The following is a 128,662-nucleotide window of genomic DNA, read 5'->3' as shown; positions in this document are numbered from 1 at the left end:
GGCACAGAGGCATAAGAATTGCACATACAGTATAATGTGTTATATATGCGTGTTATAGGCTGTTTTCTCCATTTGACCTGGCAGGGACCTCTATCACATCAGAAGCGAATGACATGACTGGCTGATGTGTGATGTATGTACATCTGACCGAAACCCACAGCAGGAAAGACATCAGTTAACACAAACCTCCACATTCATCAGCTGAGTAAATGTAGCGTTCGGTTCCCTGCTTCTTTTTGTGGTCACAGAGTGTGATGACGCACAGAGGAATGTGTACTTTAATATCAGCGTACTAATAAGCTAAAAAATGTGCAATTTTGCTAGGTTTGGTTTTGCTAAGTTGAAAATACAGCCTTTAAATAAAGTAGGTCTCGAAGAAGAAGGTTTTAAGAATTAAAAAATGATAAATTGTGCTCGTTAAAAATTGAGAAAGATAGTCTGAAATATATGAACAAATCTTTTATTACAGAACAAAAACTGCAAAATACACACATGACCGTGGTTTTCTACATTTGTGATCATTGTATTTAGATTGATATTTCTCAAAAAATGAATGTTAACCTCCAAAAAAATGAAGAATGTAGGACAGCACTCAGGTATGTTTAATTTTGCTTGTCTCATCGCTGAGGGACATGTGATGTAAAATAACCACACAAAAAATAAAAGTTAGATCAAAGGGTTACAGTATATTTTAAACTTTAAAAAATCTTTGTACAAATCAGGTGTTCACATGTTGTTAATATACAAATTACTGCAGCAGGCACTTTTCCCTTTTCAACAGATTTTACAAAGAGATGCTGCAGTGTATCTAGTTATAAAAGCCTCTCCAGTACCAGCAGGTGCAATTGAGGCCTGATGCTATGAGAAGGATGACCAGTAGAGTGATGAACAGGCCTAAGCCAATGATGGTGGCAGCGATGGCCCAGACCAGAGTCCTTTTGGACATGTCAATCAGGGGTGCGCCGAGTGCCATCCGTGCCCTGCGTGCCCGCCGGCGGTTCTGAGGAGGGTACCGAGCCAAGTTGACACGCTCCATGCCTAGAGAGCGGATCAGGCACGCCCTCTGGTGGCTCAGCTGGTCAAAGGTATGTTTACCGTGGTAGCGGCCCATTCCACTGTTACCTGGAAGGGTCACAAACAAGTCTGCAGTCACCTCTTTTGAAGTTAAAGACTGCATTCAAAGTTCTAATATGAGGTAATGTGTGAGGAAAGCTAAAGATATGAAACAACTGGCCTTGATATATTTAGTTAGCATTTTACTTTCATTTTACTTTGTTTACACTCAACCTTGATAATGATAATCCCTATCACACTGCTCATAAAGCTCATGCAAAGTTCACCACAGGCTTGGATGCATCCCAAACTGCAGCATCTCTACATAATTAGCAGCAAAATCACTTAGATCAACCCTGAACTTTGTACTTTCTATATGGTAAAGTCAGACTTGAGACCAAAACTCAAAAAAAGCTTTAAGTGAGGCCTCTGTAGTAATGAAGTCCACCCTTGGACATTTACAGACAATACCACACTTAGAGTCTTACCAACTCCACCAAATGGGAGAGAGCTGAGTGTGTAGTGCATCATAACATCATTGACCGTCACTCCTCCACTCGTGGTCTCCTCAATCATCCTTTTTGATGCCTTAGAGCAACAAGAGGAGAAGAAAGATAAAGAAGGAGTTTTCCACATTAAAACATCTTAAATCTCCTCGTTCCTGGTGTTTCCTCTCACCTTCTTATCAGAGCAGAAGATGTAGAGGGCCAGAGGTTTCTCTCTCTCATTGATAAAGCGGACGGCATCATCCATGTCACTCACAGCCACTATGGGCAGCAGGGGCCCAAAGATCTCCTCCTGCATCAGCCTGGAGTGAGGGGGCACGTCCTTCAGCACTGTTGGCGCTGTATGTGCAACATCAGTGTTCATGAAACAGAAGTACTGATTTCAGCACAATAGTCTCACTTATTATTGCATCTTCTTACCAATATAGCACTGTGAGGCATCACTCTGTCCTCCCACCACAGGGGTGTAACCCTCCATCAGACCCATGACTCTGTTGAAATGACGCTGGTTGATGATTCGGCCGTAGTCTGGTGAGCATTTGGGATCAGCGCCATAAAATTCCTGAGATGGATCAAAAGGTTTTCATGAAACTCCAGACATTGCGGTGTCTTCTCTGTTCAAGATGTTAGCTCAGACAGGTTTAAAGCATGGTACCAGTAGGGTTTGTCGGATGCATTCCACCACTCGGCCCTGTATGCACGGTTCACAAAGGATGTAGTCTGGAGCGATGCACGTCTGACCGCAGTTGATAAACTTCCCCCACGTGATGCGACTGCACACAGACCAGGTATTTCATTGTTTAAAGGATTTGAGGAAATCACTCTGAGGTTCTTTAATGCATGTGCAGCTGAACAAAAAGAACAAACCATTTTCTAGTAAATTGCTAACTTAATCCACACAAAGCTGGAGGGTCATGCTAGTGGTTTGTATGAACACAAATATGCGTATGTTGTTTTCAACAATTTTCCTTTTGTATTTTACTATATTTAAAACTTGTGATGACTAACTTGAAATGTGTTTGAGATATCACAGTGATATTTAGAACTGTTTTTTGGTGTTGCATGTCACGACATTCACAAGATGTAAACATGAATTTTGTCAGTCCTTCATAAATGACTTGACTCTTATTTGATTTGTTTGAAAGGCGCCATATAAATACTACTGTCTGAGTAACTGGGTCCATGCTAACGCATAGATGAACTGTGTTCAATGATGGCAGGTTTCATGCTAACACTTTAGCATACATTTCAACTGAACTACAGACACACTATAGTATGCAATAGCAGTTAAAGCTGCTGCCTCTTTTGTTAAAGGACTAACCCACCAAAGTCATCAGGTACACAGTGTTGTATTCTTAGTATTAATGATGAGGCCTAATTACACGAGTGATGACACGCTACCCTCAGAAGCCTTGTACAACTTATTAATTCTCTGTATGTGTTATGGGTTATGAGATGAGTGGTGTGTTAGGACTACCGGCAGGCGGTTCTGATGTCACAGTTCTTGTCGATGTAGCAGGGACTCTTCCCTCCCAGCTCCAGGGTCACTGGGGTGAGGTGGCGAGCTGCGGCCTCCATCACCAGTTTGCCCACTGTGGCACTGCCTGTGTAGAAGATGTGGTCAAATCTCTGCTTCAACAGCTCCTGGGTCTCTGACACTCCACCCGTCACCACTGGGTACAGATCCTGGAAATAAGCAGCAAATATCTAATACAATAATGTCAACTACACAAGGACCAAAACATGAGTGAGATTATCCAGACACAGTAAAGATGATGTTAGCACTTGGAAAGAGTGAGTCACTGCTGATGGAGGGAGTCCCCCTCATACAGTGGAGTCAAACATAACTGCCATTAACCGTGCTGTATTGGCACAAGGCTATGACATTACAGCAGCTCAGGACATTACTCTAACAACAATAGCAGCTGGTGTTTAGACCTTGTCCAGATAGCGAGGCAGCAGAGCCCGGAGGAGGAGGGACGAGTACTCGCTAAGCTCAGATGGCTTTACCACAGCTGCATTGCCTGCAGAGAGAGAACACAAGTTCCTGTGAATGGAATGAGATCACCGAGTGACAGTGTGACAACGCAAGGCTGCGGATACTGTCAAACTGGAGTTTACACTAGGAGATTTTTCTCTCTGTTGTCATATAATATGACACGCTGCAAAATACAAGTTTGACCAACAAAATAGTGTAAATGAATGAAGCCATATTAAGTACAGACAAACCACTAATCAACAATATGAGGCAAAATTGATTAAGCAAGAAACATTCAGACTTAAAGAATCAATTTCCATTATTTTACTCCTTTTTTAGCCTAGTTTTTTAACCTAGGCAGCAGGACAAGCCATAGGCATTAATGTTAACATTATATTAACTTATAACGCTAAGGTATATGTTCAAATATAGTTACTGTTTTACACATCCAGAAGACACTGAGCAACACTGTTGTTCATTTGGAGTCATATTTGTATCACCTGATGAATTTAAGTATAACATTCACTCTCTGTTTTTGGTCTCCACCACCCCTGAGAAAAACAACAACTGGCTCTCTAGCTGCTAAATGCTCCAACACATTCACCAGCTTGTCTCCAACTGTGTCTGGGTGTACTTTTGCTCTGATGAGAGACAGAACCAAAACTCCAAAGTTGCAGACTGTAAAATAAAAACATCAGGCTGAGAAAAATGCTAACTGCTTTGACCTGTTATTACTACACAATAAGTAATCAGAGCAGCTCTCATGTATACACCTGTATTTCCTGCCTGCTTGTTCTTTTACTACATTGAGTCTCTAAGATGCAACACAGAGAGAAATCAAGCCAAACTGTCATTATTTGGACATAATTTCACATATAAGTAGATTCTAAATGTTAAATCTTTTGTATTCCCTCTTAGTTTAATCTGATTGAAATGATGGGAAACTTTGGGATGTTTTCTTGATTTCTCTGTCACTCTCCTGTAAGAAACTTAATGAGGTGGGGATAGGGCAGTTACATCCTTTAAATCTCAGTTTTTAAAACTGCAAGAACCTCCCCAACATTATTAATATTTATATGGATCTTATCTGTGACTTAAGAAAACATCAACACCCTGCTAAAAATTCAAAGAATGAAGAACTTCACATGATCTAATTTACATTTGCATTTACATTATGTTACATACTTTAACATATTTATATAAACACTGTCACTATAGCCACTAATGTATAAATAGAGATGGAATTAGCAATTTCCTAATTTACAGGAAAAATAACAAGCTTGGATTGTAATACTGAAAAAATCTATGAAGCAAATGGCATTTGGGTCCTTTTTCTTTAATTATTCCTACAAGAAATGCTGACATAACCTCCACCTAATAGTTCGTATAGTCTCTTTCTTTGCTTGTGCAGACTAACAAGCAACAATTACACCTTTATCGTTTATATGAGCACATGGACTTTGGTAACGTCATCCCCAGTATATTTCCACCTATCCTCAGCCTGAGCAGAGGTCTAATCAGCATTGACTGGAAACACATATAATGGATGGGTACGACCTTCATATCACTTTGTGTTTATTAGATGGCAATTTCAGACCAGCAGTGTCAACAAAAAAGAACTGACAATGAAAATCTACATGACTAAAAGTAAGTGAGCGACAAGGAGGTACTGAGGGACTGCAGACAGAAAGGCTCCCTACCAGCAGCAATAGCTCCAACTAGGGGCAGGAGGGTGAGGGCCCAGGGGTAGTTCCAGGCTCCGATGATGAGAACCACTCCCAGAGGCTCGGGCTGGATATAGACCTCATCTGATATGGTGAGGAAGTTCTTCTCAACTGGCTGTGGAGCCGCCCACAGTGCCAGTTTATCTATGGCCAGCTTGATCTCACTTTCAATCCCAATCAGCTCCAAGAGCGGTGTGTCATATTGGCTCTGTAGGAAACCCAGCACACTTAACATACTAGACTTCTTTGCTAATTTAAAGGATCCCCATAAGCTGTTGCCTGGACAATCAGCTGATATTTCTGGAATCTACGCCTGACAGACAACACATTATATGATCAACATCAATACATTAAAATACTAACACACACACACATATATAGATATCTGGTGTAGTGGTTATATTGGCTGTGCTTGAGGAAATCCTTTGCTGAATGGAGAGCTATGCGACTGCTACAGAGAGCACAACTTGCAATTAGTAAAGTTTGCTTTAGATGCAGATGCACTGTTGAACAACCAGCCTCAGACCATTTTACTAGCCACAGTATTAATGGGCTTGGTCAATAGTAGGCGACTGTCAAGGACAAAGCCTTGTAATTTAGCTTTGTCTACCTCTTGTATGAATTCACCAGTTATGGACAACTGCAGTCTAGGTTTAGAGACCCATTTGGATCATGACCTGATAACAATACCTTGAGTTGAGTTTTGGGTATCTCTTGTTTGTTTGTTTGTTTGTTTTAACCCAATCATATACTAGATTTTTAACTCAATGGATAATTCAGGGAATGTGGTTGCTCTGTAATATACCACCACCAAAGTGGTCCAAGATGACTACCTTGAGGTATACCACAAACTACTACGATCTAACAGACTCACTCACTGACCTACTGTGTTCTAGAAAAGAATACATGTTACATGCAGTAGTGCTGAGTCTGACTCCACTCACCCTGTTGATGTCCTGTTTGAGAGCAGTGGATATCTCTGTCTCTTTCTCAGTGATCATCCTCTGAAGGGCATGAAGTTGCTGCAATCTGAACTCCACAGGTCGAGTCCTGCCGCTCAGGAAGGCCTCCTTGGCCCGCTGCAGCGCCTGCCTCTCCATACAGACAGCTTGGGGACAGCACGGACGTGTTCCCTCTACCAAATACACAGTATGTGTACCACTGACGACTCAGCGTGCAATCATGCGCTTCTGAGATTTAGCAAAGCACCATCAAAATGCCCTGCTATCACTTCTGTTTATAGGATACATCAAAGATATTCTAATAAGAGAATTTAAATTACATACAATCCAGCAAGGTGGGGCTCGGAGCAAAGACCCCCGTCTTCACGACACGTCGATCTAATGAACTGAGAGGTCACGCAACGGGAAGTCACCTGTTTCAAAACATCCAAGGAGACATAAAGGATAGATAAGCAGTCTTATTCAGCCTCATTATTAGCGATGCGAAAGATGGCACAAGTGACATAGTACCTATGTAACATAACATACTGCTTACAGAGAAGTCAGTGCTGCTACATTTAACCAAAATTTGTGTTTGTACTGGCTTTTTAATAAGCTTTTGTTTTTTGATTGGATGTAAATATGAATGTCAACACAGATCACATTTTGGTCTTTCATGATTCTTATGTTTTCTGAAATCTTATTTCAAAAGCTATTCTAAGCAGGCTATAAATGTTACTTTCGAGTCAAGTGGTAGTCTATCTGAATGGAAATGTCCATCTCATTGCGGTTAGAGCTTTTGAAAGCTCCAGGACGTCTGTGTTGACACGTATGGATTTACGGAAAGTCTTTCTGGCTTCAGGTTCATATAAATGTCTCGGCAGCTATGACAAGGTGACATCCGTGTATTAATAAACTTGATAATCTGAGTTTTTTCAGCCTGTGTTACCTTAGTATTTCTAAATAGACCTAAAGGTGGCTGCAACTAATATCTTCTGACCTAATTATCAGTTCAAACATTCAATTCGGAAATGAAGAAGCAAAATGTAGACTTACCCAGGGTCAGATCAAATACACATGCAGTGGATTCTATCAAAACTTCACTTCAGTTATCCGTCACTGATGCGATCTGAAAGCGGTTCAGATGTCCCACACGCTGCGGCCACAGACCGAGTCTCATTGTTATACTGTTCAAAAGTCAAGCTGCTCCAGGATCAGTTTACCGGGAAAGCTGCTCACTGTAACCACCAGCGTCGTTCTGCCCGCCTCAAACACTGAGACCCTTGATAAGATCGAATCCCCACCCTCAAACACACCCACCTACACATACACTCAACATTCAGTCCAACTTGGAATCAAATAATTAAATCAGCTGTCAATCACCTGCTTGTTTTTCTCCTTTTACGACCCTCATGGAGTTCAATGTATCTTAATAACAACATGAGTCATAGCAGCCATGTCATAAATCACAATCACTTTGGAATCCACTGTTCAGATGTCCGACTTCTTCAAATTCAGGAAGTCAGTTTTGTAGAGAGTAAAGAGAAACAATGAACAGAAAGTCAACAGCATAACAATGAGTCATAGTGTTTAATTGCATACAGTGTAGAGCACGAAACTGGCACCGCTAAAATCAGACATGATATTCACTGAGATGTTTTCTCATGAAAAAGTTCATTTGTGTGTCTTGATTCGCATTACTTAGTGAAATGAATCATCCGACAGCCAGCCTCATTAGGACTGATGAAATGTTTCATAGGTAAAATCTCTCTACGTAAGCTAAAATTCAAATATTACAAATTGTATAGTGATAAAACTGATTTAAAACAACAAAAAACTACAATAGCAGCTTAATGTGTAACAGAAAGGCAATCTGAACACATATTTCAAGAACATGCACAAGTTAAATACGTCTACGTGAACGAGAAATGGTATGGACCAAATTACATGGAGAAATGACAGGAGTGCTGAATAGCACTTTAGGTCAGGAGTCCACCTACAACTATACAGGGTTCACCTCAGGCCAGCAGTCTCTCTGCTCCTCAGCCTCACCGCAAGAACCTCTGCAAAGAAACATGACGCACGAGTTCAGTGTACAGTGGCAGATGATCCAAAACTGTTTGAAATACTGAGACAACACATAGTTCAACAGTTCACAGAAGCACAACAAGTGTAGATGTCAACAAAGGTGGTGGGCTGGACCAAAACAAAAGGGGCCATTTATCAGAGGAGAGTGAAGCATGCTGGGCAATTAAAGGGAGGGCACATGAGGGGGTATTGTGTGGTTAGATTTCCTGGACAACACCACACATTGTTGGCTGGAGACAAAACCATTGTTGTGCAAGGGTACAGGCATGTAGGATTGTGGATATGTAGGATGGACCAGTACTCATATCTGGTTATGCTGGAAAATTCTATTTGTTATTATTTAGAAGTTTGTCATTCAATTTTCATACCACAGCAGTACTGATTAATATACAACAGACACACTATGCAGTTTTAACTTTGCGTGAGACAATGGGACAACAAAGTGTGTCAATTATTAACAAGAAGTTCCCACTTGACATGTTAACAACATCTTGTTCTGCAAGGTTACATTCATGCTGCAGTAAAAAGTGGAGCAAAACGTTTGCTTATATGCGACTCAGATCTGCTTTTTTTCCATGACAGTGTGGACAGTGTGAACGGTCAGATCAGGCTTCATGCGGATTTTCTCCCACTGAGCATGCTCACATCACTGTTACGTTATTATTCATCAACTGTAAACAGCGATAAACAAAGTCAAATATGGAAAATAGCAGCAGTCTCAAGTGGGAAATAAACTTAACAGATACATGGGAGGATGTTTAAATCAAAGGCCCTTTTGGCCCTCTTGCTGTCAGCCTGAAAAGCAAACAACCCTTCACCAAACTACTGTAACCACAGCAAACGATTCTGCATCACTATTTCATTAATGCTGATGAGGGACTGTTTGCCAGTGAGATTCTCTGTTGTCCAATGTCACTTTGAGCCACAGTGTAAAGACAGTTTAAGATAAGTCATTAGTGCCTTAATAATTTTATTGTAGGTAAACAGCCATTTTATAGTTGGGATGGCCAGCGTTAACTTCTGGATGGTCTGAATTTTATTTTGGGGCAGCCCAGGTGGTGAAAAAAGTGAAGTCAGAGCCCGATAAGACAAACAAACAAACACAAGTCTGTGAAAACAGCTGATCAACTACAAAACTTACAACCTTGCAAAAGACCGACACCAACAATGGAACAATAGTGTGTACTGTGTGTATATCAAAGGCTGATATACCTTCTGTGCCATAACAGAGTTCTACTGCTGTCCAATAACTATTACAAACACACCATCTAATCCCCAATAAATACACCATGTACTTCACTTTGATGATAACTACAGTCCTGGACATGATCGTCATGTTTACTGCGTGTTTGGTGTGAGTTTTAGAAATACTGTAATATAAATAAGTTTTAAGTTTTATAGATAATTTGTGGCGTATTTCTTTGTGACACCTGACTGTGTTATAAATAGTTGTAAACAGCTGTGCAAAAAAATGTCCGAAATAGTTAAACAGTTGTAAATAACTAGTTGTTTGCTAAATTTGTACTTTTTTTTTTTTAATTTACAATTTATATTTGCATTCCAAGTTCTAAAAACTAGTTTGTTAAATTGGTTGTGTGATAAAGACAAGCTGGCAACAGCCCTCGACTGCGCTGGGTTAAATCTCCAGCAGGAACTAATGAGTCTGAAGCCACAGACAGGATAAGGAAGTACAAAAGTACTCAGAGACGTACTAAAACACTACTGGTTGTGGTCTTTTCGTGGGATTTGTTGAAGAAATCCCAGAAAACCCAAACTAGTGTCAGGTTTATGCTTCACTACAGGTACTTTTTACTGCTAATAATGTAAACAATTGTCAAATACTATAACTATTGTGTGTTTTTGTATAGTTTCTTTTTTTAAAAAAAATGTGCAAATATTCCCTTATTTACTCATTTACTTTGTATATTTTTATTCTATCTATATGTTTATTTGCCAGCCTTGTGCTGCTGTGACAATGTGAATTTTCCCACTGCAGGCTGATCTGGTCTGATTTTATCTTATCTTATCTTATCTTTCCTGCATGGTGTGGCCCTTGAAGGCAACAGTAATGTTACTAGCAACAACATTATCTAAAACTGGCACTATGATGAAAAAGATTTGAAGTAACCTGAAACAGTGGGTGAGGTGGGTGAATGTATGGGTAACAGATTCCTGCTAAGGAAGTGATTTGTACATTTATGGAAATTCCTGAAAGTATCGTTTAATTTGGCACTAATTATGGACGTTCTTACATCGATAAATTTCCTGTCAATTTGTTCCTACTAATGCCTAAAAGACTAAAGACTGTTAGCCATTTCCCAACAGTTCAGCTGCACATCAAGAGAAACTGCAATTAGTCTCCAAGCAGTTTTAACAAATATGGAGAGTAAATAATAAACTGTCCAATAAGAAATACATAATGGATACATATTTACTTGGGTTTGAATGCATTGTTTCATTACAATAATTTCCTTTGGACAACTGCTAAACTCATATAAATATCTCTCATCTCCCTACAATTAGTACCAAATTGAATATCTCTTTCCAGAAAACTGCAAACCCATAGAACACAGTATGTCCCTGTCTGGACTGGTGTATTCGGTGTATTTTAGCTCCTTACCTGCACCACAAATGCTGCTAGGCCTGCCAACATGGCGAGCAGCGCCATGCGTCGCAGCCTGCACACGTTGACCTGCTTGAGCAGAAAGAATCGAGCCCAGCCCAGCTTTTTGGCTGTGTGAGGAGGGTAGCGCATGCTGTTGACTCCCTCCATCTTCAGCTGCTTGATCAGACAGCTGCGCAGGTGGCTGAGCTGGTCAAAGCTGTGCCGGCCGTGGTAACAGCCCATACCACTGTTACCTGAACAAGAGGAGGCAGGGGACGTCAGCTATAAATGTGTGTCAGCTCTATCCCTTCACAGAAAAAGGAAGCTAAATACCTGCAGTTTGGTTTAACTGTTAGACACTCACCGACTCCTCCAAAGGGCAGAGCACTAACAGTGTAGTGTACCAGACAGTCATTAGCCAGCAGGGCTCCACTGGAAGTCTCAGCTATCACCCTTTTGATCAGCTGTTTAGCACAAATGGACAGTCAGGGCAGGACAGTCAAACAGAGCATTTTAGGTACAATTCTACTAAAATCACAACATTTTAACTGCCACATAAATGTGTAGTTCACCTTGTTGTCACTGGAGAAGACGTATACAACCAGAGGCTTTTCTCTCTCATTGATAAACTGGATGGCCTCGTCTACACCGCTCACTGTGATGATGGGCAGCAGTGGCCCAAAGATCTCCTCCTTCATCACTTTGGATTCCGCCGTCACATCCTTCAGCACAGTGGGGGCTGCAAGGAGACAGAAGGAAGAGGTGCTATTCTTATTGATACAGCTTTATACACAGTGGAAAAGGAAACAGGGAGTGTAATTTAAGTATCCTCGCAAAAATATAAAATATTTGTGTACAACTATAACGTAATTGCCCTTATTCTACATACAGATGGGAGGAGGTATGAAGAAAGGATAACAGAATTGGATTAGACTTCTCTAACATCCATCCATTACCTCTATGACACAAACTCAGACAACACAAACCCTTTCAATTTTTCATGTAAGGATACTCTAAACTCCTCTAAGCCGATGTACTGTATCACTGAGGACAGCAAATTAGGTTAATCAACCCAATGCCAGTGAGGACTACAACCAATAAAATACAAATAATCAGCTTGCTTCTTGAGCTAACTGATGCCACAATTCCATTCCAATCAGTTCGGTTTACACAAATTGGCTTTACATGAATTACAAACACACCTCATACCTATGTAGCACTGGGATTCATCACTGTCTCCACCGACAGCAACTGTGCTTCCCTCCATGAGAGCCATGATCCTCTTAAAGTGGCGCTGGTTGATAATGCGTCCGTAGTCCTCAAAGTTTTTTGGACTGTCTGTGTAAAACTCCTGAATTGTGTGAAATAAAAGTTCAGATTGCTTGTGGTCTCATAATTTATATTTCGAAAACTAAAATCTAAAATCATTAAAGGGAAACCTTTATTCCTGAATGCTGTTTTTTCATAGATTCAATCAAGCTATCATTGTTCAAATATAGAAAATGCACAAAGAAAATAAATAAACCATTGTCTTGTTTCTAGTACGTAAACAGCAATATTGTGTTGTAAGTACTTTGCCACTGCAGAAAAAGTACTGGGGGGAGTGATAACTACGCAAACACATTATGGTCACACAGCAGCATTTTGTCCTGGGAGGTCACAGGTCAGAGGGATATCTGTAGTCAGTATCTGTACTGAGTAACTGTCGTTTGAGAGCACATAAGTATATATTAAAAACGACTGACATCATGACTAAAATCCTAATCTCAGACCAACCTTGATGCTCTTGTTGATCTCTTCCACTACTCGGCTCTGGATGGAGGGTTCACACAGGACGTAGTCTGGAGCGATGCACGTCTGGCCACAGTTGACAAATTTTCCCCACGTGATGCGACTGTACTGGCAGAAAACGAAAATGCAAAGGTCTCATACCTCAAAGATACACTCTGATGTTTTCAACTGACTTTATGCTACATTTTACAGCTCAGACTGACCGGCAGGCGGTTCTGATGTCACAGTTCTTGTCGATGTAGCAGGGACTCTTTCCTCCCAGCTCCAGCGTCACTGGGGTGAGGTGGCGAGCTGCAGCCTCCATCACCAGCTTACCCACTGTGCTGTTTCCTGTGTAGAAAACGTGGTCAAATCTCTGCTTCAGCAGCTCCTGGGTCTCTGGCACTCCACCAGTCACCACTGGGTACAGGTCCTAGGGAAGGTATATGAAAGCTATTTGCATATTCAACCTCAATGTAGATGAAAGTGAAAAGCATCATATCAAATAAAGCAGGAGTCTCACTTTGTCTAGATACTGAAGGAGAAGCTCCTCCATGACCTTGGAAGAGTGAGAGCTGACCTCAGATGGCTTTATTACTGCTGCATTACCTGAAAGATGAACAAGATACACAGTCCTTAACCACTTATGCAGTCAAGAAAACAAAACCTTGCCAGTGAAAGAAAGTTCCAAACCAAATACTCTGAAGGTGCTATTTACCAATCTGCAATGTTCATTGTTTTGTGATCTTTAAGAGTGAAATGATGTGACTTTGTGTTCCATGACAAGCTGGGAATTCAAATTAGTATCTGCTCATTGTACATACTGTATGTATATTGTAAAGTATTGTGCTGGACAGTCATAATTTTAGCCGTGCAGCTAGCATGAATAAAATAATAATAATAATAAAAAAAACCAGATCCAATTCAGTAAGACTGCTGTTGTGATTTATACGTACACGTGACTCAGACAGTTTCTCAGACCAGTCTAGGTGTGTCGTAGCATAGGTGCATTCTGGTCTATTGAGCCTTCTGTCAGTAGAAAGCTTTATATACATGCTTCCTCTAAGATGTCGTTCACACAGGGGTGTTGTGTATGTATATGTATTCCTAAACTACCAGGCACTCTTGTTATCCTTCTCCTCCAGCATCAGTGCTGCCAAAACTGCTTTCTACAAAGACAAACTCAGCAATTCCACTGACACTTGGAAACTATTTGCCTCCCTCAAAAGCCACTATCTTATCAGCTGATATCCTTGCCTCCTTCTTCACTGACAAAGTGACGGCCATCAGCGATCAGTTTTCTGAGCCATTCAGAAACAGCTTGTCTTTCCCGGTCAATGGTGCTACCTTAACATCCTTCATTCCTCTCACAGATTGTAAGGTTTCCAAACTCCTAACATGTAGTCGTCCTACTACACGTCCACTTGATCCCAAACCCATTGGGTTATTTCAAACTATCCCTCCCTCAGTCACACCAGCGCTCACTCATGTGATCAACGCCTCACTGGGTACCGGAACATTTCCAGCTATGTTCAAACAAGCCAGGATAACACCCCTGCTTAAAAAGGCTTCTCTCAACCCTGCTCTACCTGAAAACTACCAGCCGGTCTCACTGCTTCCATTCCTACCTAAGGTCACTGAAAGGGCTGTTATTAAGCAGACCTCCAATTTTCTAACGCTGAACGGGCTACTCGACCCTAAACAGTGTGGTTTCAAAAGTGGTCACTCCACTGAAACGGCCCTGCTGTCTGTGACTGAGGCCTTGAAAACTGCAAGAGCCGAAGGTCAGTCCTCGGTCCTCATCCTACTTGACCTATCAGCTGCTTTCGACATTGTTAACCACAGCATCTTGCTAACTACACTCTCAAACATAGGCATCTCAGGCAAAGCAAATCTAGTCTGCTAAATGAAGTGTAACGTAATGTAATGTATTTGGTACCAGCAGCAATAGCTCCAACCAGTGGCTGAAGGGTGATAGCCCAGGGGTAGTTCCAAGCCCCAATGATGAGCACCACTCCCAGAGGCTCCGGCTGCACATACACCTCATCCGATATGGTGAGAAGGTTCTTCTCTACTGGCCGAGGAGCCGCCCACTCTGCCAGTTTCTCTATCGCCAGCTTGATCTCTCCCTCCAGCCCCAAGGTCTCAAAGAGTTCTGTCCCATGTTCACTCTGAGGACAGACAAAATCCAGTGCTTATTCCCAGTTTGTTCATTCAGTCATTCGCTAATTCATGTTTGTTGATCTGTTCAGCAGTGAAAGATTTAGTTTCAAAGCCTAATCATCACCTGTTGGCCCATGATAATCTCTACAGTACAGAGCAAATAACGTTGTAGTACCATGTTGCACAACATGTAGCTCATCTACTCCATGTTTTCACATTTTCAAATCAAATATGCTTAGGTACACAGCTGTACTTCATCCATCCATCCTTTTTTTAGACGCTCTTTATCTGTGCAGGGTCATGGGAGGGCTGGAGCCTATCCCAGCTGACAATAGGTGAGAGGCGGGTTACACCCTGGACTGGGTGCTTTGACTAAAGTGATTTCCTTGAAGCTGAAAAATCCTGAGATGCTATTTTAACCACTGCTGTCCAGCTCAACCATTTTGCTGTATTCAGCTTGAAATAAACCAAATATGCACTTGAGTGTAGGTGTTGTGTGTGTTTAAAAGTGTGCATTACTCTTGAAAGACACACATTAATGTGATCGCACTGAATTACAGATGTGTTGTTCAAACAACAGAAGAAAACCAAATGAGCCACTTTGGAAAGAAATAAAAACACCTATAAAAACTGTACACCAGCACAGTGGATTATTTTGGTGCATTCAGTTTCCCTTAGCACAGACTTTTGTTTTCTAATCCAACTGTTCACTGAGTTCTGACGTGCTGCCCTTCTGGTGTGTTAGCAACTGTTTTTCTAATAGGCTTAACTGTAATCACTGGTGTTCCAGGTAGATAATCTACAGCAGTGAATGTTGGAATAACAACAGAAAATGAATTCAGAAATACATTTCTATCAAGTGGCTTGTACAGTCCCCAGACTCCACAGCGAGTAGAGTCTCTGGTTTCCTGACCCTCACAGGACCTGTTGGACTAACAGGAAGTTCAACAAACCCACCTTGCCCAGGTCTCTTTTAACAGCACCTGCAATGTCACTCCTTCGTTCTGAGATGAAGCGGAGCAAGTTCTTTAGCTGGTGGATCCTGAACTCCAGAGGTTTGGTTTTCCCAGTCTGGAAGGACTTCCTGGCCCGTTGTACTACCAGCTGTTCTCGAGACATCTGAAATAAAAAACAAACACTCGGTATAAGAGCCAACTGTAGCGTTGAGGTTGATTTAATAAAAGTGAAGTCAATGTCAAATAAAACATATATATTATAATATAGTATATATACTATAAGCAAGTTCTCCTAAAGTATAGACAAATACTGACTGCCAATAGCTAACGTTATGAACAGCGAATTACAGAACATTGAGCTGTGAATGACCAAATGTTCAGATGAATTCCCCTTGCCGACAAGCATTAAAACACTGCACTGAATATTTTGTCAGATGTTCTGTGGCGGAACCTTTGCAGGTATTAATATCATCCGAACTGTAGCGTTAAATAATAATAGCGTTATTGTGCATGAGATTACATGCCGCCATAAAGATTGCTTTAAGCCAATAGTAACTGTAACGTACTGTGCAGGAAACCATGACAATGTTTGTTATAATCGGCTATAAGCAAGTTATTAACGTGTAAGGGCTTGTTAATAACGGAACCACTATCAACGTTAGCTATAACGTTAGTCTTAGGACTAACCTGGAAATCTAGGTTGGTTGCTAATAGCGTTGAGAACTGTTGTTAAATAGTAAGCCACAGCATATATACAAACCAACAAATGTAGCATAAGCTATTAACAGACCAGCTACAGCAAATTAAATAATCAAAAATTTACCTTTCAGTGCCACGAGTCAACCAGTTTGATTAGCAACTGCAAGGCTAGCAGCTAACTATTTACAAAGTTACGTGTACCGTAACGCGTGCGGTTGGCTAGCCTATAGGCAACTAGCGATAGCATTGGTCTATCCGCATATCAATCAGTGAAGTAACCAATCAGCGACGAAACATAACCAGCTGAGCTCCTCCCTCCATAACAACAACAAGAAAAATTTAGCCTCAGGCTCCACAAGAAGAGTTTCCAAAGGGCGTGTATTTGCAGACCTAAACTTATCTAAAACTAGACCTAATTCTAATCTAAAAAGCACATGATCTGCAGGCTGCACATGAAAGGCATCTTGAGAAATGTGATTGGACGTTAAATCTAGATTTAGTTTATTGACGATCTTCGTTCCTCTTCCATCTGCAAATTTGTCAACGCAACCATAAGCACAGGGCCCCGTGTCATTTGACATGATGAAATGAAAGTTTGACCTTGTAAACAAAACATTAATTGAAAAAGACTAGAAAACTAGAAGATTTTGTTTCGGCAAACCAGTACTGGCACCGAATTAAGTTCAATGGATCAACAGACATTAAGTTATTAATTTCTTTATTGTGTGTTTTTCCATGACAATATCTAGATTTATTCTTCATGTCAGTATTGTTTCAGTATCACTGTTTCGACATGGAGCAAAGCATTTGAGGAGAGGAAGCAGGAGGTTTGCAGCCACGGCCTAGAGGTTGGAGAAGCAGCTTGTGACCAGAGGGAGTGATTAATCAACCCCGACCCCCACCCCCATTTGCTTCCCCAGCACCTGAAATGGCAGCCCACTGCTCCTGTGTGTTTCCCTGCATGTTGCATATGCGTGTTCAATCAGTGATGGGTTAAATGCAGAGAAGAATTTTGGTACTGACACACACAGGAGCAGTGGGCTGCATCAAGCGCCCGGGGAGCATATTGGGGGGTTAAGTGCCTTGCTCAAGGGCACATCAGCTGGCTAATGACGGGGGGGGGGGCATTTTTTCACATGAATCACTCCACCACACCCAAATCTTTCCTGCCCGTCCGGTGGGGGAATCGAACCAGTGACCCTCCGAGCACAAGCCGCTTCTCCAACCTCTAGGCCACGGCTGCCCCAAAAGCAACTTTCTCCCCGTCGGGGAATCGAACCCCGGTCTCCCGCGTGACAGGCGGGGATACTCACCACTATACTAACGAGGAGGTGTTTGTGAGGTCTGGCTCACAATCTCTGTTCCAGTTCATCCCAAAGGTGTTTGATGGGGTTGAAGCCAAGGCTCTGTGTGGGCCACTCAAGTTCTTCCACAGCAAACTCATCCAGCCATGTCTTTATGGACTTTGCTTTGTGCACTGCAGTCATGTTGGAATAGAAAAGGACCTTCCCCAAACTGTTGCCACAAAGTTGGAAGCATAGCATTGTCCAAAATGTCTTGGCATGCTGAAGCATTAAGATTTCCCTTCAATGGAAGCATGGGGCCCAGCCCAACCCCTGAAAAACAACCACATCCCAATACTTTTGTCTATATAGAGTATGTTGAGTTGGTTGAAAGACAACAACTTGTCCTGTTTGTAGAGCTTTTGAATAGGATTTTTGTATGTCACAGTTCAAATAATTTAGACACTGTTGTTTTTTTTTATTTCAACAATTCAAGTCTTATGTCAATTAAACTTTAATTTTCCACTTAATAAATGATGTCTAAGGCTTCAAATGAGTATGTTCATGGTGGCACAAAAAACGTACAAAACATTCAACATACTGTTTGACATCTTTTCATTCAGACTCTAAACATGTGGGACACATAATGAAGCTTAAAAATTAGCACACTGCAAGACTTTATTTTTTTCTCTTTTTAATAACAAATACTGTATTTGTGTTCCATAAAGAACAAAGAGAGACACCCCTTGGTGAGAGACACAAGTATAACATTGACATTTCTCTTTGAAAAATTGGTGCTTGGAAAGTGTTGCATTTTCAGGGTGGTGATTGACAGCAGGGTTCTTCAAAATGCATCAGATCAAGTTGGAGAGGCGCAAAACAACAGGGTACATACATTCAAGGTTCTAGAGGTTCTATGGGGCAAAATGCAGACTCGGTACCCATGCGTTATCTAAACCAGTCCATGAACAAAACGGTACAGAGAAAAAATTCATGTGGGTTTCCACCAGCTTTATTTGTCCCCCTTCACTCTGTGTGCAGTAAAAGGCTTCGTGTGGTTCAGAGTGCTCATGACAAGGACGAGGGAAACTGAAACCCCGATATGTTTAGGAAAAGAACAGTACATCAGAGAAACAGGCGCTGGGTGCCTGTGAATGCATTTATACACATTTTTACACAGAAAAAGAATGTATTAACACTTGTACAGAGGAGTAGGCCTACGCCTGTTTTCACAAGAAGGCACCTCCCTTTCCATCATTAACTGTATACTACTGGCCTTAATGCACACCTGGCAGGTACACGTGTGTGTGTGTATATATACACTCATACAAACATACAGTACATACATTGTTGGGAACACAGCAGACAACTTGAGGGGAGGCAGAGGGACTGAGTGGATGCTAGGCAGTACAGATTGTGACAAATCAAAGTATCACAAAATTTTGGAAAATGAGTGTGAAATCTGAAATCAGACTCATTTCAGAAAATTTCATGAGATCCACTGAACAAATATGTGTGTCTTGAGCTTAACAATGAACAGTCCTGGTAGAAAGAGTTCTCTGGAAAGTTTTGGAGCTGCCATGAGTTATATTTTATTCTTTGGCACACCCCTGTTGCGCCAAAATAGGTTTCCCTATCAAACCCTTGGCAGACACGAAGGAAACGTATCAAATTCATCTATGTACATATAAAGATTTGTGCTCTTTGACTGACAGGCAGGGCATCCGATGGTATCATCGACGCCCACCAAAACGCAAACTGTGATCTCATACACACTCACGCCCCTCCCAAAAAGAAGGGAAAGGAATAATCACATGCACCATATACAAATATATACAAGTTTGCAAACATCAAGTTTTGTTAAAAAATAGCTACAGATAAATGACTGAACATAAAAGCTGTCGTATTTAATTAAAATGAAAAGTATTATTAAGGTAACTTGTCAAGTAATATGACCATTCAGTTTCACAGTTAACTCCATCAGGGTTTAAAGTGGACGTTTGAATGGCTGTTGAGCACTGCCGTGGCGACAGGAGAAAGGCCTGTCATCACCGCAGAGGAGCTCAAGTTCTTCTGAATCTCCAAGCTTACACACCTTCTGGCAATGTGAGCAGAGTGAGCTGCTGTCGCCTCAGATATACCTTTACCCCCATCCTCACCGCGAGTAACCGTGGGTCTGTTACACTCCTATAAAACTGAATAACAAGGGAAACAATGTGACAAGCATCTGTCAGTTTCTACAAGTATTTTTAATAAATTATGCTGATGTTGAAGAACTACTGCATTAATTTAATAAATTTACACGCAAGAGTAAAGTGGTTCTGTTAACCTTCTAGTTGATCTCAAACAGCAGAGGTCCTGAAAAGTTGTAGCCAGTGTGTTTTGGCTGTCCTGAGTTTCCCTGGTTGCTCTGCCTTATGGGAAATGTATGCATTTTTTTTAGACGTGTTGACCCTGCATTCAGAACAGGTAACCTTTGAGGGTGAGAGCAGGAAACCCTTGGCCCGCTTTCACATCACTACCTTCAGTACTTGTACAGATACTCATCTCCTCCTCCTCCTCCTCCTCCCAATCCACAATAAAGTGCTTGAGCTAACAAGACAAGAAAAATAAAAACAAAGCAATTACAAATCTACTGCTTCCTTTGCTCGCCCGGCTGTCTAGCTTCTGTAACAGGAGGTTGTGTTTTTAAATCAAAGTCCATACTGTTTGGGAGTTGGATTTGTTACAGTGATTGGCCGCAAGCCTTTTGCTAATTTCATACTTTTCCTTCCACTCCAATACTTGAGGTTTTCAAGACATGCAGGAGACTCAGACATCCATGCCCTTCTGAACCAATAAATAAGAACAATAACAACTTAAACACAGAGTAAATAACCACTGATATCACATAGTAAGCAGGAATTTAAAAAGATGAACTGCTTCATGGGGAGAAGAAGTCTCTTAAATCCCACGCTGTGTTACAGTCCCGTCCATCTTCTTTTACCTCTGGTAAAAAAACAGACGATATCCTCGAAGATGGACATAAGTTTTTTTGTTTTTATATATGATGATGAGACGGTTTTCCACCACTGTAGCGTAAGAAAAAAAATGCACTTAAAAGTGCATGCATTATGTCCTCATCCGGTTTCAGCCTTTTGTTTCTGGATCCATGTCATCTTTGGTTGTAAATTTGTGAAGCAGTCGCTTGTCACAGTTCAGTCTGTGATGCAGCCAGGAAAACTAACTGATGGTGAATACAGATGAAACCTATGAAATAAAAAGTGCTTGAACTGCTACAAGAGAGAACAGCGGCTTGGTGAGGATGGTAGTCAACAGTCTTAGGACGTGGTCCCTGTGTGTGTGTGTGTGTGTATGTCAGTGTGAGGGCTGCTACTCGTACAGTGTGACAGTGCAGTAGCAGAGGGCTGAGATCCTGCGGTCCACACTTGCCTTGTCTGCACAGAGAATTCACAAAACAAGAACACATTAATAGAAGTCTGTAAAGCAAACACTTAAATACGTAAAATGTAGTTATTGGACAGAGTACAGGTCTAAGGTGCTCGAGATAATGGGCCTCATGAAGTTTTCACGTATACGTATATTAAATCTCTCTTACTTTTTCTCATGATCAAGTGTTCCAAGCCAGATTCAGTAAACCCTTTTATCTGGATAAAAGTTTTCTAAATATTGATTGATGACTGTGCCAAATTCCCCTAAATTACTCATAAATGCCACTTATATGACGCAAAGCTGTTCATATGAGTGTAAGACTGCGGGTGTGTACGTATCTCAGAATTTGTACTCACACTTGACCACGTTCTCAATGTCAGTGGGGTCCTGTAGGATCTTGGACAGGCCGTCCAGCAGCATGGCGGCCTTGCTGTAGCGGTAGGCTATATCTTCTGTCTGCTTAAACATCTCATCCAGAGCTGCTGACTGAACCTAAAACACAGATACACAATCAGTAGCACACTAAACACATTATTTGGAAAAATCTGGTGAAAATGATGAGAATCAACACCAGACTGAAATCCTTTTGCCTGTTTAAGCCCCGATGATGTGTTGTGTTTCAGTTTATGTATCTGAGGCTCACCATCTCCACAGCGTGATTGTAGATGAGCTTCTCCGCTGTGACGCTGTTAATCTCGTCCACAAAGCGCTGCTTATCAGAGAAGAAGTGGTTGAGTTTGTCAGTCAGCCGTCGGCAGAGGGAGATGCAGCTTTTGTAACGCTCGTTCAGATTCTTCACCACTGAGAGAGGTTGTGGAAAAGGATTAGGATTTGTTTGGTTTCTTTTTGCACAGACAGAGAGACAACAAAGATGAAGTAAACAGACACAGGTAAGTTGTAATTACAGCATCTTGCTCCTGCTAGTGAAGAGGGTGAACAGCCTCTTCTCTCCCTCACAGTTTCCGGTTTAATGTACTGGTCATAGTTTAATTCAAGTAATGTGAAATGATGACTGAAATGTCCTTACCCTGTTTGACAGCAGTGGAAGGATTGAGTTTGGCCGATTTAATCTGAGCCTTAGCCAGATGGAGGGAGGAAGCCAGGAGCTGGGCTGCCTTCATATAAAGCACTAACTGCTCCACCTGCCTGTAGGGGGCAGCACAACCATATTTTATAAGACAGATGGAAAAGCTTCAGTACCGCAGCAACAAAGACTATCCTCGGCCTACGTGCTATTATTAATTGTTTGAGATTATCATTGAGTCGCACCAGACTTGAGTCATCTCATCCCTTACCCCCACTCTTTGCTGAGTTGGCTGATCTGGTCCACAACCACACTGTCCTGGGGAGGGTAGATGGAGGCAGCCGACACACCAAGCTCTGTCCCTCCTGCTCGAACTGCCGCCATCTCCAGGACGCAGTCGGTGAATGAAAGCATCATCCGTAGGTGCATCAGAGTGTCTGTATGCTCACGCTGTGCCAGGAATAACACAGATTAAATAGAAGAGGTCACAAAGGAAGATCAAAAGAGTATACCACTGATTTATGAGGCTGCAGACTGATCGGTTTTCCTGTTAAAAGATGAGAAACAGACACAAAACAAAGCACTCCCTCACCTCCATGAGGGTCTCTTCAGGCAGCTCAGGGGCTTCAAATGTGATGAATCCCTCCAAGCTGGGAGGGGATGTCCCATAGGGGACGTAGCGTAGGCTACTGGGTGCCCCCTCAGCCCCAGGAACAATCTGCCCTCCCAAAAATCCTCCTGGAGGCGAGGAGCCCATGGCCATGCCTGGAGGAGATCCAACATAGACCCGACCACTGGTGGAGCATAGGGAGCCAGCTGAACTGTTGGAGCCCACTGGGCAAAGGATGGTGGAGGAGAGAGGAGGATTGTGAGATAAAGACTACAGACAGACACCTTCACTAGGAACACCTGAAACAGCCTACTGGCTCAGTTCAGATGAAGGGTCCTCACCTGAGGTGGTGCGTGGTCTTGTGCCCAGATGACTGCAGGTAGGAGGTGTGCTGCTGTTGGGTGGCGAACCCACCGTGAAAAGGACAGTACGGGGACTCGCTGACCCACCCTGAGCCAGTCCACTGGGACCTGCAGGGGCTTTGGGAGGAGGAAATTTAACTGTTTATTTTTCTCACACACTGTTTAAAGTTGGAATTCAAATCAAGTTTAAATGGAACTTCAGATCTAAAAAGTACACTGTATGAAGTAGCAGTACACCATTGACATATTTATACAAAACTATTCATATGAAAGGATACAGACAAGAATTAGTAATTCTATCCACTGACTAAAGGACTGATCAAAAGCAGCCTTTGGTTAACACTGTACATTGCATGTGCAGCAGTGTAGCCATACCTGTGTCCATGGGTCGCTCTGTGTTCAAGCTGTCAGTGCTGCCTTGATAGGCCTGTCCACCCAGAGTGATTCTGATTGGCTGCTCAGACAGACGACCCGTACTCACAGATCTGCAGGGAGATCACAGTTAGTGCAATGTCAGACAGCAGACAAAGTCAAACAGCAAACAAAGTGATGTCACAAGGCAGAGGGGAAAGACAGAGGGGAGGTCACACACGAGGACTTGACATTTCACTTTCACAATTACGTCATTCACACAATGTTTAAATTTCCCATTACGTCTGAGAGGCTGGTGCCCTTTCCTCTAAAAGCTGCCATTGCAAATAGATATGACACAAGGGTCTATTTAGAAACAATCAATGTTAGCCCCTGCCTAGAAATATATCTGAAACAAAATGCAGCCGGTATGAAACTTATGTACTGCATTAAAACAAAAATAAATTAAGAAGTCATGAGTGAAAAAAATTACATTTCCAGAAAGTCTAGTGTCCAGTCCAAAGTTGTACATTAGAATCAAATAACCACACAGCTGTACTACTGATCAATGCTACAATAAATACTGTAATAAAAACCTGAGAAGCATTATGTTCATTTAATTAGAGATGAACCATATTGACAAGACCAGACCAGATGGACCAATGGACCTACATTAAACAGTCAAGAAAGAAACAGACAGAGGACATATTTCTTGCAGTGAGTCCTACCTGCCAAAGGTCCTGCTGGCCTCAGGGGCAGCTGGGCGTCCGGTGAGGTATGGGCTACAGTGGTGTGCACAGATATCCCGAGCATCTGCCAACATCTTGGTGGGCACAGGGCTGTCCGCCAGCGCCATCAAATTGCAGGATGCCTGCGTTTTGGGGATCTTGAACGGTGCTGAAATGGTCTAAATGGGAATAAATTACACAGGGAAACTTAAACAACTGATATTTTCGTTGATTTTGTACTCAACAACTGTACGTGCAATACCTGTTCTCACCTTTGTTGGGGAGCCAATGATGGTGGGCAGTGGAGACTTCTGCAGCCAGTCGGACGTGCGGGGGGAAGAGCCTAAGAGCTTGGTGGGAGAGGAGCCGAGGTTGGCCGGTCGGCCAAGCTGAGGGGAGTGGCTGCAGGAGGAGGATGGCTGAACAGGGTCTGACAACTGCTTGTGGAGTTTCTGCCTGGTCTGGTAGGCCTCGGTCAGGGTGGGAGCACTCTGGAGCCGAGCCCCCAGGAGCTGAGAGGATGGGACGGGGGAACCTAGAGAAAGCAGAGGGACTGGATCAGCAAGGAGTGATGCTAATAGTAACACTTTCAGCTTTGCTCTGTCACACAGTTTCTGTCCCTGAGACTTCACAGAGACTCTGTTGGTCATAAAATCTGCTTGTTCGTGTGACTTTCCACATAGGGGACAAAGTACCGTCCTGTCTGTCTGAAGCCTCATTTCCGACACTACACTGTAGCTTCCCTATTTTAAAAGAACGGTCACCATGACAGCAAGCCTCTTGACATAAGCAGAGAAGGAGTTGTTAGACACTGTGCAGTGGTAATATAATAGCAGTGTCAGAGACTTTTAAAAAGATCTTGACTCACGGTGACTCATGCACTTTGTCAATAATAAAGGAATGACACACAGGAGAGAATCAAAACAACAAGTCCTAACTGCAGTAAAAGCTAACACTGCCGAGCTCTCATACTACCGTTGCATGTATTTGCGTCAGTGTTTGGTCAAACATCTTTGGAAAAGCGTACTCCACACAGTGACCAGGCTGTGCATGACTGTGAACTGACCTCCTGAGGAGCTGCGGCTGCGAGGCTCGTGGTTCTGCAGGTGACAGCAGCAGTGACCCAGCTGCTCGGGGATGGTGCCCACTGCAAACACAACCACAGTTATTTTCATTGTCAGCTTCTGGTTCAGTTCATGTATGGAAGTTATTATTGAAAAAGCTGGTGTGTTGGAGACATGTCTGGACAAGTCTTTACCAAGAGGTGAGGGGGAGTAGGGTCGGGAGCTGCCAGTCGAGAGACGCCTGCCTACTGTCTGAGGGACGTCTGCAGAGCTGGGGGACCCTGAGCCCACCTTGGGAAACCCCATAGGACTAGTGTTGGAGCGTCTCACAGTGCCAGACCTGGAAGATACAATCACAAAAAACATAAAGTAGGTATATAGACTGTCAAAACTATAATTAAAAGTCAGAGTTTTCAGAGCTACAAGAACACCATTATTAGTCAAGAGTAAGCTAACACAACAACTTAAGTAATAAATAAATAAAAAGTCCTGGATTCATCAATGATTCAATTATTCAACTACCCTCTCCCACGTGGCCACTCTCTTCACTCGTTGGCTGATGTCTACCATTATTGCCAGTTAGATCTGTAAGAGACCTCAATACACTTTTGAGTCATTCAAAAACAAAGCATGTGTGGGAGCGGATTGCTCATCTAAAACCCAACAACAAAATATCTGGTGCAATTGCAGAGGAGTTGCAGTATTATTTGGGACCTTATGAGATACACGACACACCAGAGATCTGTGAAGTGGAATGGAGGGAAAAAAAAAAACAACCTTCCTGAACACTACTGCAGATGGTAATTTTCAATAAAGGTGTCCTGGTTTTAGTTTGAGTATGAACACAACTAGTGCTACTTGTCAAAAATCCCAGGATACCTTTTAGTTTTTTCTGGGAAAAAAAAGTTTATCTTAAAATGAAAATACACTGAACAGAAACAGAAATTAAACAGAAATTAGAAAGTTCTACATGTCACATTATTGCCACTTAGAGTGAGAACAACAGCATTAAAATGCTAAGAAGGGCTTCTAATAGGGCAAAGGGATAAAGCTCTAATCATCCCTGAACAGACTGACAAGACAGGATGGCTGGAGAGTGGGACAGCTAAACAAAGAAGCATGGGAGATGACAGGGGACAATACCTGTCCTCCAGGATCTAAGACCTATGGCTGCACAGAAGTAGCTTGGGTGCTACAAGATGCTACTAAAGAAACATTAAGCAAATCCTAATCATCAGTGCTACAGTCATCACAGCAGGAAGTTATAGGAAAATGACAAAGTCAGCAAACCAGCACATGAAGAAAAAGCCCACACAGAAGTCAACACAATAAAACCTTTAAATAATAAACACATTAGCACACTTAGCAAACTTACATCTGATTAGCCAATGGTACGTCTTCTATTCTCCTTTAAAGACTGTCAGTAAGAACAAAAGAGCTAATCTTACTGTGAAACGAAGTTCTTTCTTCCTCTGACCTCACATTTGCTTTGTCTTCACATAAAGCTGCAAACAAACCCTCCCAGCAACAGGTTTGAGAGGCCACAAACTCAAGCAGACACTTAGCTGATGTAATTTCAGTGAAACTTCATGGCTGATGAAATAATAGCCTGGGTTTTCAATGTCTAGTCTGAACATTCACTCCTAACTGGTGAGTAAAACATTAGTCACAAGTTGACATCAACCAACAGGCGTCCATTCCAGGTATTTCATTACTAATGACTAAAACAGGTATTAATTATGCAGAGATAAGTCAGAACCATTCATCACTCTCAAGCCCAGCAGAGGTGGCTCTTACCTTGGGGAGCTGTACATTGTGGTGGTCGGGCTACTAGATAGGTTTTGCTTGATGCGCTGGTAGTTTCGGATCTGGGTGGGAACAGGGATGGGGGTTGTCTCAGCCCGTGGGGACACCATGGGGGTCTGTCCAGAGGTTGGTTGTGGCTGCCTGCACAGGAAGATTGGGGAAACAGGGGCATTTAGCCAGTCTGGTCGAATGTGCTGCTGCTTCCATATCTGCAGGACATCTTCAATGGTGTCAACACCCATAATACGTTCAGTCTCCAAAAGGCTTCTGCTTGTATAATAAGTAGATCATAAAAGTAGGACAAACTCTGAAATGTTTCAGCCTCAAGTTCTTTGTTTCTTTTGGTGTAGAGACAGGTTGACTGACTAAAGTTTAGCCTGGCTGATCATGAGGGCAGAGTCAGCGGGCAAAAAAAGGGGGGCCGGGCTTCCATGTAAACAGAGAGGCAGTACCAATCAGCTCAAAGCTCTTTCTGCAGGGGGGAAGAGCTAGGGGGAGGGCCAACCAATGACACGTGCCAGGCAGGTCCTCTGTGTTCAGCAGACACAGCTCATTTGCATTCTTTTGTTATTCCATAGGAGACAAAATGTTCTCGAACATACAGTCATGACCGACTCACCCACTGAGGGTCTTTGTTTACATATAGAATGCAAAAACAGGAGGAGAAGAGGAAACGGCCGTTAGAGAGCGGCACCAGTTGGAAACCAGTATTATGTAATCATGTGGAAGCTGGGAGGGTCTACAAGGGAGAGTAGGACACGTGAGGCAAAGACTAGTCTGGACAAAGAACCAGAGAACATTGGCTTTGTTGGATTCCTGCAATTTTGAGATATTAACTTGATCACATGCACTTGAACACACCAGCGAGACATTTGATACAGCCACCCATGATGGAGACTTCCGATTTTTCTCCATGTTGCTAAAAGCTTTATTGATTTCAGCTGAGGCATAATGTGAAGAGGAATGTTGTTCACTGTTGTCCCCTTGTTAAAAAGACAGAGAGAGAGAGAGAGACTCAGTGAACAGCTGCTTTTTAAAGAGTGGAAAAGGGAGAGAGCCTCTATTTAAAAGTCAGTCGCCTCTCCACTGACCTGTTTTTATTTTACCAAGAAGCCCAGAGTGGGGGATGGGATCAGACAATCCCAGCCTTTAATTTTTATATATAATTTATCTCCTGTTTCTCTTCATACATACTCTGCTTCCTTATATCATCTCCTCCTTTCCTTCTCTGATCTCTTGCTTTCTTTACAGTAATCATTCAGGCATCCTGCTCTTCTCTCCTCTCCCAAGCCTACACTCTGTTCACCTCCTCCTCTCCCTTTATTCTCTTCCTTGACTCCACTCAATTTAGGACATACAGGCCACAAAGGATAAACAAGCATCTGATTTAGGAGCTCTGTCAGCGTAGCTACTGTTACTAAACTGCAAGGGACAAGGCCTGTAATGAAGAAAAAATTGGTTCCTCCTGTGTGAATGGTTAACTAATTTATGTAAGAAGCAAAGAGTTATTGCTATGGAGGCGAGCAGAGGGAGGGAGTAAAGCTAGCAACACGAACAGCAGTGAGAGGAAGATGAGAACGAACAGCAACAAAGGCAAAACAGAGAGAGCGGCTCACAAAAGGGAACAGAGGGCAGAGAACAGTTTTGCTTGAGGCTGTTTACACATGTAGACAGGAAAGCAGAGACACAAGTGTGAAGCTGTGTCTGGCTGTGGGTTATCGGCAAAGGGAGGAGCAGAAACAATAAAAACAGAATGACAGACAGCAGCAGGATTTCTGCAAGTTTCAGGGGACAAAATATAGGTATATATCACTTTAATTCTACTCTAAACCTAAATGAATACAGCATTATGCACACTGTTTATTTTGGCTCAGTCCCACGCACACCATCCCACGCACTAAAGCTCCAAATGAGTGTTATTCCACCTCTGAAAATAGTCCCCAGCAAATCCACTATTTCCTCCTGTTTGAGTACCATTTGCCAAAAACGACGGCGGTCAGCTGATTGAGAAATTACTGTGCGTTTTTAAGAAAAAAGAAACAATGTATTTGTCCCATATTTATCTAAATATTAAATATTTAAAATTCAAAAGGGTATTCTAGCACACGAGGTCTAATTACATATTGACTATGGTGCGTGGTAGTATATGTGTCATAGTCTACTAAGTGGATTTAAATCCAAAGAGAAAGAGATCAGTAAATGTTGCTGTATTAAAACAATGTGGATGCAGTACATGTGAGGATGTTTTGATCTTTTAATATGCAGCCGAGGCACAATAATAGTCAGAGTTAGTCACTGCAGGGAACTTTAGGCGGGTGCGCGAGTCTATTCTTATCCCACAGCCCTTGGTGGGTCAGGTGCTTTATTTAGCACCACGCCACCTTGTTGTTTGGCTCAATGTCTGATTCATAACTCGCTAATCATGCAGATTTGGAGAAGGGCAGAGGAATTCACTCATGACAAATAGAGAGTTTGAGTAATATCTGGTGCAAAGCTGAGAGGAGTGCGTTTTGCTGTCAGAGAGACAGAAATAGTGAAACAAAGGAAGCCTCGGTGACAGAAAAACACGAGAAGAATAGATGATATGACCTTACACACTCACATGTGTTTTAAATGTGTATTAAAGGCTGTGTGTGTGAAATGGAATCTGACTCATGGCATCATGTCACATTTCCATTTAATAGTCAGTCTATTTTTTACTCTGACTCTCGTCAGCATCCAGTTCATACTCCATGAACTCCATGAAGTTAGTAACACTGGGCTATATTTCAAGTATAATACACTGTCCTTTTCAAGCTCATTGTAATTTTATATATAACCAAAATAAGCAATCAAGTCTGGCAACGTCAGTAGTTTTATTGTTCATAAAAAAAAAAAAAAAAAATCAGTCAGATGATAAGAAGATTCCCCAGTGCAATAAACAAATGAAATATAATGTGTTGGTAGGTAGATTATAATACCTTTACACACAGCCTGGACAACTGCTTCCCCATTTTCATGTGTCTTTATGCTAGGCTAACCGGCTAACAACACAAATTGTTGAATTATATTATATAATTAATTCTGTTCTAATCCATTATGTATGCAAAAATGCCTCCCACAGCTTTACTGCTGATTGAATCAAGGTTCCTGTAGAGTTTTAATTTTTCTTTCCAGAACTTAATTTATTTATTCATAGCTTTTAGCAAGGATTCATTATGAGTCAGCTTGATTGTCAAAAGTGTTTTCAAAAGTTTTGTGTTTTTGTACAATAAGCCGTTTGAATTAAAGTGCTGCTTATCTACTAAAAAAACAGACACTCTTGTTTCAGTGGAGATTTTTACTTTCTCTCATCCAAACACTTCAATCTGGAGATAAAAACAAAATAAAAACAAACTTGGAGTTGAGAGTTGAACTCTCTGGCCGACAGCCATACTCACCCTCCACACATGAGGAACTCGCTCGACGGACGGCGAGCCACTCCCATTGGCTGGTCATCTGAGGAGAAAGAAAGAAGGAATGAAAAGAATGATGAATGCACAACAGGCTTTACTGATGTATACATCACCATCAAACAGATGATTAAATGCCACTCAGAATGCCAGATGACACTCCCAATGCTCTGCTCTTTGTTTATTGTTTGAGTGGAGAACTAATGGCTGCATGTGAATTTGTGTGTGTGTGTGTGTGTGTGTGTGTGCGTGTGTTGCAGCAGGTGTGGAGCATGAAGGTTCATTTTACCAGTCAAAAGGGTAAGTGTGCATGGCCACTGTTTGTTGTGGACTGATGTCTACAGTTACAAGATGAAATGGTTAGCAGCTGTCTAATTTCCTAGCTGTGGGTTTGGTGACAGGTGTTATGTGAGAGTGTGTGTCAGCACGTATGCTATAGGTATCACTGGCAGGTGGTAAATGTGACTTCACTACATGTGTACTGTAGCTGTGCTGCGTCTACTGATGTGATGGTACAAAACAGATGTCCATATGTTTCTTGCTGTGTCCTGAAGTCACGTGTAATTCTTACTGCATGTACAGTGAACAATGTGCATTGCTAATGGTTGTCTACATATTACAATATCAGGATTGATTGGACTCTTACCCCTCCCTCTTTTCTTCTATCCCTACTTCCTCTTTAAGACTGATTTACAATAGGGCACTCAACAATTTTGATGAATGTCACTCAAAAGAAATTAAACAGTCCCATGTTGTTTTTAATTTATGCCTCAGTGACAGGTCTTTATGTCGTCTCCATGGTAAACACAGACCCTCTGCCTTTTTCATCCTCTGAGGGTATTTCTGTTACCTTCAGTAAAGTGAAACCTGCACAGGCAGCTGTTGAAATCACACAAATGTTTCACTGTAAGTTTATTATAGCTCGACACTTTCTACAGGTGCACAACATGAAATTTCTGTCAAGCAACACTCAGGAAAAGTGTTGTGTACCTTACCATGAATCAGGCTAATTTCCCTGTATTATGCAATTCAAGAAATAATTTCAGAGCAGCCAGAGCTGGTGATGAGGTAAAAGTTATTTTGTATTATTGTACCCTCACAATAAAAAGAACCAAACCTCCCTCAGAAAAGGGTAACTGCTTTACGTTCTTCATTGATTGGATTACACAGCTGCTTTCAGACAGTCTGACATTAAGTGTAGAAACCAAGCGTATCATGCTAAAGCCAGAGCTGGGCCACATAAACAACATAAACACTGACTGTGACAGAAAATGTCCTTGCTAAGAAAACTAGAACCATTAATACACTGTCAAAGATAGCATATTGAAAAATCAAAAACAAAACAGTTTCTAACCAATCACACAGAAACATTTTAAAAATGAGCAAATTAAACAGGTGATCTGTGCTCTAAATTTACTTTCAATTGCTGAGGGGAGCTAAAAATAAATGTTGTATTTGTTTTGTTTTATTACTGTTTTAGGACTCATACCATTCTTGGTCATTTTTCAGATTTTGAATGTACAATTAGGAAATTTTAAGCTCCACACACGTTTAAATTGAACAGACTTAATTCATATGGTGATCATTTTCTGCTATATTACTCAGCCTTAATATTACTGCATTCTATATTAAAAGAAATGAAGGCATGTCAACTCAAATAAACACATTTTCAAATAATCAGGTGAGTGAATTTAGGGGAAATACAGCGGCTGTATATGTGCCGGGACAGTATGTGTGTTGGGACTTACAGCTGTCAGCGGAGATGTGAGGCACCAGGACAAAGTCGTCAGTGTCACAGGAGGAGTTCTTACTGCTGGTGCTTCCTGCGGACTCTTTGGACAGCTGCAGGAAGTTGGGCGGGCCGAGCGGAGGGGATGATAGACCATCTTCTGCCAGTGTCTGCATGTCTGGAAGAGACTGTGCGTTCGCAGACGAGACGGAGAGGAGAAAGAAGAGGATTAAGTTGTAGCGTGCCTTCCGAATGATGCAATTACGGCTTCCAGGCAGAACGGTGCTGACTGTCAAACAAATGTAATCACACTGCTACAGAGAATACTGACATACTGGGAAATGTACTGTAGTCCTTACTTCCCACTGCTGCTTACAGAAGAGATTGCTATAACTAGCAATGGAATTATTAGCATCAACGCTAGCTGTATTTATGACAGCAGAACATAAAGGGTGTTGGTGTTGGTAATTTGGCTTAAAAAATACAAAAAACAAAGGGTCTGTTTATTTTTACTTTTTGGACACCCTGTTTAACTTTTCAGGCACCTTTTGTGCTAAAAGAAGCAAGCAGCCACAATAAGAGCACAACAGGGAGGCATGGTTAATATTTTATTACTTTTGTTACAGAGTAAGTGTAATCGCCTCTGACTGAGGATTTATAAAGTAATATCAAACTCACAGGAGGGGAGTTGTAGCGGATGCACGGGGAGCTGCCACAGGAACTGTCTGTCACTGCACTGGAGGTGCTGGGGACCGGCACTGGACACGCTGAGGAGGGAATAAATACACGATTAATCATGTTTTCAAGCCAGTACGTGTGAGGGTGTAGTACAGTAGGCTATCTTGCTTGGGAATGTGACCTTTGTGCTTACATTTTTTAATGGTGGAAGATGGCTCCAGGAAAGGATGGCTGAAAAATGCCTCTGCAGAGTGAGGGGTCAGAGGGACAGAACAGATCAGAGACGTTTTTAACATCAAGACCTCAAAGTACGTAAAACCAAGCCCAAGCAACACTTTTGGGACTTAATGCCACATGCCATCACTCACCAAAGTCCATCCTGTCTTTCTGATTCCTCTGCAGCAGACCAAGCAAAAGGTCACTAAGTTGTGAAGATGTCTCCCTTGGGATACTGGGTAATGAGAGCATGAGAATATTAATATCTTATTTCTCATAAAGTGCCTATATACTGTGAAAAATTTACATCATCCTTCCTCACTGGTCTCAAAGCTTTAAAACCACAATTTTTCCCACGGTTCTCTTCAAATCACACAGTGTAAAAGGAGCCTTGAAACAAAAGAAATATTTGTGGCTTACATTGGTTGTAGATTCTTGTTCTTCTCATAAAACATCCTCAGGTCTTGAGGACTATTGGCCTGAAAATATTATGAAAGAAATTAGATGCAGAGACACACACAAACACTTTTGCTACCAGTCTGTTGTGCAGAGTATTAACCTGGAATGGGGGCTTGCCGACCAGACACTGGTAGATGACTGTCCCTATGCTCCACAGGTCTGCCTTGGCATCATAGTTCTGGGACATGATGACCTCTGGGGCCTGAGGGAGGAAAGGTCATGAGTAAAGATATAGAGCAGGGAGAGTTATGCCAAGTACTGCTGACAGGCCATTTTAAAATAACTGACCTTAGCTGTAATTCTAAACACACATACAGTAAAACACACTAACCATGTACATGGGTGACCCACATAGAGTGGCTGCCATCATGTTGCTCTGCAGGTACCGTGCAAAGCCAAAGTCAGCTGCAGGGCAGAAGCATGAAACAAACCAGTCAGTCCACATGTGTTATTATTACTAGTAACACAATCCACTATCGTTGGAATCCAGCAGAAAACACAGGAAACAGCAAGACATGCATAAAACGGTCCTGCACTCAGAACAGAGCACATCATGGAAATCGCCATCAGTGTTGTCAGAAATGCTGTCAGAAATGCTTTAACTACAATCACAGGAAAAATCTATCTGTAGCATTTAGAAAATGTGCAGATACCCCTTAATTCTAAATTCTGATCAACATAAATTAAAGGTCAGTTTCCTTCTTATTCACCTATTTTGATGCGGATGCAACTGATGTTGGACTTCTTGCGACCCACATACGACAACAGGATGTTCTGAGGTTTCAGGTCACGGTGAATGATTCCTTTGCTGTTGAGGATGCGCATGGCAGCAGCAATTTGCTGGAGGAAAACTCTCAGTGTATCTTCTCTCAGCATCCCTTTAGCTAAAGAACAGATGAAAAAAATGACAATAAGGTTTAAAATCAAAATGGGGCTGTTTGTCACTGCCCATTAGTTGACACTAAAGAAATAAGAGCTAGGAAGTCTTGGTTTGTCCCAGGGATGACACATCTTCCTTCTTAAAGGTATTCTGAGGAGTTTTTGTCCTCTAGTAGTGAGCCATGTTTTATTATTGGTGCCTGTTTAGTATGTCTCATGTATGCAAAAGAAAAGGATCTGTATGCATGTGTCGCCAATCCAGCCAATGGTTTCAAACCATACCATAGACGGACAAGTGGCAGTCATGAAATGAATCAGAGCTCAAGGATTCCTACAGGGCATTTTGGTGAGGAACACTTAACATAAACATTTGTTTGTTTGCAATGAAACACCACAGGACACCTTTAAGCAAATTAGCTCATTAAGATGCTCCTTCTTGCCTATTGTTTTCCTGAACTGTATTAAAGCTGGACTATTGATCTCATTTAAGTGCTTCCTGTTGCCTAATGAAGCACATCAATAACTATAGTTTCTGTGGTCAGCACTCACATGAAGCAGAGTCAAGAATTAAATACAATACAGTAATTTTGCACTGAAGCTGCTCTTACATCCACAAAAAGTGCTCATCAGCCTCACTGGATTAAAGCTAATAATTAGCATATTATAGTAATAATCCTACAGTAAACAGTGTAAATTGAAGCAGTGAAGGCCCTTTTCCCGAGTGGTAGTTAAAAAATGTCTAATCTGACGTGAGATTAAGAGGATTCCCCTCTCCCTTTCATCCTCAGTCCCCTTCTCTCCCTATCAATCCATTGTGATTACAGTGTAAGCATAGATCAAACCAATAAGCTTATCAACCTTAATCTAGGACTGGGGGTACTTGCTCTCTGCCCACCACAGTGGACCAGCCTCTAACAAAGAAATGTTGTGCAAGCTGTAGAACCATTCACTAACATCCTGCTCTTATATAATATGGCAGTTACCTACGCAGCGCTTACAGTCTCGAAGTGAACGCAGGCCTCCACAGTCAAAATGACTAATGACATCGAGATGGGCAGCTGGTTGGGTTAGTAACACTCCAATCCTTATGGCCCCACAGGTTTCATTTCACAACCACCAGTGTTACACAAGCAGAGGTTCCTGGTCCAACCTGTCACAGAGGGGTCTGACCATGACCCATTCTGGAAACTGCTAATGAGAACATGTGGGGCAGGTATATTATGCAAAAGTACAGTGATAAGGGAGCTTACCAGCCACACAATCAGTGTTTCTATGGAACAGAGGTGTAAACACCCGTGCTTATCTTAACAGATGTAGAGGAAAACTACCATTCATTTGGAGGGATTTGAGCTTCTAGAAGCCAGCCTGACTTTAACTCTATGAAACTACAGCAGCAGATCATGAGTGTTCAGTGAGTTGTTTGATTCACCTTGCATGCTCCACATCTACATCAAATGTAGTGAGATGACCATTCTGAAGCTAATATGCTGTGAGAGAAAACTGGATACCATGAAGCTTACAGGAAGTTTAGCACCCAAATGAAGGCTACACACTGAATACATCAGGACTGTTCTGATATTTGGTTGTTCTGGAAAACAACACTTCTGAACATCATTTTAATCGTTCACTGTAAACCATTTCAGCTGAAGCTAACTCGTTTCTCTCCAACCAAACATGCTGACCTTTGTTATGAACTATAATAATGGCATAAACGCGTGCTGACCAGCTCTGAACTAGAGAAGGAACCCTTTGTACAAAACTGCAGCGCCCCCCACCCACTCTCACAGAAAAAAATGAAGACATACAGAGACTCACTCATAAACACACACACACACACGCTCTTTAACATCTCCACATGATACAGACTTGCATTATTGCACAAACCATCTATCACACAAAGATAATAAATGCACAATCATGTGCACTCATTCCCATGCCTACACTCATAATAGCTGCAGTCATATGAATTTTCCTCCCTTGCAGCATTAGTAATTTTGTTTTGATGAGCAATCCACGTGTGTGTATGTGTGTGTGTGTGTGTGTGTGTGTGTGTGTGTGTGTGTGTGTGGCGGACAGATTAACGTGATGCCTACCTTGCAGATAGTCGGCAAGATCACCTCCGTTACAGTACTGTGTGTGGGGAGACAAACAATCACCATCAGCAACAATTAAATTCAGGTCCAACAATGTCAAGCTGAGAAGCACATTTTGTGTCTGTGTTTGTACTCAGTGTACTCATGAGTGTTTGTTCAAATCCTAACCGAGACTCAGCAATTAATCTGCAGGACAGCTGTAGCTTTATCTGTGCTGTGCTGGAGTGCAGTTAGCTCTCAGGCAGGACAACAGGAACAGGTAGGTGAGGTTGGATGGTAGGGTAAACAAGTGAACAGCTGATTGGCTAAGTAGCACTGAAGTTATAGTGAAGGAACCTTATCTGTGTAACCCTTTTTGCTTGACCCTGTCTGAGTTTCTGAGGTGAAATGTGGTAAATTATTATCAAACTCATCAAACCTTTCAATGAGTCCTTGTTTCATGTTCTGAAGAACCTACAATCTTTATGATTGTGCACTAGTTTAGTCAGATTTTTTCTTTTAATGTGCCACCTGCCTGCATGTTTGTAACCCTTCTGCTAGTAAAGCACACACTTAGAGGAGCTGTGAAAATGCTATTTCACACAACAATTGCAAAAAGCTGCTAGACACCACAAGAATCAATTTATACTATTTAATCTATATTTTAACAGTCTCTTTAGATTAGGATCTCAATCTTCTTAAACATTAAATAATTATAGTTTCTATACCACTAATGCTAAAAGATGCAAAATATGATATTCCTTCATTTGTCAACCACACAAGCAAAAACAAATGATTGTTTATGTTTGTGATGTTTGTGATGAAGATGATCTGAATTCTGGCTCTTGCTGATCTGCATCCAGCTGCTGTGCTCTAAGGCACTGGTTGACTTCACCATCATAATGAAGAATTTAATTAAGGCTTAGCAAAGCATTGCACTTAAATGCTAACAGAATTAACACAATGTATGAACCCAATTCAAACTATGCTTGCTACTGTATGTTTGCAGAATGATACACTAAATGTTCCAACACAAACATCTTCCATCGCTTCAAACATTGTTTCAAGTAACTAATTGTGTTTTTCCCCTCCAGACTGACAGCTCAAAGGGAGCAGTAATCTTTTCATTTGGATTACACCTGGCTCAGTGCACACATCTCTTCATAAAACCTTCATCTGATAAGTCCACCAATGTTTGAGTAAGACTAGCTTTTTGTTGCTAAGCAAAACATGAGGCACCGGCACCAATTTGGTCAGACTGAGCTTCATGTTATACAAAGTGTAGCAAGGTCATGAACCTTGCAATAATCTGAGAGCTGAAAATTGAACACATAAGCACAAACCAATGCCTGTCTTACACATGCGTTGGCTCTGAAAACAACATACTGGGAAAAAAAAAACTGCATGTGAGTGTAATATAGATCAAATTAGTGTAAACAAGTCACATGGCAGCCAATCCAGACAAGCAAGATTCCAAAGGATTATCAATGGAGTACAGTGTGGACTAGTCTGAACAAATACCAAAACAACATTTGAAGCGAAGACTTTCAGAGATTCCTAGAAAACAGTGTATTTTCAGTGAGTAACCTGAGGAGTGTTTTATTTTCTACCCTGCAGCCAAGTGTGTATGTTGCGAAATGAGTGGAGAAAGTTGGGGAGGGTGAGGTTGTCAGCAGGTTAGGCAGGGAAACAGAGACACAGTGTGAAAGAAAACAGGAGAGGAAAAGATGAGAGAAACAACTGTGGGGGGGGGGGGGGGGGGGGGGCAAACACATGGTGACAGCAAGTGCTGGGGTAAACCACTAAGCTCTAATGAATATTTAAGACTACTGTATGTGGTAATGGGCACACTCATATGTCACTTTTAATAAAAACTTGTGGGTAACTAAATACTTTTAGAGTCAGAAAAAAACAAGTTTTCACTTAGACTAAAAACAACATCTTCCCACCATGAGTCACAACACGAGAAGAGGATAGGAATTCAGGCTCATGAAATATCCGCAGTCATATTTCTATACTTACCTCCATGACCAGGAAAACAAAGTTGGGTGTTTCCTGGAAGAGAAGAAGCACAAAATCAGTTACAGAAGCCATTTATCCTGGAGCAGCTGTCAGCTTAACCACATGGCCCTAAGTAAACATTCAAAATACAGAACACCAGCACTCACCATAATTGACGACTATGCTATCTGTGAACATGTATTTTTGACTGATGAAAGTATTACATGTTACTTATGATGCTGGTAATGATTCAAGTTCTGCATTATACCGTATGCTGCGCAGCCACAAGTCACAAAACAATATGCCCCAATTACCATAAATCAATGTATAGAAATCAAACAGTGGAAATAGAAACATGGCGGAGTGGGCAGGGGTTACCTTAAAGCAGTAAATTAAGATGAAATCCAGTTTTAAACCTGATCTAGATCTAAACGTGTGTAGCATTAAAGGAAACATGCTTTAGGTAAAGACTGTGTTACTGTGTTTAGAAATTACATTTGGCAAAAAAAAGGTCTGTACCAACATGGTGGTTAACGGTTGAATATTAACTCCTCCAAGGAGGAGTTTCATTAACAGACTGTTACGAGCACATCAGCTTTGCAGGAATGTTTTCAGATGAGTCAGAAACATTACTTTTTATTGTCAGATTACAAAACAGGAGACCTCCATCCGTAGTACTAATATCACTAGTGGCACACAGTGCTTGTTTACTGTGTAATGAAGGTGTACACAAGTTACATCAGCCTTTAAGTTTGTATTTGGTCAATCAGGGACGCTCAGTTTGCATTTCTGCTTTGAAAACCAGTTACGCAAACACATGAACTTAATAATTACCGCATTATTGAGGTATTATAAAAGCAGATTTAGGTGCTCTATCTATTTAATTTATCTATTTATCACTCTTTATTGGTACTCATACAAAACACTGTATCTCCCTCATAATAGAAGATGGATAATTTAGAACAGTACAAGTAAACAGAGCAGTGACTGAATTACTGTACATCAAAATGAACACACTGAACTTATGGCATGAGAAATGTACATGTTTTGTCTGTGGAATGGTCAGCTTGTACATGGGAGCGAATCAAAGCAAAATGATACTGACAAGAACTTTTGGATCCATGAGCATTTCTAACTAGCAGAACACAACAACACAAAAGTAATCCTGTATGTTTCACAACCTTAAAAGCCTAAAATCATTCCACACATAAACAAATACCACTGACCACTAGCTACAGTACTGTGCCACCACGTAGGTCAACTGATGTGTGACCACAGGCTAATGGGCTTGTTTGTTTGGTTGGTAAGTAGCTCAGTCTTTTCCAATCCTACACAATGTTTTGTCCAACTGAGGCAGGTGGTGGAGGGGGATGGGCCACCAGTATCCATTCTGACTGCATGTGTGTGAGAATATATGTGTGTGTTAGGGGGTTTGGGGGGGGGGGGGGTTACATAATGAGGTCGTATTCTGCACAGCAATTTGGAGATGGAGGGGGATGGGAGTGAAGTGTCAGGGGTCACAGAAGTGAGGGAAACTGATACATCAACGTCTCATCACAAAATACACAGACACACACGCAGACGTAGTCATAGAGGTTAGTGTTGACCGGCAATCGTCACTGAAAAACATTGTTACACAACCACAAACTGCAGCGTCCACTACCAGACGTCAGAGAAAACTGAGATCAACAAACGGCAGAGTACTTCTGAGAAAAGCTGCTGCCCGAAGAGACCTTTATTTTATTGTGCGTATTCACACACTGTCATCTCTGGCAGCTGCAGTTGCCTCACTTTGCTCTGTTGCCTAATTGCTGAGAAGTGAGATGAATTTCAAGAGGCAGGTGGTGACTGCAGCTCATAGGGCTGTCTTTGTTTGTGAGGACCTTAAGAGGAAGTAGCTGCTAACAACAGTTAGCTCAAACTGTTTACATGATCAAATGTTTTCTGGAAGGTGGTGTACACGGTGGCTACATTAGAAATAAAAATCAGTGGACTTTGGACACTGATGGGCAAGCTGCCAAATGAGGGCTGGGCTTCAAATCATTTTGTTCCAGTACAAAATATTCTCAAACAGCTATGATATAAATAGCCCCTCTGTCACCATAACCTTGTCACACTGTTTAGAAGCTGTTTCGCAAGCAACCAAATCTGCAGGCTGGACAGAAGGATGAAAAAATGTTGTTATCTTCAACTATAAAAACTGACTACATAATACACACGCAGTAAAAACACACAGACATAAAAACAATCAGGACTACCAAGAGTAAGTGTGAGCCAAATCAACACTGTGTCACGTTAGTTCTTCAATTATTGCGTCACACTCCAACTCCAGGAGTGCAAAGTTATGTAACAATATGGGGGATGGGATATAGCCAAAGTGGAGAGGGTGGAGGCGGGGTGGGTGGGTGTACTGGGGAGGGGGGAGGTTAAGTCTTTGTGGAGAGCTGGCGTGTTTTTGTCACGCAAGCTACAAGCGTAATCCGGGGTATTCTGAGTAAACTGGTGTCATTCAGGAGTAAAGTCTGCGCTTTGACATAACAGCAGCACACAATGACAGATGACTATGTCAGCACCAGCAGCAGGAAAACACTAATTATGTGCTGACTGAGGACAAAAGGTCAGGACTGCTTGTTGGACAAAGAGGAGAGAGTGATTATTATTTTGCAGTTGTACAATTTGTTATTACACAGATATATGGAAAGGAACAGTACATCCAATAAAAGTGTGCACTAGAAGTAATGTGAGTCACAGCACTAAGGCTATAACTAGTGATTATTTTCATTATATAAATAGGAGGCGATTTATTTTCTTCTTCATTAATTGTTACATCTCTCCACAGCACGACTGCATTTCCACATGAAGGTTCAAGACAGTGAAATATAGAAATCTTATACATACTTTCATATGTATACAAAACTTAAGTTGTATTAGTCCTCAAGAAACGTGTTATGCAAAAGAGCTGTGTATTATAGATCACATGAGAGTGTTTGCACATCCTTATGTGTATGATATAGTCTAAGCACATGGTCATACCAGATGACAGGGTGTGTGTGTGTGCGTGCGTGTGTGTGTCCAAGTGCCTCAGTGAGCAGCAACAGCTTCTGTCCCAGCCAGTCAAATGCTTGGAAAGCAAAGCTGTGTAAAGGAATGTGGACCGACGCCAGGGAAGTTCATAATGCACGTTTTCTAGGAAAACTCAGTGGGTTCCAAAAATCCCCCCTCAAAGCATTCAGGAACATGTACTGCCCTTTTTTATTCTCAGTCCCCTTCATGTCAGACCTCAATACCTTGTGTAATTATCACACACATACACACACACACACACACACACACACACACACATACACCACACAAACCAGGCTGGGGCCCCCTTTCCAGGCTAGAACATAAAGTTCCTCAGTAGCAACCTCAGCCCTTGTGAAGCTCACAAACACCCCCCCACCCCCCCCCCCCCCAAAATCCATTTGTGTAAAACCCTTATATACGAAATATCACCTACAATGTGCCACCTCATCTGACTATTATATTTTGCTTACGATGACCATGAGATGTGGTTCAAAGGTCTGTAAATCTGAAAGATCCAAAAGTTCCAGAGAACGCTAGTAAGCAAACATTGGGATTAAAAAAAAACTGGTGGGCTATTTATAGGGATTTAAAGATATTTTGCCAGCTGGAGGGAATTTCAAATTTGCCTTCCTTGGATGTGTGCAGGGTTAATATTTTTTTTAATTGTGAAATCATAACAAACACACCTCCTGTAACCTCTGTTGCCAATCCAAACAAAGCTGCAGTATGCATCATGAATGAGGTAAAGGAGAGAGAGGGAGGGAGCCAAAGGGCTGCGATATGGAAGACCTTATAATTAGACCTGTCTACTTCACATGGCTGCAGCTTGCTTAACATTAACATTTCTGTAAAGGAGGACAGGGAAGCACTCGGCTGTGTGCTTAAGACTGTCATTAAATGCAGCAAATGAGCAGAGCTCCCCCAGTCTACATCACGAATAAGGACCCGCACTAAGTCACTGGTGCACATACTCCCACATGCAGCCCTGCAGTCTTTTGTCAAAGCAGTTATTTTGAGAGGCTGACAGGTAGCTGGTACTTCTTTATCCATTCACGCACAGGTAGCCTGAGGCTTACCGCATTCACAAAAGCTGGCAGAGGCTATACAAGTGTATGTACATGTAAAGCAACATTTAAGATTTCTAATTCAATGACATTTGCTTTTTACATTTCCATTTTTACGTCTAAGTCGGCGAACAATCCTACATACACTGAAAATCTGCAGAGTTAAGAAAAAAAAAAAAAGAACTGTGATTGTTTTCTTTTGCACACTCAGCAAAAGAACATAAGAAGTGCTGAAGTGCTACGGGTGTAAACGTATTACCATACAATGTGATGTGAATGAACACCTCCATTGTGAAACTAAATCAAACGTACAGAAGAACATAGCAGTTCTTTTGAGTGTTTATTCAGCGTTCGGGCCAATAAAATGCAGTCTAATCTACATGGTGCTGGCATATGCAAGCAGCAAGAGTACATCAACAGAAACATAGTCAGCTGGGCTGTGAGCCGTTTAGAAAGAAGAGCCAAGATTAGAATTTAAATAGACAGACAGATACACTTTATTGATCCCAAGCTGGGAAATTACAGTAGGACTGGATTTAAGATGTTCATGACAAAATCTGTTGTTCCTCTTTAGAATGTTGATACAACAAACACTGGAAAGCATTAGAGCACCTAAATGGGCTTGATTCAACTTAAATATCTTTGAAAATTTGAAATTTCAGTGTCTGTTTGGGTTGAACTTCTCTTCCTGCATATTGCCATCCGTCAAATGCTTGCTGGCATCCTACTACAATTGATACTACAGCCGCTCTAAGCTGAGAGTCTGTGCGAGTACTCAAAAGCTAATATCAGCATGTTAAAATGCTCACAATGACAATGCTAACATGTGGATCCATAGAGGGTATACTGACTTTATAATCATTGTAGTTTTGGTGTTATCATGTTTACATTTCCTAATAAGCAGAAAGTACAGCTGGGGTTGAGGGGAATGTCCTTTACTTTGCATGTATTTGTTTAAAAGGCAAAGATGAGGCAAAGGTAAGGCATTAAACAAAGTGAAACTGTTACATGATCATTCCACTAACTGAAAAGTCAGAGGATCACCAAAGGCACTCCATTACGTCCTGTGTGGAACGTAATTATCTGCACCAAATTTCATGGATGTCCATCCAACGATTGACAGACAGATCATTCAAAACTGCAAATGTAAACCTCATGTTGCAGCTAAAGAAAATTCAGGAGAACACTGAGGTCAGTAGCATTTATCCTCTGAGAGCCATGAACGCCTGGGCAAAATTTCATAGTTATCTACCTACTAGCTGTTGAGGTATTTCTGTCTGGACCATAGTGGTGAAATGACCTACTGACACTTCTTCAACCCTGTTTGGCATTTGGGAATGAGCTTGAACTTCATTTCTTTGGCTTTGGCTACATCCATGTGTGTCAGTGCCAGCAGCCTTGAACCACAGATGAACCACTGCATTGGCAAAATCATGCTTATCAAAAGGTCAAACACTCTCATCACCTTTTATGGGACTCTAACTGACTGAAAAGCCTTTTCAGGGCAGTCTTTTCAGGGCAGGAATGTTTTGCTGTTATCCCGCTTCCCCGCTATGTAAAAAATGGATGGATACAGAATTGGGAGGTAGCATCATTCTGCCTTAAAGTCAGCAGCGGAGGTAGTAACAGAGCTGAAGCAACATATGTGTAAAAAGAGTGAGCCGGCAGGAGGTGAACCATACTCGATGTAGACACCGCTGTGTTACACATCACACCTCTTTTGCTTCAAGAAAGCCAGCATGCCACCTAAAACACACACTTAAACAGAATTATGCTACTGCTGTTTGGTCAGTGTCAAAAAGCAAAGCTGGTGAAATGTCGAGTCTTCTGTATGGTAGTAATGCGGGATGTCGGTGTAAAGACTCGCCCTTTCCCAGCAGCTATCAGCTGTCAGCAAGTCTATCAGTAAGCACTTAGTGTGTACAGCAGACAGGTCGGAGGGCTAGGTTTATGGATCATCATTACCACACTTTAAATAGGTAACCCACATGCTGCTGGCAAAGACACTTATGTCAAATCTGGGTCAAAATTTCAGTATTTCAGCTGCTTTAACAAATGTCAGATACTCTACTTATACTCTAACTTATGCTCTTTCAAACAGATTTTTTTTTTTAAACGCAGATGTTGGTTGTTTGTATCAGTTGTTAAACAAGATCATTTCATGCTGCTTCAAATGTTGTAAATGTTTTAATGGACAGCCATTTAACAATGTCTACCTTTTACACAAAGGTCTAAAAATAGAGCATAATGAGTAAAGATCTTGGCTTTTTCTGATCATATACAGAGATTAAGTGAGACTCAACAGTTGAACCAATTCAGGTTACACTTCCTGTTCTGTTGGGTAAACCCATTAAGCATGTGGTTCTAGTAGCAACAACAACCACAACAACAACAGCTGAAGAGGCTGGGAAGAAGGATGAAATGAGGGAATAAAACTGATGAGAAACAGCAACATGAGAAAACGTAAATAAAAGTGAGTTAAATACACAAATAAACAAGAATAGAAACAAAAAAAGAGGGGGGAAAGTGGCAGCTGCTGGTTCGTCTTGGTTACCAAAAGGCAGCCAACACACCAGACTCAGATTAACAGACACCATGGGAGGAAATGCACACCATCACACTGCCTACCAACACACAGGCCGATACTGCAGGGGATGGAAAAAAAAGAAACGCCGTCTGGTCAGAAAAAGAGACAGCGAGACGCTGTGCATGATCTCTGCAAGACAAGCCCAATGGATTTTACAGCAACAGAGATAGAGGTGACAGGAGGGAAGCAAACAACATCAAGAAAGGATGAACATGAATAAAATAACTCAATGTGGGCTTTGAGGGACTCTGAATGCAACAAAAGAAAAGAAAGAAGAAAGAAAGAAAGCAGCTGCAGTATCTCAGTGTCTGTCTATAGACAGTACCTTGGTTTGTGGTTGTGAAATGCAGGGGATGGGATCAATGTTGATTTTTGCTTCACAGCTGGTTTGTCCCCTGATATAATGTAAAAGTACAAAAGTACTGGCATCAAATATATAAGTGCTCAATATGCAGAATGGTCACTTCGAAGTAGTATCTATGGGCGTTGTGTTGGAAGAGAGTAGAGTATGAAGAGTATGGTCTTACAGGATATTATAGTTACAGGTTTTGATGCATTAATGTTGTGGAGCTAATTTTAATTGGACTATACATATTCTTTGTATTACTTTACCTACTGCTGGGCTGCTTGTGAATCTCCCCCTGGGGACCCATAAAGCCTCACTGATATAATAATATCAGAATTTATTTACTGATTATATTTCATTGCTCAGTTGACCTTGTGTTGATGATGTGAATATGACAATAAAGCTCTCTGAATCGTGAATGGTCGAATCTTGAATCTATTTTGTACTCTACTCTACTCTATTTTGTGTTAATCTAAATCTGCAAAGTAATTAATGCTGTCTGAAAAATGTGGTGGAGTATAATATTTGCCTCTGAGATGTAGAAGAATAAAGTAAAAGAAGAATAAAAATATACTCAAGTAAAGCATTTGAGTAAAATACAAATACCTCATAAATGAACATAACTAATGCTAGCTAGTTTAGCTAATACTACATATGAGGAAGGTGCCTTTGAACAGTCTGCACATTACGTACACTGTGTTGTTCTGTAAGGCAGTGGCTACTGTACCGTTACCAGCTCAGGCTGCAGGTAATCTAACTTTACTTATAGCCAACCTGCATGCCATGGATAATCCTTAATGACTAATTCACTTTAGCCTGAGCAAACAAAGTACTGCAATGTAGCCTTCAAACATGAAAAGGGTAACAATGCAGGTTAATGTTCAATATAATAATAAAAGCTTACCTTACACACACACACGCGCACACCCCTTTAAAAACTTCAAACATCAACTGATCGATAGGACTCACATGTTTGTTGTGCTGCAGTCAATCAAAAAAACTGGGAGGCTGAAATTCTTTCAAGCCTTCAACCAGTCAACTGGTCATTGGGGAATAAAAAAAAAAAGAAGATCAACTTTATTTTATTTGTGTACCTGCCTTTCTCTCACACAGGCATGCACCGCAACCCAGCATGCAGGAGGCACGCTCGACCCTGGCGCTACCACTCCACTAAACCAAACGGAGCATTTAATACTCCAGTAGCTGAGATCAGACAGACGACCTCCTGTTGAGTGCTACATGTTTGAGAGGGAAACTCTGGACAATAACCCCATCTGATTCTCTGGAGCAACACTGTCCAGGGTTCACATGAGAACCCTCTCACTCAATATCCCACCCACAGCGCTATCCGACTAGTTACATGCCATGAGTAGCCTATCAACACTTGTGTGATTGCTAAAGAAATAATTCATGTGCATGATCGGAAAGTTTACAACTTCTTTTTCTTTCTATTTTCAATACCATTCATTCAAGGAACAAAAGCAGTTGATTGCGTTGAATATGAAAATCAAGAACCAGCTCTTAAAAATCACAGTTACACTGCATGTGTCTTTAAGTCTTGTCACTGATGGAAGCCGTTATTCTGCTGTCTCCTGCCTGCTGAGTAATGACTGGGTTACTGAGCCGTCTGCCTCTACAAGAGGTTATTACATCAGGATGGAGAGCTGAGGATGGGTGGAGGAGTGGAAGGCTGGATGGATTGCGGGAGGCTTACACAAACACAAAAGTACCATTACTATGTAGGAAGTGCTTCATCATTACTTGAACCGACTCCTCATTTCTTCTCCTTATTGGAAGTACACTCAAACCTAAGGGACTTTTTACAGCCAATTCAGGGTATCATAAGAAACACTTGATTTCTACTATATCTAATAAGGACTTCTGTGACTGAAGAAATAAACAGAACATCAGGTTGAAGAGGAAGGAGTTCTGGACAGAATCACAGTCTGTGTCCCTGTTCACGACAAGTTCTATTTGAAAAACGATAAATAAAAACATCTGCTGAAGTTGTGTGCCCGCAAACCAGTGCATAAAAGGCAATGACAGCCTGTCACAAAGGCCACCAGCAGCAAAAATGAATAAACTAATAACATCACTAATGCACTACAACAATGTAAACATAAATGCTAGAGACAGCAACCTTTGAAAAATTGAAAATATTTTGCTTCCAGTAATGAATATGTATTTTCAAAACACTTTTCATCCACCAGACTCTGAAGGTGGACACGGCAGGAATATGTGATATGGGACTCCCTGCCAGAAGACAAAGAGGATTTGAGCCGTGTGCTAATTTAACACATGAACGTGGGCCTTCAGGTGGGTATCAACCAGTGTACTGCCAATAGTATGGTCTTTCAGATTCAGTACAGTATGCTCTTTTCCACTGAGTCATACTTCATGCTTTCTATAAGCTTCATGGTTTGGCCAAAAGCCTTAAAAAGAGGTTTGTTTGGGTGCTGTAGTCTTGTAAAATCTATTTTCAGAAATGCATGAAATTGCAGTTTCACATCCAGCTCTCTGCAGTCTGTGCATAAGAACCCTTCTAAGGCTGTTTTGATATTTCCTGTACTGAGACGCCATGCCCCATGACTACAGACAGACAGTCGGAACAATTATTGCAAGGCAGTGTCGGCCATCAGTCACTTGAGAACACATGCAAGATTCTAAAACCTCAATAGCAGTCTCAAGTGTTTGTGGTTTATAGGTTTATACCGTGGACTGGAGATACCTTTTTTCTAAATATTAAAGCTTGTTTATCTAATGTAGATTATCTGGCTCAGACTGAATGATTTTAGCTGTTCTATAGATGTCTGCAGATGAATACAAATAGATACCGGTAATGTCCAAGGGAGGACCCCGGAGTGCCCGGAGAAAGCCCACGCAGGCACAGGGAGAACATACAAACTCCAAACAGAAGGACTCAGATCCTTGACTCAGACCTGAACCCTGTTACTGTGAGGCGACAGTGCTAACCACTGCACCACTATGCTGCCAATGTAATGGTCAAATCATGATAACAATGTCAAGCTACTGGTAAGTTATCTCAACTGAAGCAAAAGATATCAGAAGTTATCAGATATATTGATCCGAGCGATGGCTCCGCCTCCTCTTTACTGGGATACTGTTACATTAGCTGAGGTTACAATTTTAGAGACGAAGAGGACAAGCCGCTGCTGCTGCAGCTCAGCCTTGCATGTCCAGAGCGTGAATAAAGTCATTCTGATGTATTGATCTGCTGGTGTTAGTGATTGAGGACTCAAGTTAAAGTTGATCATCTGTTGATCATCAGACTCATCAACAACATGATCTGGACTAGCTTTTTAAATCTCAAATCAGTACAGAGATGCACTGCTATAACTTTTGCTGTGTGTGCAAACAAAACTTGTAGCAGCCAACAGTGGGGATGTATCAGGGGCTAATACACATTATTAGTGAGCAAAGAGACTGATGCTTTGAACCAATATATATTTTCAGATAAATTTAGCAACCAGCGATAGAATGAAACTGAGTACAATTTAATGTAGTTGAGTATTTCAATTTTCTGCTACATCGGTTAGTTCTTACAAAAGGCAGCATCAGTGCAAAAGTAGCACATTCTTAATTTAATGGACAAGAAAAAGATGATTGGAAAATTGCTGAATACTGAATCCCAAAAAATTGGCCAGTGTAATGATTGGTTTACCCCTATTCATTCTGTCATTTGTCATAGTGCAACTGGTGGCAGGAAGGCTGTACAGAGAAAACATTTTATGGCATTAACTGTTACTATGGTACATTCTGTCTCAAACTGTGTATTGATAGGTTTGTAGAAGATGCTGTGATCAGATTGACTTTACAGAAGCTACCCAGATGAACCCTGACAAGTGAACTGATAGGATTGAACCACTACAACACAGTACAACCCTGAATCAGCCTTATTCAGCAGCAAACTGAAGGACTAGCCAATAGTAAAATTGAATATTTGAGTAGATTCACGTTTTTCAGCTCTTGCTCCATGGATGTTTACACAGACAAGGTCTCAGACATAACATAACCTGCCTGTCTCTCATTAAAAAGACTGAAAGAGCAAACGAAACTCAGTGGAGACACTGAAACAGTATTGAATACTAAAAGTCACTGGTTACTTCGTTTTTCAATTCAATGCAGAAAAGACAAGAAAAAAAAAGCTTACCTGGACATCATAAAGAGCCACAATGTTTTCATGCTGCAGTTCCTGAATGAAAACAGACCAGAAAAACCAGATCCGTTAGCAGAAAAATTAACTAGGTTACAGAAATGGAGCTAATGGAATGACTTTCAGTGATACTTCTAACAGGGAAGTCAAGGCTTCTGACTGTCATAGTTACAACCTCACACAAGGTCAACATCAGATCATTCTTTAACTGCACTGAAGAGATAAGTGATAGATAATCAGGTGTGATGCTCACCTTCAGGATTTTGATTTCCTTGCCAAGCAGGATCTGGGACTTGGACAGGTTCTTCTTGTTAATGCTCTTGATGGCCACCTCCCAATCTGTCTTCTGTGGAACACAAAGAGAAGGATGGAGAGGGGACAAGATTTAAAACGACTTACACTTATTCCCAATGTTCCTCTAAAATTTAACCTTAACTAGTAACAAAAGATAAATGTTTGTCACACTGTTTGATGACATTTTTCACTTGGGACAGCTAATGCTTACACTGAAGGAGCTGAAACCAAGGAAAGTTTGGCATTTCTGCTGCAAAAATGTATTATCAAAATAACTGCTGATAAATACTCTTTCTATCAATTAAACAATGAACTAACTGTTTCTGCTCCAGCTGGAAACACTTTAGTTAAGTCAACCACTGCAGTTGATGAACACAAAATCAGACCACAGACCAATCTGTCATCTTAGTCATTGCATACCTAATAGCATTCTGGCCTGCCATAGACTACCTGTTATCTCTGCCACTTACACCAAGGATCTCTTCTAATAACAGTAAAAAACAAGGGGCGTGACATTAAAACCGGATTGTGAAATAGATCAATGAAGGTTGTCTGCTGTCACTACTCATAGAGCCATGTAGAGCTGGGAAATAATTCAACACTATCCTTTTGTGACATTACTTCATCATCATATGATGTAATATTTATCAGTTTATAAATTTTGTTGTGCAGATGACTCCATACCATACCGTTCCTGAGATTCTGATTCACACATTTATCTGCAATGCTATTTTCTGCACAATTTTGCATGCATTTGCCTTCCATGACATATGCTGTAAAATCTACACTAGAAAAACATACGCATGAATATCATGATACATTACTACTCAGCCCTATTGCGGCAGTGCTCGCAGTGTGACATGGAAGCACACAATATACTTCAGTGTATGTGTGTGCGCTAAAAGCCAAGCCAGCTGACCTCAGTTACACTGTCAGCATCACCGCGTGAGAGCTGGCTCGAAGGGCGGAGGAAATTTTATCCGTCCCAATAACACCAGGTCACTTAGGTTTCTGACAGTTAGGCCAGCCTATTGCGCTGAAAGACATGCTGAATGACGAGGAACTCAGATGACAGCTAGAAAGGGAGCCAGCCTACTTAGACTAAAAGCTAAGTGGGAGGAGAGGGACCTATTTTTTTCCCTGGGCTGAGATAATGTTTCCAGATGAGCTCCTGAAGCTGGTATAAAAAGACTTATGGAGGTCACGTGAGCGCAAAGGCTCTCAGGACATGTGCTGCACATGCAAACACACAACTGAGGACATGGGAATGAACCCAGGAGAGAACTTTTCTATGCCCTTGAGAAAGCCACACACCAACAGCATGGACAAACAAGGAGCTAAAGAAGCAGTTCTATGAATAAGAAGACTTTTGAATGAATCTAGGTTAAAAGGAGATGTTCTTGCTCTGTGGGTGCACTCAGCCTAGAGCCTGGCACAAGAGTGAGACTGCATGTGAGTGATATGAGTCTGTCTGTCTGTCTGTCTGTGTGTGTGTGTGTGTGTGTGTGTGTGTCTGCGTGTGTGTGAGATAAACTGCCAACTGAGTTGCATCCATCCCCAGCTCACTGACAGCCTGCCCAGCCAAGTGTGACTGAGCCACCAACACAACGCCCATAGATAAAAGTGACCACATCATGTAATGCTGAAGGGTGAGGAGGAGGTGTGGGCATGAGGGAGGGACAAACTAAACTAATGGCACAGTAGCACACCATGTAACTGACAGTTAAGGAGTATAAAGCAGGTCTCTTTTGCTACGAGTCATGCTGTAAAGACAGAAGCACGCCTTCGTTGCCCAAAATAATGCATGACCTCATTCATGAATCACAGCTGATTGTAGAGGTGTGAGCAGCAAAGAGATTAGCATGAGCAACACCGCAACCAGTCACTGGGCAGAGGTGTTATGACAGACCCTGGGAGAATGAGAATGACAGCAAAACACTATGACACCAAATATACATCTTATTTTGGTAATTATAGAAACCGACACTTTTAGCCTACACGATCCTCAAAGGATCTTCAGGTGAACTTCTTTTAACACACACAGATGACGCAACCTGTGTGTGGCATTAACAGAACAAGTATGAATGAATGCCGAGCTATTATTCCTGAAGCAGTAAGTCTGACATATCTAATATCAACACGATCACAAGAGCAGCTTTTTCTGTTTTGTATCATTGCAAAGTGAATATCTTTGTGTTTAGAACGCTTGTGAGACAAAACAAGCAATGCGAAGTCTTGGGCTCTGAAAAACGATATTTATTTTGTAACTTTTTTCGACAAAACAATGAATCAATTAAACAAGATTATAAATCAGCAACTTAATCGTTGGTTGCAGCCATGTTGCACATAATTTAATGTTTCTGATTATTCATACTGAACATGTTTCATCCACATGCACACTAAAGGGAATGAGATGGGCCTTGTTGAACCCGTCTGCTGTGCCATGCTGCTACTGGTCTATCTGAGTTGTTAAGTTTTGCAGAGTTGCAGAGGGTAAAGCTGTTGCAACAATGCGTGAAAGCATTTTTTTGTTTGTTTGTTTGTTTGTTTGTTTTTCCAGAATGTAGATGTAACTGGATTTAGACATAAAATTACATCTTAAAGGGTTTGGTTTATGACTGCAGAAAGTCAAAAACACAACTGTTGCAATACAATTAGCTGACCCTCCCCTGAGAAATATCTCTGATGAGTCATTGTGTAATTTCTTGAAATTACAATGTAACAGGAGCCCATATGTAGCATCCAGCACCACCTAAACAATGAAGCAATCCGTCACGTCTGTCTGACGCAGGTGGCTCTAGCCTTCCTGTTCCTCTGAGGTGGAAATAATCCTATAAATAGGCTAAATGGCATGGAGATGATAGGACTTAAATGATAAATACACTGAAGACATGCCAGGGTCGTTCTAACACTACAGGGAGACATGTGAGCAGGATGTGCTCACACATGCAGAGCTTCCAGTGATCACCGGGTGATCATTTGCAGGTTGTGAGACTGTTACTGAGTCACCTGAAGAGACAGAAGCTGCTCTGAAGCAGGGAGTGTGGGGATGGTTTAATGTGGCTTACACTGAGGAATTCAGGACCATCTGTTTAAAACCAGTAGCAACGGGGACAACGTGATGTCATCTCCTGCATCTCTGTCACACACACACACACACACACAAATAAACACCATTTCTGCGTCCGTCTGTTATAGAAAACCACACCCCAGTTAAAAATAATGAGTTAACTCAATGTCTGAGTAATACGTTAATAATCTAATAGGTTTCAGTGCTTCAGTATGAATGAAGCTTGTGCAGCTCTTACATAAGGGAGACTTGCATCCTTAAAAAGGCAAAGGAAAAACACTGCACCCCATCCTCCCTCCTGCCTCAATACGTCAGCAAGTCATTCACTGCTGCCTGACTCATCCATTTCATGAATGAAACAAATGGTTTAAATGCACTTATCCAACTGTGTGGCTGATGAAATGACAACGAAATCACCTGTCACAGAATGACTATGTGCATTACATCAGACTAGATCTACATGTTTAGTCATAAAAGCAATGCAAAATTACTACCCCCCAAAAAGGTGACAGCCCACATATGCTGCTGCAGAACTGCATTCTGCACCGCCACTCACTGACCCAGATTTTCAAATGAAGCTGCCTACTGGCCATCCTTTTTGTTCTGCAAAAGAGGAGGGAGAAGACGGGAAGAAAACATTGCATGTACACTGTTTGTTTACCTTCCTATGCCTTCCTTTGAACACCACAGCAAAGGCTCCATGTCCAACCAGGTCTTTTCTGCTGTATTCAAAATCTCCTACAGTCTCCATTGTGATGGGCTGATGGTCCGGCTGATGGTCCGGCTGATGGTCCGGCTGATGCTGGGTACTGGTGGATAGCCTTGAACGTTTGCTCTCCTTTTCAGAAAATAATCCCGGAGCAAATTATCCACTCAGTCCTGGCGATGCTGCTTCTGGCACTGCGGATTTATTTCATGACAGGCTGTTCTGATGTGCCTTATTGCATAAATAAGAGATGCAACCAGGACATGATGCACTCACACGTATACTAAGTGGGTTGAGATGTTTGTAATATCACACAGAACAGACGGCTTTGGCTAGCAACAATCCTGAGCTAAACTGTATCAGTGCCAGCTGTCAGTCTCTGACCCAGTTGGATAGCTGCAATCCAGCTTTGCATTACTCTCCAAGGAGGCTCACTAACACACTGTGTCTCCCCGGTCACCTAAACCTATTCAGAGGGACAGTCTACATGATGTCAACCCTGCTGTACATGACTATGCAAAGATTGAAATCAGCTGCAGACACCGAGCTATCTGTTAGCCTGGCAGTGACATAACCCTGTGGCTACACCTAGCGTCATCGCTGCTGCCCATAAGTCTCTGCAAACATGCTAGCAATAATATGGAAATAACGTTACCTTGTTTGGTGATACGGAATAATTTAACTTGCTTCTAGCTAAAATAAACAGGTTCTAGCAACCAATGACACTAGCCAACACCAGCGAGCTAATTCAATGTCAATGTTAACATAAAAAAAATAAAGATGCAACCCAAATGTCAACACAAAACTGTTAGTCCTTATAACGTGTCTTCTTCAACAAGATGCCCGTGTCCACGAGTCACGTTTCACTCCTCTTCAAAACAATGATGTTTCCTCAGTGAACGTTAATTTCACCCGTGAGAGATAAAACAGCACTTCGTTGTTTGCTTCGTCGCCAAGTCTGACAGGACTGCTAACGTTAGCACTAAGTGCAACTGTCGCCTTCACTTAAAATTCCTTCCTTGTTAGACTATTGTAAGCTAACTGGTTAATATGAACTGTACAGTTTTAAATCAGAGTGCAGTTCTGTCACATCACAACTGACAGCCAGTCCTCACGATCTGCCGTCGACTTGAACAATACTAGAAGCTAGAGCCATGTTCCTGCTTTATAGGCTATCCTTCCGCGGAGGCCAGCTTTAAATGGATAGCTCCTTCCGCTGCAGGAGTTAGTCCGTATATTGAGGCTCCGAGGATGCCATGAAAACTTTGTTACAAATACAAATTAAATTAAAAAAAAATGTTTACGTAAAGTTGGACCTACTTTGGTTGCATATTACTTGAAAACATCTGAGAACCCCTGAGTTGCACAAAGCGCATTTCCGATATTTATTACGCTAAAATTACATCATTGTTTTTCTTTTGGATAAAGAGAACTGGAGCTGGAGAAGAGGAGGATATTGCTGTCAACGCACCCAGATCATTTATTTTATTGATATTTTTGAAGCTGTAGGATGAAGTACTACATGAAAACACAGGAATTAATCTAAAATACCCTCTCAGACATTGAGCATGATCAATCACATTCAGACGGTGGCAAAAACAAACACTAAAACATGACATATACTGTCATCCAGGGAAATTTTTCTTTTTCTTGACAAAAAAACAAAAACAGAAAACGCATCGTTAAGAGGATACATGTTTTATGGGGGCAAACAATGGATAAGTTTATTGCTTAGCCTCTGATTAGATTTGACACCCTCTGCTGTCTGAAAACAGAACTAGTAGCAGACTTCAGTCTTCAAGACTACTGGCACTTAAAACCTGATCTGCAACGACCCGTGGAATGGCTACATAAATATACATGTCTGTAGTCAGAGGACACTGTGGTCATATTTTTTCTGTGATTTATGGGGTGTGGGAACTTGTGGGTGCTACATTCTTCAAATTCAAATTTACAGGCTAATACCAGTATCAAATATACAAGCACATATTTAATTACTTTTAAGCCAATAAAAATAAAGGCTTGGTATTGACATGCATATGTTTTGTCCCCTTTTTATTGAGTTTAATTTATTTAACTACATTCCACCACTGGAGGCAGCAGCACACCATCCAAGCCAGTGGTGCTCACTGTTTTCTCCTGTGGAAGCGGTTGTGCCTGTCTGAGCTGCAGAGAAGGTAATGCGGGAAGCCACCACATGCTAAGGCCATCACTGTAACTGTCCTCTGTGTCCTCCCGTACAGCGGGGACCCAGGCTTGAGCATAACAGCAGCACTGACAACAGTACCTGGTAGCCCAGGAGTTTACAAGGTCAATTCAGTTCCAGCTGGAGACCTTTTACACAAGCCCCCCCCCCCCCCCCCCCCCCCTTGCATTTCCTGTCTGCCTGTCCACTGTCACCACCCTTTAAAGGCCACAACAAAGCAGACTGGACTTTTATTATTTTGTGAGGGCATGCGGAAGCAAAACTTCAGTCAACAGAGTGAGAAAGCAGATGAACTGATGAACTGGGGCTGTTGTTGAGATGCAGCATCCCTGCAAGCATCCCTGTAAAATCATGTGTAAAACCTGTATTGCATTGTATCTAACAGAGAAACAACGATGTAAAATACAATAATACAATGTCCAAAAGACAAATTATGAGAGTGTGAAGGCAGTTCATAATCCCAAAGGCTGTCGGTGGCCCTTGCAGTTGTGTGCGATTCTTTTATCACACTGCATGTTTTTTCTTGTAGAAATTCTGAGATTTTGGAAGTAGTGTGGCGAGCCAGTGCACATAAAGGGGTAGTCCACCAATTCAGGTATGAGAATGAATCCTGATTATCTAAGCTTGAACTTAGAAAATTTGTCCAGGAAGGGAAGGTCTAATACAAGAGTTGCATCAGTGACCCAGTGTTCTTGGAGTATGACCCATGTAGGGATTAGAGGTTATCTAAGTATGTGCTGCTATGATTTTGACCATTTCTTTCAATCTTATGGTATTGCAACAGTAAATTGCTGGAGTGCATCTTTAATAACGCACCATACTTTCCAGTGTACTGCAGTGTACATGCTGTACCACACTGCTATGTAGTCTGTGTGGGCACCTCCTACTACCTCTGTAGAAGCTTGGGAAAACCCCTAATGACAGCATAACTTTAATCAAACTTCTTCCAAGGTGTATACAGTGCTGTGGCTTATTCATCGGGCATGTGTTAAAAAAAAAACATTTTCAGTCTTCTGATATGAACAGCATGGTCGGTTATTTTGGTGACATTCATTCAGAACGTCAAACCACATGTTAGAATATTAGGGAGTTACCATCTTTCTCTAGCTTTTAAAATACACGGCTGGAAGTATGTTGTGTCTGTAGTCAGTGCACATGCTCATAAGCCATGTTCTTGAGCCTCCTTGCAGTATGGCAAGCTCCTGTCTGGCACCACCAAAATGGAATTCAGGGTTAGAGATGCTTATTACTGCATGTAATTAGAATGTCTTCAGTTTGAGTCCAGCTAAGGATGCATGTCACCCTCCCTCTATCTCCTCATTTCCTGTCATTACTGTATTCTACCCAATAAAGGAATAAACACACACACACAGAACCTGTTCCACAAAAAAAGTATAACACTGAAAGTGTTCATTCTGGCTGTTTTTATAAAGGTAATTTCTTTCAAATAACCGTGTTGTGCATTCTAACACTCACAGCCTCTCAGATGTACAGTATGAATGTCTGTATCATGTACAAGCATGTTCAAAAATGTAGAAAATTATCTTCCAGAGTAAATTAAATCGCTGTGGTCCAGGTGTGAGTCATTTCTTCTTCTTTGAGCTGGTTGACGTGTGTCCATAAGTGGGGGTGGAGTTGTATGTAGACGACAGCAGCATAGTGAAGAGCAGCAGCAAAGGAACCAGCAGGTAGGGGACATATATGGAGAAAAGCAGCAAGCGCTCCTGCAAAGTCTGAGGACCAGGATGGGGTTCCAGAGGAAACTGATAGAAAAGGATGTGACTCAAGATCGGGAGCAGTGTGGTTGCCACATGTACGGAATACAGGATGGCAGGAGTCCTGATCCACTTACAGCTGCCTGAAAGACAGGAATCACACTGAGTAATCACAGGACATCCCAGGCTGCAGAACAAAAGGTATTATTTCTTTGAAAGAAGTTCTAATGATAACTCCTGCCTGTGAAGTCTGTGCATTATCCAAAATAAAAGGGACACTGCTTGTGGTTGAATTTTTCATAATGTAATTTTTCAGTGCGGTAAGTCACAAACAAAAAAAACAAAAATGAGTTTAACTCTGTAGATTTTTGGTGAGAAAATAAGATCTCCCACCCATGACCAATAAAATCAAAGCTAAATATGACAAGCACACGAGAGAAGCCCACTGAAATGATCTTAATTATATATATTGTTACAACCACAATTGATAATTTGTTCGTTGCTAAGTTGTGGGTGGCGTTCTCCCTCCCTGCCCGAGGGTGGTGCTGTCATTCTGTTTTTACTTTGACCGGCAGGATGTGACTGGTGCTTGCAGGGAAGACTGATGGCGCCTCCTTTAAAACTGCAAACTATCAGCATCAGTTCGGCTCCCTCTTCTCCTCCTCCTCATTTTTAGTGCATACTTTTAATAGTCTTTTAAACAAGCAGTGTGGGAAGCCCTTTTTGTTTAATTCTCCTTATCTCTTGTTTCTGGTTAGGTAGTTAGCTAAGTCGCTTGTATTTTTGCTTTTGTTTTATTTTGAGCGATGAAAGTTAGTTGTTTAGTTTGTTCTTTAGGGCAATGCTCACCTCAAATTCGTTGTTGATTAGAAAAATAAATCTGGTACTGGTCATCCTCGGGGTTCTGGGGAGCTCTGGTTTCTCATGGGCTGGGCATAACAACATCTCAGCTGAAGTGTAGTGACGCAGTACGTTTCCTCTAGTACTGCACTCAAGTAAAATTTTGAGGTATTTGTACTTTACTTGAATACTTCCATTTCTGCCACTTTATACTTCCACTCCACTACATTTATTTGATTATTTTTAGTTGCTTTGCAGATTACACGCTGAAAGAGAGCGGTGCATTTTATTAATAGATTTATCCACAGTGGCGTAAAACAAATCTTTTACCAACAATCAGAAAAAGCTGAATATAAGATAATACATAGACCCCTAGTATACAGTACACACGTTTATTCATGTAAATAGATTAATATTTTTGATACTTGAGCACATTTACTGCCTGAAAAGTAGTCCTAAATTTAGCACTTAAGTAGGCTACAGCTAGTATCAAATGCTTTCACACTTTTACTCAAGTACGTAGATGATGGGTGACTGTCACTTCAACCAAAATAATATTTCAGCACATCTTTATTTTTAGTCGTGTATAACTTTTGAGTAAACAGCTGAATTGTCCTTTTGTTCATCTTCCTCATCCCACGACTGGATTTCTAGTGTTGTTAGAACAGTATAAATCCAAGAGAGGTCAGATTTGAGCTAGCTTCCGTTCTGACCGATGATAACCCGCGCGCTGTCCAGGCTCGTCCATGGACACACCGAACTCCATTAGAAAAACTGTTAATTTAATGATCGTTTTACGGTGAAAACGGGGTTGCGTCAACATATGATATTTTCTATAGCAAATTACTATTGGATTGAAAATGTTTTTGTCGAATTGGGTTATAGGTCGCAAAAATTTCAAAAAGCCATTTATTGATGTGAATTTGCGTGTTTTTGTGTCAGTGAGCACCTCAGCATGAAACAGACAGGTTCGAAAACACAGTCACAGGCACAGGAGATGATGGCCGTAAACGCAACAGATTTTACACGGGCCCGTACAAAGCTCACTGACCTTTGAAGAAAGCATAAGCAGCAATGGGAAAGAAAGGCATTTGAAGAAAGGCCTCGCAAAAAATGAAAGACTTGAACCACTCAGGAGGATCCATCACCATGGGGTCTTTGAAGTCCTCTGCATACCACTTCAGAACGTCCCTCAGCTGGTGGAGAGAAACAGTCAACACGTCTTATTGACTTACAGACAAATACTGCATGAATATAACTCTGTAATAACTTTGCAACTTTGTTCCTGTTTTCTTCTGGTACTGTCACTTACCGCTTGAGGAAACACATGTCCAGGTAGCAGGGCTTGTAAGTCAATAAATAATGTGATTGGAATATGAGAGGCAAAATACACAAAAAAGATGATTTCTAATACACGGATAGCCATTTCAGGTCACTCAACGCAAACGACCGACATGAAACAGGGAAGCGACAAAGTTCGCCTGGGTATGAGCCTAGTAGGGTGTTGGAGAAACGCGTGTTCCCAGGATGGATATCATTGGTTCACACAGGGACATGGGGGCGTTCCTTATGGCCTCATTCAATTTAGGCAGAAAAAAATGGACATGGTGCTTTGACTGCTCCTCGAAAATGTCGGAATTACTCCTCCAAATAGTTTTGAGTATGAACATTATATATGGCGGAAACTCCAACTTCAAAGTTTGTTTTTTTTAAAAAAAATATAATAAGTAATTAGTTTTTGTTTGTTTAGTTATATTTACTTGGGTAATTTTTCTTCTTGTCGGTATCTGGTGTGCATGCTTTTATGGATCTCGAACTATAATTAGGCTAAGCTACATTGCTCGACAACAACAACAATAACAAAAAATAACAAACTAATGAGGATAATGCAAAATGATTCTTAAAAAACACATGCAATTTATTTTAGAAAGTAAACATGTATATGAGTTTTTTGCTGCTCTAGAAAAAAAATGAATAATGCACAGCACGTATAAAGATGAATGAAAGATGGATTAAAAATAAAGAAAACCAAACTTAAAGTAGAAACTCAAAACATGACTGATCTACTAATTTACAGTGACAGGAACATAAATTCATCGTTTTACCATCCACGCGATGTTAGACTAGTTTCCATTTTGTATTTATTTTTCCTTTCTGTGGAGTTGTTGAAATTGTAGCCTAAAAAGTTGTGCAATATTTTAAATATACACAAATGCTCAGAATGTTGATTGAATTGATCCCTTGGTAAATTTATTTAGAGAGAACTTGTCTCTTCAAAGGTGACGCTGGCTGCTTGTGGACATTTAGCTTCATGATATTCAGCCTCATCTTTCACCAAAAATGATGGACTCACAACATCCACATAATCCTGCAAGAAAGGGGACAAAAAAGTATATTGAGAACTTTGCACTAAAAGTTACAATAACAATAGTAACAATTTGCTGTTTGTCCAAATTTGAGAAATTTAGCAAAAAAATTAGTTTTTCTGTTTCAAATAGAAGAAAATTGCATAAAAATTCTCTCTTGGCATTTCTAAAAATACGGTGTAAAACCTATGATATGACTAATCAAGTGTGAACAGTCATCTGTCTTTACTTGCTAGGTTGACTTAACTAAACTGCATAAGGGTGAGACCATTTTCAGCACCATGAATGTCACATGTTTGTTTTGTTCATTTTTTACAAATTAAAACAAGAAAAAAAGTTAGCAAAGATCAAGAATCAATTGCATAACCTTTAAAATATCAAGGGCTAATCATGTTGGCCATTTAAAAGAAGGTGTAGCCACATGTCCCTTACCGCATCATTTTCAATGATATTCTCCAGCATGTGGACAACGTCTGTGAACGAGGGTCTCAGAGTGTGTGGCTCCGACCAACAATCTCGCATGATGTGAAGACTGTGGGGTTCAAACATTCAAGAGATTCAATGTGTTATTAATACTGATTGATTACTGCTATTTCATGGTACAACAGGTGTGCTGCCCTGTAACTGACAAAGGCCAGTTTAGCACAGTTTCAGGCCTGTGAGACACAGCAGTCTCATGGTCAGGAGGCTTGGGGCTTGAGTGCCTCTCAGGGTGGCTTTGCTCATGACTGCCACGGATTCCCCCAGTAACTTTGTTCTGATTATCGAAAGTGGTTGATTGAATGTGGCTAACTAGCTCTGCACAGGTGTGTGCTATTTGGCTTTTCTGTCTCCAGTTTACTGCCATTGTATCTGAACATTAAAAACTTTCCATCCTTCTACGCTGTATTCAGCTTCCTACCTTACCAAATTTAAATCTTGTGTACATGTTGCTCATGTGAGCATATCATCTTGGACTGTTGGTCAGATGATAAAACATCATTTTCATCAGAAGAATCAGAATTCTTTATTTGTCACATGTGGATGTGCATCCACAGTGAAATGAAAAAAACAACACTCCTTTTAACAACTGTGCAAAAATACAAGAGAATAGAATAAAATAAAAAATAAAGAATAAAGAATAAAAATATAAAAATAAAGTAAAGATAGAGATCTAACCCATCAACTGTGATGGGTTAAAACTGTGAAAAGTCCCACTGCATCAAACAATACTGTATGCATTTGCAGAGAGCACTTCAGGCAGATGTAGACTATAGAAAGAAAATGAAAAAAAAAAACAAACATGTCTCATGTGACTGTCAGTTTTGACTTACATCTCTGGTCTGCAGCCTTCAGGGTTTGTGTTCTTATGACCAATACAGATGTGGTACACCACTGCCTCTGATGTCTCCAGGTTTGGATATGGCAGTGTACCTGAAAATGTCATATTTTTCAAGACAGATGTTACGCATGAGAAACATATGTGATGTTTTGTATCAAACACCTGCAGTCTTTTACATGTTCCATGCTATGTTTTAAATTCATGCTTTCAGGTGTCAAAAGTAAGCATCGCCATACTGTTTGACAAATAGACCAGTGCTTTGTATTATTTAATTTGATCAGTTTCACTTTTCCCCCCTAATCAATAACATTGATTTAGAGTGTTTCTTACACAACAAAAAGACACATTGGGTTTGTAACCTCATACATTTGATTATGTTGTGCTGCACATCTTACTAACCACCAACTCACCAAATGTCTGCATCTCCCACAGCACGATGCCAAATGCCCACACGTCTCCCTTGAAGCTGTAATAGTTGTTCTTGAAGTACTCGGGTGGGTACCAGCGCAGCGGCACACGCTGCTGTATGAGTTACAAACAATGGAAAATGTGACTTCACTTCAACACTGATGTCCAACTCACTGAAACTTAAAATCACATCACAGTCCTGCAAATAAAGTGTTTAATATTTTTGAAATGACACGGTGTCATTTGTAACTGTTATATATTGGTCTAGTTTTATTCCACTAATGAGCTGGTGGTGGAAATTATAAGGAATGCCTGTAACAGTAATGACACTGTGACTGCTGGTCTTTCTCTAAATGAAGGCAACATGTCTCTGAAACTGCTGTTTCCTGTTGCAGAGGATGCTGCTATTTCCCCTTCAACATATGCACGTACACAGAGAGAGAGAGAGAATATACAGTAAAATCATTTTGAAGACAGTTCGCCCAAGTAAAAGATCATGCGGTAAGAGCGAAAAGTTGTGCGCTCATTTAAAACATTTTCAATAGACGACACATGGGACTTGCAGCGCCTGTCGGCAGCACATCTGACTCCTAGAAGATTGATGATTGACACAAGTTCACGCGCAAACATTTTAACCAAATTTTAAGTGACTTTTTAAGATGTGAATTTCAAGAAGTGACCAAAAGTCTTCTAATGTTTGACATAAAGTGGTACATGTTCTTTTCTTTTTCCTAAACAAATCAGCATGTGGTTTAATATTCATATATATTCATCACTTCTTCTTATCAAGTTTTATTTTACTACTGTTATTCCTAACTTCTTGAGCTACACTGTGTTTTGTCCTTATTTAAGTCTTGCACTTGCACCCGCTGATTTTACATTTTTTTCAGGTGTTTTATTTATTTATGTTTTCTGTATTATGTTTTATTCCTTATGCGTTATTCCTCTTTCAGTTGTACATTTCTGTGTATTTCATTTTTGCGTTTATCTGTTCGTCGCAAATCGTTTTGTAACATTCATTTTGATAAGTGCTACAATACAAATAAACTTAATTGTTATGATTATTATTGTTGTTATAAAATGACAAAACAAAAAGCTCCAGTGCATACAAACAACTGTCTTTTTGATATACTGTAAAAAGATGATGATTGATGTTGAGGAAGTGATGCTGAAGATGCACAAGCACATTTAAAAATATCATAGCTCATGTTACAATTTGGATAAGCCGTTAGCTGTTTAAGCTGAATGTTTTAACTGTATGTGACATGACAGCTTGTAGGAAAGTGAAATCCCAACAATAACAACTAGTGTAAAAGAATAGACTTTCTTCTTTGTGTATGTGTGTTGATATTGTCTTACCCTTGGGTTCCTCCAGCGGCTGCTGCGGCGGCTTTTCATGCGGGTTAAGTCTCGAGCCAGGCCGAACTCTGCCACTTTCACCTCCCAGGGAAACTTATTGACCATGATGTTCCTCAGAGCCAAGTCACAGTGCACAATCTGCAGGGAGACCACTGCTCAGCATGGGTTTAGTGTGTGTGTGTGTGTGTGTGTGTGTGTGTGTGGACATGCATTCTTGTGGTTAGGGGCACTGAAATCTGTTTACACAGTCACACTATGAGAACCCACCTTACTTATGGGGACAAAAAACAAGTCTCTACAACATACATCACTGAATGTTAGGATGCTGCTTTAAGGTTAGGCTGAGGTTAGGGTTAGGTTTGGTAAGGGTTAGAATTAGGCAAGTAATGTTTATTGTTATGGTGTGGTGGTGGTTAAGACTCCAGGAAATGAATGTAAGTCGATGATTTGTCCCCAAAAGTAAAAAGAACCATTGGGATTGTGTATGTGTATGTGTATAAATGAGAATCATTATTTACCCACATGCAGCCAAGTACTTTGTAACAGCCTGATATATTTTTTTACCATTTTGGAGCGCAAGTGTTGCATAGCAAGAGCAATGTGGTAGGAGGCGATGGTGAGGAGGCTCTGCAGCTCAGGATCTGCACTCAGGTGGCCCTTGTTGGTTTGCAAGAAGCTCCTCAGTGTGCCGTAGCTCACGTACTCCATGATCAGAATGTAAGGCTCTGCACAAATAATCACACAGAGAGAAGACAGGGAAGTGACAAAGTGCTTCATATTAACCAGGAGCACTGTAGTGCATGGCAGCTTCCTTCTCACCCTCAGTGGTGTTCCAGTCCAGTAACTGGAGGATGTTCTTGTGGTGCACCAGTTTCCTCATGATGGAAACCTCCATCTCCACATGCTTGAGACGGACATCTCAAGAAAAAAATAAAGAGAGGAAAAAATAAAACCATGGCTCTGTAAACGAACGACTTTAGGAATACAAAAAGGTTAAACAACTCCCAGACATCTCAGCTGAAATCTGTAACGAAAAGGTGCTTAACATTGTTATACTAACAATATGAACTTAAGTTTAGATTATATTTTAGTCACATACAGCTGTTCCAACACTGTCATCACGCTGTTGAAGATAAAGTGTGTGTGTGCATGACAGACCAGGTTTGTTTTCTACTTGGATTACTAATATGCGGTACATGTACGCTGCAGCTTGGTTTGGACTAAATGACGAAGTGTAGACTGACACTTCAGAATGAACAGAAGTGATGATTCATTTCTCTTGAATTACACTCTGTATGTGAGGCTGCACATTTTGATGTGTGGAAAAAGACTTAATTGGCACTTTGGATAAGCTTCACTGTGACCTGTTAAAGACAAATGTTGACATGGTCATGTAGGTCATAACAACAGAACGTTAAAGGGCCTGTTCACCCAAATGACAGAAACTGCTTGTTGACATGTAGCTATCTAATAGTACATAGCCACGCCATTGGTTTTGGTTTTGAGATATCTGTCTCTGAGATTTGTGCTTCAGACATAATTATCTTGGGCAATGAAACTACTTTCTACTGAAGAAATTGCCCTTTACAGAGCAGAGTCATCCATGTAAATGGGACACTGTTGATTTCTTTTAAAGCTGTAAGTGAAAATTAGCACAGCTCCATTAGTTTGGCTTGACAGCAGGTGTCAGGAGTTGGATATCCCCAAGGATGAGTTGCACAATATGTTCATTAGCAGTTTGGGTTGGCTGAATGAATTGATGCTAAATCAATAAAATAACGAGTCAGAATTATGACACTACTGAACACCTGTGAAGCAGGACATGCAATTATATTTATCAGTGAAACCGGATTAAGACAATCAGCTAGCCAAACTTAAGGCATGCCTTACAGACAAAAAACTTTTACCTTGCCATCCAGCCCCACCATAAGAAATCTGGGAGTTATTAAATTCAGAACAGACTTTTACAGGCAGACATGGGAACCATGGACTGTGTCTGGATCTCCTGTTGTGGTCCCGCTTGACACCGACGACTGTTATTACCATCTCTTATATTTCTACATTATTATTATTACTACTTTCAAATTCATTATTACTCACACAACCCAGCCAGTCAAGCTGCTGAGGAAAACTATGCGAAACTTTACAACTTCCCTAATGAAACAATCCTCAGAGGTGAAAGTAATGCAGAGTCAGGCAACACTACCCAATAGGCAACACCTTTCACATTACATGCAATTACAGCTTATTTATGAAAGAACCAATACACATGAATAGACAGGTATGTCCTGATTGCTTCTTGCACTGAAGCTGACTGTTAATATAAAAGGAGTAGCAGCATCCATCCACAAAGAGTTATGTAAGATTGGCATGACTTCATTTAAAACTGTAGGACAACAATGCAGTTCATTTTTTTCAGCAGTATTGTAATGATAATATTAAATATTAAGACAAAACTTCATGAGAATGAAGGAAACTGTTTAAGTTACATGTAACCACAAAAGAAGAAGAAGAAGAAAAAAGCATGTTTAGAATATGTGAAAGTATGCCATTAATCTGTTTGCACCACAGCCACAATAGCCACATAACTTGAGATTCTCTGCCCGTACATCTACAGTTTTGCAGTACTTCAGCACTGAGTTGTTCTCCAGGGCAGCTCTGCCTTAAAGAATCGCTTGCGGAAAGAAGTGTGTACCTTCCTTGGTGATCTTGCAGGTGAATAAGCTGTGGCCTTTACAAGTCCCTCTGGTCATCCTGGCCTGGAAGAAGACACCCTCCTTCCCTGCTTTGATCAGCTGCAGCAGATTCAGGTCTGACTTGGTAAAACGAGGAACCTTGAACAGATGCCATAAGAGGTGACTTTGCAGCATCAGGGTAGATGGTTTTACCAACTCATTTTCTCATTTTGGCTTAGAAAGCGGTGATAATTGTTTGACATGATCAGCGCTAACACTATTAAATGACAGATAGGGCACATGTCACAGTTAACATTCAGTTTAGCCTAGCATGCATGTCAGATTTCCTCTGCTGTGTCTTCAGCTGACCGTTAACGGAAATGAAGCACCCCTAAAAGCAGGTAAAATAGCTGACAGCGTGAAATATTTCTGTCTGCATCATGTGAAGACATAAGGCAGTTTTGTATGACTGGTACCTGCTGAAGGCCTTTCCACAGCCTCCTGGAGGAGGACCTGACTGTGCTGCTCTGCCGATGGGAGGATGGTGGAGGAGGCTCCTCCTCTTCCTCCTGTACGACTGCTGGGACTGGGACCGGCCTCATAGGCATGATGGGAGGTTGCAGCGGAGGATCAGGCTGCAACGTCTTACCCCTCTGCAGCCTTCGAATTGTCTGGACCAAAGAACGATATCTGCAAGACAAAGTATTGTAAACTGTCAAAAACATTACAGTGTGTAAGATCCAAGGGAAAATGAATCCAACAAAGTTGCTGGAAAGTAGACAGAAAAAAATATATATCTCTGAAAAACAAGAAGAAAAAGTCAAATCTATTTCACAAAAATTGGGGCTTTGTACCTCCACTGAAGGGAAATCTTAATGCTTCAGCATACCAAGACATTTTGGACAATGCTATGCTTCCTACTTTGTGGTAACAGTTTGGGGAAGGTCCTTTTCTATTCCAACATGACTGCAGTGCACAAAGCAAAGTCCATAAAGACATGGCTGGATGAGTTTGGTGTGGAAGAACTTGACTGGCCCGCACAGAGTCCTGACCTCAACCCCATCCAACACCTTTGGGATGAACTGGAACAGAGGCTGTGAGTCAGACCTTTTGGTCCAACATCAGTCCATCACCTTCCAAATGCTCTACTGCATGAATGGACACAAACTCCCACAGAAACACCTCAAAATCTTGTGGAAAGCCTTCACAGAAGAGTGGAAGCTGTTAGAGCTGCAAAGCTGTCTGTGTATTTAAAATATGGCTCATTAAAGTCCCTGTTGGTATAATGGTCAGATGGTCAATACTTTTGTCTACATAGTGAATTTTTTACAGTGGGTGGAAGAAAACAAGACTAAGAGCATGTACGCAGCTCTGTGAGGATATACTAATACCTCGATGGTACTTTGAGCTAAATATTAATGTTAGTTTAATATTCAATAATGCTAGAAAACCTGTAACCTGCTATGAAATGATGAGCCTGCTGTGAAACAGATGTATTACTGTGAAAACTAAAGGTAATAACTAAAGTATAAGCGGTATAAGACTAAGTATAAGATATCTAGACAGACTAATTCAAAAGCAACTGCACTTGCTGATTCAGTCTTGAATGTTATTTGTGTGTAAACCGTACATTTTATATACACGTGTTTATTGCCTAGTGCAACTTTAACAAATGAAATGATTCTGAAGGCAGCTGATGAAATCATTTCAGCCTCTCTTACTTTCTGAACCATATGACCCCCAGCAGTGCGAGCAGAAAGATGGTGAAGGAGAGGGCCCCTATGAGACTAGCATTCAGCAGGTTCAGGAGCTGACCTGAAAGAACCAAGAAGACCAAATCAGTCAGTTCCAATGTGCTCTCACATTGTGTCATTGAATGCAACTGTAGGTAAATCTTACCTGGCATGCCAGAACACATATTCCCACTGGTGGAATTGTCAGGCATTGTGTCATCGACTCAACACAGCGACTCAGAGAATGGCAGAGCAGGAAGGATATTCATGATGTTTAATCAACATCACGCGAACGGGACTCTTTTAAGCTTGGCGTTAAGAACAGATCTACAGCTGCTTCATCCTGTCAAACCTGAAGCTCAAAATAAAAAGAACACACAGGAAGAGACACATTAAGCTCATCCATTCATATTAAATGCTCTATCACTTTGAAACAAGCTTACCTGTATTTCCTGATGAACACCAGCTTGATAAAAATCCATTCTTCCAGACTGATCAGAAACCAGTTGGAACAGCAAAGACGAAGCGATCTGTGTGGCTCTGCTCCGTCTTTACTCTATTTGAAGCTTAGTAAGATGTAATAATAAACATTCAAGAATTCAACTGTGAGTCTTGGAAACCTCTGCCTCTCTGTGTAGTCACCAGCAGGAGCTCTCATTGCATGTCAACCACAACACAAGCAGAGGAAATGAACAGAAATAGCAGGTGGTTTGCGCTGCGTGACACTCCGTTTCAGACTCAACCTAATGTCCTGCGTGAGTGTCAGTATGCGAGATACAAAATTAAGGTCACATCAACTCTCTCACACTTCAAAACTTAGCTTAATGGGAAGTGACTGGGGGCTAAAACATAAAGTTAAAAAGAAAAGACGCTCTTTTTTGGAGATGTGCACGTAAATTTGGACATTTTGTTAGTGGATTAGTTTAAGTGATGCATTATAATGTCTAATGAGCATTTTAATATTATAACTGGTTGAGGTAGAGCTAATTTCACCTGCTTACACACTGTTGGGGTGTTACATGTACTGTATAAAAATATATCTCATCGTATGCTCAGAAAATCTTAACTTGCAAAGTAATCACCTGTCACATAAATGTAATGGAGCCCAAATACAAAATCTGACTCTGGTACACACTGTGTTAAAAGCATACAGTAGTACAAAATGGAAAAACTCAAACAAAGTGTAAGTATCGTAAGTATCGTCAAAATATGTGCCTGTACCACAAGTACTACAAGCACTACAGGACTACAGGAAAGTACTTGACTGATAGGTTTGGTAGTCTAGTTTAATGAAGCAGCTGACTGATGAGCCCCCCCCCCCCCCCCCCGAGAGTCATAATGTCTTTTTGCTGGGGACCCCCCCACAAAAGGAGAGTTCTAACCAACACTTTAATTGGTAAACCATCCATAATCTCTGAGGATTAATGGTATTTGCTTGTGGGCCTAAAAAGTGTTAAACATGTCAGATGACGGGGGGTGGAGGGAAAAGTCGCAGTGCTGCTTTAGGGGAAGTTTCTGAGACCCTGCATGCGGTTACTTATCTCGTCAGCAGGCAGACTTACTGCAGCCAACAGTACATGTTACTTTAGACAAAGGAAGGAGGATGATGAGGAAGGCGAGACTAAGGCGAGACAGGCGCTGTGCTTACAGCTAAATGCTGTCAGTAAGGGAGGGTGAGCACCATGACAGTATTAACATGCTGATGTTTTTCAGCCTGTTAGCATGCTAACATTTCCTCATTAGGACTAAATACAGAACACAGCTGAGGGTGATGCAGAGTGTCATTATTATTTCCAGGTATTTCGTCATATAACAAGACGCATCAAGCTTACTAAGCATTTATAGCAAATGGCCACACAGTTCAGAGCAGAAGCAATTTCACTTGAATTGACACATACAGCACGTGGGCTTACATTAGCACCAGAGTAGTGGTTGAAATGGTGGAGGGAAAGCAGAACCCTTGTAGAGTAATCATGACCAAGCATTAGGTTATAATCGGTTGAACACCTGCATAAACATTTTATACTTTACTGCAATTCAGAGACAAATATTGTACTTTTTCCTCCACTGAATTTATTTGAAAATTCAAATTACTAATTACTTTGCAGATTGTGTTTAATAATACAAAAAATATAAAAACCATATGATAATGTAATAGATGTCATAGATGAAGAGAAAACTTTCTTAATCCCAGAAAGAAAATCCACAAGCCACTCAGCAGATAAATTGTATGAGTATGATAAGTTATGCACACATGAATGCACAAGTATCATCCAATAATATGTATTATTTGGAAATAGTCCTTTTGGTATTTAAAGTTTATTTTGGTAACACTTTCACTTAAGAAAAATTTAAAGGAAAACTTTTACTTGTAACAAGAGTTTTTCTTTACAGTGCTATTGCTACTTTAATTCAAGTACAATATCTGAGTACTTCTTCCACCACTGCATGAACGTGATTTAATTTGAATTCAGCAAGATTTACCAAAAACAGTAAAAATATTTGGTCTGGACCAAGGTGGTGGAGTCCAACTATAGTCACAGCACCAAAGCTATCTGCATGACTGAGGATAAAATAAAAACACATTTTAGTCTGGCATTGTCATTTCCTCTGCACAATTTAATTTGTTGCTTGGGTATTTTGTTACAGATCAACGTTATCACTCCATATACAACTACAAGTACAGTATTTTGTACAGTTCATATTCAAATACATAGTTTTCATTGGCTTATTTACAAAACACATTTTTTGTATGTACATGTTTTCATGTCAGTGCAATGTCACTTTCTTTCAACAAACACGTTACAAAAAAAAAAAAAAAAAAGTTCTTTAAATTAACGACTCCGGTTCAGATCCGACAGAAATGAACTTAAATAAAAAGAGGCTACACACACTGACAGACAGTTCAGTAGTAGATTGCACTGCCTGCCGACACTCCATACTATTTGGGGAGGTGAGGGTGGCGTTGGGTGGGCGGGGCTTATGGAGATGGGGAGGAGTTTATGATTTTATTCCTGTGGTTCACAGGATCGATGTTTGCCCAATTTCAGCGTCAAAGTTCAGTTGTTATGGGCAGAAAGTCTTTTTCCTGGATTACGAAAATTGTGCTGAAAATGACCCCAACTTTAAATTGTATTTTTCCAAATACAGTTGAAGCTACATGTGTGGCAAGCTTAGCATCACACAAGCAGTCAGCTGAAGGAACATTCAAAGCCTAAAAAAACAAAAAAAAAAGTGGAGAGCTATTGCACCATTAAATGAAGCAAACATTACAAAATGGATTCTCGACAGACAAATGCTTCGGGAAATTTCCCCTTTGAGCCATGTGATGACGTTTTGAACATGGACACAAACTTGACATCGTCCAAATCTTGGTGCAAAGGCAGGAGGGTTGAAGAAAAAGCTGAGCAAGCAAACATAAGTCGCAGTCATCTGTACATTTCCATTTGTTCAACAAATGTACTTTGCCAAGAAAAATAAACTTTCATTCAGTGACAAATATCTATCCAAATACATCCAGACTGACACATTTTCCTTGTAAATAAAGCAGCTAAAAAGAGGTGAGCACAGAAATTCATCTCCTGTGATCTAGAAGACAGAGTGGGGAATCATAGGGAGCTGCTGATCCGTCTTTTCACAGTGATTAGACCGAGCCAAGTGCAGGAAGAGCCCCACACTTGCTGCTACACACCAGACACAAAGCTCTGCCACTTGACTCCGCACAGCAAAACACGGGTTTGTTCGTTTCAAACTAACCCCAACAGTCACATCAAGTAGCTAATGCTTCAGATAAAATTAGAATTTACATGAAACCAATATTTAGCACGCAAAAACACAAATGATAATCTAAATCTTGGTTCCAATGATGGAGTGAGGCCTATACAAACATTTAATAGATTTATACCGTCTCATGTCAGAGGGTCCATTTAGGGGGCAGAAGTTTTGCTAACATTATATATTGATTTTCCGAGGAATTTCTTTAGAACAACCCAAATTAAATATAAAAGAAATGAAAGAGAAATGAACAGATTAATGTTGGAAACTTTATACCCCATACATCTAATGTACGGTTGTTTGTCGCCAAATTATACTAGTTAATTATCTCCATTTGCCTGTAAGTGGTAACAAGTTACATAACTCTTTCTAGGCCAGAGGGCAAAAAAGGGCTGGGGGCCCTTAAATTTTGGGTACAGTCAGCATATCTGGGCATGTTGGAAACTGTTCCCTTATCTGGGAATATGCACCATTCCAGTATAAAAGCAAGTGAAATACCAAAAGCACTAAAATTTGATTTTGAAACAAAACCACCTAATAATACAGGGCCTTTAAATTTGGTCTAAATGAAGGCTTTAGTCCCTGCCCCTCTGGTGGTGGGTCCTTATTTCAGAAAATATGTGTATGGTAGTTAATGGAAAGACACAACAAATTTTTTGATCCCACTTGCATTAAACCATAAATTACATGTTTGTCAGTATGAAAGATAATTTTATAACTCAAGAAAGTCGCAGCTTGTCATAAAACTGTTAAGTATGTAAGAAAATACATAATTAGAAGAGCTGTGTAAGTGACACTGTCGTGTTTAACACCCACTGAAACCTTGTAGAACCAGCCATACTACTTAGCCTACAGAACAGAGTATTCCTCCTTATACATAGCTGCAACATGGCCAAACTTGTGATTTTCAGCTCTTTTAGTGCTTCTTCTATGCCATGTTGAAGGCCATGTTGGTGTTGATAAATCTTGTGAGAAATTAATGATGTAGTTCACTGATTGGTTTCACACCGAGACTTTCTTGACTTTTTCTTTTTTCCAAAATAAGGTCTCATGGGTTATACTGGGAGAGGAAGGACTTCTCCTCTCTATGATCCATATTACCAAACAATATTTTACCAACGCAATCTGATTATATTAGCTGAGGAGCCCACGAGAGTCTAGAACCCAGTGTTATCTGCCCTATTTGCTCTGTTGGTAATGTAATCTTTGAGAACCGTAAAAAGAGGTGTTACTGAAGCTTCCACAGATATTTAGCAGGGCACCATCTTGAAAATCAAGCTCACCACAAGGTCCACGTGAGAGCTTCAGGTTGCAGTAACATTGCGATGTATTAATAATCATGAAAGAGCAGCTTAACACCAATTGAAATGTGGTTTTGACAGGCTTTCAGTGGTTTCACTTTCACCTCGCTGCAGTGATGTACAGGTATATGTACTCCAGGACAGCGCAACATTAAGCCCCAAGCACACGGCAACAGGTTTCAAACTCTCAAGAGAGGAGAACGCTGCAGATTTTACACATCAAAATGTGGTTCCAACGGTGTGTGTGCGAGCACTACAGCACATGAAAAAAAAAAAAAAGTTGCAGAAAGCCTTTTGTGCTTTCAGAAGGGGGCTGTGTGAAATCTCATAAATTGCCACAAGTGATGTCACTTGTCAGTCGATTTGCACTGTGGGTCATGTAGGTGCCAGGTTTTAACAGGAAAGGTGAATGCCTGGTAAAAAAAAGATGGTATCTCTGGTTCTGCTGCACTAATTTTGATGTTTTGGGTTTTTTTTTTAAACTGTTTATCAATGTCTCAACTGTTATGTGGCTTCCTATTGGGCAGGGTACGGACATTAGTATTACAGATGAGTGAATCTCAACAGTTGAGAAATGAAGCAGGTGAAAGGTGCGACAGTGCTGTGAAGATAAGCTTGACACCTCTAGGTGTTGCTTTGAGATAAACATCCATTCCTAACCTGAAGTGGCTCCTGATGGCTGACTTAAGAGGAACAAAATATAAAATAACACATTTGCAGACCCAAAAAACAAACAAACAAACAAACAAAAAACATTATTCTTTCTTAAATCATGGCACCTGTCCTAAACAAACCAAGTCTCACACTGTGGCTTTTAGGGTTACCGAAAAGCTTTGGGTACACACAGGTCAACATTGCACAAATCACCACTGAATTTTTGGCAGCTGCGGGATGAATTTCCTATCCACATAAGGACCTGTGGAAGCGTCCTACAAAAGGGGGGCGAGAGATTGGGGGCGGTTTACGGAAATGTGTGTACCACAACTCTTGAAGGAAGCATTTTAATTATTATTAATACTGTCAGATTTTTAAGGGTACAGTTGGCTGAGCGACTGCGTGAAGCGATGAGGTAGCATATGACTGTTTTTCTCTAGTGACACCATCACTAATAAAATCTTTTAGATACCAAATTTCAACATCATGTTGACCTGTGGAGACAAATATGACACCAGCGCAGGTTTTTGAACTGTTGGGGCCTGTTAACACATGGCTTTTAAAAATTTGTGTCCACTCATTGGCCTTGTATTTAAACTTGGAATTCATTCCGTGGTCTGAGTATTTTCCTTCTTCAGGCTCAGATCACATGATAACTCCAGCTTTAAATGATTTTTGGCATTCTGGAATCAGTAATGAGTGATAAATGCACACAAAACAAAGCAACATCACTTCATGACTTGGCCATAGCGGCATACATTCAGAGATGCGTTAGTATGCAAGTATATATTTTATGCATGTTATGGCGAGAGTTGTTCACATGAGGGTGAAGGGGTGATTTGTTTTTTCGGGCTCAGCAAAGTGCACCAGTTTAGTGCTTTCACCACGGCTTCATTGTTGTCTTGGCAAACCTTTGCACTAATCCATGTTTGTGGTCAAGTGTAAAAAGTGCTGCGACGCAAGACAGTCTGACTCTAGCCATTAGTAGTTTGTGAGAATTCTTCAGAATGGTCTGAACCTCTGGTGCTTCCTGCTCAGAGCAGCAGGAGGAAGCAGAGAGCACGTGCAGTGCTGGCTGATGGAAGACGAGGTGCCATCACTGGAGGACACAGTATTTCTTGTAGTCAGACTCAAAGTCTTCATCCATGCTACTTGTGTCAGCCATCTTTTTTCCATCGATCTTTGGCAGGAACTGGGAGTAGTCGACTCCCTGCTGCTCATAGAAGAGGATGTAGGCCGAGTCAGTGTCGATCTCCTCAGAGTGCACTTCCTGGAAGGGTGGGGGGGAGAAAACACAGAGGTGTGTTACACTGCTGTCTGTAAAACATTACAGATTTAAGTGTAAGAAAAATACTGACATACTTAAGTAACTTGATATTTTCTTTCTTTTATAAATCAAAATCGACACAGTATCACATACTGTATTGCTTGTATTCAATAGTCTACATGCAAACATTTGTGGCTGCCGTTCATTTTCTATTGCATGTAAGACCCAACAGGTATAAAGCAGTGTTATAATATATCTTCAGTTCCAACATAACAACATCAACTGAGACAGGAAGAAGCAAGCACATATCACTAGTGTAAACACAAAAAACACAAAGGCCTACGAAAATATACTGCCTTGTTTGCAATATTACAATATAGTGAACCGTATATACCGTTATTTATCTATTATTTTAACGATGGTTAGGTGTTAGGTGGTGGGGTGAAAAGTGAATACTTTTCATAGGTACTGTGCATGAGTGTGTTACCGTTCTCCACGACAGTAATCAAAATACATCAATGAAATGTATGCTGTTAAATGTGAAAACAGAATATGAAGCATTTTACCTTGCAGCTGCTGTCGTTGTAACAGTACCATTTGCCATTGGGGTTTTTGGCATATGTCACATAGTGGCCTCCTCCCATGATTCCTGAATGGCACTGAGGAGATAGACAAAATGCAGGAAAATATTTCAGATTGTTTCTAAGCAGAAAAAATGCCTATTGAGAGAGTCAATCACAACCACTTGTATGTGTGACAGATGTGTGTACTACTAACTGATATTGCATAGAGGTTGTAGATGGCGTCCAGACACATGTTGTCCCTGTGCTGAAGAAGTGAATTGTCAGGGTCCATGCTGCTCTCTGTGCTGCAGTCTGAGCTCAGTCCATTGCTGTCACCGTTCACCAGGACCACGTCACAGTGGCTACTGGATGCCTCAGTGCTGCATGATGACTCTGACGCTGTCGCCTCTCCTGATCCAGGAAGGCCCAGTGCTGTGGCCCCTGCTGTGCTCCCCTCTGCGTCTGCCTGTGGTGCACTGTCCCGTGGCTCAGCCTCAGGATTAGCGGCTCCATCCAGATTCTCCTTGCTGTTGGAGAGGCGGTGTCTGCTGCCCAGCTGGGGCAAGCGTAGCCGCCCTGGCCTGCGGCCTCCGCTGCCGGTCTTTGGGCTGCCAGAGGGGCTGCTGGTCCGGCTGAGAGAGGGCGCTGACTTCCTGCTAGTGGCAGGGGAGGCTGTGGGGAAACCACAAGGTTAAATACACTTCCTCTGTTGTGCTGACTTCAATCTCTTTCCCATGCTGCTACACTCTTAACATCAAGCATATAATGGAACAAAGAAGATGCATGTCTTTTTAAAAATAAGTCTCAGTGCACTGCAGTAACTAGATGTCAAGCTCAAATCAACACAAGGTACCTTTGGGAAGGTTGCAGAAGCCAGCTGGGGCGGAGATAGAGGACAGATTGTCTTCTCCAACCCTCAGCAGATCCTCGCTCTCACTGCGGGAGTGGAGGCAGTGCTGCTCCAGGTCTCTGGGAGCCAGGAAGGCGCTGGGATCAAAATTTTCCCGTGGGAACTTGACAATCTTTTGGGACTTGATCCAGCGGCCATTCACAAACTGGAAGCGCTTCAGGTGGACAATCTGAAGAAGAGAACAACACATGACGCATAGCTCTAACTATTTTTAGTACATACAAGAAATGATACATAAAACCACATGTCGAGGTCTGACACAGTGTGCCACTGACCAGAATGGGCGGAAGCCTCCAGAGGTCCAGCTTCTTAGTGGCTAACCGGTGCGTCTTGCACTTGGAGCAGTAGTAAAGCTCGTCCTCACCCAGCTCTTCCTCACTGGTGAAGGCCTTCAGACAGCTGTCCAAGCTGATGGGCTCAGCCTGGGCTCGACGAGACTGCTCCACACTGCAGTGCTCTTCCACAATCTGCAGGGAGACCATGGTGATCAGGACACTGACACTATGGAAAGGTGCTACCCTGTGTAAGCCAAGTGGTTTCTGAAGAACAACTGTTCAAAAGGAGTCCACCTGATACTGCCATTTAGGCATTTTTTCTGAATCAGCTGGCAATGCTGTGAAGTTTCTGCCAATTATCTGACAGGCGTATACGAGTACTGGTTCTAAGCAGTATTTGTATATGTTCTGTTCAGCAAAAAGGTACAATAAATCACCTGGAAAGTTCCAGCAGTTACTCACAACACATATCTCTACTTGAGCATACAAATCACTTTAAATGTCACACAGGTGTCTGGATCATTTATTAGATCACTCTCACCAGTTACAAGTGAGCATCAAACAGCTCACTGGTAACTCTGTGTGGTCAGACTCAGACCTTTAGTGCTTTAGCAGGTTTATGTATTTCACTTAGCTCTTATCTCAAAGTGTACACAATAATACAAGCACCAAGTGAAGCACAGTGATAAAGGCAGCACCTTGACCTAGTCTGTGCTGGAAAATGCTGGAAAAGAAATTAGCCTAAATGTCAGTAGGACACAGGGCAGAGGCACAGCAGCTGAAAGGCTCATTCTTTCGTATTACATATTGAGAAAATTTCTTTTTTGGCTCAATTATTTTCCAACAGGTCATTTTATTTGTCTACACTTTCCACTACAGTACAAGGAGCATACAACCAACAATGGTGCCAAGGGCAGGCGGAAGAAAAATGTGTGAAGTGTTAAACTTTGATACAAAACAAAAAAGTTCTAGGTCGCTGTATTTGTTATGAATAACCTGCACATAGTGCTGGTACAGAAGAGTAACTGAACACATCCTGACAGCAGCTTCTTTAAAAATCTTTTTTTTTTTTTTTTTTTTACAGCTTCTGTACTTTCAATACTAGCAATGCAAAATATCATAGCCATATATTGATATATCATATAACATTAGGCTCTATTGTTTATTTCGTAGCAGAATGAGAGACAGGAAGCAGCTTTCTGGAGCCTCTGCTGGCTGCTTGCTGCACCAAAATGGTTTTGACTGTTTTGATATGTCTTTAACAACAAGAGTTCACCTGCTGCACGAAAACTGAATTGCAGCTGAAATAACTGAATGACTTGTCATTAACATATTGTCGCCTAAGTAATAGTAGGAGCTGCACACTTATAGCTATTATCCTGAGGTAACTGGCTGTCTCTAAAATTTGAAAATCACACAAGATTTGCCATTTCATGTTTTTATAGAAACTCCTCTTCTGCTCTACATTTAACCTTGTTGAGTTTATGTGTGTGTGTGTGTGTGTGTGTGCGTGCGTGCGTGCGTTTTACCCTCTCCTGGGAGGTCTGGTAGCGGAGGTGCAGGGCTGTGGGGTCCCAGTCCACAGCTATGTAAGCATTTCCTACAGCAGCTCTGTCCTCTGTACACTCTACTGTACAGCCTCGACAGAACCTGGAAAAACATACACACACACACACAGATACAGCTGGGTATATACACAAGCACAGGCAAATTAGAACCCATAATTTATTTACAATCAGAATTACAAATCAAAAACAAATGTGCATTTCATTTTCTTGGCTTGTCAGATAAATTGATCGGAATTCTTTTGTTCATAGGCAAGAAGAGGTTTCCTGAGCTTTTATTAGCTTTTCTGTTTATCAAACAGTTTCTGATTATGAGAAAAATCAAATATTGACATTTAATATTTTGATCACAAATTTTTACAGCACCTATGTACCCTGACCAAAACAATCCTATAGCAAAATCTAGACAATATCTCATCATAACCTGATACGTTACTCCCTACTTTAGCCTCGTTTAGCCACACAACAAGCAGCCTTATTCCAAGGGTACTATGATGAAAGCATTTTGGTGGAAAAGCAGCTTTTGTGACACGTGTGTGTATACAAATGACGCTATGTCTTACCTGTACCAGGGACACCAGGCACATGAGTTACCATCCTTACTCACAACCCGTAGAGTGAAGGGGTACTGGTAGCCCATACTGTCGTCACTGCAGGTTAAAAGAAGAAAAAAAATTCTTTCATGTTCTCCATGAACACTGTTAGTGTGCATATCTTCATTTGAAAATGCTTGCCAAACAACTTCAGTGGTTTATTTTTCCAATGGTACCTTTCAAAGGATCAGAAATGGATGAGATACTGACTGGCTCTGATTCCTGATTGTGCGGATCAGTTCAGGATATTCCTAATCTTTTCTAACAAAATCATCTAACAGTAGGTGACATGACTTTGTCCCTCTCAGAATCTTTTGTCTCTCTGTCAACTATTCAATGAAGTGAAATGAAAAAAAAAACAAAAACAAAAATGGATACAGTGCCTTTAAAAGGTATAGCAGTGAATATGTCTCAAGTGGCTGTAGTAAAAAGACACCTGTGTCTGGAAGGTGCAGTCACTGGTTAATCAGTATTCCTGGCTACAATTACACCATGAAGGATGGATACAAAAAAAAAATTCCAAGTCACTGAACATTCCTTAGAGTTCAGTTAAATCCATCAAGAAATAAAAGGAGACTAGTGAGGGAGACCACCAGGACACCAGCAGCAGAGATGGGAGAGACTCTTCATACAACAACTGTTCTGGGTTCTTCACCAGTCAAAGCTTTACGGTAGAAAGCCACTGTTGAAGAAAGCTCATATTAACTCTCAAGTAGAGTACGCCCAAAGGCATGTGACTCCAAGGTCAACTGGAAGATGGAGCTTTATGGCCATCATACTAGACGCTATGTTTGGCGGACACCAAACACTGCACCACAAACACACCATCACCACCGTAACATGGCAACATACCGGTGGCATGGTGGTCGCAGCAACATATTGTAGGGATGCTTCTCAGCAGCAGGCCCTCAAAAGCTTGTAAAGGTAGAGGGTGAAATGAATGCACCAAAATATACGGAAACCCAGGAGGACAATCTGATTTAGTCTGCAAGAGCACTACGACTTGGAGGAGGATTTATTTCCAGCAAGATAGTGACCTGAAGCACACAGCAAAAGCTGCACAGAAATGGTTTAAAAAAAAAACAAAAAAACAAGGTGAGTGTTTCTGGAGTGGTCGAGTCAAAGCCTAGACCTCAGTCATTACAGAATTTGAGGCAGGACTTCAAAAGGGCTGTTCACGCCTGATCCACGCGCCAGCTGACAGAGCTTGAGCTTGAGGAATGGCGTAAATTTGCAGTGTCCAGATGTGGACGTCCGATCCACACACACAGTGCTGTGACTGTGGGCAAAGTTGGATCTACTAAATACCGACTTTAAGGGAGTGAATATTTACACAGTCACTTATTTCACATTATATATTCTGAATTAATTTATATCACTTTGAAGAAATATGATTTCACTTTGACATTAAAGGGGATAAAAAGAGAAAACATCCAAGGGGGTGAATATCTTTTATGGGCACTGTATGTAATGAGAAATTGTTTGTTTGTGGGTCAGAACACCAGCATCTATGTATTGGAAGTTCAGTACAAAGATAATAACAAAGCATTGCCATGCATTTAGCCTAGCCCAGCACACTTGAAGCAGGGAGGAAGTGCTTATCTATATGTAGTTTTGGAAAAAGAAAGGAAAAAAAAAAAGTGAAAGTGAAAGTGAGCCTACCAGTCCTGGGCATGATTGCTGGCTTCCTGCGGGGGCAGTGGGCTCGCCAGTCGGGACACCTGGATCCAGACGGCATCATACAGATCCTTCTTACTGGTGTGGACAGTGCAGGGAACTATAAGCGGCATGCCGAACAGACTAGGCCGGTTCTTCTGAGATGACAGGAAGTACAGCTCCGTACGCATCTGGGGAGGTGACACAAATGAGCAAGTCACATCATCAGATGGGATGTATATATATATGTACACACACACACACACACACAAACACATAAAAGTTGTGTAGTTTAACAGGTGAATGGATGAAAACTGTTAAATTGCTTTTCTAAATAATACAGCATCCTGCATTTGTACTCACCATCTTCCTGTGCATGGCAATAATATAACCAATGAAGGGGCTCTCCTGCACAGGTGTGATGTGTCCATTGGGGACCCCATTGGCCAGGGGTGTCTCAGGAGTGCAGGGCACCATGGTGCTGGGCCCACCATTGGGAATAAGGACGGGCTTGTTGCTTAGGTTCTCATTAGCAGCAGAGCCATTGGCTATTGGGGTGAGGTCTAATGATGGAAATGAGAAAATGGGTGACTGTGCATTCATAAAGTTTCAGCTCTGTGATGGGAAGAGTGTAAAGGTAAATTTGAATCAACAGGCACACCTGTTAATGTAGGTGAGCTCAGTGATGTTGGTGAACCTGGCACTGGGATCTCAAATGCACATAGGAAGCCGTTAACAGAGAGCCTGACCTTCTGGTTGTCCTGAGGAAAGTTCTAAACACAGAGGATTTGGACATCAGACAGCACCACTTCAAAGCAATTCAAAAACAGACAGCACAGAGTTGTTATGGTTAAAACATAAGAGTGCCTCTCAGACACAGAAAAAAAGTTAACCATATACGTGTCACCTTGTTGGGAAATTATTTCACTGGCAAGACAACAAAATCAGAGCAACAACATGAAAACTTAAGCTGTGACCAAATAAAGCCTGATTTGCTGATCACCTGACACTAAAATGCTTCCTTCTAAACCTAAAAGAATGGCTGATGGAGAGCAAACACAATTTCAAAAAGGTGGACAACTCAGTAAGAGTCAGTTAAGATTAGTAAGATTAGACTTTTTTTTGCAAAAAATCTTTTCAGTCTTCTGCACTTTCTTCTTGTTTCTTTGTTTTGTGTCATCAGGCTCAAAAATATGTCTCCATCCCACTGCATTGGAGATCATTTTTTTTGTGGTACTTGAGATAAGAATGTTTTTTTTCTGTAATTAAAGTAAAAGTTCATTTGATACCAAACAATACTCCAAAGCCCCCAGAATGATGTTGCCCCTTGGCCTCTGTGTTGGCAGCAGCACTTTGTGTGGGACGAGGCCTGCAGTGTGATCAGTGTGATAGTGTCAGTACCTTGATGTTGGAGGTATGCACCTCAGCCAGGAGGATCTGCTCAGGCTTCAGACTACACAGTTCACTCAACTGTTTCTTCAGTCCTGTGTACTTCTCATCCATATTCAACCTCAGGCCATAGCGCACAGGTGTGGAACCATCCAGTTTAATGACTACAAACACACCACAGCATCATACGTAATTACAGTATTGTGGTTTAAAAAAGGAATTAATTCAAAGAATTGTTCCTCTAGCCTCCTCACCAGTGATCTCCAGATGCATGGAGCTGTCCATGGGCAGGGGCAAAGACAGGAAGTTGAACGGGTCGAAGCGAGCGCTGATGTGTCCACACGTCTTACACTTTACCTGGGACTTGAGCTGACCATGGAACAAGTCCACCACGATGGAGCGATTCCTGCGCAGGTGGTTCTCCCATGCCTGTGAGGAGGAGCGTGGATAGATACACACACACACACACACACACACAGAGGTGAGTTCACACACCACTAATCCTGTAAATCCCTCTGGTCAGGACATAGAGAAAACAAACTAAAGTTGCGTTCCAACAGCTAAACAATGAGCCAAAACTCACTAGAAAGCTCAGTAAGGCTGATAGGAACTGCAGATTCCACCTCTTTCACACTGTTTTCACATTGTCCTCATAAAAGTATCGATTAGAGCCACTTCAGTATTAGAGAAATGATGAAGTTTCAACAGACTTTGTGTACAGACATAAAGTAACATTACCACTAGGTATTGCACTTGAAATCAGCCACCACTTATTTCTTATAACCAACTTTCAACTTTTCTTCTTCTAAAGTTTAACACCAAATTAATAAAAATATAGTTCATTTGGTGCTCTCTGACCTCAGAAGCCACCTCCCAGTCAGGCCGGCCATCACTGTCCTTCAACTCCACGTAGGGTTTCTCATGGACTCTGTTTAGATCTTCATGGAGACCATCCAGGAGGAAGGCTAGCAGCTCCTGGGAGTCCTGCTGCTGGAAGCCATTAAAGCGTGGGGCGTACTTTGCTATCGTCCACTAGAGGGGAGCATATTATAAACTTTATCAACTGCATTTAAAACAAGTTTAAATGCACTTTTTAGACACTCAAAATAGCGACTGAGCTCGCAGACAAGTGAAAAGGTATGGATCAAAACCGCATACTCTGAGTTTGAGTGGAGCCACGTTCTTCTGTGTCCCACTCCACAGCTCCATCACTAAGTCTCCATAACACTTGGCCATGTGACCTCGCATCCCAATGGGGTTGGTTCTGTACATGCACCAACACAGGCCACTTAGAATTACACATTCAGAACAAGAGTGGAAAGATTCACATCAAAGCGATACACTTAAATGGTACCTGTTGAGCTCATAGAGGTGTCTCCCTGAGATGAAGTAGTCTGTGAGAGGCTTGGTGTTGCTCACACACTGGATACTTGAGTTCATAAAGCACGTGTTGCCAAGGTTACTGAGGCCAGTGGCTCCTTTCTCTGTAGGAACTGGGATGGCAAATAAGGACATAATGGTTGGCTTTTAACACTCGAATAGAGGAAAAACACTAAATGAGTATAACAAACTGACTTTACTGACCAGCACTATTAATCTGTTGCTACTACACACAATCACTGCTGCAGTGTGAAAGCTGAATGCCCCCTTTCATATCAATTACACTCAACACGTTTGAATATCGCCCAACAGTGAAATCAAAGGAAAACCATTAATGTCAGTCACTTTCATCTGCGAATGATGATTTTGTTTTGTACTACCAACATTCACCTGGGTAAACACTCGCTGTACAATGACCGAGAAACGGGACAAATAGAAACTTTTAATTTTGAACAAACATGGAAGGAAATAACCCATCAATATACAGTAGCACATTAGCACTGCTGAGTGTTGTACTGCACCTTTAAGGTCTGAAACTGAGGTGTGACTGTATCAGGTACCCCTGTGAGCTCAAAAGACTCCCCTCTTCCTCTACCTGTCACAGCCCCTGACTAAAAAACAACTTTACCTAATAATACTTCAAAATCATTGTATTCTGTTGGTGACTCATTCATTGACAGTCGTCGTCTCCAATTTTCCTCCCTCTGTATGTGCTGCACATATGGAAGAATTGACAATAAAGTTGACTTTGACAAAGTTCTCTGTTACACCATAGGAAATATCCACCAATCAGAGCAGATTTTTTCCAATAAAAGGCCTTCCCATGTGCAAATACAACATACGCTCACCCAGTATCTTCCAGCTTACCTTTGTGTCTATCCATCTTACTACTGTTGGCAATGAAAGACATTTCCTCAGGCCAGCTCATGTCCTTGTTCCTGACTGTGGAAGAAGACAAAGATTAAACCATTCTACTCCCACTTTCATGTGCCATCATTCACAATGACCTGTTATCATATTTTACAATAAACTATGATATAATAATGGTTTTACAAGCCCAATTCCAAAAAAAAAGTTGGGACACTGTGTAAAATGTAAAGAAAAACAAAAAATGTTTCGAGGTTTCATACCCATTCATGACACTATCACATGACCACTGAACCTGTTTACCTGTGGAATGTTCCGAACAGGTGTTTTCTGAGTAGTACATAACTTCCTCAGTCTTTTGTCGCTCCTGTCACAACTTGTTTGATGTGTGTTGCTTGTATCAAATTCAGAATAAACATATATTTACAAAAAAATCAATTAAGCTGATGAGGTAAAATATATAGTCGTATTTTCTTTGCGCAGTTTTCAACAAAAAGGATTAGAAAATTATCACATCAAATTGTATTTATGTTTTGGCCAGAGTCCCAACTTTCTGTCAGTTATAGCACTGTTATGAGTCTGAAGAGAGTGTAGCTAATGAAGATATATTTCTGGAGATAAATGTAGTGGGAAAAGGGCAGTGATTCACACCTTCAATAACTAGCTGCTGCTCATCCTGGATCTTCAAGCTTTCCAGTGTGTGATCTTCATCATCAAGGAGGGTGAGGTAGTTCTGCAGAATAAAGAGAGGAGAAAACATGCTGAAACCATGTTATAACTTTTGATTTATTAAGCTCTTAAATTATTCCTCCGTTGTTCTTTCTTCTACATCATTTCATTTAAAAAGTGCCATTAGATATGTCATATTAGCCTGCTATGGTGCCCTAAGAGAAAAATGAGTTGCTTGGCCCTGATGAATACGCCAGTCTTCCCACATGCTGTGTGAAGTGTGTACACTTTTGCTGTGTGGTAATTTAATTAAACACAGATCAGTGTAAGAATATGCATCATGTGAACACAAAATTATAATAACTGAAATTACTTATGTCTTAGAACTAGATTTTGACATCGGGACCACTTTCACAATAGGGCCAGGTAGTTCAAGAACTCACTTTGAGGCTCGCTAGCTGATATCATGCTGTGGTAGCATATATATTATACATTAGATTATATATATTAACCATATATTTTCAATTAAAGTAGCACAAACCTTGGGGCTGTTGGAGCCCCTACAGCTTGTGAATCAGTTTTTGGTACTTTAATTGGAAATCTATTTTGGAATTTGCGCCACAAAAATGTATCAGCTGAGTGGTCCTGTTAAAATGTGTCAAAATCCAGTTTACCTCTTCATTTATCTGATTCATATCGTGCTTACATGATTCATATCTCAAAATAAAGTTGTGTAATTATGCATGGGTATATGTAATTACACAACTCATTTACAAAATCCAAACAGATAAAAGTCAAGGGGGCCCTTGTGACAGCTTTGCAGCCCACCTCACTGTTATAGAGCCAGAGTCTCATATCCTCCTCCTTGATGCGGAGTCTCTGGGACAGGTAGAGGTGAATGTCCTTGATGGTGGCCATGCGACTGAAGCAGCCTGTGTAGGCCAACACCCTCTTCAGAGGAGCATTGGGGGATGGCACATTACCTGGTGAAGCACATGAAGAGGGCAGGAACTTTCACAAACTGACCTGAACACACTTGCATTGTCTGGTGTGACTTCAGTTGTGATTTAACAATGTTTCTAATCAAATTTCTTCTTTTGGTTTATTCACAAAGTGACAGATGCAAACAACTGGTTTGATAACACCAACACCATTCCGAGGATTAGTTGTAAGGAAGCAGCAAGGAAGGACTTTTGTTTAAATCAATCAGTCAGACTTGATTGGTCAATCAACTTAGTAGATTTAGTGGGCTCAGACTGGATTAATCAAATACAAACCAATCCGTATTAGTCCTGTTAAATAACTGATATTGATTTCAAAATTATTAATAAAACTAGTGATTGTAATAGATTTTTCTTTTCTATCTACATAGCTTTGCTAATCGTTTATGCAACAAAATGAGCCATCCCCTACACTTGTTCACGTGCTCTACAATTATCTTATTATGTGGACTACAGTATGATACATAACCAGATCAATTTCAGATATTTGGCCCCATGCCTGAGAGGAAGGGGGGTCTTAATGATAAGCTGCTGCTCAGACAGTGTATGAGTCATGATGGCAGCCACAGCTCCACTGTGGCATGAAACCTGATATGTTGACTTGACTTGATATGTTGGACCAGCGCTCTCATGCTGAGTGCTGATGCCCAAACCTGATTGCTCCTGCGTCAAATGCTTTCTTTTTGCAGTGAGGCATTTTCAGTTACTTGTGCATTATATCCATTTAGACATAACACAAAGGGACAAAGACTGTAGTGAAATGAAGCTTCACTTACTGTGTAAGTGTGTGGGTCTGTATATGGGGTTTCCATTGTGAGTACATTAGACACGAACTGATTGAAGTGGAAGTGACTGAAATAAAATTATTTGCGACAGTTTACAGTTGTCAGCCTAAACAGAACTGACAGGAAATGAAACCTCTCTTATGCTCAGTATTCAAATATTCTGAGTGTCTGCACTTGCTAAATTGATACCAATACTGCATGTGTTGCATCTATCTGCATTCTGCTGCCATAATTGCTGCATGTTACTTAGCAAAGACTGGATTAACTGCTTCATCGTCCATCATTAAACACATTTCAGAAGTGCTGAGATGTATTGCTAAATGTCCTTTGTCTTAGCCGGGCACAAGCATACTGAATGATGACCGACACAGATACTGGCGAAGGTATTCACACTAACCGGCTTCATGTTGACTGGAGCACTGGACCAAACAAGCACAACAAGCTTGGACTACTCTGCAGTCATATATGAGATATAACACATTGATGTTTTAGTTCTCAACCAAAATCACTGTCTGAGAGAGAGAGAGAGAACACTGCAGCTTAGACACAAGAAAGGAACACATATGCTGCAGCTCAAAACAAAAGAAAGGTCCATAAAACCCATTAATTCCTGACAATGGACACTTACTGAGCAGTTCCAGTCAAACTGTCTGTTCACCGTTCACCTTAATTAATGTGCTGGCTGTGGACACCTCGACATTAGAAATAAATTATGTAAAAAAATGTGAATATCAAGACTGAATGCAGTCCTTCACAACCGCATTCTCACCACAGGATGGTGATGATGTTGGACAGTAACCGGGCATTTTCTCTCTATGCCGACATATTTTGGTGCCTTTCTACAGCTACTGTTAAAGACCATGCTGATCATATTTTTACCCACAGCGATGACATAGATAATGTTTTCACTGTCTCTGAGATTTCCACCTTCAGCATCAAGTTTCCTGCAGTGCCAGTGTTTGACTTGCAGCTTCTCCTGGTGATGCATTTGAAACCAGGTGAGAAATGGGCCAATTACTGGTGTTTTCACTTATTTCTTTTGCATTTCTCAGCTACAGTGATTTATTTTTCCGAATGTCTTTTTAGTATGTTGTCTTTTTTCCCTTTTATTTTTTTTTAATGTGGTTGGTTTTCAGGTGTTCAAAAGGTCAGTTAAGTGATTTTGTAAAACATGGCCCTCATTGGAGAGAACAGACATGCCTGTTATCATTAGAATCACTGTCACTGTTTCCAGTATTTTTCTCTTTCAGCACTTCAGCAGTATGTTCCGGTATACTGATGATGCAGATGAGTGTAGAGCACTAGAACAAATGTCATCAAAACTAATGCTTGAAGGGAAAGGTCTGTAAAGATTGAAAAGGTTTGAATGATTGCACTCCAGAGCATTGCCAGATCAGTCCACTCTAGGGGGATTAAAAAGGGGGATGCGGGGTAGCTCAGTGAAGCATTTGTCGACGGCTTGCTCTGATCTTGCTGCAGGCTTACGTTACCTCTTGGTGGGGGTAAATACGGTGGGAACATTCGCAGGCTGATCATACCCATATTGACCCATATGTTGGACTGGGGGGAGCGTGTTGCTGGCTGCTGGCGGAGGAAGAGGAGGTAGCGGGGGAAGAGCTCCAGTTCTGCTTGGCCTGTCTTGCTCTGCAGGATTACCTGCAGGGTTAGAAGGGAAACCAAGTGAGGTTCCATAATTATATCAATTACTTAAAAGTTCCCTTCCTCGACAGTTCCCACAGTCCATGCGCTAATGGTACTTCAGTGTTTGGTTGGAGGCAAAGTGCAGGTATTCAGTCTGCATCAGAGTTGAAATGACTACCCCTTTTATTTTTGTAATACTGGCATAGAATACAGTCACCATAAAACAAGAAAAAAATACTGTCTTGTAAATTTTAGGTCATATCTAGTGAAAATCCATTACAGTTTGAAGGCCGACTTCCTAAAATTAGACAATCCAAAATTATGGAGAATTATAAATACGATATAAATACAATAAATATTACATAGATTAAAGATAATCTAAGATTATTTGGATCTATTTTATTTGGATTTAGATAATCTCGATACAGTGTTGGTTTCTTGTCCTTGACCTTAGTAGTGATAAACCGGAGTTACTACTGTGATGTTAATGGCCCATCCTGCGTAACAGTGACAGTGAGGTTCATTAGCTGTTACATGGGTGCAGTTTCTTTACTCACCGGTCGAGGCAGGCTGAGGTTGGCACCGTACCAGTGGTAGAGTGCCCGCCACACGGGCTCTGGCACCGTCTCAAAGTCTCTACCAGGCGCCAGCTGCAAGGAGCGCTTCAGCCTCCCGCCTTCCATGGTTAACGTAGGAGCCTGCAGGGGCGCAGCACAGGCATTAGCATTTACGTAAATATGCGCAAAAAAAACCCACTATCTGCCTACTTGAATTACAGATAATAGACCGAGACAGTATCCTAATGCTATGCACAGGCTGGCAGCCTGCTATCATTACAACAAATTGTAGAGATAAGACAAAGAAAAAAGAAAGCACCATCTGGTCCCTGAGAGCCTTTGCCAGCAGAGGAAGAGTCCTTGCTAATTAGCAATCTCAGATCACTTCTTCTGTCAAACCAAAGAAGAAGCTGGTAAAAGATATTTTACTCAACTACTGTTGTCTTGTTCTGTCTGTAGAGATAAACAAATGTGCATTTATTATCTTTCAAAGGTCTGCATCACATCTGCCTTTTAAACGTGTGCCTTTATGGAACAGACAGTTGATTCCTGTGAACAGACGTGCTTGGTTTAGAATGCAAATCCAGAGGGAACGTACTGATTCTGTACTGAGTCCTCTCTGAGGTGAAAAAGCTTGCCTGTTCTCATTTGTCAAATACAAGCCAAAGCAGAGCTGTGAATGTAGTGTATGATCCATGCTACGTGATCACCTCCTGACTCTACGATGTGGTTTTTCTGATGTAACCACCAGGTAGGGAAGAGTGGAAATAAAACTGAAAGAAATCAAATAATTACACAAACTGCTCTGACAGCAACACAAACCTATTCTTCTTTGCAGACTTAAAATGTGTAGGCTGAAGCTACAGCTTTTCACACCCACTCTCTGACAATACATCATGCATTTTTAGTTAAAGTCACAGTCAAAATGTACCATGCTGTTTTTGATTATATTTCTTTATCCGGTCATCATATTCATTTGAAAGTTTTTCTTTAATTTACAAAGTATGCTACACATTAGGAGACCCTCTTGTTGCATAAACATGTCCTTTTAACTGAAGCACACTGTTATTTCTTTACATTAATCTTTCTCTCAGAGAGTGAGATGAGGATATCAATCCCATGCCACTCATGTCAGTGTATTAAGTATAAAGCTAGAGTCAGGACACGGCTATCTGACCTAGTTTAAATTAACATCAAGACTGGAGTGAGGGAAAAGAGCAAGTCTCGCCCCTGTTACTATAACTAATGCAAGAACAGGTTGTAAAAACAAAAGACTTTTGAAATGGCGCCACTACTTGTTGAACAATGTACACATCCACCCAGGACAGGAGTGCTGTGCAGAAACTTAGCGAGTGAGAACAGCCTTAGGTTTGCAAGGCTATTGCTTTACAGGAAATGGTAAATATTCCTATCAATAACACCACAAGTTGGTCTTCTTTCCATCTATCTAATCTATGGATCAACCAAACTTGATAACTTACAGTAACTTCTTAATAACGAGTTTTGTTTACATTTTTAACTTCATATATGATCGCTGATATTGATGATTTACAACTTATATGTTTCCACATGCCCTGCATACAAACACAGTTTTGCATTGGTTTGTAAATGTTTTCAGTTTAAAAGAGGTGAACCGTATGTGTGGAACAACCTGCTTCTTACTGTACTTTCACACAAAATAAACAAAGCACCAGTCGGACATGCCTTCATGGGGTCAGTGGTCACCAGAGGCTGGTTGTCGATGGCTCCAGGTCTTTGTGCTGCCAGCTGGGAAGGGAGGTGGCCGTTGGCTCCAGAAAAACACTGATTGTTGTTGTCTGATACATTGTGCTGACGGGCAAAACAGCTCTCTGTTGCAGAGGGAGCTACCTGGGGGCTCAGGGCTGCCGGGAGAGAAGGAAAAAGGAGGAAAGGGATGAGGGAGCTACCAGACCACACATAAAGGCAGGAAAAAACAGAAACTACAAAAGAAAGTCAGTATAATAGCTTAATATTTCAACAGTGTAAGGCAAAAACCAAAAATTGTGTGCTGAATAAAAATTTTTATAACACACCTGCTTGATGTTAAATTTCTCTCACGTACAAGTGAACAATGGTCCACCGTCAACAATGCCATATATGGGTCTAAAATAAACCTTGTTCCTTCTAAGAGCAACTCTTAGTCAGTCCTGATAGTTAGAAGGTAAGCCTTTTATCTAAATCACTGTCTGTGTGGACTGTTCTTCCATTTTCTTGACAATCATTCATTGCTGAGGGCCCAAGGAAGTGCAGCGTTAGATGTCAAATCGGTGGTTAACTGAATGTTATTAGGCTAATGTTACCAAGCTGCCTTCAGTGAATTGGAAACCAGGGTTTTCATTCAGTTGCTGATACGTCCAGATGAAAAAGTTCAATTTCACTGGCAAGACTTTGTTTTCAGCATCTCATAAAAAATTGGCTATCAAGTTACATCACTTTATTGGTTTGTTCGCACGTAGCACAGATCTGCTAGTCAGTGAGGTTAATTGAAGTTTGGGAACAGGAGTAAGAGGACATTAAATATTACAATCTTAATAATTCACATGACTGACAGTACAGTAGATTGTGGACACCCTCAAAATCAATCTCAATATAACATCGTCAGATCACCCACTTGTTCATGCTCATGTTTTGGAAATACTTTGTGCTGTAAAAACTGGCATTAAACTCCTAAAAAATATCTAGCATGGACAAATAAATGCCGGTCACTGAAATTGGCCAGGTAAACACAATACCAAGGCCATTCAGCTGGGTCACACTTTAAACCAGGACATCTAGGTGGGCCAGACAATTTCAGCAGCCCATCTTAAACTTGTTTTTTTTTATTATTATTATTTTTCGGTTGAATGTAGTATATAAAAAAAAGTTGTTTATTGTTTAAAACTGAAAAGTTATCAATGTACAGAAACAAAGAAACAAATAAACAAACACACACACACATCCTGATGCGACACACTGAACAGAACAAACAAATGTGTTTGGACAAGGGTAACTCGACATACTCTTGTTTACACATGTTGATAGAGACATACTATATATTCAGCACAGCACTTGTCAACATGTGACTGTCAACAGACAAATGTTGTGATAATCTAGTGTGATCAGAACTGCATCACACGAGAAACCTCCGATTTGTGAAACATGTCAGTACTGCGCACGTGCAACTACCAACAGAGATGAGAAGGAAATGAGCTGGCTTGCTTGTTAGCTACTTCCATCATCAGCTTCGGAAAAGAAGCTATGTTTTTAATTCAGAACATCATAAGATGTTTTAATGTCGTCGGGATGCAGCCTGATAGGAAATAGTGGCTAATAAAGACAGACTTTGGTGGAAGGGGGATGGTACAGCTGTACTATAATAGCTCACAAGCCAAATTTAGCATAACTTTTCACAGGACTGATTCTATCAGTCAAATCATCCCATCACAGTGCTTAACTTTTTATTTTGATAGTATACATGGAAAGAACTCTTTGAATACCTGTTTTTACATAATCATGGTTACAACAAGTGGTTTCACTGACCGATCTCTGTGGCTTCCGAGGCACTGGACACAGCATCAGGTGACCTCTCTTCGGTGGGGCTGCCCAGGCTGAAGGTTCCCAATCCTCCCGGCCTGTCTGGTGGGGTGGGCTCTATAGGGACTGTGGCCATCGGAGTTCGCAACGAGCTTAGGATGGACGGCTGCTCCACCACGATGCCCTTATGCTCCTGGACAGGAAAAAAGCAACAGGGACTACCCTGTGATTGTTTAAAGTGATTCTGTATCTGAGATTAATGTGGTGCTTCATAACAATTACTGCTTCTGTTCAAATGTGGCTTCATTGCGCAAGATGCAGTGAGAACATAAACTGATGTTTTGAGAACGTGAATGAAAGGTAACAACTCTATTCAAATGGTTCACTAGCTATAAATATCAACATGGTACAGGTACAGCGGATACTACAGTATCTATACATATTAGGAGTGTAACGGTACATATATTCGCCCCAAACCGTCAGAATACATGTGTCACGGTTCGGTTCATCTACTCCAACACCGAATACAGTCAGTCATGGGCGCCCAGAAGGGGCAGGAAAACAGGAAAAGCAAAAGAAGAGACAATACGCTACACACAGTATGCACACACCAATCCAAAACAAGAATGGCAAGTTCAGACAGCACACAAGAACTCGATGACCTGCCTGCTTGTTTCAAATCTGCAGTGTGGGAAAGTTTCGGGTTCCTGTGAAGTACGACAGTAAAGGACAGCGAGCTGCAGATAGGACGATGACGGTGTGTCGGCGTTGTAAGGCAGCGTTAGCGTACGGTACGTGAGTGGAAATACGACCAACGTGCTAACGCATATCAGACGACATCACCCAGATGCACCAGTCACAGGAGTTAGGCAGAGAAAGACTGCATTAAGAGACTCTCTTAATTCAAAAGTTTTATTTTTTCATTATTGTATTGTGTATTGTACTTCACAAGAAGCTTTTCAGTTCTGTAGCTGATGGTGACCAAATACTACCGTCTGTTCAAAATAAACACTGGGGATAAAGCAAGCGAATCGTAAAACCCGTATCGAACTGTGACCCCAAAACCGAGGTATGTACCGAACCGTGACATCTGTGTATCGTTACACCCCTAATACATATATATATAAATATATATAAATATATCTATATCTATATCTATATCTATATATATATATATATATATATATATGTCACATTTAATTTTCTGTTTGAATCTTGTGAAAGTCATCAAGCTACAATTTAAGATTTGGAGAACTAAGGTAAAGATTGAACTCTGAACTGCCAAGCGGGGTTTGTAATGATATAATAAGAAAAGCTGACATGTTGTTAAGCATCAATTTGTCTTTTCAGCAGGCCCTTACCCTTCTAACCTCTGGGATATTTGAAATCTTAACACAACTGTAAATCACATCTTTATTTTATTTTATTTCACATCTTTATTTTTTATTTCGAAAAGGTGATTATTAAACATAAAAAAACAAAGGAAAAAGTGTGTTGTGTTACAACCTGGATTCCAAAAAAGGTGGGATGCTAAGTAAAAAAATAATAAAACAGAATGTGATTATTCGCTAATCCTTTTACTCAACTGAAAAGAGTACAAAGATTATGTATTTGTTTAACCTCATCAGGTTCACTGATTTTTGTAAATATATGCTTTTTCTGAATTTGATGCCCGCAATACATTTCAAACAAGCTGGGACAGGAGCAACAAAAGACTAGGGAAGTTATGGACTGCTTTAAAAATTCTTATTCAGAACATTCCACAGGTAAACAGGTTCACTGGTGACAGGTGGTGGTATCATGATGGGTATGAAAGGAGCATCCTTGAAACGCTCAGTCGTCCACAAGCATGGATGGGGCGAGACTCAGTGCTTTGTCAAACATGAGATATGACATGAGGATATTGCTACATCCTATACAGTGTCCCATCTTTTTTGGAATCAGGGTTGCCGATGCCAGTGAATAACAGTTTTTAACTCGACTTACGTATTTAACATAGTCCTTCCACTGCTGCCACCACAGCATTGAGATGAGGAACCAGTTCTGACCTTGCTGCAACCCATGTCTGCTCTCCCTCTCCAACCAACCCCTACACACACACACATTCATTATGTCCAACATTATATTCTTCATGTTATATAACATGATAGATGGAGGAAGAGGAAAGGTATGCACCTGATGATTTGTCCCTCCTCCTCAGGAGTACCAGGCCTGAGCCCCAGGACAATGTGGCAGACCTGGACCGAATGAATACACAAAGGTATACAAAATACTGCATTACTGTAATACTGTATGTTATACAGCTAGAGTATGTGGGTGAACTGACCTGGAAAAGCAGGTTTAAGAACTCATTGGCCAAAGCGCTCTTCACACTCCAGATTTGGTAGTCCTCCAGGGTCAGATGACCCAGCTGGTGAGAAGTCAAAAAACACAGAAGGTCAGCATACTCAGAATCACTATTCTTAAAATATACACAGCTTTGAGACCTTGACAAGTCTTTTCATCTGCTGTTATTGTGGGTGAAAATAGCTCAGAGGTAAGACAAGAAGGCAGGTGACTAGAAGGCTGCCGTAGGTATATTGAACGGTTCCCAATATGTGGAACTATATGAATGTGAAACAGTTGAGAGTAAAGTGGCTATGAATTTCTCTGAATCAAGGTTATAAAATCAAATGATATTATGGGACAGAAGTGAAAGGATTAACTTCTTTACAGCTTCATCAATACTGCTTCTGCCAACAAGAGTCGTGTCTCACCTTGGTTGTGTCATGCATGTTCAGAATGCCTTCTACTATGTCTGACACGCTACTGTTCAGCTCCTGCAAGGTAACAAAATACATCAGCAACAGGTAGGAAACGTCAAAAACCTTATACTCAGCAACTGCTGTGAAAAGGATCACGAGAGCCCTGAGTGTAAAAACGGGAGATGAGTAATGAGTAAAAAAGTAAGATTCTAGGATGATAATCAATATCTGTCACTGTCTGCTATGCCATGAATACATCCAGTAGCTTTAAATAACCTGCCATGAATCATAACCATAAATATATCTGATCTGGGACCAGCTCAAGCCATTGTTTACTATTGTAGGAAATGTTATCTTATTCCAAGAATAAAGATTGGTATTAACTTCATGTCTGTACATACATGGAGACAGGGCATTATTAGCTTAGCATAAGGCCTATAGCTAGCAACTATGTACTCTTGAGTTTTGTCACAGTGAGGTTTACAGTTTTGATACCACTGTGTCTGTATGGAAACCAAAGCACACACACACACATATATATATATGCATATATATATCTGTATATATCTATCTATAGATATAGATGGATATATATGTCATTTGTGTTTTGTACAAGTCTGTAGAGCAGGTCCACATACGGCCTATGCGTACATCTGTGCTGCGTGTGTGTGCGTGTACTTACAGGAAGTGTGTCTGTGCGATTGTCCTTCCACACCTCCAGCAAGGCCACCACCATTTCATGGAGTTCATCTCGAGACAGAATGCCATCACGGTCCACATCAAATACTTTGAAGCAAACTGGCGGTGAAAGAGAGAAATACAAATATGAAGGACAATACTGGTTTCTACTGCCTAGAAACCCAACACCACACTGTTTAGCCTTTAAGCAGGAAATCCAACATGTTTCCAGTGCAAATGCAATTTCAAGCACCAATGAGAACACTCATGACAACAATGAAATAATCAACACATTCCAAAAGCATTTTCACTCTCCAGCGTACATTTAATCTCCTGATAACCGCTACAAAGAAGAAAGAGACAGCACATCTTTTGATAAAAGGCTTGGTATGACTATGTGTAGCATCTGGAATTTATTTATCGGTAATTTTTCAGACCACAGCACGGCTTACATTTCTGCCTTTCAGCAATGGGCCCCCTGCAGCAGGCAGAGAGTCCACAAGAGATCTCTTTAAAGTCGATGTGATTGTCCCGATTCTCATCAAAGGCATGAAATAAGCCTGGAAAACGACATCAATAACACAGATTATATTCATATTGAACAAAGAGCAAATCTTTTGTTTTCACTGGTGAGGGTTTGAATTAAAAAGTCTTAAGACCTACATATTACATATAGAGCCATAATGAGCTATTTTACAGATTTATGCACTTGACACACCATGACGCTTGAGAAAAATACAGGTAAATATTGTCTACCTTCACTTAGTGAGGCATGGATGGGAGGAGAGACCAGTGGGACAAAGGTTTCCAAGTCAAAGCGGCCGGTTCTGGACTGGGCTTTCAGCAGCCAGTATCTCTTCTCCAAGTCTATAATGTCTGACTCCTCCACTACACGACAGAAAACAGAGAAAAAGTGACACTGTTCAGAGGGATCACTTAACATCAGAGAGGTAATACTCAACTACAGGAATCATCACTTAAGCCTAAAGCTAAGTTTTAGCTTTGTACTAGTAACATTAATATTAGCAATCCAGCAAAATGTCCAAGAAATAAAAGTTCACATAGAGAGAAACAATTTAATGAGAAATAGGAAAGTGAATACATGTTCGCGTTAATGTAGTCCTAAAACACAGATGTTCACTTTGGAATGATGTAAGATGATATATATATTTTTTTCAAGATTCATTTTCTTCTGTCATTTGGCTAATTTGCCTTTTCTATGAAAATGAAAAAAGTACCAACTACGAACAGAATCACAATCCTGGTGCCTGGTGGGTCGAGAGCCGTTATTGCAGTGTGGGAGTATGGAGTACAACAGAGACACTACCCCACACTGAGATACACTCATCACATGAAAAATGCTGGACGTGAAGATGTCCTGTGACACTCAGCAGAGCACTGTAGGAGAATCGGCTTGTGTTCTCTACCTGAGTGTGGTGAAGGGGCTGAAAGGTATCGCTCATGATAAACAATAGCTTGGTCAACATTCTCCCCTCTACAGTCAATCGCTTCAGTTTTATCAGCAGGCTTTTTAGCTTCATGCCATGTTTACAGAACTAAAATGATTAGTCAATCAATCAATTAGTTAAGTAACCAAAACAAGCTATTTTGATTAATTGAGACTATTTTTGTCCCATTTCAAGCAAAAATGGCAAATATTATCTGATCTCAGGTATTGCAATGCAAAGATTTACTGTACTTTTATGTCATGTCTACATGATGTTTTATATCCCAGATACAAGCACCGCCATTTTGCACTGATGATGTAATTTGGAGCCAGAATCTGTACAGTGGTGATTGTGTGTTGGAGCCGTAGGATCTTGATCCCGCCCACATAACTGACTGACTCATTTGCAAACAGGGCTCATCTGTCAATTACGTTGTTTCACTCCTTTACATCCAACACTTTAATGAATCCAAACTTATCAGAAAAGTTAACTCATGAACATACATCAGTGTGATAAAAACTACCAAAAATGACAGAAACCATCTTTGGGAAAAAATGTATTTGCTGTGTACTTTGAGTTTTTAATCAGGCTCATGTCCCCCCTGCTAATACGAAGGGTGAGGGGTTTATGACCTATACTGGAGCCAACCAGCACAGGTTAATCAAAATTTGGCTTCAATTTTGGGAAACTTTCATGTCGTGCATCTTTACATACAGTCAAGGGTTTGGACTGCTGATTGGACAAAGCTGTCTGAACACGGTTAGCATTAATTGAGATAAACTAAGTAATCCATAAACAAAGTAACTGATAAGGAAAGTAATCAAACTGGAAACACATATACGTTGTGACCTCGTGAGGAGCAGAGTAAATGTGATGGTCATGGTACCACAGTAAACCCAAGGTGGGTTACATAATGGCCATTTGGTGGAACGGTATTTGACTCAAGTTGTAACAAATTGATACGGATCAGACCAATATAGCATGCGTACCTTTGCCAGGGTCAATGAACCAGCCTCCCCCTTTCAACATGCTAATCCACAGCTTAACGTAATAGGATTCAGCAGCAAGCCAGCTAGCCTTTGGCATGGAGCCAATGTATATGACAGGTGTCAAAACACAGACACACACATCAAATTAAAAACAGTTACTGGCACAAAGTGGACTGTGGCTTCCCAGTCGAGCTAGTAAAACAATCTTCCTGAAAGACTGTTTTTAGCAGCTACTGGTCACAGTTTCCAGTCAGGTGGGATGATAACAGCTATAGCTGTTGCCGGTGAAAGAGCAAGGATGAGGATAGGCTGTCTGAGAGGGGTGGATGAGAGGAACTCTCAACCAGGTTCTGATACCCTGTGGTCCAGAGGTGAACATCAGGGCAGTTGACCTTGACTGAGATGCACTCAATCAACTTTTTACTGCCTAAGACTTTTTAACTTACAGAGACTAAAAGGATGTACTGAGGATGTACGAAATTAATGATTTAGAACGTGAAGGGGACGATATGGAGATGGCATGGAGGAAATAATACAAAACCGATAAATTATTGAGTATTATGGTCTAAGACAGAGTGAGCACTAGAGACGCATGACTACCTTTTGGTCTCAAAGCCTCAGCTGTACATTGTTAAAACCTGGGAAGAACAAGTCCTAAGCAATAATCATAAAACAAGCACATGCTCACACACTGCAGTTCTAAACAACAAAGCTAAGGCTAAAAGGAAGATGTACCAAGCTCTCAATATCAATGAATGGAAGGGAACAATTCTGTAGCTTTCTGAATAGATCAGTGATGAGTGCTGATACACAAGATGGAAAGTAAATACTTGTGTTCATCATGCTACTGTCTGAGTGCTAATCTATAAAACTCATTACCCTGACTATGGATTGGGTCCTCCACATCTCCCATCCATCTCAGGGTCACTCCCTGCTTCAACATATATCAGTGCAGCACTCGAGGTTACTTCCTTTTGGATTTCGAATCCATGTAATTATGACCGACTTTAAAAGACTTTGACAGTCTCTTCTGCCAAATACTAAAGGATCTTAAATGCATCAGTGGTAAATGAGCCTAAAGACTTCCACTTGTTCCATCCTTAAGACACAGAAGACCAGAAGAACACCAGAGTCTGTTTCAGAGATCTGTAAGTAAACACTGCTAATATAGATTTCTTGAAAAGCACAATATGCCTCAAAAGAAGGGCTGGGTATCTCTTGAAAATTTTCAGGACTAGTGTTGATTCAATACACAGCAGAAACCAGCAGCATTTTCAGCATAGAGAAAAAGTTCTCTATGCTGCCTCAATATAAACAGCCATTCAAGAACAAATGACAACACAAATCTTTTGTGTTAATGTCATTTTAGGCATTAATTAATTAATTCATTGGTCTGGTCCAATACCCACCTAGAGGTGCAACTCTCTCCGAGTGGCAGCAGAGATACCATACCATTATCCAGGGAACATCCTTAGAGAGGTGCTGCCACAGCTAGCATGTACCATAGCAAGTTCCCCAGTGATAACCGCTCACAGGAACTATGTCATCCTGTCCTGAGGGCTGTTATTCCTGCAGATTTCTACTCATAATGTTGTGACAGAGTCAGAAGCTAGCAAGTTAGCAGAGGATTCACTGCGCTAAGCCTCGCCATGAGTCAAGCTTTACATTCCTGTTCTAGAAGAAGTCATGAACCAGGAGTGTGTCAGTCACTCTCTCTCTCTCTCTCTCAAACACACACACACACACACTAAGAGCCACAAGGTTAAGAGGATAAACTGGAAGCAGGCAGATTAAAGGCAGTGTCCAGGTTCTCTCGATAAGACAGGTTCTTTCCAGCCCTCTGTCTGTAATTGGTAAAATAAAGCCTGGCTAAATTTACCTTAAAGAAGTGGATAACTACATATACTGTATACCTCATAGCATGAAACTCATTAAAATTATTTTGATATAAGTTAACAGTAGATCAGGAGGAAATGCTGAATTTTATATCCAAAGTTTTTTTTAACTTTTACTTTATTGATTTTCCATTACATGCAAAAAAAAACAAAAAACCATACATGAAATATATCATCAAAGATATCATATATCTGGATTGCCCTGTCTCTACAAAACTAACTAACCGCAAATCTAATCTATTCCTGTGGCATATTCACAGACTCTCTTATCTTCTCATTGACATGCACAGACATCTGTCTTGACATCGTTCCTCTTGAGCTCATATCCTAAGAGTTAACTCCTCCATAGCACATAATTAAGACACATAAGCCTAGCCATAATCAATACTTGCCTAACCCTAACCCTCACCTTAACCTCATGGGGACTTGCATTTTGTTCCCAAAAGAAAAGGCAAATCCCCACAATTTGATTTATGTCCCTATGACGTGAGTAATACACATCCACACGCATGTGAGTACTAGTACACTGTGCACCGAGGCAAAAACTATTTCAGAGCAGCATTAAAAAAGTAGTGTAGCATAGTCCAACAACTGCACCTTGGGTCCACAGGTGCCATATTTACCTCATTACCTCCAATATTCCCCACTGGAGTAATTTTGTGGTCATTTTCCATCTTCCAGTTAGAAATGCTAAAACAGCAGTCAATAGCAATTTATGTTTGAAAGGCCGTGAAAGTAAGAGTTATGCCACTATAGGCTCATGTCAGATTCATTATTTCCACTAACAAGAACTTAAATAATAATGATTATAATAAGCAGCTGAATACCATGCAGTGCTAGAGTGTTCATTTCACACATTAACCATTAACATTAAGGAAGAATAATACAAACCATGCAAAGTCTTAATTAACTTTCAATAAAAATTATGGACATCACAGCTATCAAACATCAAACCAGAGCAGTCTGCATGGTGCTGACAGAGAGGAAATGGATCTAGGAGGTGGCAGTGGGAGGACAGAGACCTTGGTGAAGGAGAGATGGAATAATGAAAAAGGAAAATTGAGTGAAAGGAGGAGAGTGAATGAATCAGAATGTTAAGTTGAGCCTGTCAGTCACTTCCCAGGGCATTCACTGCCACTAAGGAGGGGTGTGTGGGTTGATGCAGTGCAGTGTCTTCATCCAAGCTTTAACAACTGTTGTGAGCTGGTATTTCCTGAGACATCTGCACTCTAAAAGGCAGGCAGCCTGGGGAGGAAGATGCAGCTGGGGAACTATCACGTCTATCACAAAGACATGGAAGAAAGAAGCACACACTTGGACTGCAGTGCATCTGCAGCTCTCCTTAATGCCAAATCTGGGTATTTCATTTCAGTGCTGCATTATGGACAGCATTTAATTTGCTCTTGATTCTGCTTGCTGCAAACATAACATTTCATTCCATGTTCACCTGTTGACTTAATAATTTCAGCCAAACAGAACTAATACTGTTAGTACAATGACACTCAGTTGCTCTTTATCTTTTAAGAGAAATCAGGTTTTCCTTCACTTTTCGGTTCTACTTAGCAGTCGGTTTTATTGCTGTTAAGATACTGACACTGAAACTCAACACTTCCTGCACAAATGTTTCTGTTGCATTTTCTATGAGGACCGCATCATCAGGGGCACTGATAGTGTCTTATAATGCATTCATAACGCTTTATGACTACCCTGATAAACACACATGATGCTTTTTGATACACTATATCAATAGTCATGACGCTTTATAGATGTGACTTAAGATGAATTATCAGTTCAAATGGCTCCAAGGCATACACTCTTGCTTTTCTTGTAGTCTTTTAATGGGAAACATCTACAAAAAGTCTTGTGTGTTGTTGACAGTAGCATAACACTGATCAAAACCTTGACAGAAGCAGCAATTGGCAATAACTGGTGAATGAGAGAAGTAACTTAGTAACAAGCAAGTATCTGATAGTATTTATATTTTGTATTAATCTGAATCTGCAAAGTAACTATTAACTAAAATGATCAAATAAATTTAGTGGGGTGGAAGTATAAAGTAGGAGAAAACAGAAATAATCAAGTAAAGCAAGAGTACCTCAAAATAGTACTGAATAAACTGTACTTGATTAGTCTATATTCCATCATTTGTTGTTCTGAAGTTTGAAAATAATATTTCTGTTTTTACCGCAAATGTACATCAGTACGAAATACTGGATATTGGTTACTGGTCTCCATGATTGCTAATAATTGGTGTGAGCCCTGAAAAAAACCATACCAGTCCACTCCTACATTACAGTACAGATATTCAAAGCATTTATTAGTGACTAGTCTGTGTCAGAGGGCTGCATTTGTTTTGATTTTTATGATATAGTATGAAAACATATAACAAGAGGCTAAAAGGCTACCAGCTGTCTTCAGGCTAGTTATTAATATGACTAAGTATGAACATCAGTAATTAAAAACAGATTTGCCCATGTGGCCATACAGTGATTCAGAGAGTTAGGACTTACAGTGTGTGACACCAGCCAGGGTCTGATAGAAGGTGGGCGTGTCGCTGTCATCGGTGAGCGTGACACACACTCCTCCAGACAGAAGCCATCTGGACAGCGTGAAGGCCTCCTTGTTCTGTAGGAGCCAGTTCCTGAAGCGCTCATAGTTCACCTTGTCACCCTGCCACAACACACACATTTAGGCAGTCTGCATCTGTCATCTGTGTATAAATGCTGCGAGCAACACAATGAAATCCATTCATTTCACACCAATAATTTAAGCTTCTTTTGTTTTGACTCAGGACATTCAGTCTTTGGCTCAGGTAGGTCATGAAAAATAAGGTGGGATGAACTGAGAAAGCTACATTCATCTTAACACACATTATGCTGTGCGAGACCTACTGAAGGAAATATAAACACCACATTAAACTCAACATTAAAGGACTCAGATTGTGATCAAGTCAAAATTGAAAAACAATTTACTGATTGGGGTCTCTTCAACTCCTCTTTGCTGTGTGGTGTGGTGTGTGATTCAAGCAAGCAGATGCTGCTCTTGCAGGCCTGGTAGTTCAGTTGTAATGAGTTTTGAGATGTTTTTTTTTTTCTACTTTAATATATGATGTCTCAGTAGTGAGTGTGTGATTCCTTGGATAAAGATTTCTCTGTCTACCTTCTATATGGCTTAAAGTGATTTCTCTCTCACCGCAACCAACACAATCATTAAGCCTCATGCAAATGAATGTGTGATAATGTCATCATCAATATGAAAATGAGAGTATGGTGTCACCTGGCAACTTCTATGAACTTCTGGAGTTAATGCTAGCTACATTCATTGGAAAAGAGTTGGCAACGCTGCTAAGACTAATGTTATCTGAGAGTGTAGGAGCAGCCGGGGGTGGATTTTTACTTTACTGGGTTGTATTTGTCAAAGTTTTTAGTGGTGGATTGTGATTTGAAAGGCGCTTTTGTATTCTAATAACCAGCACAATAACTGTGTGTGATGCCAAACTTTGTATTATCTCTGTGGCTCCATGTGTAAAACTTCAACAATAGCTGTTTCATGAGCATGTGACAAATACCTCTACAATGATGAAAACAAAACCAGTGATCCGAGCCAAGGAGAGAGCGTGGGTGACATTCAAGTTATCATTCTGTAGCTCACTTGGTATTGTTACTGAAAAGTCTGAAAGGAGCCGATTTTGACATTGATGTGACAGTCAGGTTGTGGTGTTTGCTGACCTCAGTGAAGCACTTCTTGAGGGAGGCTGGGATTTGTCCATCGAGGACCTGCAGAACTGCCTCTATGTCTTCCCTTGCAGCATATCCGCCCAGATCACTGGCAAACAGGCTGAAGAGGTCTGTGAGAGTGCACACACAAACACATACACACACAGTTTCCAAAGAGAGTTCAGCTTTATCACAGGAAGGCAGCCCTCTTTCATGCAGCTGCAGTAAGGACGATAGTAGCTACAATGCCAATACGGTTCCGATGGATTAGACAACACATCAACCACAACTATGAGAGGACGAATGAGGAAGAGACAGAGAGGAGGGAGAGAAATGGACAGAGAAAGATGAAACGGCTAAAAGAACAGCAGGAAAGCATGTGGACATGAAAAACAAGGACAGTACATGAGTTACTGTCATGTCAGTTTAGTGAAGTTCCGTCTACTTTACAGTATAGTGAGGTCCAGGTTAACTGTCCTTCAATGAGGTCTAAGTCAGACAAACAGGAAGAGCCCCTTCCAATGCGACATGACATAGTTAGCTATAATTGTCAGGTTGTTGGACTTATTTTGAGCATGTGTTCTGGAAGCACAAATCCTGTTCATTTTGTAAATGGACCATGTGAGGTGACAGACACAAGGGGCACTTTCAAAGCATGGAGGGGCATGGAACTCTCCCGGTAGCACCTGGCATGTGGATGTGAAAACATAAGTAGAGAAGTAAAGAGAACTTGTAAGGTGCATTGTGTCAAAAAACATCTCATCACAGAGCTTAAAACTATGTTGCAAGCACTTTTAGAGGGGAGTCAATGAAGGTCACACTTAGAAAAAAATGTACTCCAAAGCCTAAATCGATTCAGTTAAAATTCTGGGTCAATTTTGGATGAATTCAGCTGCAGTGTTCTAATTCCAAATGTAACATGGAAGTAATTCTAACCTAGCCATAAGACATATCAAACTGACGTGAAAAAAACATAATTTTTCAGAAACTAAAATGAGAAATTTTCAAAGCCTAAAGCTGCAGTGTCATGCCATTATCCAGAACACTAAGGATGACATTAAAAAGGAGTTTTAAAGTGGGAGGCGTATTTTTTTACACAAATGGCTTTCAAAGTACAATAAATGCCTTGAGAAGAGCAACAGTTCCTTGTCAAACTTGCTATTACAATCTCAGTGCAGTCAGTAGTGTACTTCAAAATGAGGTATAGGGAGAAAATAATTTGAATCTGCCTCTGGAGCACTGGCTAAAAGAGGACAAGAGCTTTTGTTATAGCATCAAAATGACTCCCAGTGCACAGAGCAGCAATCACCTAGATGGCTCTTTGTCTGCTCAGACAGCCATGTCTGACACCTGCCTCAAAAAGCCTGTGGGCAAAAGTCCTTTTAATAACAGCATTAATGAACATTTGCTCCTGGCTGGGTGGACTCATACGGCCATTGTATGGCTTAGAACATTGCTTGGTACTTGCTGCTGCAAGCTGTTTTAGAGTTATTTTTATGGTCTTTATATGGCTCTCAGACAAGTCAGACAAAGAGCACAATTTCTCGGACACAGCACTAAGCCGGTCACTGGAATTTGCTGTGTTATGTGGACATGTCCACTAAGAAAAACATAAAACCAATGGAACAGATTCCCTGTTAACTTACATTTGGCCTTCTCCTCATCACGTCCTCTGGTCAGGAGCACCAGACCCACAATCAGATTGTTGAAGTGCAGCCCTTTAGACGTGCCTCCAAATGAGGTGTAGATCACCTAAAACACACACACAAAACAACAGCATCAGCCTATCATCTCATGCTCACACTGTCTGCAGCATAATCAACATATTAACAGCAGTCATTTATTTACGGAGCCGACAACAGCCGAGTAACAAGTCTGAACAGATTTTACCAAAGTCTTCAGCTGTCACCAGCATTTTGTCACTTCCACACCAATGTCATACTGTATCACAACAAAATGGGTTGATACAACATTATTCACACCTGTAAAATCTACTAGAATGCAATAAAGCTGCAACTGGCGCAAAATAATATGAAACCCATTATGAAGTAATGTGCTGACTAGGAGAGGCTTTGTGAGAGGACATGTCCCATTTCCCAAACTATTTACATTGTGGGCACGCCGGCAGATGAGTTATGACATGGGGTGTCACATTAAAGGATTACTGTGTTTGTGGGTACATACGCTGATTCAAAATTATGTTTTGGCTGGAACATAATCTCTTCCCACATGAGAAAAAACATGCTCATTTGCAGCCTACGGTAGCTGAAATTAGGGAAGGAGAATTTTGTTTTAGGACAGATAATAGTCCCTCCTAGGCTGTCTTCCTAGTGATCTTATTGGTCTATTACAGAATGAGCACCATGACTTTGTCTTCACAAACAAATCAAATATTGCTTCCTGTGACATGCTTAAAGAAGAAGAAAAGAAGAACCTATAGGATTCATAGCAACAGGTATGTAAATTTAGTCATGTTATGTAATTTGACAACATTTGTGCTGTTTGGTTCTCTTTTTTGGTCATTTAAAAACACAGATAGGAAGACAGAAAGTGCAAAAGATAAAAAACAAAGTAAATAAAACTCATTCATCGGATTAGAGGACAGGCCTGCAGGAAGAGCATAAAAGCTCCGTCACAGACCGCCGAGCGAAGCAGTCACTGGCTGTGGCTTAAAAGACCTGGACTTGGACTGCCAGTTGATCATCAAGACAAAGCCAGTGGAGAGACAGGGGACTCACACCCGGGTCTGATCAACCTATGGTGGGCCTGCCTCAGCTGAGGGTGTCTTGTGCTTAAAAGGTCAAAACATCCTGTGACACTTCGGTACAAAATTGAAGATGAATCCCAAACCCTCCCACGTGAACATCCTTCATGCAGTCAACCTTCTGTTGAAAGTTGGACACTTGAGTCCAGCAGTAAAAACAGTCCCTGATCCTCAGGAACAAAATGAAAAGAAAAAAAGAAATCTTAATTAGCAACTCCGAATCTCATTAGCTAGGCTATAATCACTGCTAGACACTCGAAAGAGGAGCATGTATTCATTTATTGGCTGACAGAACTACTTCTATACAAAATGTACAGTATTTATAAAGCAGAGGAAAACACTGAAATATTCAAGTACAAGTACCACAAAACTGTATGTACTTATGTACTGTACTTAAGTAAAATATACTTAGTTACATTCCATCACTGCTTATTCTAAATAAAAGTCAAAATAAAGATTTTTATTTTTAATGCAAATATATGGGTTCCAGATGTATGGGTTATCAGTCTCCTTGATTACTAAGACAACCTAACAACAACCAAACAGAAAAAAAAAATATTGGTCCATCCCTTATTGTTTTCATATCAAAATGAAAGAAGGGACATAGGGGCCATAGAAGGTTATGTTTGCTGGATTCATTCATGGTGGCTGCTACTTGCTGGTACCACATCTGCTCCACCCAGGGGCCACACTGTTTGGATTTTTTCACTGTTAACTACCAACAACACGGTGGAAAGAAATGAACCTAAATGAATGTTTGAGAATGTGTGCGGAGAACATGACGTGCTGAGTTGATGTGATGATCTAGTGGTTAAGACATCATATACTGTGATCGCCATGTTCCCTGGTTCAATCCTCAGCAGCTTTGCTTCATGTAATCACCCCTCTACCTTCCCATCTCATTTAGAAAATGACACTGGAGTACAAGCCTTTCAGGTGCTTCTGGGGGCTTCTGTTATTTCTCACAGCCTGCAACAATCAAAATGAGCTCAGCTCTGATGGGGGCGCAGAGGTCATTTAGCCAAACTGCACTCACAGCATGAAGAAGATCACAGAGTAGTGTGTCCTGCATGCATGTGAGCTGTGGAGAAGTGACTTTACAGTCAGTGAGTGATCTAATGAAGTGTGTCATGTCAGCGGGCCACACACAGCATACGAGCTTCACTTGTGGTTTTTAAAAAAAAAAGAAAAAAAAAAAAGGGGGTCTTCTGAACTTTCCCAGCCATCTTATCATCTCAACAAGCTGTAGAAGAGACAAAAAGGACTTCAGGCTCATTTGTACTCACTGCCATCAGACTGTACAACAGCAGGGAGACCATTAACTGACAAAAACAAACGTGTCATTACTTGATGATGATATACATCTGTCTAGCATATGCTGTTTACATGTACTTGACTTGTCTTTAATAGCTCTTGTATAGTTTTGATTTTTACCTCCTTTTCTCTGTTTATTTGTACTAATCTCTGTCCTTATGCTGCTGCAACAACAAAATCACCCCTCTGGTGATCAATGCAGGCCTATTTTCAAAATTCCACTGTTGAAACGACAATGGTTCAAATGGTACTTCTGCTTAGACTTCTTTCTCATTAACATAGTAACAGGCAGGAATCGAAAAGACAAACATTATGGATACATCCCGTATAGTCCCGTATATAATTTGTATGAAAAGTTGCATGAAAATCGCGGCTTGACAATAAACCTGCAGTGGTTTGATGACTCATTCAAAGAGACATCTTGCTTGACAATACAGCAGTGATAACTGCACTGGCTTCAGCCTTACAGAGTCACCGGCATCATGATACAGCACAACCTTTTTCTATAACCCTGATTCCAAAAAAGGTGACATGCTGTACAAAACTTCAATAAAAACAGATTGCAATCATTTGCAAATGAACTGTGTTTATCAACAGTTAAACAAAGTGTTCCTGAACCCACGTAGTAACATTGTTGACACAAAGTGGTGAACCTCACCCCATCCTTGCTCATGAACAACCGAGCCTTTGATGAAGTATGCAAAACAGGTATGACGCAGGGGCTGAGATTAGGGGAACTACACCAAACTTCCACAAAAAGAACAGTTTTCTCATCACTGAAGTTCCATTTTCTTTGTTAGGTGTGAACCGCCGATGTCACCAGGCGATGGTGGCATGGACTTGGAGAGAACAAATTTATAACTGAAAACCTCAGTGAGGGCCTCTGCTGCTTCAACATTTACCTCTTCTTCCCCAGTTTTATGGAGGATTAGCTGGAATACTAAACAACTCCATCAACCCACTTTCTTTCTTCACTCTGTTCCTTAGTTACTAGATTTTCATAAACCACCTTCAGACTGTAAAACAATGCGTGTGAGAAACACAATTTCAGACACAAATAGATTGCCTCTCATGTAGTTAACAAAGGCAAACGTCTACTTCCCTGGTGAAATGGCAGCATGACATCCGCCACAACGTCTAATTCACAAAGACACACACACACACACATCAGGTTACGTCAGTGTCACACTATTTCAGGGCAGGAGCAATATTTAACATCGTGCTTTGCATGCTATAAATGTGGCCTTAAGAATTTTGAAACTCACTGTGACATTCACCCTAAAAATCTTGGGAAACCCCTTGGAAGTTAAATGAAGTCATGTTCTGCTACCAGCCTGTCCCCACGCCGGGTGCTTTCCTTACATTTACAGTCGCTGTAATTGAATAGTGAAATTGAAAAAGAGATTAAATTATGCAGGCAATTTGAAGCACTAATTAAGTGTCACTGTGTTGAATTATTGTTCAGAGACAATACAAGCTACCTTCAAGTTGTCAAAAAGTCAGCAGGTATGCTTAAATGCTTTAACCATTATATACAGCTTGTATATATTTTGTCAGTGAGTGGCAAGCTAAATGAGTCCACCGTGAGCCTCTAGAACAGCGATACCATTCTCCAGGTCTCTGAAATCCACTACAACTTGTATCACTTTAATCAAATCATTTAGTGAGCCCCGAGCCCAGTTTGGAGTCATCTGTATTTGTCACACATCTGAAGCCAGGCGCTGCAGTCTGTTTTGAGGCTCTGTTTCCTTTTTGAAATCTGCTTTTTATTTTGTCTCATATGAGGTACAGCAATTGTTTTTGTTCTTGTAAAATCAGAAACGCTGTTTACTCCAGGTTTGTGAAACACCTGGGGGTTTGCGTACTTGGCGAGGCAGTTGAGGTTAAAAAAAATAAAAATAAAATAAGAAAAACTGGAGTAGATAATAAACAATCGCCATCAAAAAAGCTTAATGACAAAACTAGCTGAAGAAGTCCACTGGGGGCTAACTACAAGCACTTGATCTGGTAACAATCATTTAGTTAGTTTTGATGTTCTATACATCAATTTTGTTTTCATTTGGCTTAGCTGGTGCCCAAAACCAACCTAGTGGCCACTTCCTGTTTTCCTCTTCAATGTATTTCACTTCATTCTGAGCATCATTCTCATTCACGAGCAATTCAGGCAGCAGCTAATTGTAACTCTGACTTATGACACAAAATCTAATTTTTAAGAGCAGTTGTAACAATTTTGTTAAAGGCAACAAAGTGATAATTAGTATTCAACTCAATATTTTTTCATACAAAGAGGCAGACAGTCACTTCATCATCAGCCAGCTGTCACAACCTGACTCAAGGCTGGGCAAAGCAAGGGGGAGAACACACTATAAATACGTTCATTTAACTTAACTTAGACTGACAACTGGCAAATGGCCTCCAGATTAGAGAATCTATCAGTCAGAACAGGTGAGCTGGACCTCTCTGATGACCCGACTCCACCTACCAGGCTCCTGGAGGAAGAGGCCCACTCAAAGGGCTGTCACATGCTGCATCGATTCATACAGACTTCTATAAATCCCTCTTACAGTTGATAACATTACTACCCCCTGAGTAAGACAGATCTGCGCTGAGGCCTACAGTATATTCCGTATTATCATTAATAATGGGTGATATGATGCTACACGACAAAAAAGATGGCTTTATATGTATACAAGCATGAATTTATTCACCTCCTACGATGATGAGAGGAGCTGAATTAAAGCATGTTTTTGTTTTTCATGTAACATGGTTTCCAACATCCCCAGTGTATTATTTACTGCATTCATTTCATTCTTTTTGTATAATGGACATTATACAACCAATCAGGAAAACAAACAAAAGAAGAGGGTGCTCCAACACATAATCGTTTTTTGTATGTTTCCAGCCTGTTCTGATTAGGCTCCAACTTTCTTTGAACAGTCAGAATGCAGTCATGTTTCTGTTTAACCTTAGACTGCTGTCACTGCACTAACTGCTGCCATGGTGACAGATGAGAAGGAGAGATGCTGAGAGAAAGGAGAGATAAGACCCGTGTCATAGTGTTCAGTAAAAACGACCGTAACGCTCCTCTGCTTTAACTCACCCACTCATTCACATTCACTCACTCACAAAGAAACACACACAGTGCGCTATAAAGACAAGGTACGCGTTATCCATGTATCCTGAGGAAATGAACGCTGTCAGATGCCCTGCTCGCAACATTTTCTACAGCCACAGTGAACTGCCATCTGTGTTGTGGTGGGTTAACAGAATGAACCAACAAAATTGAAAGGTATATTACGGCAGAGATGCACTGCCTTGCCTGAAATCCAGCCCGCCTCTACTAAAATCAGAATACATTATTATATTTTAATTAAATATAATATTAACCTGCAGGGGAAACAAAATCACACAACGAAGCCCTCATAGTTAACGGGTGAGGCAGCTGTTTGCGCTGTCATGGACAAACTAATTTTTAGGCCCATGATCCAAGTTCTTTAAAGCCCGGGCTGGTAAGATCAGAAGAACCAGCAAGAATTGAAATTTGAAATTATTCAATCAAATAAAATCTCAGCTGGACCCTTCAGGACTTCCTCCAAAGACACTCCTATGAAATACATGAACCCACACTGCCTGGCTGCACTGACTGGCCTGTAGCGCCAGCTGGGAGATATGTGTGAGCAGCAGGTTTACCACGCTCCGTAAGTTCTCTCAGCTTTTTCAATCTAATCAATGCATAAACACAAGCAAAACAGCCCTCACGAACGTAACTCGGTTCGATAAGTCTACCTGGCATGATACCTATTATTCACTGCCGCGGGTAAGTGTAGCTGCTCAGTGACACTCTGTGAAAGACTCCATTCATGTACACTGAGGGCACGGACAGAGTGCATGTGGGTGGGCAACTATGTAGATAGACAGATAGTCAGAAAGGCTGTCCAATTGGAAGCCACAGCTTTTATATTGGGTACACCACAGGTCAACCCCAAGCCTGACCTGATACTAACCTATAACCTGTACCTAATGAATGAACAAATAAATGAATTTTTTTGACAACTAGTTTAAAAAAATGAATAAATCATATGCCACTCAGGTCCAGAATGCATTTTCAAACACTACTTAGTCTACTAAGTCCCTCGGTCAATCAGTCTTATTCTCCCTCCAGTCAAAAACTGTGAGGTGGGCCTTCAGTTGTAACACACCTGGACTTACGAAATGATTCGGCTACACAACTAATTTGGAGCCAATTACAGTCCACGATGAAACAGCATGTGATGAGGAATTTCAGTAAAGTAAGAGACATCCTGCATATGATGTGAATTTTTACCATCAGCATAGAGTATTAGGTCAACACTGATTGATGTCCCACAGCACACTCAAGAAAACAATTCCTCCCCAATGTCTGAAGTTAAGAGTTACTTACTAGTCAGACTGGATGTCTGAGCACACTGGATCCTCTACTAGGACTGACTTAGCCTAACCCGGACAGCATTCAGCATTTCATAGTAATTATCTTTTTCAACATCACATAGTGTGCAATAAGTCTGTGTCTTACCTCTGCAACTTTATGAGGAACTCCATCACCCAGCACTTCCCTGTAGAAGCACTGCTGGGTCATGTAATAGGTGAGGCCGCTGGTTCTCTTGAAGGCATCTTTCAGCCGCTTTAATTCCACATCAGTGACTAGAGAGGAAAAAAAAAACGGAAAAGAGAAGTGATCATAAGCAAACACAATGTGCTCTGTTCATTTAAAAAAATCTCTAAAGTTCAAACCAAAAACTGCCATATGTAGACATTCATTGTAATATGATTTAAGCTTTGACATCACAATTTTCCAGTGAGCAGCAGTCACACTACGACGTGCAACGTGAAGCAAAGTGAATTAACCCAAACACATCACACTGCAATTTTTTAGCTGCTTGATACAAGATGAAAACTCGCAAAGTTCTCATTGCGCGTGACTAATCTAAAAGAAAAGTGTGTTTATCTTGTGCCATGTAGATTAAAGCAATATTGAACATCCAGATTACAAGTTAATAACACAACTGTAACACACAATCCCATGTGCAAAGTCAAAAAAAACCCCTTGATTAGAAAAAGGGAAACGTTCTGGTTATAGTGTGTTGGCTGAAGTAACCAAAAACTACTCTGACAAAGTGCTTCCTCAAATACACGGGCTGCTTAACATCTGGTATTTGTGGAACAAAAATGTAACTCTTTAGACAAAAATGTTTCACACATGTATTCACAACTTATATTTTTCTGTGCTGACACACAAGGAAACATGTGCCGAAGTTTACCACAAACCATGACCTCGTACTGAACAGTTTAAAAGTCATCAACAGCTCAACAACACTGTGGTGACAGCTGAGTAATGAGTGTCTCCACCTCAGCAAGATGATCAAAAGGTGAGCAAAAATTCATGTTAGCCACAGAGCTGACACTAAGTGGGTCATGATACATCAGCCCATAACAGCTGACCAATCAGCCATATTTCAGCCAGCCAGAGAGAGGGTCCATCAAGGAATGGTCCGTTTAGAGCTTTGAATGAGTTAGACTGTCAGAGGGAGCTCTCAAGGCATCTAAGCAGCAAGGTGACAAGGATTCTCTTAGAGTGCTTTTAACACCATAATCTTTTCCAAAACGATTGTGAGGTTGGAGGGGAGCTGCAGCAGGAAACATGCACAACAGTACCAGCAGGTGGTGAAAAGAGTCAGCTTATAACAGGCTTGTTAAAAGACAGAGTCAGGCCTGCTCAGGATCCATCACCTACGACCGCCGCTCAGGGCAGCTGCCTCCGTTTGTGTCCTGCTCAACTCTGACTCGCCCTGATGTCATGCAAACATGAGCAACTGATTATCTAAAGCAACACAAAATTTGGCAACAAGTGGGATGTAAGGATTAATAAAATAACATCTGAACAGTCTAAATATTTTAGACCAATAAAGAAAACTATTGTCTTATATTGTTGGTTTCCTTTCCCTGTGGATTTGAATTAAGAAGGACAGGACGAGCGATCAGGTCTGGGCATCTGATTTGTATACCATGGCAAATTGAGAAATTCTGACCTTCCTAAATTTTTGTGTCAACTAAAATAGCTGAGTAATTTGAAGATAATGTTATAATGATCACCATTTTCAAAACACAACACAGAGAGTACAAGGTAAAGAGATTGAGGTGGTAACAGGATGTAAATTGCACTCTTATCTTTCCAGGTAGGGCAAAAGTTAATCGACACAGCTGATGCCAGCAGGATGTCAATGCACCACTTGAACCAACGCTCTGCCTCACGTTTTCTTCTACCTACCAACGCACCTTTGTTTAATACACAGCAGGCTCTTCTGATGAAGACAAAAAAGATCAGAAGTTAATTACTGCCAACTGAAATGTGTTTGTGGGCACAATATAATAGCAAACTATAATCCACCTCCCCTGTACTTTGAAGCTTTTTTAGCCTCTTTTACCTGACTGTTTTGGTTTGCATGGACCACAAACTGCAGGTGTTCAGAGACAAAGCTTTTTTTAAAAAAATCATAAAAAAAATCTTTGTATACCATCTGTCCACTATCAGAGAGTGGGTGAATGTAGTGGAGCATTCAACAGCTGAAGAGCTGGTGGAGAGTTGATAGGAGAGTGAATATTAACAAACCCATCCTGTACTGGCTACACATCATATGTATACAGTAATACACTGACAGTTTTGGAAATGACCACATGTCTCAGTGCTGTTCTGCTCCTGGCTACAACAATAATAAAACACACACCCAAGTACACAAATTTAGGGTCTTTCTGTGTGATGATTTGTGCAAGTACAGAGCCATAACCATCAGCACACAGCACTCATAACACACACCCTATTGTCCTCTGCCACGCTGTGGCACACGGTGTGTGTGTGTGTGAGAGAGCCAGAGAGAGAAAGAAGGATGAGGATGGAGTCCCAATGGCAACAATTACCCTGTGTGCTTTGCTGCAACAAAACACATTCAGCTATACTGTCACTACATCCAGATCAAACACTGACGGAGGTTTCCAGATAGAGCTGCACACTCTGAAATGGATCAGCACCACTCATGGCCAGTAGAGATGTGCACACAACAGTGCAGACACCACACTGACAAAACATCAATAAAAATGACAAATTTGACCACTGACTAAGAATTGTAATATAATGACGTAACATGAAGATTTGCTGGCTACAAATACAGCTAAGCTGATCTACTTTCATTTATGACACAAATAAATAATTATTAGATTTTTTTTTTTCAGGTTAAATGTCAAAAAGGACTGATGAAATAGGCATATACTGAGATAGACTGATATATAGATAGATTATATATACTGTATATAATATTATAGATTTTTTTTTTGGCCTTGCAGACATGAGTGTAGAAATGGATAGACCTAAGATAACTTAGATGGGCTCACTTGTTCACTTTTACCCATGTGTACTAAATCATAAAAATGACATGTTACAGTAAAGGGGGTGACAGAACAACAAATCTTTGAGCTTTGCTACATCTTCCTTCCTTCCCTCCCTGGAGTGGAGCAATACAAATCTCACTGAGAAGCATCTCTGGAGATGATTTCTCTTTCAAAATTGCATCAGTAGTGCTGGAAAGATTACCGCATCATCACAATACTGCAGTAATATGATGCCTGCTGTGAGATTGAGCTCATTACAATTATCACCACTTTTGCTCTTTCTCTAATTTCATCCAAGCAACCACAAACTTGAAACCAACAATCGCTCACTGGTAGCTAACAGTTTACTTATCTGCTCCTCTAACCTGAGCAGTTAAGTCATCCAAACATAACATTTCTTCACATTGCTTCATAACATAATATCAAGGTAAGGATTACATATTATTAGTATATACAGTACTATACATCTGAGCTCTGATTCCAACTGATCAGTACAGTCACCCCCACTGCGTGGAAATTAAACCGCCAAAAAGAAAAGCTTGAAGGCAACTGACAAATATGGTCTTGACAGTACGATGTGCATAGTCAGTTCTTGACTGAAAATGTCAGAGAGGAATAGTCAATCATCAATTAATCATGATCACCACTCCAGGATGTTCTGTACCTAATGTAACTTACAGTGGCCTTTTATTTTGAAACATGTTTACACCATGATAAAGTCAGCATCACCTGGTTCTGAATTCTTTGGACACCAGCCTGCAGAGGGCAATACAGTCCATATGGCCTCAGGTTTAAAACCGAAAGCCTACCCAGCTGGCAGACATGCACACCTCCCACACCTGCATACATCAGCGTGTAGCATGCTAGGTGCCGGCAACACATTACAGCGGTCTGCTTCATACTGTACAAAATCATGTGATGAAGTGCAAAAACATCAGACAAAGAAAGCCACAAAAACAAGTTCTACATTTCTAAGGGAAAAGACACCAAGTGTGTGCATGTATGTACACACACTCACAGATAAACACTTTGCCCCTCAAAAAAAGTCCTTTAAAACATGTAGTTTGGTTGGTTTTGTGACCTTTTTTTTCCCCCTCTCCACACTAACCATTAACCACTGAGACACAGTTTCACACTGACTAAGCCAGCACACTACTCTCCCATACTTTGCTTCTCTCTCCTGCAAACACTTCATCAGTACCTTCTTTACCGCCAAAGTGATCTAAAGAAGCAAATGATGCAAACAAAGAAAAAGCCAGCAATATCAGAATGTCAGTGTTTGGCAGAATTTATCCATATGAAGGTTGATGAGGAACTGGTGGGTCTTCAGAGAATTCAAGTAAACAGAGCTGTCTACTCATTGTACTTTCTTCTGATGTATTTTCACAACAGAGATTTCTAAATAAAAAGACTCCCTCGATGCATAAAATTCGCTATGGGATGTTTATAAGAAAGGCACAGGAGAAACAACAAAAGTGCAGAACTAGCATTCTCCCAACAGTTAGGATCATCAAAGACTGGACTGAGGCTTAGCGGGACTTCCTGACTGTGTGAGCAGTGAGTATAACAGACACATGTGTACTGTGTGAAAGGAGAGGTTCAACAGTTTGCAAAATACTCTTATTTCCAGGAAGAAGAAGTAGAAAAACTGAAGTGAAAAAACGCAGTGTTGCAGCTCTGTTGGGATATGTGCAGGACAAGGTCAGTGACTTCCTGGAATCCCAGAGTGTCCACTGGTGGCTTACCAAATCACTGCGACAACAAGAAACCAGGAATTTACTGCACCCAGCAATAAAATAGTGCCGCTGCATAACTCATCACATAACAGTGTAGAATTTTTACACTTCAGTGTTTTCATGGATTAAACAAATATATATAAATGATTACTCTATGAACTTTACAGGTGATGACTGGTCAATTTTAATACCTTTTGATAGGATAAGGCTAGCTGTTTTCCCATTTTCAAATTTCTTGTATTTATGCTAAGCTAACCATGTGCTGGCTGTATCTTCAAAATTAGCATGTAAGCATGATAGCAGAGCAGATCTTGTCGTCCGACCCTCTGCTAGAATACCAATTAATAAAAAAATACCAATATAAGTAATAAAAATGGGTGGCACAGCGGTGGTCTCTGCCTCACAGAAAGAAGGTTCTTGGTTTGGATCCCAGGCCAGGGCTTTTCTGTCTGTCTTCCCCCCTTCCACACACACACACACACACATACACACACACACACACACACAGAGGTTAGGTTAACTGGTGACTCTAAATTGCCCATAGGGGTGAAATGGGACGTGAATGGAACCTGAACAAATGATCTTGCTGACAAACATTATGGTTTTTAGGAGACCAAATAATTATAATAAATCTCCCTTGCCCTTCCTCCTAACCACCACTGAGGTGCATTCAGAATCAGAATCAGAATCAGAATTCCTTTATTAATCCCTGGAGGGAAATTCTTGTTTCTACAGACAATTGCACATGCAGTATTCCCGACCAAGAAATTCGTGTCTTTAACCCCTCTGACTGAAGCAGCAAAGTTGCTCAGTGGCCAACAGATGAACATTCTTAAACACCGCCCAAAGTGACATACTATGGGGACTGTGTCCCAGAACAGCAGGGAATTGCTAAGATCATAGCAAATATGTATTCTGAGATCAACTCATCTATGAACGGTCGGCATAAGCCACCCAACTGGAGTGTAGAACTGGTTAGTGTCAAAGTGCTGAATCACAGGCTTTAGCAACCCTGCAGGGAGCCAATCACGCACGTGGATCAGCAGAGAGCACAAGCTCCAGCAACAGAGAATAGAGCACCGTTGTGCGAAATGTACAGTAGGATTTTACTTTATTCACAAGACAAGAAGCAGGAAATCTTCTGTAGAGACACAACGCAGAGCCAAACCAGCAGCCTGTATCTCTTTCCCCTTTTCTAAGGCTCCACTAGCTGCAGTAAACCTCTCACAGTTTTACAACATTTAACAGCATATTAATCTGTGCTACACCACAGCTATGGCGTAGCTTATGGAGTTGCTTTTTAAAAATGCTTAGTATTGCAATCAGGGTCCAGGAAGGGTATCATTTAAAAAAAAAACAAAACAAACAAAAAAAAAAACCCAACAACAAACAGAAGTGGCTCTGTGCCAGACAGTTTAAATGCGAACAATCTTGGAATGTTTCCCATAAACAATTACCTGGTACTGTACCTTGTTTAGCCAACTCACACACATTTGTTCTCCACTAGAGACCTCCATTAGAGCACGTGAGCACCATTAGAGCACATGAATATATTACATGTTCTACAGTTAGTATCATATTTGATCTTAGTATGGTGCATTAAACAAATCTGCCTGCAGATTTTACAAACTGGTTTCCATTTATTCAGCCAGTCCATCTCCCCTGGTGATGGCTTATATAGCTCACTCATCTCAGACTGGTTGCTGTGTCCGATCTTATTCCTTCTGTTTAGGCCTGTAGGAAATTTCCAGACTTGTAGAGAGACTCTGCAGCTTTGACACCAACAGACCTCTTCCCAGCATTTATCAATAACATACTCTAATATGAAATAATGATGCTAATACAACAGTTAAACACAGTATATTAGTAAATATCGGCTGATGTGATGATGACGTGCAGGCTGACTCTAGTTTATCCACATGAAAGTCACACCACACACATTTATCAAGTGGCTGTGGCAGCTTTCTGATCATGCATCTGAGCATGTGCAGGCATCATAAATAACCAGCAGAGCAGTAATGAGGTTGAAGGGCTCATTATCTTGACTGTTTGTTGCGCATTACTGTCGGTGAACCCTGTGGTCGCTCAATCTCCACTGTGACACGGTGGTTAATGGACAGCGTGCTGACAGTTCAGACCGAGCAGCGGTCCATCAGTGAAGCTCTACTGGAAGAAGGCTGAGAGCAGGCAGCCAGCCCATTCACAGCTCACTACTGTCCTTCTCCATTTAATGTATTTTCTGAAATGTGTACAAAGAGGACAGGGCCAGCAGAGACTGTGTTAACTTAAGCTATCACTTGACACTGTGAAGGAAAAACTCACTCTGCTTCTGAGGAACATCTTAGTACCTCAGCAGGAACATCCATCCAACACACAAGACAGTGTTGTGAAGCACAGTTGGTGGACATGCACCACTACATATCTACTGCTCATTTAGGTAGTGTTGGGGACGTACAGTAATTTCCCTCCTTTCAACTCTGATTAAACAAGTGGAGAAGAGGAGAGAGAGACCAGATAAAATGACAGAAGGTGTCCAAAGTTTGGGATCACTGCTAAAGCTAAAACAAAACGAAACCTCAGTGCTGTGTGTCTATTATAAAATCAAGCTAGCCTACTACATTAGCACGACGTCAACATCACTTACATCAGAAACGTACGCATCCACTCCAGGGCTAAGTATCAGTACTACGACACTCTGAAGTGCTACCTGCATTCTATTCTTTTCGTACTCAGCTCTATAAAAAATTAACTATTTAAAATCATTACAAAGTATTTCTGTAGTACACGTCTGGAGTCTGATATTTTGAATGCATAAAATGTGGAGGGATTATTTCAGGGAAAAATGGGGATACAACTAACATAATAACACACCTCATCTAGCATGGCGGAAGAAGTTCTCAATTGGTATTGGCATCACTTTCAGGATCCTGGTGTTGGTACTGGTACAAGTAAATGACTATGATTGCTGGTTGAGATGAAGGCTTGTACGCTTAATTACGACTCTATGTAACAGCTGGTTTAGAACGTAAATCATTAACTCAGCTTTGCTCAAGAAAATATCAACAGAAAATAAAATTCTGCTGTCAATTCGTCAAAGCCTGAGCTGTGTTCATGTTATTATGCAGAGTCTCACACACACACTCACAGCGTTTTCACAGTCATATATAAAATATCCCAGAAAGCACCCCCCCAGTTCAGAAGACTGGCTAATGTACATTTAATTACTATGTTTAAGGGTTGCTCTACGCCTGCTGACCCTACTTAGTGCATTGAACAATTCACAATTCACAGTTCAGTTCACTTTAAGAGACCTGTCTTGTTTTATCTTTTGTTTATCAATTATTGCTTTTTAATAACAAAACTATATCTTATCTGATTATTCAATTAACCATTGGAATAATCATTAGAATACTTGATTACTTATATAATCGAGAGTGCAGCCTCACTTGTGATCTATTACAGCAGGATTAGGTACATGGGTATTACCCACTTTACCCCCATCTTTTATCTGACTCATTCAAAAACTCACAATTTTGGAGAGAAAATGTTCAATTCAGCTTTATGATCACCTCACAACCCCTGTTGTCCTTACACTGGGAAGCAATGTCCTACATCATATAACAGCAACATTACTACGGCTTTAAGAGAACAAGGAATGACTAAAGCAAACCTATCACACATAGCTATCCTTGGTGACGACACAAGGTGACTCCAAACACACAATTCTACTACAGTTAGTGCTGAAACGGTTAGCTGTTAGCTGATCTTATTGAAGGCAATGCTGACTATTCATCATTCATTTATAAAAGAAAACGTCAAGTGTCCTCTGTTTTCGGCCTCTCCAGTGTGAGGTATTTGACGCTTTTCTCTGTCATTTAAAAAGTGCCATTGAGCTATGGGAAACTGTGGCCATTTTTCATTCTTTTTCTGACAGTCTATCAGCCAAACCATTAATCAAAAATAATCAATATTGAAAACAATCATCAGTTTCAGCCCTATTAGTTTATGACAAGTTTAAATACATAAAATTACAAATTCTGCTGGCACTCAGTTCTTCTCATAGACAAGGGCCAAACTTGGTGTTTAACTCACGATAGACAGAAACATCTCAAGGCACAGCGAGTGAAAATCCAGTAAATAAAGAGTTTGTGAATACGTAAGAACAAATATTGTATTATACTTCTCAGGCAACCTGATGACAAAGTAGCACTTACAAATAATAGCAAAATTGTTACAACTACATGGACCAACGGGGATGAAAACAAAGCAGTCCACATTATGGAGAACACTTTGTGTATTGTTGATGCTGTGATGCAATAGGTGTATTCTTGGACACTGGGCTGCATTAACTGCAACGGTTACCATTCAACGCAGGGCAAACAATAGCTCTGATTTCTGCTACTGCTCCAACACAATAGCCATCCACACACACACACACTTGGTGACTTTGGATACACAGAGCTGAAAAAGAAATGTATCCCAAAGGTTCTGAGGCTTACTGCACACAGTATTTATTTGGTTTTTTTTTAAATGATAAGGTCTTAAACAATGAAATGTGGCTGCTTGAAGGACTAGGGCAGCGCAGTGCAATGCGTAGTGAGTGTGTGTGCAAGCATGGAAAGCGAGCAGAGCAGAAGCAATAGGTAGCAAAAAATGGTCAGTCTGGTAAATATACAATATTTGTTCCACTGTGTCAGTTAACAAACACTGTAGCTTCTCAAGACCAAGAAAAGCCCCATCAGTTATTTTCCAGCTGCTGGAAAAGTTGATGTAAGGTCTGGAGGCTAAGTTTGTTTAGTGAAATAAATCCAGAATGATAAATCCAACACAGAGATTTTTTTTCTCTGATTATTTGTCCACTTTTCAGGGTTGTTAGCCATCCACTGGCAATCCCATGATGCCTCGGGTTCAGTCTGTTGACCAATCATTGAATGAGTTTCAGACTACTCCAATGACAGCTGAGATCTCAGATCTCAAACAAAAAGCTCAACCCCACAGTATGCATCAAATGACACCAGTATTGCGGACATACGGTCACAGCGCTGACATAACATATATTTATATTCACTGCTTGCAGACAAGCACTGAGGCTGTTCACGCCTGAAGCACATTTCTCTGCTCTGCTCTATACACACACACACACCACCTTGGACCACCTTACTAAATTATCGTGGCAGCAAAGAAGAAGCCAGCAAAGCCTCCTGCTGTGACTCAGTGCCTTCTGTCCCATGCAATAATCTGGACCTGACTGACCTGCTGATACCAGCGAGACTGGAAACTCCCTGGCAGGGAGCACCAAGATGTCTGGAGCAGCAGGCAAATACTGAACTCACATGATCCCCGATGACCTTTCAGTCATATTGAACTGTCAACAGAAACACCTGCAACAGGAACATACGCCGAGTGATGCTCTTAAAAAACTCATTTCACCTGCAGGCATAACAGTGACCATTCGGCAATGTCCTATTTTTATTTTTAGAACTAATTATGAACTGATTCCACAAATCCTTGTAACTGCATTATAATCCCACACAGGCTGTGTAGTACAGTGACAGTAATATGTGGGGAAAATAAATGATCAGAAAACAACAAGTGGGTGCAGCAAGTCATTTTTTTTTTTTTAATTCTCAAATTTTCATGATCAAAACAAAATATTCATATTCACCTACTGTGTCATCATTTTATTATAACACGCCTTTTCACATTTTAAAGTGTCACAGTATGCAAAGCACAGGTGTAAATCTTACAGTACAAAAGCAAAATTCTGGTCAGATGGGGAGACCCTGAGATGAAATCTTATCCAGTGGAGGCCAACCAATATATATTTGCAGGGAAAATTAAAATCTTAGTATAAAAACTTTTGAATAATAAGTGAAAGCATGTGCAGTAACTTAAGTACATTCACTCAAGTGCTTGACTTATATAGTTTTGAGGTACATTTTCTGCCACTTCATATATTTCTTTTATACTTTCCTTCCACTACATTGTGGAGGCAAACATAATAACTCTTACTCCACTACATTTATTTGATAACTTCAGTTACTAGCTATTTTTCAGAATCAGGTTATTAATCCAAAATACAGTTTAAAGCTACTACTATGAAGAAATGTTTTAAAATTGAATTATCACACAAAAATAAAACACTGATACCGTTGATTAAAAAAATGCTGAACATCAGATCAATAATCAGCCACTCTGAATCTGTTGAGATTTGTCTGTCTGAGATTTAACATAGAGTTTGTGATCAACCAAAATAATAGAGTAATAAGAGATCCACTTTATTAGTTTGGGTTTAAAAATGGTTCCAGTGTGATTTATATTAATGTAGAGATATTCAGTTGTCAGGCAAAGCAGTGTTCTCTATAGGGAGCGGTAAGGCTTAACACTATGTGCTACTGATTTATACGGATTGCAGAAAGTCTGGGACCAAATTGATTGAGTAATTCAGATTAAGGAGCCTGTCCAACAGCCTGTCAAACTGACAACGAAATGTTTAGCGGATAAAATGTCATTTACAGAGGAAAAATAAACGTCTAGAAAAGCACATAAAACTATACTATAATGCCATGAACTTGTCCAGTAGGGTTTGAATGTTACAGTCAAATGTCAGATGCAAACATAAGATACATGGAAATTTTATGTAATATTTTATGTAATAAACTGCTAACCTGCATCATAGACAGTCCTGCTATCGATAGCCAAGCTAAAATTATACTTAAGTAATCTGCCATGCAAATATATAACGATGTAAATAAAAGCCTGCCCATGTTTCCATACCAAACAGCCTCCTGAAGGCCTTCGTGGCAGCAGTAGACAAATCAACACCCACAAACCAGGGAACACAAGGTAAGTATGCAAAGCTGAGGTCTATCACCTAGGCTGATAAGGTCTGCTGACGTCAACCAGAAATGCAAGGCCGTCAAGTTCTCAGGTAGCTATTGGGCTGTGTGTCACAACAGTGGTGACCATGGTTGTTACATTATTCAACTATGTTGGCCAACCACCAACGTTAAAACAGTCATAGAAACGTATAAACACACAGGATATACAAGCTGTTTCCAAAACATTTATACACCCTTACACGTGTTGTCCTGCCCTGTCTATATAAATAGATAAACTCTTTTCAACTGGGGCCTGTCTCACAACAAAAAGGCCACAATAGTCAGGCTATGTTTGAATTATCCAGCTGCACAAAAGGGACAACTGGTCCTCGACTGACATTATGGGCATCTATGAGCATATTTACATGCTAACAGTGCAAGGTGTTACAACAGCTCAGCAATCCAAGGCTTCATGATTATCATAAAAGGTGAGTCAACACCTCCGGCAAGAACATACAGGAATTGTGTTCACTCATCATTATCAGACAGAGTTTATCTGTTGCAGGTACAGTCAGCTCCTACTTCTGGGAGTATTCTTCCTCGACCGTAAGTTGACATTGAAAAAGAGATTACTTTAAACATTAACCTTGATGTTACTCAACAGAGTAACACCAGCCTTCTGGATCATTTCACAATACCATAGGTTATAAATGCTTCATCTGCATTCTTTTTTTTTTACATTGAAGGACACACGCATAATCAGATCTCCAGGGCTGTAAAAATAAAACATCTAGCATTTCAAGCCTCTGAACCAGTCCTTTAAAAACAATGCAACAAAACCAAGTCAAATCAAAAACTGGACCTATTTAAACTGTTGAATTCACTCAACAAGTATGACACAGCGCGAGCTCTAACTCTACACTGCCATTACCTTTGTGAGCAACTCAACTGATTCAATATTTGGATTTCAGACGACTTTTGTCTTGTAAGTTATGCATGGAGTCTCGTACCTCTGATGTCGTTCCAAATGAATTTTACAACACGTGCTAACTTCACAGATCAGTGCTCAACAGAGACAGTCTCTTGCCCATTCAGGTAAATGTTCAATCTTCCTGTCACTTAACACCCTCTAAAAGAAAGAAGGCTTTGACCTCTGAAAACCCAGACGCCCAATTCTTCAATCTGGTGTCCTGGACTAATGTTTCCACCTCCTGTTTTGACTTGGGAAATAATTTCATATTCTTACCCATTTAAAAAAAACTTTATTTTAATTTTACTCATCCCTCTTATACAGTGTCGGGCAGTAACGCTGCTACAAGTGTCCATTTGATGATGACATCAAACACCAATTCTTTGGATGATGCCTATGACATCTCTGCTTCAGCAGAGTAGCAGCTTCATTTAATGCAGGGGAACTAGTAGCTCAGCTCACTACACTTTCTCAGTAACTTGCCCCACATTGTACCCATCTACAAAGTTATGCAGCACTGATCCAAGCTTGTTCTATTTAAGAATATGTTTATTAACAGTCTAAGCAGACACAAATATTTCAGCATCAGTCACTTGAGTTAGAGTGGACACAAATTTCTCTCTGACAACAGAAATACTACTTTTAAGCTAGACAACTGGTAGCCAACACAGTGTTGCAGTTAGAAGCTGTATACAGCATGAGCAGAGAGAGCCCAATCAACTCTGCCAAATCAGGCTTGAAGGAAGTCTGAATGATTCTGGCTTTACTACAGGAACACAGCAAAGCCGAACCTTTTCAACAGGATGCTCCCTGAGCATCATCCCACTGATGTCCTACTAGAGTGAGCGGACATGAAAACTGAGCCTGTAGTTGCTGCAGTCAAGCCTGCTGTGGGAATTAGGAAGGCTGCCATGTGACTGGTCAGATAAAGCTGGATGGCTGGATAATTCCATCGCCTGCGTGTGTGGTCACATGTGGTCATCAGAGTGGGAATGGCAATCAGCCTCATGAATATCCAAACCACCACTGAAATGGAAAAGAAGCCATTTTGGCAGTAGAGGTGACAATAAGTCAGTGTTTGTTCAAACGTGGGCTTAAGTATGAAGACCTATGATCATCTATGTTAATATGAATACACACAGAAGAGTCTAATTTGCCCGGAGGACCTTGGAACAGATATGACAATGTCCTTGATGAATGTATGACAGCCTTTCATAGCCTGGAATTGAGACTGACAAAGTTCATCTCTTGCCAATCCAGGAAATAAAGTGCAACAAGAACGGGTAATGGGAGATAACATCTCCGTTGTGTTTCCCAGGGAATGCTCACCCATATATTACTTTTGTGCACCAACACTCAGACTTCATCAGTTACACACAGCTTTACCCAGCACCGTGCTTTGCGTTCCATCTAGTGTTATTCTTGCATATAAAATGATCTGACAGCAAACTGCTTTCATAAAGGGCGTCTATGAATCCATAGGTGGTGAAATAACAGACCTCAGAGATCCTGTTTGATGTTTTTCAGAGATCCGCTAATTGCCCACAGGCTAAATTCTGAGACTGATTTCGGCGACAGTAACGTGAAGCACATCTGTCTGTTGTTCCACCAAAAGCCCTGATCACACAGCTAATGTTAGCTAACTTATGTGTATACTTTAGCAGGAGCAGCCTGACAGTCTCCTAGCACTAAGAGTGACGCTAAGCGTTAGCCCATAACACATGGCTAGGACTGAAATCCGCCAGAAGACGGCTAAAACAATCCGTCTGGAGGCATTTCCCTCTGGGAACTTAGCTGTAGCTTCCCAGCTAACTAACAGCCTAGCTAGTAGACAAGTATGCTAGATGCAACATATACGTTAGCATTACTCAACGTTAGCCAGCTCAGATAAGAGCTAAGCTCAGTGGCACTTTGTAGTGTCAGCCAACAGTTAGCACACATCCAAGGCTGTCTGCACAACTGTTTTGGCAAATAATACAGCCCATCCCTCCTTGTTAGCCAACACTATCCCGACAAGCAACAACAAGCTTTTGTAGCTATGAAGAGAGCGTCACACCAAACACAGTCTAAGAATCTGTTATTTTTACGTGACCTTGCTTATTAGCAAAGGCACGCACCTCACCAAATAGCACTTAACACCATTTCCATATTGCTAGGAAGAATTACTCAATTCGGGTTAGACAGAATCCATATAACGACGTTAAGCTATCATTTATTTGAGCTTTATTTACTGAGAAGCGCTTCCTACTGCAGCCCAGCGTAGTGTAACTTGGGTGAAAAGGCGACTGCGGAAAATACATACTTGGCTATTATCAAACATAACGCATAATTAAAGTCCGTGTGGCTTTCCGACATTCTTCGATGCCGAACTGAATAATGGACCTTAGCGGACCCATGCAGGCCGTGTGTGCGTGTGTGTGTTTTGTTTTTTTATAGGTGTCTACCTTATCCAATAATCAAAGCCAGTTTAACCGCTAGATTTTGACGGGTGGTCAGGACGCCCTCCTCTTATGTACCGGGCTAGCCCAAAAGCTGACAGTTAGCTAAGCTAGCGCAACTAAGGTGGATTTAGCCAGTTGCTTTTCGGCTTACCTCTCTTGACGGCCTCGTCATACGACAGGAATCCTATCCTCGACTCTTTGGCCCCCATACTCCCCTCATTTCATTGCGATGTGAACGTTATGAACTGAGTTAATCAGAACTGTTGCTCGCCTTATCAGTTTATTGTGAAATGGGTTCCTGGTGGTGTGTGTATGTGGTGAACGGGTGAATGTTTTCAGTGACGCCTCCATTCTGTCACATGATCTGATCCTACAGGTCAGTTGATCATATCTTTCAGGCGCTAGTAAACACAACCGGTGGCGGGAATGTTTTAGTTTTACGTCGATAACTTCTTTACGTGTTTTTTTTTCCTGTTCTTCTAAATTACAAAAATGCATTTGAGTCATTATGCGCAGTCATACCATGCTCTCAATGTATGAGCGTGAATGTGTGGAGTGTAGATTGTAATGAAGTGCAAGTGGCGCCACCTTGTGGTGGCTCTGGTGAATAACGGTATCTTGCCTTGCTATCACTATAGCGACCTGTAGCACGCCGACCTGGAGCTTCAGGAGAACGTCAGTAAATAATACATCATGTATTCAGTTGAATTTTCAAATCCATATGCACCCAGTTATTAGTAAAATTCATTGTTTATTGGGGTAATGGTTGCAGCGCATTTCGCAAGCTCACGGTGAGGCTTTCCGCCTA

General features: G+C 40.9%; 6 protein-coding genes and 1 non-coding gene across 12 annotated transcripts; all 7 read right to left on the bottom strand.

Annotated features, from left to right (window-relative positions):
* Positions 1-444: 444 nt before the first annotated feature.
* LOC124059102 (aldehyde dehydrogenase, dimeric NADP-preferring-like) lies at positions 445-7,664 on the bottom strand. Of its 3 annotated transcripts, none has more exons than XM_046388874.1 (11): positions 7,259-7,664; positions 6,548-6,636; positions 6,206-6,396; positions 5,238-5,469; positions 3,498-3,583; positions 3,037-3,245; positions 2,215-2,332; positions 1,980-2,121; positions 1,732-1,898; positions 1,542-1,641; positions 445-1,122 (listed from the first exon to the last, which is right to left on the bottom strand). In XM_046388874.1, exons 3-11 carry the CDS (start codon positions 6,359-6,361, stop codon positions 809-811), a joined length of 1,524 nt encoding a protein of 507 aa, XP_046244830.1. In that variant the 5' UTR covers positions 6,362-6,396; positions 6,548-6,636; positions 7,259-7,664; the 3' UTR covers positions 445-808. The 3 variants fall into 3 exon arrangements, with proteins under 3 accessions (XP_046244830.1, XP_046244831.1, XP_046244832.1); XM_046388875.1 differs by having other exon boundaries at positions 6,206-6,369; XM_046388876.1 differs by lacking the exon at positions 6,548-6,636 and having other exon boundaries at positions 6,206-6,369.
* Positions 7,665-7,773: 109 nt separating this feature from the next.
* On the bottom strand, positions 7,774-16,751 carry LOC124059103 (aldehyde dehydrogenase family 3 member A2-like). Its single transcript, XM_046388877.1, has 11 exons — positions 16,608-16,751; positions 15,786-15,947; positions 14,605-14,836; positions 13,189-13,274; positions 12,890-13,098; positions 12,672-12,789; positions 12,105-12,246; positions 11,468-11,634; positions 11,260-11,359; positions 10,911-11,149; positions 7,774-8,265 (listed from the first exon to the last, which is right to left on the bottom strand). Exons 2-11 carry the CDS (start codon positions 15,945-15,947, stop codon positions 8,251-8,253), a joined length of 1,470 nt encoding a protein of 489 aa, XP_046244833.1. The 5' UTR covers positions 16,608-16,751; the 3' UTR covers positions 7,774-8,250.
* A 990-nt stretch (positions 16,752-17,741) lies between these two features.
* trnad-guc lies at positions 17,742-17,813 on the bottom strand. The gene has a single exon. It is a non-coding gene; the product is annotated as a tRNA-Asp (tRNA).
* A 611-nt stretch (positions 17,814-18,424) lies between these two features.
* Positions 18,425-55,073, bottom strand: ulk2 (unc-51 like autophagy activating kinase 2). Its single transcript, XM_046388340.1, has 27 exons — positions 53,871-55,073; positions 50,099-50,191; positions 49,843-49,884; positions 38,630-38,662; positions 36,629-36,665; positions 34,367-34,540; positions 33,988-34,061; positions 33,757-33,858; positions 33,618-33,676; positions 33,350-33,432; positions 33,175-33,225; positions 32,982-33,070; positions 32,323-32,491; positions 30,563-30,620; positions 27,135-27,284; positions 25,532-25,677; positions 25,340-25,420; positions 24,546-24,808; positions 24,274-24,452; positions 23,570-23,679; positions 23,174-23,311; positions 22,815-23,056; positions 22,494-22,672; positions 22,226-22,344; positions 21,842-21,999; positions 21,555-21,690; positions 18,425-21,203 (listed from the first exon to the last, which is right to left on the bottom strand). Exons 1-27 carry the CDS (start codon positions 53,958-53,960, stop codon positions 21,139-21,141), a joined length of 3,120 nt encoding a protein of 1,039 aa, XP_046244296.1. The 5' UTR covers positions 53,961-55,073; the 3' UTR covers positions 18,425-21,138.
* A 1,265-nt stretch (positions 55,074-56,338) lies between these two features.
* On the bottom strand, positions 56,339-60,190 carry tmem97 (transmembrane protein 97). The gene is made up of 3 exons (XM_046390138.1): positions 59,989-60,190; positions 59,728-59,872; positions 56,339-57,979 (listed from the first exon to the last, which is right to left on the bottom strand). Exons 1-3 carry the CDS (start codon positions 60,100-60,102, stop codon positions 57,705-57,707), a joined length of 534 nt encoding a protein of 177 aa, XP_046246094.1. The 5' UTR covers positions 60,103-60,190; the 3' UTR covers positions 56,339-57,704.
* A 378-nt stretch (positions 60,191-60,568) lies between these two features.
* On the bottom strand, positions 60,569-69,177 carry si:ch211-167j9.5 (tyrosine kinase receptor Cad96Ca). Its single transcript, XM_046390224.1, has 12 exons — positions 68,982-69,177; positions 68,705-68,890; positions 68,527-68,620; positions 67,282-67,495; positions 66,826-66,964; positions 64,950-65,048; positions 64,695-64,855; positions 64,131-64,268; positions 62,774-62,885; positions 62,356-62,455; positions 61,475-61,574; positions 60,569-61,044 (listed from the first exon to the last, which is right to left on the bottom strand). Exons 2-12 carry the CDS (start codon positions 68,748-68,750, stop codon positions 60,931-60,933), a joined length of 1,317 nt encoding a protein of 438 aa, XP_046246180.1. The 5' UTR covers positions 68,751-68,890; positions 68,982-69,177; the 3' UTR covers positions 60,569-60,930.
* A 1,959-nt stretch (positions 69,178-71,136) lies between these two features.
* usp32 (ubiquitin specific peptidase 32) lies at positions 71,137-128,299 on the bottom strand. 4 transcript variants are annotated; one of them, XM_046388333.1, is made up of 34 exons: positions 128,006-128,299; positions 113,020-113,147; positions 106,036-106,141; positions 104,402-104,520; positions 103,184-103,343; positions 97,098-97,229; positions 96,794-96,901; positions 96,346-96,461; positions 95,676-95,738; positions 95,246-95,329; positions 95,095-95,156; positions 94,906-95,008; positions 92,926-93,142; positions 91,090-91,268; positions 89,386-89,526; positions 88,678-88,843; positions 86,230-86,384; positions 85,384-85,465; positions 84,733-84,807; positions 83,840-83,978; positions 83,644-83,749; positions 83,344-83,517; positions 82,740-82,914; positions 82,498-82,649; positions 81,758-81,869; positions 81,460-81,659; positions 81,103-81,287; positions 79,411-79,497; positions 78,812-78,932; positions 77,283-77,474; positions 76,951-77,176; positions 76,312-76,769; positions 76,101-76,193; positions 71,137-75,537 (listed from the first exon to the last, which is right to left on the bottom strand). In XM_046388333.1, the coding sequence occupies exons 1-34, from the start codon at positions 128,061-128,063 to the stop codon at positions 75,364-75,366; spliced, it is 4,848 nt and encodes a 1,615-aa protein (XP_046244289.1). In that variant the 5' UTR covers positions 128,064-128,299; the 3' UTR covers positions 71,137-75,363. The 4 variants fall into 4 exon arrangements, with proteins under 4 accessions (XP_046244289.1, XP_046244290.1, XP_046244291.1 ...); XM_046388334.1 differs by having other exon boundaries at positions 92,926-93,112; positions 128,006-128,298; XM_046388335.1 differs by having other exon boundaries at positions 88,726-88,843; positions 128,006-128,297.
* Between the last annotated feature and the right edge of the window lie 363 nt (positions 128,300-128,662).

Source organism: Scatophagus argus, chromosome 5 (genome assembly GCF_020382885.2).
Source record: "Scatophagus argus isolate fScaArg1 chromosome 5, fScaArg1.pri, whole genome shotgun sequence".
Lineage (NCBI taxonomy): Eukaryota > Metazoa > Chordata > Actinopteri > Scatophagidae > Scatophagus > Scatophagus argus.
This window is presented reverse-complemented; position numbering and strand designations above follow the sequence as displayed.

Bases quoted from the DNA above. Each gene is read 5' to 3' on its own strand.
- LOC124059102 (XM_046388874.1), bottom strand. From the start codon at position 6,361: ATGGAGAGGCAGGCGCTGCAGCGGGCCAAGGAGGCCTTCCTGAGCGGC. The intron at 3,584-5,237 runs GTAGGGAGCCTT...CTCTCTCTGCAG, and splicing joins AGTTGGAGCTATTGCTGCTG to GCAATGCAGCTGTGGTAAAG. The intron at 1,899-1,979 runs GTAAGAAGATGC...TTGCACATACAG, and splicing joins TGCCTCACAGTGCTATATTG to CGCCAACAGTGCTGAAGGAC.
- LOC124059103 (XM_046388877.1), bottom strand. From the start codon at position 15,947: ATGTCTCGAGAACAGCTGGTAGTACAACGGGCCAGGAAGTCCTTCCAG. The intron at 14,837-15,785 runs GTGGGTTTGTTG...GTCTGTCCTCAG, and splicing joins TTAAAAGAGACCTGGGCAAG to AGTGAACATGGGACAGAACT. The intron at 11,360-11,467 runs GTGAACTACACA...TGTGCTAAACAG, and splicing joins TCTTCTCCAGTGACAACAAG to CTGATCAAAAGGGTGATAGC.
- ulk2 (XM_046388340.1), bottom strand. From the start codon at position 53,960: ATGGAGACTGTAGGAGATTTTGAATACAGCAGAAAAGACCTGGTTGGA. The intron at 25,678-27,134 runs GTAAGAGCCACC...TGTATCTTCCAG, and splicing joins ACAATGTACAGCTCCCCAAG to GTCTGGCACTGTGAGACGCT. The intron at 24,809-25,339 runs GTCAGTTCACAG...TGCTTTCTCTAG, and splicing joins CAGCCGCAGCTCCTCAGGAG to GTTCCCCCGTCCCATCCTCT.
- tmem97 (XM_046390138.1), bottom strand. From the start codon at position 60,102: ATGGCTATCCGTGTATTAGAAATCATCTTTTTTGTGTATTTTGCCTCT. The intron at 59,873-59,988 runs GTAAGTGACAGT...TCTCTCCACCAG, and splicing joins GACATGTGTTTCCTCAAGCG to CTGAGGGACGTTCTGAAGTG. The intron at 57,980-59,727 runs GTCAGTGAGCTT...CCTGTCTTTCAG, and splicing joins TGCTTATGCTTTCTTCAAAG to GCAGCTGTAAGTGGATCAGG.
- usp32 (XM_046388333.1), bottom strand. From the start codon at position 128,063: ATGGGGGCCAAAGAGTCGAGGATAGGATTCCTGTCGTATGACGAGGCC. The intron at 95,739-96,345 runs GTAAGTACACGC...GTTACCTTGCAG, and splicing joins ATCGCACAGACACACTTCCT to GAGCTGAACAGTAGCGTGTC. The intron at 95,157-95,245 runs GTCAGTTCACCC...CATTCGGTCCAG, and splicing joins TCTTAAACCTGCTTTTCCAG to GTCTGCCACATTGTCCTGGG.
- si:ch211-167j9.5 (XM_046390224.1), bottom strand. From the start codon at position 68,750: ATGCCTGACAATTCCACCAGTGGGAATATGTGTTCTGGCATGCCAG. The intron at 66,965-67,281 runs GTACCAGTCATA...CATCTGTTCAAG, and splicing joins TGTGGAAAGGCCTTCAGCAG to GTTCCTCGTTTTACCAAGTC. The intron at 65,049-66,825 runs GTACACACTTCT...TTTTTTCTTGAG, and splicing joins CTGCAAGATCACCAAGGAAG to ATGTCCGTCTCAAGCATGTG.